This window comes from Malaclemys terrapin, chromosome 16 (genome assembly GCF_027887155.1).
Source record: "Malaclemys terrapin pileata isolate rMalTer1 chromosome 16, rMalTer1.hap1, whole genome shotgun sequence".
Classification (NCBI taxonomy): domain Eukaryota; kingdom Metazoa; phylum Chordata; order Testudines; family Emydidae; genus Malaclemys; species Malaclemys terrapin.
In genome coordinates, this window is record NC_071520.1 from 10,134,834 (window position 1) to 10,266,877 (window position 132,044).

The window sequence follows — 132,044 nt, forward strand, 5'->3', positions numbered from 1 at the left end:
ACTGCCTTCAGAGTTCGGTGGCCGGAGAGCGGTGACTCTTGGCCGGGTGCCTAGCTATGAAGGCAGAGTCCTGCCAGCAGCAGTGCAGAAGTAAGGGTGGCCATACCATACCATGCCCCCCTTTCTTCTGTGCTGCTGCCTTCAGAGCTGGGCGGCTGGAGAGTGATGGCTGCTGACTGAAGGCCCAGCTCTGCAGGCAGCAGTTGCTCTCCACAGCTGCCCAGCTCTGAAGGCAGTGCCGCCGCCAGCAGCAGCACAGAAGTAAGGGTAGTAGTACTGCAACCCCCCCTACAATAACCTGGCGACCCCCGACCCCTCAACTCCTTTTTGGGTCAGGACCCCTACAATTACAACACCATGAAATTTCAGATTTAAATAGCTAAAGTTATTAAATTTACTATGTTTTAAAATCCTATGACCGTGAAATTGACCAAAATGGATTGTGAATTTTGTACAGCCCTACCTATAAATGTCCCTTTTAAGGACACTAGCTTTTTGCTCCTGAGCCAATAGGCAGCAGTCTGGCAGAGGTGTGGCTTGTACGTCCCCGTCCCTCAAATCTGTAATAAACCCAGTCCACTCCATCCCAGAAAGTATGAATCTTGAGACTGTTATTCCCATACCAAACCCTTCCTTATGGCAGCATGAGATTCCACTGTAGCACTGCCTCACCTTGAGACTCTGTTAACGAGGAATATCAATAATGAGCTATGATTATCATTATCACATGGTGATTTTTGCAAAAATCAATGTTCCATCCGAATTCCAAATCATTAGAGGTAGGTTTTGTTTTTAAAAACAATTTTCTGGCATGTTTCTTCTGTAAACAAGAACATAAAACACATTAGGAATAGGAAATAGCCATCTGGTCCAACGCGCTTGCTTAGGTCTGGTTTATTTCAAGCCCCATTCCATCTTTTTCACAAGGCTCCTCAATCCTCCCTTTCTGAAAGAAATCTAGATGTCTTGTTTATAAATTGTGCTTCAATTGCGCCAGTTGAGAGGTAGCTTCAGTCCATGCTTGTTTGTAGAAGGTATTATCAAATTTCTTACGGTAGTGCATAGGGACCAACACGGAGCAAAGCTCCATTGTGGTAGGTGCTGTGTAAACACACAGCAGTAAACAATCCTGGCTCCAAAGAGCTTACAATCTAAATAAATAAGCCAGCCAAAGGGTAGGAGAAAGGGACAGAATGTACAAGCAGAGTGATCAATGTGATGGTGGCCAATGTCATGTTAGTGCCACAATTTTTGTAGGGGGAGGGTTGGTTGGAGGTCTAGCTAAGACAAAGATGAGGGAATGGAGAGTGGGGGAGAGCAGGTGTGGAGTAAGACTGAGGTGAGGGGATGTAGCGGGGTGGACACCCGCTCCTGCCTTGAGGGGTTGGAAAAGCCCTGCAGAGGGCTGGGGCAGGGCAAGGTAAAACCCTGGCTGATTGGAGGAAGTGGCTGCAGCTGGGGCCATGCCCCAATCAGGTGTCAGCTGGCCTATATAAGAGGCTAGGCTCCAGGAGCTCAGCAGGTAGTCTCTGTCTGCCTTCAGAGAGAAGGGCCTGGCTGTAGGGAGCTAGACAGGGTACCTGTGGTGGAGCAGGGCTGGGGAGCTCCAGAGCTCCAGCCAGGCTGTGGCCTAGGAGAAGGCCAGGGGTACTGGGGGTTGCAGAGGGCAGCCCAGGGCTAGGCCAAGGCAGCAGGTCCAAACCCAACCTTGCCAATGATGAGTGGACTATACTGCAGTCCACCCCAGAGAGTGGGGGCTAGTTGGTGACTGGCAGTGGCCTTATCCTGAGTTGAGGTGGGGTTAGTGGGTGGGGGTTCCCCTGGGAGGGGAGAGCCAGTGTGTGTGTGGGTATTGCCAGGGGGCAGCACCCAGAGCAAGGGGCACCGGGGTCCTGGGAGGGACACGGAGGCCAGTGCAGAGGACAAGGTGGATCACTGGCCTGCAGAGGGTGCTCCAGAGGCTGGTGAGCTAATTCCCTGGATGACCAGCAGGAGGTGCTGCAGGGGTGAGTCTGGACCCTCTTACAGGGGACTGTCAGTATGTTTACTCTACAATCAAAGTGGTGATGGCAGTACATGTGGGCATACCCCAGCTAGCTCCAATAATAATAGCAATGAAGTTGGGATAGCCTGGCTGGCAGCACAGGCCAGCTGCTCAACCACATACCTGGGTGGACTTGTGCAGCTCATCTGCTCCAATTTCACTGCTATTGTAGCTAGATCAAAGCTAGCTGGGGTATGTCCACATTTGCTGCTGTCACCACTCTGATTGAAGTGTAGACGTGCCCTTTGAGACCGAGGACAGGAAGGGGATGTACAGTACTTTACTGAAGTTCCCCATTTACTCTTTTTCTTAATTTACACTTCTGTGTTTTTCCTTTAACCAGAGTGAACAAATGATTTGACAATTAGATACAGACCCTTCTGGCTCATCACTCCGAATAGAGGAGTAATCCTTACTTCTTCTGGTCCCCCTCTAACTTCAGCTTTTCTTGCAGTGTTGGGCTTGGAGGGCCTCTTCAGATCCAGATATGGCTCAGAACCTCTGTCGGAGACCCCCTCTCATTTTCCCGTCTGATCATTCTGCAGACTCCGGGATGCAACCTGACCTGGAAGATTAACATCAAATGAGTTTGCTGATCTTTTTTCCATGAGATTGTCCCCCAGGTCCCTTCATTATGGAATGGTTCAAGAGGCAATTACTGATGATGCTTCAATGCAGTGAAGTCCACTTCTCAGGATAAAATCTAAATGGATGTCTTGTCCTTTTATTACTATTTTTTTTAGTGTTTCTGGTGTGCATGATACTTTCTAGACTAGTATGAGAAGAAAGGGGAACATTTTCAAGTGTTTAAATCTCATTGAAAGTCAGTGGGATTTAGGCTCATAAATCTCTTCAGTGCTTTTGAAAATGTTACCCAAAGGGCCTAGTTTTTCATTGCCCTGTATCTTGTGCATTCACTTACACTAATGCAAAGTGGTAATCTGGAAAAACGTTACCAGTTCAGAATCCTAGTGATTTGCACCTACTGTGCCCTCATTTGTTAACCAATAGCCAAGATTCAGGCAACAGAGAGGCAGGCTGAAGGTCTCTAAGCCCCAAACAATTTTCAATGGTCACCATCAACTTGAAAATCTCATTTCTGCCTAAAAGTCTTCTCCATCCTAGTTGAGAGTGTCAAAGCTGCCTAAGTGGTGCGGGCATCCAAATCCCACCCTCTCGAGTTCCGAACAGCATTCAAGATCACAGTAGCTGAAAGAAGTTAATGAAGGGGGGGAAATACTTCCTCTATTGTTTTTCCTATTTGTGCATTTGATAGCACTTTGTGTATTCGTTTGTGCTGCTTCCCCTGTACACAGGAGCAGATTTACCATGAAACAAAGTGTGGTGGCACGGGGCCCCCAATGACAGGGGCCCCAAAATACAGGACAAATATGTGACAACCTGAGCCCTGGCTGGCGGCGCAGTTCCTGGCCAATGGGAGCTGCGGAGTCAGCACTTGGGGCGGGGGCAGTATGCAGAGACACCCCCCCCCGTGGGGGGCAACAGGGACATGCCAGCTCCTTCCAGGAGCAAAGCAGCGTGGAGGAAGGGAGGCAAAGCAGACAGGGAGCCACCTTAGCCCTGCTGCTGACATGTCTCTGCTTGCCCCTTGTGAGGAGGGGGGCAGCGGAGCCTCCCCCTTACCCTCCCCACCCCCGCCAGACTTGCCAGTAGCCAGTCGCTTCCAGGAGTGACGTGGGACCACCGGCCACAGTATGTAGGCTGCCTGCCTGAGCCCTACTGCATCACTGGCCAGGACTTGGGGGCAGGTTGTTCACATATTTGTCCTGCATTTTGGGGGGCCCCCCCTGTTGTATGTGTATTAAATAAGTTTTTAGCCCTCATGGTTGGGGTGAAAAGCGTGAAGCGAGTGTATCCTAAAGCTTCAGAAACCAGAAGGTAACTAAAAAGAACATGGCATTTAACACTTGCTTGAGATTTTCAAGACAATTGTGATTTTGGGGGGGCTGACTCCATGGTGTGTGTGTGTTTATGCTTGAGACTGGCAATACCACTTATTTACCAAATAATTATGGAAAAAGTCATGGGCTGTACTCACATGCACACAGTATGTTAATGTTCTTACATATTCAAAATCCAAGCTAGTCAAATTCGACATATAGGGTGAAATCCTGGCCCCTCTGAAATCAATGGAAAAACTCCAAGGGCTTCTCACTACTTATTTATACTGCAACCACTTTACCCTACTCTAGTCATGCCATTGTGCTTAAAGTGGATATAAATAGAATGTATTCCCGCTTTAAGGGGCCTTTACACTACCCAAGTGATACAAAGGGGCCTTTGTGTGAATGAGGTTCAGGCCCATAATTCACACTACATTTTTGTTGCCTGCTTAGGGATCTGGTTCAGAGCTTATTGGAGTCAAAAGAAGTCTTTCCCTTGACATCACTACCCTTTGGATGGGGTCCTGGGGATTGTAATGTAGCATTAGATTTCTTGTGTGAATGTGCACAATCGCAAGTGAGCATAGTTTATTTTCAACATGCGTTGCACGTGTCCTGGGTCTCTGCCATAAACTCTTTCTGAGGAAATTAAATAGGGAATGGGAATGAACATAGTGGAACCAGATTTGTTTTAAAATTCAGATATTCACAGAGCGTTTTGTGCTCAAGCAATTTTCATAGACCTGTAGGGCTGCAGCGGATGTGGAGGTGTCCGTTAATCCATCCTAACTCCCTCTTACCCCGCAAAATTGGGGAGTACACATTTGACTCAAATGCTTGAAGAGAAATACTCGCTCTTTGCTGCTGGATTAGGCTTACTGATTGGGCGAGCTTCTACCATCCCTGCACTATGACTTGAAATGACACACGTTGAAGATAATGCTCCATTCAGATTGAGAAGGAGGCACATACCTCTGCAGAAGCTATTGCTTCTATCCTTTAGGTAGGAAAATCAGCCCAATAACTAAAATGGGGGGGGGGGGAAGCTTTTGCTCTTTCTTGACAGAACTCCTCCCATATTAAAATCAAACTTTTTGAAAATACAGAACAGAGCACAATTGTTTTGGACGGGAGGGCAAGAGCACAAATATGCAAATCTTTTTATTTTCTGCACCAGTGATTTTCTATTGGCCTTGTGCTTGATGCCCAATAGCGGTATACACTGGAATGCAACTATTATAGATTCAAAATGTCACATTTCGAGATGTTTGCTTGAAAGACAAAGGGTAATTTATTAAGAGGTGCCATTTAGGTGGAAGGAACTGAAGGAAGAGCGAGTTTCTACAAAACTGCCAAAAGACGAGAAAATACTGGATCATCTGATAGCCAGGAACCAGCTTTGAATTTCTGACACTGCCCTTGAGGAATAAGAAATAGAGGCGAAGGACAAAAAAGAAAAAATGAAGTGTTTTTTCTTAAATACAGTGGCAATAAGAAACTGAAAACGTTGTGGTAAAAAGAGATGACTTCTTCTGACAACCAGGAAATGATAAGAATGTAATTTGTAAGAGCTGTTAAATTGCCACCCAAATTGTATGTTGGATGGAGAAATTACAGACAGAAAACCTTCAAAAATATACTGTCATCCCTGTCTTTCTCAGAATAACCCCTGAAAATGAGACTGGACAATGAATAGAGCAGCAGAGAAATGTATCTGAGATCGTATAAAAACGGGTAGTAAAAGAATCTGATGCCTGCAGAACAGGTGCTGACCAAATTGGAAAGCTCTACTCCTGATTCCTCACGTGCCACAGAATAAAAATGTCTGTGCACACTTTGTCTCCAAAAAATGTAAAACCGCAAACCCATTTTTTGTTTCTGAATAATATATCCAGCGCTGCCTTCGAGAAAACACAGGGGCATTTCCATATAAATAGGCTAAACTGAGCCGCACTCAATGCTGGGCAAGGGGCTTGAGCATCTTGGAGCTGATTCAATTGTTGTTCATTGTCTGCCCCTCCAGAGGGAATTTTCCAGCCAACTTTCAAGGCAGAGGGAGTGTTGAGGGACAAACTCAGCAAGAAGTGGTATATACAAGGTGGAGAAAGAAGACTACCTGATCCTTCCTAACATAGGGCCTAAAGCTGTTGTCCCTTTTAACGCAGGGAATCTCCCACTGAAATCAATACCTTTTGGCTGGTAAGAAAGAGGCTGCTAGTGCAGAAAGTTGCATGTAATACTCTAAAGGGCCTGGGTCCCTTCTTCACACCTGGGGTCAGCCTGTAGCATGCGAGGGAAAGTGTGGGGGGAGGGAGAAGTGAAAGAAAGAAGAGCAGGCGATTCTGTGGTGGTGGAGGTGGAAAGGAGGGGGCATGAGGGTGAGACAGCTTGGGTGGTAAAGACTGGATGCAGCACTAGCAGCTAAATGATAAAGGCTTCAACTTCACTGAGAAAGATGGTTTGTTTGTTTGTTTGCTGTTAACACAGAACAAACAAACATGCACTCGCTATAGGATGCTTGTAGTGCTTCCTGTGAATTGCCCCCTCCTTTTCATGTACTGAGAGACCCGCCGAGGGTGATCACCTAGTCCGAATTGGGCGGGACTGTTCCGAAATGCAGAGTTCAAGTCCCGGTCCTAGGCTGAATGACTCCACTACAGAATTTGTCCCAGATTCCCTGTGGTACCTGCCCAAGCGAGGCTTGGGGTGGCGCCAGCCTCTTCCCAGTGGCCCACCTCAGCCCCTCTGTGCCACAAGGCCTTGCCCCTGCTCCTTTTCTTCTCTGCGAGGCTTCACTTCCAGCCAGGCTGGAAGCCAAAGCTGGGCCATAAGAGCTGCTGTGGGGAGCCCTGGACCCTCAACCTGCCCTAGATGGTGCGCGTCAGGGACACAGGCTGGGGGCTGCCCTTAAGCACCCCGCCCAGGGCTTGGCATAGGGCTCTTTGTACAGATTGTGGCTACCCACTGCTCCATAACACACCTAGCAAAGAGTGCATTATACCAGTGTTGTCAATCTGTTTTTAGGTACAATTCAAGCCTGTAAGCACTTGATGCATATCCAGAAACTCATCTGTTCATCCAATCGCTTGAGGAGAGAGTGGCTGGAGCAAGGGAGCTAAGAGGATAATTTCTGTGCATTCTGAATGGATCGCAGGGAAAAGAGGAGTTCATTATTTCAGTGATAAGATTTGTACACTATACTATCAGATGTGTTCAAGAGCTTTGGATGGGTGGATTTTCTAATGACATTGAAATGAAATAAATACTATGTTCAAGGTTGAGCTTGATAGATTATGGGAGGGGATGGTATGATTGCGTACAATGGCCCATGGTCCCTCTGCAACTTCATGTAGCAAATATCTCCAGTGCCTGGAGATGGGACAGTAGAGGGTGAAGGCTCCAAGTTACTACAGTAAATTCTTTCCCTGGTGTCTGGCTGGTGGGTCTTGCCCACATGCTCTGGGTCTAACTGATCGCCATATTTGGTGTCAGGAAGGAATTTTCCCCAGGTCAGATTGGCAGAGATCCTGGTGGGTTTTTACCTTCCTATGGAGCATGGGTCACTTGCTGGTTTGAATTAGAGTAAATGGCGGATTTGCTATGACTGGAAATCTTTACATCATGATTTAAAGGACTTCAGTAACTCAGCCAGAGATTAGGGGTCTATTACAGGAGTGGGTGGGTGAGGTTTGGTGGAGTGCGATATGCCAGAGGTCAGACTAGATCCTGATGGTCCCTTCTGGCCTTAAATCGGAGTCTATATTAGGGATGTTAACAAGAAGACTGAAAATCGGTAAAAATAGATCTTGAAGCATTATTCATTAGAAATCTATGCATGCACACACAACATACACATGCTGCCCGGCCGCCAAAACAAACAGTGAGAGTTCCAATGTCAGAGCCAGGAGATGAGCTCGGGAACAGTTACTTGCTTTAGTCTTCAGATGTATGAAATATGAGATTTGTTCTAATGCAAACAAATCACTAAGACCCATCAAATCTCAATTTTTCAAGGACCGGGATCATTGTATTTATGTAAAACCAAATTTTTAGTCATTAAGGCTGCTCCTAAAACCCAGTTTATTTTATTTTATTTCTTTTTGCATGATGATAGTAGATCACGCCTTTCTGTTTAAATCCCTAGATTAAAAGTCTAACGCTAAGTGAGATGTTGCAATCTGTATTAAGAAAATCATGGAAATGAATTATTTCCTAAAGGTTTTTAGTATGTATATACACCTGCTGTTCAGTGTTGCAAGATGCAGTGTCCATGGCAAAATGAAATTAACAAGAGTCTGTTGTTTGTCAGAACCCTTTAGCCTGCAACAAAGCTCTCAAGTATCAGGTCAGATTCCTACTGCTACTGGTGCTTAGTCTCCACTCTGACTCGCCATCTCAGAGTGCTGGTGGCGGTAGCATTTTAATTTATATTTGAGTGAGGACAAAACTAAATATATGAGCACATGAGAGTTGGACACATTAAAACCCAAGAAAATTAAAATGAGAAACCAGAAATGAGGTGCAATCATCCAGAACAGACCAAACAGAAGGCTAAGAAATGCCTTTAGACACTTCCTACAATAACAGTTTTTACTTTCATGTCCTTGGGAGACTGAGACCACAGCTGGAAAAGTCAGACAAACTTTTTTTTTTTCTTGACAGATCACCAAATGTGAAGCCTTAATTGCCTGTGGACAAATTATGATGGGCGGGGGGGGGGGGGGAAATCCCTACCTTGCTCTGCACACTGATAGAAAAGGTGAGGTCTTGGAAATGGTGCATAAGAAGGAGCAGTATGATTTGGACAAAGCCCTGATTGAGGGAAAGGGAAGAGTTAATCTTTGGTATCTAGTTCTGGCTAGTAGGTTTAGTCCTCTCAATCTTCCAGGAGTCCGATTTCTCTTATGTAACCTAAGTTTCACCTCACTTTCAAAACTACTTGCTTACAAAATCAGACCTAAAACTACAGAAGTGTTACAGCACATTATTACTGAAAATCTGCTTACTTTTCATTTTTGCCATACAATTATAAAATCAATTGGAATATAAATACTGTACTTACATTTCAGTATATATTATGTAGAGCAGTATAAACATGTCATTGTCTATATGAAATTTTAGTTTTGTACTGACTTCGCTAGTGCTTTTTCTGTAGCCTTTTGTAAAACTAAGCAAATATCTAGATGAGTTGATGTACCCCTGGAAGATCTCTGCATACCCTCAGGAGTACACGTACCCCTGGTTGAGAACCACTTGTCCAGGTAGGAGGGTTGGGTAAATTATTTTACAGCATTGCCATGAAAGATGGCACCTTGGACTGTGGGCTGCTAGGATACATAACTATTTTTCAATCTTATTTCTAGCAAAGTTATTTAAAGTAAAAGAAAATAAATGGGAGGGGAGTACTTTGGGCTTCCCCCCACATTTTTAGCATCTCTTTTTAGGAAACAGAACATGTATTTGTAAATAATACCCTCCAAGTTTTATAGAATTCAAAAGGTTGGGAGAGTTTTTAACAAGATACAAACATTTATTCGCTGGAAACTGTGTACTATAAATAATATGCTATTTTCTGCTGCTATTGTATGTATTGTAGGCCAGAAAAGATATAGTATTAAACTCATATTGAATTCTCATTTTCCAGCAGTTAGGGCTTTGTTTGCCAAGGTTTGCGTGAAGTTTGAAAAGTTGTGCTGAAGAAGCTCACTGACAAAGTGAAGCAACTGAAATGGTGTGTGTGTGTGTGTGTGTGTTTGTTTTGATTGGTTGGTTGGTTGGTTGGTTGGTTGGTTGGTGGGTTTTTTTGTTTTTGTTTGTTTTTTGAGATGTTGGCTAGTGCCTAGAGCTTCCCATGGGAGGCAGGAGACTTGATTTCTAATTCTATGCAGCTAACAGGCTATGGGTCCAATCCTGCACTAGGTTTGCCATTGTCTCCAATAAAGCAGGAGCATGTCTGGTATTTCTTTGACCAAGGAACCTCTCATATCTATACTTCACTCTTCCCATTTTACAGATGGGAAGAGTGAATAAAAACCTCCACATAGAGTATTGTGAATATCTCCAAAGGAATTTGCACTTCTCTGTATCTTTCATCTAACATTTTCAACCAATTAATCATAATATAATTTCATGATATTTACAACCGGGGGCCAAAATCATGGGTAATACAAATTTGTGTTCCCCCTGCGCACGGAATCGGTTCAGTTACCCACCAGCATGAGTGATGCTGGTGTGTAGACACAATAGTACACAATGAAATGCCTTAATGCAATTGTTATGGTTTTGGCTGGTCCCCACCACCCCGAACCAGTTCTGAATCTGTTGATGTTCCAGCTTCAGTCTGCTGTGCGTGCAGAACATGACTGCCCAGTCTCACGTGGATAATGCAGGGAAATGTTGGGATGGGTAGCAATGAGGGGTGCTGAATGCTGTAACCCCCCTGGAAACCACTTCAAGCTGGGGGTGCAGCAGCACCTATGGTAGCAATCCTCCCAGCTTACACGAGCCAGGGCCTTGCGCCCACCCCTGTGTGCGCCCTACAGGCGAAGGGGCTCTGTACCACCCCTGCTCTGTGTGAAGCCAGACCCCGCAGGCTGTGGGGCCGGGGTTTGGCACTGGAGGGCCGCCCTAGCCAGGGTGTCGGCGCAGAGGAGTGAGATGCCAACCAGCAGCCCAGAGACCCAAGCGCTTTACCAGGCACCACTTCACCCCCCCACCCAGCGCCCCCCAGTGGGGCAGGCAGGTCCCGGCTCCTCCCTCCCGCCCGGGTGGGGGGGAGGGAGGAGCGCTGCCTAGAAGCGCTGTTCTCACAGTCCAGTCTCCTGGCGGGTGACGTCAGCAGTTCTGCCCCGCCCGCCCCGGAACGGGGACCCAAGGGGAGGCGGCCGAGGCCTGTGACGCGTCGTCAGGGGCAACAGGGGACGCCGTCTCGGGCGGGTGGGCTGGGGGGAGACGCGCTGCTTCCGGGACACGCTCTGGGGGGCGGCTCAGTGGAGGGGCCTTAGCACCTGGACTCAGAGGGGGGGCTCGGCACCTGGACCTCCCGGGGGGGGGGGTTTCAGTGGGGAGGGGCTCAGCACCTGGACCTCCCGGGGGGGGGGGTTCAGTGGGGAGGGGCTCAGCACCTGGACCTCCCGGGGGGGGGGAGTTCAGTGGGGAGGGGCTCAGCACCTGGACTCAAAGAGAGGATTGGGGGGTCTCAGTGAAAGGGGGGCATCAGCTCCTTGACCCTGGGGGTGTTTCTGAACTGTGTGTCTCTCTGCTCCTGAGCTCAGGCGGGGGTCTCTGTGCTGTGAGGGTGGGGAGGGGGGCATCACCTGGTCTTGGGCCCTACCTGTTGTCCTCTTGTTAGAATTCAAATGGCAAGGAGATGGTTTTTATTGTGTCTTTTGAAACGAATAAATAAAGCTGTTCAGAGGGATCCCAGAGAGCTCTCTGTTCAGCCCTGTGTGTTGTGGGTTCCCTGGCCTGTTGGTTGTTTAGTGGGGCAGGGTTGTGGGTTTGTTCATGAACGGTTTATTTCCACTAGCCGAGGGTACTGCAGAGTGGATTGGCTTTATATCTCAGGTTATTTTGTGGCAGATAATTTACAAAAGTAACTTATCAAAAGTAACAGGAAGATCATCTCTGGGGTCCATGCAGCAGGTGACCGTTGGTCTTAAGGGCTGTGTTCTGTGGCAGGGGTTGCTTGGAGGTGAAAGGAGGGCGATCAAGATCACCAATAGCAGCAGTAGAAGCACCGGGATTCCACCCGGGGACCAGTATTATTAGCCAGCAGGTTGATGAATAGCAAGATCAGGATGCCTGGGAACACTAAGACTTTAGACCCTCGTTATTTTGTGCTCATAAGACCATTGCCCATCCCCACACAGAAAGGTGTAAAGGTCCAAGCTAGAAGTAGCACGGTTTATAACTGCTGGGAATCCACAAGGGAGCAAATGTTTTGGGAGAACTACCACAGGAGACACAAGCAACTCACTCAGCATGGATATTGGACACCCAGCTGGAAACCTTACCAGGAGCTTGGAGAAATTCTCTACCTAGAGCCAAAGAAACTCACCCTCCACTATTTAGGACAGATGCCTCAGGTAAGAACATAAGAAAATTCCTCTTCTGAATTATTAACTTTTTAATTTTTTTCATTTCTGGTTTTAATAGCAAAGCAGAGAGGATCATCTTGTAAGTAAATTGTAGAGGCACATTCCACTGGAAAAGAATAGTCAATTTTTGCTTAAAGACCAAAAAGGCAGTGTGAAACGTGCTGTGCCAGCCTATTAATCCATCATTCCAATATAATCAAATTAGTAATGATACCACAGAACATCAGTAGAAAAATTAGACCAGAGGAAAGTGCTTTGACCTTATATTTTGCAGTTTAAGAACAGAGAAGAGCCTTTTAAACTTGGTCTTTGGAGGCTTTAGTAAGAGCAGTTTCAGTAGAGTGGAGAAATTAGAAAGACGATTGGGGGGGGGGGATCCAAGAGAAAACTGAGGTAATGGGAATATACAGCATTTTTAAGGAGAGGTAACCAGATCATTCTTGAAAATGGAAGGGAAGGAGCAAATAAAGAGAAAATGACTGAGGATGAGGGAAGGATGAGCTAGGAATCGGGAAAAGATGGGGTCTCGGGGATGGGACAATGGGTTGGAAGTTGAGCATAAGAGGGACACCTCAGAATTGGAGACGGGTGATGGAGCAAAGGAAAAGTCTGGGGGATGGGGGTTAGGATTGAGGAGAGCTGTTAGAGAGGTGGTGTGAAAGCTCTGGTATCAAGTAGAGATACAGATGTACAGTTTTAGATGTTATCGCAGCATATTTTATGTTCTAAAATGTATCTGTATTTGAGTTCGTAGAAAGTCTGCTATGGTTAACTATGATTATTTATATGCTACTTTGACTGCCAGTGTAATTCTCACCTCCTACTGGTCTCCTTTTGCTGTTACACAGGCGCTCGGTAAGGGGGTTTACTCTTCCATAGGTCCCTTTTACTGTCTGATTTAATGATTGAGTTACGAGGCCAAAAATATCATTTGCTTGGTTGCCAACACTTGAGAGTCAATTGCAAAGTCCCACCGTTTGCGTTTGTTTTCTTCACTGTTGTTGGTTCATGCAAGGAAATCTATAATTCACTGAGTTGTTGTTTATGCTCTCCTCCAAGCGAAGCAACATTTCTTGTCTGAATATTCCCAGAATGGAGTCATCTTTCTCTCTCTGACTTTGCAATTATAAAGCAAGCTATAGTGACTGTGTCCCAGATCCACGAAGGGATTTAGGTGTTGCTTAATTTTCTGCACTGATTGTGTGTTGGAATACATATACTGCTTAAAGTTTTGGATGGAATGTTTTTAAAGCTCTAAACAGAGATTGGCTCTCATGCACTATATTTGACTGAGCTTCTAACATCCTATCATCTTGAAAGGGAAAAGGCTTTTGGTTCTATGGGTATGTAGGTATACAGCAAGTTTTGCCAGTATTTTTGCCCATGACACTATTTTTGCCTTTATAGCATGTAACCACTGAAATGCCCTTCCCTCGGACCCTAGAAGTACCTTTTACATTTAGATATTCAGCAGCAACTGTTGATTATTTAGACTCCTACCCTAATCTTGAAACTCAATGGTAATTTTGCACAGAAGATGACGGTTCTGGAAAGAAATTTGAATTCAGCTGATTGAGATTTGAACTAAATGAGCAGGTTAAAATGTATAATTTCTATGAAGAGTAATTTGATCTAAACCAGGTAGGTGCATTGAAAATACTGCATATGATGGTAGCAGCTTAAATTTGAGGTTTTCAGAGCCACTAAGGGGATTTAACCATTCAACTCCCATTCATTTATATGGGCACTGTGTGCCTAAATCCCCTGCTCAGCTTTGAAAATCTCAACCTAATTATAGCATAAAACATGATTTTACTCCCAAAAGCCTACAAGTCCTGAAGAATGGCCATATACTTGATTATTTTGTAATTCAGTATGTATCTGATGACTGCAGACATGAGAACTATACTTTTTTACCACTGGGTGAGTGAGAGCAGTAGTCTTCCTAGAAATGAAAAGCTTAATCTCTTCAATGAATATATTTGCTCCCAAAAATTAGCATTTGTTTTGATCACCAACATGGCCAGAGAATAATGATGGTGAATAACAGTAATGTCTGTAAACAGCAAAACTCTGTAACCCTCTGGATTTAATAGGACTTGAGTTGGTGCTCTCCTGTGAGCTATTCTCTATTGACAACCATTACTTCCTAAATTGAAAAGCTCCTAAAATGGGCTAAAAGTGATTGAGGACTTATTATGAAGTGATTACATAGGAAGATATGGGCATAGGGTGCAATAATCGTTAGCTAATTGGACATCTAGGGTATTATTTAAGTGATTGGTGGTGATCAGTATGATTCTAGCCAACAAATATGTCAAAATAGCTGTATTTTTTTCTGTTTGTTTCTGCATTATTATTATTTAAGTAAATCTGTTCTCCCTGGAAACTTACAGCTGGTTTTTAAATATTTTAGCTTTTGCCCATCTGAAAAATCTACTCCTTTCATGCTTAAATAACTATTTGGAATGTGTTGTCTACCTTACAATGAAAACAGTAAGGCCATGTCTACACTACAAAGTCAGCTTATGTTCTGTCAATGATGATCCACTGCTGTAATTAAACCACTTTTGCATGTCCACACAACGCTCCGTATAACGGTAGATCGCGTCCACAGTTGGTGCTCTTGCATTGACAGAGAGGGCAGAGCACCGTGGGTACCTATTCCACTGTGCAACTCACCACCATCTGCCGCTGGGTGTTCTGGAAAGGGTTCACAGTGACTCATGGGAGCAGGCTCACCATCCCATCATGCAGTTTTCTCCATCCCAGCATTCCATGGGCTTCTGACTATGTTTCACGCTGCTTTTCGACAGCTCCTGTAAACTGCGCACCCACCATTTCTGTCTCACAGCTCGGATCCTACACTGCTGTCCAATATTGTAATGAGCATTATGAACACTATGCAGCTGATCCCGCAGTATTTCATGAGCTCCAAGTCTGAAAATGACTGCATGGTGTCTGCCCTGCTGCATGCCATGGAAAGAAACGATTCAAGATTGCTGCTGACATTCACGGAGTAGCTGCACACAGTGGACTGTCAGTGCTTGATTCCTGCGCCCAGAACTGAGTGGTGGGATTGCATCATTATGGGATGGGATGACGAGCAGTGGCTTCAGAAATTTCAGGTGTGAAAAGCCACTTTCCTGTGTGTGGAGCTCGTCCCTGCCCTCCAGTACAAGGACACCAGAACGACAGCTGCTCTAACGGTGGAGAAGCGAGTTGGTATCCCTGTGTGAAAGCTGGCAACTCTAGATTGCTACCAATCAGTTGCGAATCAGTTTGGAGTTGGGAAGTCCACCGTGAGGGTTGTAGTGATGCAAGTGTGCAGGGCCATTAATCGCCTCCTGCTACAAAGGACTGTGACTCTGGGAAATGTACGGGAAATAGTGAATGGCTTTGGAGCAATGGGATTCCCGAACAGCGGTGGGGCAATAGATGACATGCATATCCCCATTTTGGCCCCAGACCACCCTGTGACAGATTGTCAACAGAAAGGGCTACTTTTCTATGGTCTTGTAAGTTTTTTGGTGGATCACCTGGTTTGTTTCACTGACCTCAACGTGGGGCGGTCGGGAAAGGTGCATGATGTACCCATCTTCAGGAACACTGGCCTGTACAGAAAACTTCAAGCAGGGACTTTCTTTCCAGACCAGAAGATTCCAATTGAGGATGTGGAGATGCCAATAGTGATCCTTGGAGACCCGGCCAACCCCTTGCTCCCATGGATTATGAAGCCTTACACTGGAAACCTTGACCGCAGCAAGGAGCGCTTCAACGACAGGCTCAGTAGGTGCAGAATGACTGTTGAATGAGCCTTTGGCTGATTAAAGGGTCGCTGGCGCTGCCTTTTTGGCAGGTTAGACCTCAATGAGGAAAATATTCCCATGGTCATAGCAACCTGCTGTGCTCTGCATAACATTTATGAAACTAAGGGGGAGAAGTTTCCACAGGGGTTGAGCGTTGAGGTAGATCGTCTGGCTGCTGATTTTGAGCAGCCAGATATGAGGGCTGTTAGAGGGGCTCAACAGGGTGCTATTTGAATCAGGGAGTCTTTAAAGGAGCATTTTGACAATGAACCCAAGTAATATGTCTGACTGTGATGCATTTAACCAGGCATTGTTTTCTTGCACTGTAGTACGAACCTTGTAATGACTCGGTGTGTGTGTTAATTTTACAATGCTGATGCACTAATTGCCACTGTGTATGAATTTCAGCAGCAATCACCATTTGTAGGACACAAAGATTTCTTATCTTTCTATAAGTTCATTTTTATTCAATGGTGATATGTTCTGAAAGGGACATGAAAATGAAAAGCACATTTTCAAATGAGGCTCTCGCAGTTGGGTGTATGTCCAGCTGTCATTGTGATACACGTCCCTTGGGGGTGGAGTGCATGAGGTACTGAGATGGCCCAGGAACACGTGAGGAATGTGCGGGGAGGATTGTAGGGAGGGTATGGAAGGCAGTTCTGTATGGGCTGCAAGGGAAGACGAGCATGGATGTGTTCTGTCTGCAGTTCAGTCAGGGACCTTAGCATGTCTGTTTGGTCCTGTAGCAGCTGTATCATCTACTCCTGCCCCTGCTTCCTCTCCTGGCTATCCATATGCAGTTTCTCATTGATAGCCTCTCTCCATGCTCTCTGCTTGCAATCAGAAGCATCAGAGGATTGCAGCACCTCCTGGAACATGTCTTCCTTACTCCTCCTATTTCGTCTCCTTATGTGATGGAGCTGTTCACCTGGTGTGCAGGAGGAGACCATCAAGGGCATATCTGTAGATGCTAAAGAAACAATAGACAGAGGCACTATTGTTAGTGTACTCACAGCCTTGATTAAAACAAGCTATAAACACCACTTTCTCACTTCCCCTTGGCAGACACACAGGTGGGAGCCCCAGCCATGGTCAGTTTAGCCCAGGGAGGGGAAGGGACAAATTGGGACGAGGGGGAGGGTTTCCACAGGGGTATCACTACAAGCACCTTGGGCCATTATTCTGAGTACTGGCACCATTTTCCATAGACAGAGGTGATAGCAGCTGATATTTTGCTCATGAGGGTAACTGAGGATGCAATTTGAAGTTCCTGCTTGCGTTTGGCTACAGACCGGGTCTGTATACTGCTCGCCTATGTGCTGCTTTGTTGCCTGCAGAAATAATTGCTGATTGGCACGGCAAAGTTTCCTACAGCGGGGGAAGAAACAAGGCATCCCTCCCAAGAAACCTTTAGCAGAGGATTGTGGAGTACCTCCAGGAAAGTTTTCCTAGAGATCTCTAAGGAGGATTCCTGGGACATCCCGGTGTGCATCAGCAAACTTTTCTGCAGGGCTCCCTCTGCCTGGCTGCACGGGGAACAAGAAACAGATACAAATGGTGCCTGTGTTTGGTTATTTCAATCCCTCTTCCAACCTGATTTAAAAAAGCACAGCTCTATCTCATGTCTCCCTGCAGTATCAAAGCACAAGGAGTACTTACTGGAACTCCCCACTCCTGCATCAGGCGTGCCAGAGCAAGAGTGCTGGGACTAGCTAGACCCCTGCGGAGTTGTTAAGAGGTCCTGGCTCGCCATGCCACCGGATATCCCTGTCTCATGTCCCCTATCCTTCTCCAACTCCACTTCCTCATCCATCACGTCATCCTTGGGGTTCACTCTGCTGGCTATTGTCTCCAGTCCCCCCCCCCAAAGTATCTATGGGGCTCTTGGCCATGGAAGTGGGGTTGCCACAAGGATGACTCCTTGTAGGAGTGGCATGTCTTTGACAACACATCAGAGTGATGATTGGCCTCCCTTGCTTTCTGCTACGCCAGTCTCAGCTCCTTGATCTTGGCACAACACTGCTGTGTGTCCCTATCGTGCCCTTTCTCATCCATGCCACAAGCAATCTCCCCATGGGTATCAAAGTTCCTGCGGTTTGAGCGGAGCTGTAGTTGCACAGCCTCTTCTCCCCACAGACACAGCAGATCCAATAACTTCAGTGTACTCCAGACAGGAGCATGTCTGCTGCAGACAGCTGGCATGGGCAGCTGGGCAGATGTGACGTGAGCGCTCCATGCCAAGCAAACAGGAAGAGGAATTTCAAAAATTCCCAGGGTTTTAAAGTAGGAAGGGCACATGCCTGTATACCTGACTGCAGGGCAGCGGAATTCGAACTGGTGACCAGAGTGGTCACAATGGGCAATGTACGACACTTCCTGGAGGCCACTTAGAGTGACATAAGCAACCCAGTGTCTACACTGACACTGCGTCGCTCTAATTACTCTATAAGCGCTACGCCTCTCGTTGAGGTGGTTTTATTATGTCAATGTAGCAGAGCATTAAATCGGCAGGAGGAGCGTTGTAGTGTGTACACCTCCACAGGTCGACGTACACTGCCTTATATTGACTTAACTATATAGTATAGACTAGGCCTAAGTAAACCCAGGCAATCGGACTAAAGAATTCCATTTGTCTGTAATCAGCTGGAACAAAATGAACACTTCCAAGCCACAGCCAATATTAGTTGAGTTATAGATGGAGCTTTAAAAGGTTTAGTATTTGAGTATAGAATAGGGTTGCCAACTTTCTAATTGCACAAAACTGAACACCCCTGGGCCCTCCCCTTCCCTGAGGCCCCACCCCCCACTCACTACATTTCCCCCTCCCTCAGTGGCTCACTCTCCCCCACCCTCACTCACCTTCACTGGGCTGGGGCAGGGGGATAGTGTGGGAGGGGATGAGGGCTCCGGGCTTGGCCAGGGAGTTGAGGTGTGGGAAGGGTTGAGGGCTCTGGCTGGGGGTGTGTGCTTTGGGGTGGCGCTGGGGATGAGGGGTTTGGGGTACACCAGGGGGCTCGGCTCAGGGCTGGGGCAGCGGGTTGGGGCACGTGCCTACCTTGGGTGGCTCCCGGTCAGTGGCACAGCAGGCTAAGGCAGGCTCCCTGTCCTGGATCAGGTCCGGCTCCTAAGCAGGGGGCCAGGAGGCTCCATGTGCTGCTCTCTCCCCCATATGCACTGCCCCCACATACCCCAGCTCCCATTGGCCATGGTTCCCGGCCAATGGGAGTGCAGAGCCGGTGCTTGGGGCGGGGGCAGCACGCGGAGCCCCGTGATTTTCCCCCCCCCCAGGAGCCAGACCTGCTGGCCACTTCTGGGACATAGCGCGATGCCAGGACAGGTAGGGACTAGCCTGCCTTAGCCCTGCAGCACCGCCAACCAGACTTTTAACTGCCTGGTCGGCGGTGCTGACCAGAGCCGCCAGGATCCCTTTTTGACCAGGCATTCCGGTCAAAAACCAGACACCTGGCAACCCTACTTTAGAAGACATGGGGGGCCTGCATTCCCCTAATCCACTAAGGTTTTATTATCTATGGGCAACTGGGTGGCCCAATCCCACGTTGGAGCCTCTGATGTCTACAGGAGTTAAAATGCCTTGGCATTCCAATTACCCCCACAATTTCAATGTTTTTTAGATGTGGCCTAAACATGCCTGCTTCATACTTCTGTCCCTAGTTTTTGCCCCAATCCACTCTATCAGTTTAATTAGGCAACCAAATGGGCCACTTATCCCCTCCAGAGCTTCTTTCCTGGTTCCTGGCATTCTGCCTTATACAATTTGTAGGGCTCCTCCAGAGGGGAGTATATTTCAGCATTGCACCCAATTTAAATTCATATCTAAATGGCACGATTGACCCCTTTTTAAAGCCTCCATTACATATACAGTTGAAATAAGTTCATTTGGTTTTAGGTGTTGTTTCTTTCTCTCTCTCCTTCTCTCAAAATGTCGGGCACACACTAAGCAGACAGGACTGATTCATTGAAAGTCAAGGAATGTCACTTTCCAGACAGCATTTTTGATTTCCTAAGTGTCCAGAGCAGTGTGTTAAAGGTCTTTTTGTGATTCCTTGGTGTAACAGTGCATGGTGATAGTAGTCACCTTTTATCATCTTCATATAGTTTCTTTTTCATTAATTGCTGTAACAAATCCATTTGCAAAACCTCTGGGGTAGCTTGTTGACTTTTTACATGAAAGAAAGGTGGCCTTTTTGACCAAGCCTAAAACAATCCAATTCCACAGAATTTGCAGTATCATTAATGTCCCAGCCTACTCTGTACTTGTGATAAGAGTATGTTCTGTAATTGTGTGCGTTAGGTAAATAGGTCACTAGATAAGATTGATAACAGCGTCAGCAAAGAAATGTTTTCAACTAGCATTGGAGAAGAAAACTGAGCAATTTCTTTGGCTAGAAATTACACTGGTGTTATTCACGTTGCTATAGCTAGAGATTTGTCAGGGTTTCCATTACGAATCCTTATTTTTCAGAGGACTTGTACTCCACTGCAAAAAATTCTCTACTCCAGGCTGAAACTTAGGGACAAATTATGCCACTCCCGCCTGGGTGTGCTAGAGCAGGGAACTAATGCAAGGAGCCTTTTCCCTCTCAGTTCACCCACTCAAGGGGCAGTCGTAATTTAACTGCCACTCTGAGGAGAGCAGGAAAAGGAAGGTGGCTGTTGTATTGTCAGAGCACTAGCTGCTCCAGAGGGGGCGGGTTGGGCAGACAGACTGCTCTGGCAAGGAGCGCTACCAATGACTTCTGAAACAAGTAGGATGGTGTTTGTACCTCCCCCCCTACAAGGTGGTATTATGCCTTAGGCCGACTTAAAAGTCCCAAATGCAAGTAAATATTTAGGACATAGTTTTTTTTCCTTTTGATGCACACAGTATACTCTGCACAGGAAACCTGAGAAAATCCAGTGTATGTGCTGATCAGTTCAAGTCAGTACGGTTGCAATCATAATACCAGCAAATGCGTGTTTAGTTTAAAAAAATCTGTACTTTCAAAGGTAGATTTAAGAGTAAATTGGATTTATTACTAGTCTAATGCATTAAGGGAAATTAAATGATTTGTATGTATATTCACATTCAGGTCCAAATGCAAAACATGGCACTCATTAAAGGGAATGAATCTACCAAGTACAGAGAAGTTCTACTTTACACTCAAGTATCGTTATATCCCATGGGACATTTTATAATATAAGCCCCTTCTTGCAGTATGCTGAGGCCTCCTGTTTGGTGATGAGTGCTCACAACCCATTGAAATCTGTGGAAATTGATGGCATTCATAGAATTAGGCAGTCAATATGAAATAATTTTTCTTCTCATCCAGCCAGTTCTACTAATAAGGCAGCGGGCTTTACTGGTGAATAATCTTTATAAATATTTTCTAATTTTTTTTCTCTTAAAGAGATGTAATATCTATATCAGAGAGCGAGAAAGTTGACATTGGCATGGATTTGGGAAGCCATAACTGGCAAAGCCCTGAAAAGGGTTATTTAGATCATTCCAAATATCTGGCAGAGCATGTGAACAGATTATTTGGCTGGTAAAACTGGGTCCCTTCAACGTCGAGCCAGTGCTTGTCAGCATTGGGCAAGAGTCTTTGCAGGTTAGTACTTCAGTATTACTTAGAATTAAAGGACCTTGACAGTGTTATGGCATTAGAGTGAGAGCTTTAAAAGAGAAACAATTTTTCATTCAATATTTTTCTTAGAATCGACTTTTCCCTATCTCTTCCCCATGTAATACTTTTCCAGATTCCGCACACTGTAGTGAGAGAACCACCAATTCAGGAATTACAGTAGTCCTGTGAGTAGCTGCTTCGATGCAGACAGAATGCACAGAGAGAGAATGGGGGGCTGTGACTGTGAAGTTCACACTTTTAGCTACTCCAGTTACCCAAAGTTGCTCCCATCGGCCGCTGTGCATTTCAAATGTAAAAATTACTTGGGAATCAAGATGGTGTAATATATTCAGTTACACAAGAATTGTCTGCGGAGTTGCAGCTGCAGTGTTCACATGATGCATGCAAACCAGAGTCAAACCACAAAGCTTTATACTCTAGAAAAAGGGGGATTTCGTGTGTAGAGCTGTCATTGCCAACCCTGACAGGCTGCAAGATATTGCTCCTTAAAACTGTCACTGGGCCAGGACCAGGGGTGAAAGTAACTTAAAGGACTTACCGGTACTCCGGAGTCGTTGGGGGGGGGGGCCCTCAACCGGAAGAGGTGGGTGCTTTAAATGAGGATTTAAAGGGCCCGGGGCTGGGGCTGTGGTAGCAGCAGCTGGGAGCCCCGGGCCCTTTAAATCACCCCTGGAGCTACCAGCTGCAGAGGGGGTGATTTAAAAGGCCCGGGGCTCCAGCTGTTGCTACCGCAGCAGAGCCCCGGGCACTTTAAATCACCATCGGAAGGGGCCCTGGCCTCTGGCAGAGCTTTAAAGGGCCCAGGGCTCCGCTGCACTAGTGGCAGCCGGGAGTCCCGGGCCCTTTAAATCACCACCAGAGCCCCGCCACCGCTACCCCAGGGCTCCAACAGTGGGGCTCGGGTGGCGATTTTAAAGGGCCCCAGAGGGTAGCAGCAGTGGGAGCCCTGAGCCCTTTAAATCGACAACCAAGCTGCGCTGCCGCAACCCCGGGGTAGCAGCAGCAGCTGGGGGCTCGGCTGGTGATTTAAAGGGCTCCGGCTGCCGCTACCACCCCAGGCCCTTTAAATCGTCCCCGGAACCCTGCTGCCGGAGCCCTGGGGTAGTGGTGGCGGTGCTCCAGCGGCAAGTTAAAGGGCCTGGGGCGGTAGCAGTGGCCGAGCCCCGGGTCCTTTAAATTGCCGCCAGAGCACCGCCGCCGCTACCCCAGGGCCCCTGGACGGTAGTGGCAACCGCAACCCCGTATCCTTTAAATAGCCGCCGGAGCCCCACCGCCTCCTCAGGTCTCCGGGGACGATTTAAAGGGCACGGGGCGGTAGCTGCGGCAGGCGCCCCGGGCCCTTTATATCGCCGCCCGAGCCCCGCCGCCGCTTCCCCGGGGCTCCGGCAGCAGGGCTCTTGCAGCAGTTTAAAGGGCCCAGGGCTCCAGCCGCTGCTGGGAGTAGGGTGACCAGACAAGAAGTGTGAAAAATCGGGGGAGTAATAGGAGCCTATATAAGAAAAAGACCCCAAAATCGGGACTGTCCCTATAAAATCGGGACATCTGGTCACCCTAGCTGGGAGCCCCAGGCCCTTTAAATTGCTGCCAGGGGAAGCTGATCCACCCCGGTACGGCGTACCGGCTCTTGCCGTACGGCGTACCGGGACGTACCAGCTTACTTTCACCTTTGGCCAGGACTAAATAAATTATCTGAGAACAATGTAATTTTTAAGGCACATTCCGCATTTTGAGGCAAGTAGTAAACCTTTCTCTGGTGGGTTGCTGTTGTGGTGCTTTGTTTTGTTTTTTAAAATGGCAGTTGTTTGTATGTGCTCAGAAGTTTGGAACCTTAGAAGTACTCCAAAGCAGGAGAAAGAGGTAGACAAAGTGCAGGTGAGACTGTCAGCGATTTGATACATGCAATTTATCAAATGGCTTTGCAGTGTATCACCTGGCTATCACCAAAACATATGAGAGACATTAGTTACAGATAACGTAAAACAAAAGAGCAGTTGCAAGCGTGATTACACTGTGATTACAATTTCAGAGTTCATAGTGTCTCATCATAAGATATTTCACTGCTTACTATGTAAATGAAAGGGTACAGCATCTTGTGCCCCTGAGAGACATGGCTGGCTATACATCAAGAAATGTTGGAAGACTTTCATAGCCTTAATGCACACTGCTTCCATTGCAGAGCTTTTTGTATCATTAAAATGGGTATATGAGTATGCCCAATTTAGGTTTTCATGGAGAATTCCGGTGGCTAACATAGCTGGATTTTACTGATGTTATGCCTCTGCTCATTTTCTTTTATTTTTAGTATGTAAAATTTTAAACTGTTCTAATTTTTTCTTTGATGTTAAGCAGAGAAACTTTATTTTTTTTTCTTCTTCTTTTAAGAACATGCAAAAAAGTAGTTGTTCTGCTCAGAGACAGAAAAGTAACTTGTGGAAGTTAGGCCTCTAATCTTTCTCACAAGCTTCATAACCGTAACGTGTGTATGAACGCTTGACATGTTAATCATCAAGTAAGTTAACATCCATTCATGTTATTCATGTGAGGTGGCATCTTCGCCTTACTTTTTTTCAAGAAAGCTGGTGTGACCCATTGGCACTTTCTACATTCCCCAAGGTCACATACAGCAACAAGCCACTGAGAACTTGTAATGTAACTAGCAAATGTTTATGTATGGCATTGACCTCCAGTAAGTGGAATCTGACTTGCTCAATGTTTCTGATTATTCTGTCTTCTATTACCATAAATTATATTTGTAAACAAAATAACTTCATTTTTTAAAAAGTCGTAATTGAAAATGTGTTTAAAGGGCTTCAAGTAGCACCCCAAACTAGTTACATTTTCTTAACAAAAATTTGACATTTTCTAAAATACCCCAAATGTTAGAATGTCAGGAACTGAACAGTAATGTGATCTAACCATTTGCCCAAAGCCATTGACAATTCTTTGTCTTTCACTATCACCCACCCAACTTACACAGCCTGCCCAACCTTAACTTTGCTCCCTTGTTCGCATTGTATTGGTGATCTAGTGTTGGATGCATGGTGCTGGTTTCATATATTGTTTATTAAAAGTGCAATATTGTCTTAGGGAACATAGTCAAAGTGGTAAATAGGAAGATGGATAATTTGGCTGTATGGTAGGGGGAGAACACGTTTTGGAAATGTAGTGAAAGATGTGACAGGATTTAGCAATTATGTGGATTTGACATCAAAGGAAAGAGAGGAGTCTAAGGTAACGCTAAGTCTGGGAGCTTAGGTGATAGAAAAGATAATGATATTGTCAAAAGTGACAGAAGATGGTTTGAGAGGAAAGATAAGTTCAGTTTTAGACACAGTTTGCCAAATTGAGAGTTGCGTCTAAGTTAGAGTAACATCTTTTTTTCCCTGGCCCCCTCAATGTATGTATTCCATCAAATTGGGCTCTCCAGACTTCTGTTAGACTACTAATTACTACTTGGATTTATTAAGGCTCTGTCTACAATACAGGTGCTACAGCAGCAGAGCTACAGTGCTGCAGCTGTACCACTGTCGTGCAAACATTTCCTACAGTGATGGAAGGGGTTTTTCCATTGCTGTACTTAATCCACCTCTCTGAGACACACTGGAAGAATTTCTCCATCAACATACTGGTGTGTCCGCTGGGAGTTAGGTCAACTTAACTAAAGCTATGTCTACACTGGCAACTAAATGACAAACTTTTGTCTTTCAGGGGTGTGGGGGTTTTTTTGTTTGTTTGTTTTTTGTTTTTTTAACACCTCTGAAAGACAAAATTTTTGCCGACAGCAAGCTCCGATGTGAACCGCTCTTTGTCAGCAGGAGCGCTCTCCTGCCGACAACTCTAACACCACTCGTTGGGGGTGGACGTTTTTTGTCGGCAGGAGAGCTAACAAACAGCGGCTACACTGCGTGCCTTTTAGCGATGTGACTGTAGTGGCACGGCCCTGTCACTAAAAGTTGCGTAGTGTAGACATAGCCTATGACACTCAAGGGTGTAAAAAACTCACACCCTTGAGTGACATTGCAATGTCAACCTAAATTTTAAATGTAGGCGTGGCCTAATGTAGACTCCTTGCCCCTTAACAATGTTTAACTTATTACATAAAAACCTTGAGTTAAAGAAGAATTATTTAGGTCTGAAAGTCAAGCACTTAAAGGTTAAGAACTGCCAGATTTCCAGTTTCCCTTGCAACCTTAATTCTGTCCCTTATGCATCCATTCTGAGCACTGAATGAGCCTGAGGTCTTATGAAAAATAGTATGTGATCTGGAGGATATATAACAAATTTTAGTTTAGCAACTAGTTAAATGATTACCCATACCACCTTTCTTAGGGTTCTTTTAATTTTGATTGCTTAACTAAAGGAAAACACTTGAGTTTAATTTAGTTGTATAGAGTTTTATTAAAAATCTTTAACAATAGCAACTAATAATATAGGATATAGGAAGACAAAAATAGTATTGGACTATGATTTGGCTAACATAAACTAGAAAAATTGTCATTCTAACCATTCCAGTTTTCAGAATCAACTCACACAATCAGAATAGAATATTAAAACTTATACTCAATTACTATCTTGGAAAGGTGATTTTGTTTAGATTTTTGACTGAGCCCCTCAGAATAGGGCCTCACTTGTGCCAACTGGTTGTCAGCTCCAATGTTGCCAACACTATCAGAGGAAAACAATTCAAAACTTACAAGAAAATTTGGTCAACTACTTACATGCCAGTTCACCAAGATCTCCTTCCAATGGATCTATAGTAGTCAGCCCTTGCTACCTATTTCCCAGTGTCTCATAAGCCCAAGATCTGACTAACACTCCTAACTATCTAACTTAAATGCCTACATTTATGCCAGACTGTACAAACTGAGTGCAGTTCAAAAAGCTTGTGCACTTGTCTCATTTTATGTCTGTTTACACCTAGAACTTGAAAGGCAGTATGAAATCATTAACTATGGTGAACACACGTACAGTGGTCTACAATCTTAGTTAACAACAGTAATTTGTTCAGTTTTAAAGCTACATTACAACAATCTTGATAGGAACATGTTACAAAACAAAGACTTTCACTGTAACACTGACCATCTTTAAAACACATACACAGGCATGTACACATCCTTACTAATTAGGTACAGTTTCAGGAAGTGGTCAGTTGACTGATTTGGGAGGTCACCTAAGAGAGAGTCTGTGTTACTTATCACTGGATCATTGTTCAGGTGTCAGTTTTCAGCTCCGTTATCATTCACAGCTAGAGTTGATGGCGCAAACACAGGTGGTGTGAAGGACGGACATAACTATAGTCTTTTTGCCGGTGCACAAGCGGGCAACCTAAATTGCTGGAAAATAGAAAGACAGTTAAAGATGCTTATCGAAGGTAGGTACTTGATGTCACCAAAAGGACTCCCAGGTGGCCGGCCCAGGACCTCAATCTTCTCTCTTCCAGGCGTCTTCGCTTTCAAAAAGCAAAAGTGCTGAAGGAGACAGGTCATTTTATCCTATTTCTCCTGGGTGGTTCAACTTAGTTCCTCTTTCTGGAGGTGCTGGTGGGGTGACCCATACTTCTCATGAAGATTCAAAATATCCAACTAAAATGAGTTGTCCTCTCTCACTATCCAGTCAGGGAACGTGACGTCAGCTTTTGAGTTCTTACAACTGGACTGACATTTTCCAATCTCTTTTTATGCAACACATTTTCTCACATGCACCAGCTTGTATAAGACAAGTTAGGTCATAACTGTTGGTACAACCATCTCGGGATGTACCTTAAACACTGTCTGATTTGCTCCAGACAGCCATTTACCTCCACAAGTCGCTTTCCATTGCTACGCTACGCTGATGAATTGCAGTTCATTCCTTAACCAAGTTTGTGGTTATGCTTGCTCAAGTTGTAGTTTCTCCATCAACGCTTTGCTGGCTTCTGAAATGTTCAGGTTCATATAACTTCTACAAAGTGCCTATGTATTTTCTGGGTGCTTTTTAAACTTATTTTAACAGTCCATTATACAAAGAAAAGTCACTTCAAGAACTGTTATTCACCAGCAGACTGGAACAACTGTATAAATCATCCATTTCTGTTCTCCTTGTTTTAACAAGGGACCTTGGTGGTATGTATGGCTGAGATGAGCCTATGCAATTTTAACCAAACAGTTACATCTCTCATTATTCCATTTTGTGGTCAAGTGTCCTTATAAACACATTATTTGCTTTTAGTTCCTTTTATTTACTGCCTCTATTAGCACAGGTGTATTTTACTAACTTGATAGCATAAACATGCTTGATTGCAAATATAACCTTATTTCTTCACTTTATTACTTAAATTAAAAGAAATCAATATGAATGCAACCCCTGTCATTAAAGTTTATAATATTTTGCCCAAAGCTGTATCATTTATAGTTGACTTTCCTTTTATATCAGTTTTAACTATAATATTCTATTCCATCAAATTCCCTATTTTACTACTATATTTGGCACATCATATAATATCTGAATGTTTGATATTAATCTAAATTTTAATTCATTCACTTATTCACAGACAGGGGGAAAGGGGAAGTCTCTTTAGCTGCACCAGCAGTATGTTCTTGCAAAAGGCTGCAGCAACTCTGAAGTTGCTCAGATTATTGAAGAAAACTAGCCGGGAGACTTTGGGCTTTTATTTTCTTAGCCCTCTGTTCTGTCTTTCTAAAAGGCCTTGATGCCTGGGCAATTCTTAAATAGTAATAAATCATAATTCGGGGGCATCCTTTACTACAGATAAGAACGTATACTGGGTCAGACCAAGGTCCATCTAGCCCAGTATCCTGTCTTCCGACAGTGGTCAATGCCAGATGCCCCAGAGGGAATGAAGAGAAGAGGTAATCCTCAAGTGATCCATCCCCTGTCGCCCATTCCCAGCTTCTGGCAAACAGAGGCTAGGGATACCATCCGTGCCCATCCTGGCTAATAGCCATTGATGGACCTATCCTCCATGAATTTATCTAGTTCTTTTTTGAGCCCTGTTATAGATCATGTAATTAAAGACTGCATCATCACACATACACACAAGACAGCAGGATTAAGGTTGCAGCCTTAAATTTGGCATTTCCTACCATTTGAGGAACCTAAATAACTTTTATTTCAATGTAGTTTATTCATATGTAACTTCCTAGGTTGGTGGGTTTTTTAAAAAGGAAAAAGATAAACATTTCTATTATGTACAACTATAACAACCCCCCCACCCCCACAAAGATGATGATAATACTGATAACTAGCTAAGAGCTAAGATTATTGAGCTCAAGCGATAGAGGCCTATGTTTTTTGAAGCAGAATTTGAGTTCTATTTCTCATGTTCCATATGTGAGATTTAACTGGCAGCTGTGGTGTGCATTGTTTCTGGTTATGTATACTACAAATTCTCAGCTGTTTCTAGCAATTGTAGAAGAGGAGTGTCAACCCCTGAATGGTGACATAGCTAGATTTATTATGATTTAGTCCCAATACTCAGCACTTTTCCTATTCGTAGCTTTGTACAAGCATTAACTAATCCTCACAGCCTTAAGATGGATAAGCAAATGTTATCCCCATTTTACACATGAGGAAACGGAATCAGAGAGGTGAAGTGTCTTTCCCAAAGCCATACAACGAGTTAGTGACAAGTCTGGGATTAGAATTCATGATTTCCTGATTCCCAGCTCTTGCGTGTTTGTCCGGACCATGTTGCTTTCTGCTTTAGAATGTAAAACTTAGAAGTGGCATTAACATTTACAAAATATAAATCACAATTGTAGAGACATAGAATAGAAATAAGTCGTGCTAAAAAAATAATAATCTTAGAATAGGCCATTGTTCTCATTTGGTTAAAAATGGTTACTGTCCTTTGAACACAAATATTAGACTTTAGGTGGTATTCCTGACTTGAGCCTAACTACTTGAGAATAGGAGATGCTCCATAAAATAAAAGGTTTATGATCAGTAAATTAGTTTGACATCTCTCTGGAACAACAGCTATCCAGTTGAGTCCACACAATCTCCATGCTATTAAATTCAGAACAATCTAATCAATTTCAGAAGTTCAATTTCTATTCCTAAAGGCTGCTTCCATAATGAATTAAGGAAAGCATATCAAATGTAATAATACATTGTTATTAAGGTCTTAGTAAACTTGCCAAATGTCAAACTGCTGGAACAGTTATGGTGCATTATACTTGTGTGATTACAGTTTGAATTGTCAATATTGCGATCTGGAATATCACGCCCAAGGCAGGAAAGAAGCACATTACAAAGGTGACACTTTGTGATGAATTTTCAAAACATTAGATTTTTAATGGGTTTAGAGTCTGCTTCTCCTAAGCAGTGCATTAAAAATGCTCTCTAGGATACATGGTAAAAGGAACAGACTGCTCCACCTATTGGCAACACCTCCTGCTCTGCTGGCTGCAGGTGGGAGCTAGAATGACATTTGCTACCATCGCTGGAAGAATTTTGTCAAACAGTAACTTTTGGGAAAGAATGGGAACTGTGTTAGAACAGTTCTTTGATATTTTTAGCAAGTGTAATGATAACACTTGCTTAGAACATAAGAACGGCTGTCCCGGGTCAGACCAAAGGTCCATCTAGCCCAGTATCCTGTCTACCGACAGTGGCCAATGCCAGGTGCCCCAGAGGGAGTGAACCTAACAGGCAATGATCAAGTGATCTCTCTCCTGCCATCCATCTCCATCCTCTGACAAACAGAGGCTAGGGACACCATTCTTTACCCATCCTGGCTAATAGCCATTTATGGACTTAACCACCATGAATTTATCCAGTTCTCTTTTAAACGCTGTTATAGTCCTAGCCTTCACAACCTCCTCAGGTAAGGAGTTCCACAAGTTGACTGTGCGCTGTGTGAAGAAGAACTTCCTTGTATTTGTTTTAAACCTGCTGCCTATTAATTTCATTTGGTGACCCCTAGTTCTTGTATTCTGGGTATAAGTAAATAACTTTTTTCCTTATCCACTTTCTCCACATCACTCATGATTTTATATACCTCTATCATATCCCCCCTTAGTCTCCTCTTTTCCAAGCTGAAGAGTCCTAGCCTCTTTAATCTCTCCTCATATGGGACCCGTTCCAAACCCCTAATCATTTTAGTTGCCCTTTTCTGAACCTTTTCTAGTGCCAGTATATCTTTTTTTAGATGAGGAGACCACATCTGTACGCAGTATTCGAGATGTGGGCATACCATTGATTTATATAAGGGCAATAATATATTCTCAGTCTTATTCTCTATCCCCTTTTTAATGATCCCTAACATCCTGTTTGCTTTTTTGACCGCCTCTGCACACTGCGCGGACATCTTCAGAGAACTAGCCACAATGACTCCAAGATATTTTTCCTGACTTGTTGTAGCTAAATTAGCCCCCATCATATTGTATGTATAGTTGGGGTTATTTTTTCCAATGTGCATTACTATACATTTATCCACATTAAATTTCATTTGCCATTTTGTTGCCCAATCACTTAGTTTTGTGAGATCTTTTTGAAGTTCTTCACAGTCTGCTTTAGTCTTAACTATCTTGATCAGTTTAGTATCCTCTGCAAACTTTGCCACCTCACTGTTTACCCCCTTTCTCCAGATCATTTATAAATAAGTTGAATAGGATTAGTCCGAGGGCTGACCCTTGGGGAACACCACTAGTTACCCCTCTCCATTCTGAGAATTTACCATTAATTCCTACCCTTTGTTCCCGGTCTTTTAACCAGTTCTCAATCCATGAAAGGACCTTCCCTTTTATCCCATGACAACTTAATTTACATAAGAGCCTTTGGTGAGGTACCTTGTCAAAGGCTTTCTGGAAATCTAAGTACACTCTGTCCACTAGATCCCCCTTGTCCACATGTTTGTTGACCCCTTCAAAGAACTCTAATAGATTAGTAAGACACGATTTCCCTTTACAGAAACCATGTTGACTATTGCTCAACAGTTTGTTTTTCTATGTGTCTGACAATTTTATTCTTAACTATTGTTTCGACTAATTTGCCCGGTAACGACGTTAGACTTACCGGTCTGTAATTGCCGGGATCACCTCTAGAGCCCTTTTTAAATATTGGCGTTACATTAGCTAACTTCCAGTCATTGGGTACAGAAGCCGATTTAAAGGACAGGTTACAAATCTTAGTTAATAGTTCTGCAATTTCACATTTGAGTTCTTTCAGAACTCTTGGGTGAATGCAGTCTGGTCCCAGTGACTTGTTAATGTTAAGTTTGTCAATTAATTCCAAAACCTCCTCTAGTGACACTTCAATTTGTGACAGTTCCTCAGATTTGTCACCTACAAAAGCTGGCTCAGGTTTGGGAATCTCCCTAACATCCTCAGCCGTGAAGACTGAAGCAAAGAATCCATTTAGTTTCTCCGCAATGACTTTATCGTCTTTAAGCGCTCCTTTTGTATCTCGATCATCAAGGGGCCCCACTGGTTGTTTAGCAGGCTTCCTGCTTCTGATATACTTAACAAAATGTTTTTTATTACCTTTGGAGTTTTTGGCTAGCCGTTCTTCAAACTCCTCTTTGGCTTTTCTTATTACATTCTTGCACTTAATTTGGCAGCGTTTATGCTCCTTTCTATTTGCCTCACTAGGATTTGACTTCCATTTTTTTAAAGGAAGTCTTTTTATCTCTCACTGCTTCTTTTACATGGTTGTTAAGCCACGGTGGCTCTTTTTTAGTTCTTTTACTGTGTTTCTTAATTTGGGGTATACATTGAAGTTGGGCCTCTATTATGGTGTCTTTAAAAAGCACCCATGCAGCTTGCAGGGATTTCACTTTAGTCACTGTACCTTTTAACTTCTGTTTAACTAATCCCCTAATTTTTGCACAGTTCCCCCTTATGAAATTAAATGCCACAGTGTTGGGCTGTTGAGATGTTCTTCCCCGCACAGGGATGTTGAATGCTATTGTATTATGGTCACTATTTCCAAGAGGTCATGTTATAGTTACCTCTTGAACCAACTCCTGCGCTCCACTCAGGACTAACTCTAGAGTTGCCTCTCCCCTTGTGGGTTCCCGTACCAGCTGCTCCATGAAGCAGTCATTTAAAGTATTGAAAAATTTTATCTCTGCATTTCGTCCTGAAGTGAAATGTTCCCAGTCAATATGGGGATAATTGAAATCCCCCACTATTATTGAGTTCTTAATTTTGATAGTCTGTCGAATTTCCCTTAGCATTTCATCATCACTATCACTGTCCTGGTCAGGTGGTCTATAATAGATCCCTAATGTTATATTCTTATTAGAGCATGACATTTCTATCCATAGAGATTCTATGGAACATGTGGATTCAGTTAAGATTTTTACTTCATTTGATTCTACATTTTCTTTCACATATAGTGCCCTTCCCCCCCCCCTCCCCCGCGCACGACCTGTTCTGTCCTTCCGATATATTTTGTACCCCAGAATGATTGTGTCCCATTGATTGCTCTCGGTCCACCAGGTTTCTGTGATGCCTATTATATCAATATCCTCCTTTATCACAAAGCACTCTAGTTCACCCATCTTATTATTTAGACTTCTAGCATTTGTGTACAAGCACTTTAAAAACTTGTCACTGTTTATTTGTCTGCCCTTTTCTGATGTGTTAGATTCTTTTTTATATGAATGTTTATCATCTGATCTGGCCCCTACTTTATCCTCTTCCATCCTCTGCTCCTGACTATAACCTGGAGATTCTCTATCATTAGACTCTCCCCTAAGAGAAGTCTCTGTCCAATCCACATGCTCCTCTGCAGCAGTCGGCTTTCCCCCATCTCCTAGTTTAAAAACTGCTCTACAACCTTTTTCATGTTTAGTGCCAGCCGTCTGGTTCCACTTTGGTTTAGGTGGAGCCCATCCCTCCTATATAGGCTCCCCCCATCCCAAAAGTTTCCCCAGTTCCTAATGAATGTAAACCCCTCCTCTCTACACCATCGTCTCATCCACGCATTGAGACTCTGAAGCTCTGCCTGCCTACCTGGCCCTGCGCATGGAACTGGGAGCATTTCTGAGAATGCCACCATAGAGGTCCTGGATTTCAGTCTCTTCCCTAGCAGCCTAAATTTGGCCTCCAGGACATCTCTCCTACCCTTCCCTATGTCATTGGTACCTACATGTACCACGACCACCGGCTCCTCCCCAGCACTACACATAAGTCTGTCTAAATGCCTCGAGAGATCCGCAACCTTCGCACCAGGCAGGCAAGTCACCATGCGGTTCTCCCGGTCATCACAAACCCAGCTATCTACGTTTCTAATGATCGAATCTCCCATTACTAATGCCTGCCTTTTCCTAGCAACTGGAGTTCCCTCCCCTGGAGAGGCAACCTCAGTGCGAGAGGTAATCCCAGCACCCTCTGGAAGGAGGGTCCCAACTATGGGAAGGTTTCCCTCTGCTCCCGTTGACTGCTCTGCTTCCCTGGGTCTTTCATCCTCCTCAACAGCACAGGGGCTGTCTGACCGGAGGTGGGATAATTCTACAGTGTCCCGGAAAGCCTCATCAACATATCTCTCTGCCTCCCTTAGCTCCTCCAGTTCCGCTACCCTGGCCTCCAAAGTCCTTATGTGGTCTCTGAGGGCCAGGAGCTCCTTGCACCGAATGCACACATACGCCACTCGCCCACAGGGCAGGTTATCATACATGCTGCACTCAGTGCAATAAACTGGATAGCCCCCACTCTGCAGCTGGGCTTCTGCCTGCATTGTCTCCTAGTTAATGAAAGGGTTGTTTAAGCAAAAGGTTTTGAATGTAGTTTGGTTTATAGGTTTTAAGGGGAATAAAGGGACCCCCGCTCCCGTCCCACTCCCCTTCCAAACTCCCTGGTGAAACTCCCTGTTAGCAGCCCCTGTTTGCAAAAGCTCCCTGGTCGCTTGTGAGCTGCTTTATAAAGCCCTGGCCTATGTGAATGCCCCGCCCACTGATTAAGGCTCAGCCAATTACCAGAGGCTTCCAACTTTCAGACCTTCCTTTGAAGCTCACAGCTTCCAACTGCCAGCCACAGCACATGGTCCTTCAAACAAACAAACAGACTTATCCAAAATAAGTCTCAGAACTAAAATGATTTAATAAAGCTTGCCTGGTTTGTTATAAATTTAAAGCTCTGAGCATGTTTATCAAAAAGTTCATGAAGGTTTCTGAACCTTCAGAGCAAATCTGAGCTAGTTCATGATTTTGCATCAAATCATTCATGATTTCACATGGTTTTGCAATGAAATGAGATGAATATCTAGTATTTCAGCTGACTTCCAGTGCAACTTGTGGGTTCAAACCTGAAGCTTGTGTATGAAAACAAACATGAAGCGCTATCTCATAGAGAATCATTCCACAAAAACTTTTGCATGCTTTCTGGTAAATCAGTGAGTTTCACACAGTCTTAGTTACCACAACAAACCAGCAGGTTATTTCTTCTGAAGATTTTAATTGTTTGCTGTTCAAATGTTCACATTGCTTCATTAAACCATATCCACCCCAAACTCAAATAACAGGATTGGGATGGGATGGGATGGGGCAGATAGGCCTCACACTGACAATGAGAGGGTTAAGGAAAGCCTGTGGACCAAGTTGGTCCTGCCACACTCAGCTGCAGCAAACATCAGGTATGGAAAGGGGAACTACAAGGTGGAGACTGAGCCCAGTTCAGGGCTGACCCAGAAGAACAGCAACACTCTGCTTCTCTTGATGGAAGAGAAGCCTGGTTACAGGTCTCGGACTCGGCTAACTTGCTGGCCAGATAAGTCCCTGCTAGAAGGGACAACCAGACTCTGGGGGATCAATGGAAGCATGGACTGTTTGGAGACAAGCCTTAAATAGAAGGGTCCCACTGGAGGTTTTGAGTTGTGTTTTGTTTGGTTCCTGACTTCCTTTGTACCGTAACACTCCAGAAAGGGGTAGGATTGAAGTGAACCTTGGCCAGTGGACAAAAGATTGCTACCTCACAGACAATGGTGAAGACCCGTAACTGGGTGAGTCATGCTCTGATGGGCCACAAGATGGCACCACAGAGGCAACCTGATCACATGGGAGTTTGTGTTTTATAACACTCCTGTTATTTCTAAACTGGTAGCTGATAGCTCAACTGTATTTATTAGGTCTAAGAGTCAGCAGTGACACTATCCAGATGATATGAGTAGGACAGGCAATACTTCAGTGTTGGAATTCTAGATCATTTGTTAAAGACACGTTAAATGCTGTCATTTAGTATTTCTCACCTTAATACTCTGGAAATTCTAACCCCCAAAGTCACTTTGAGAGATACAGATTAAAAGCACTATAAGAGCTAAGTGATATTATTATTTATAGTATAACATGCAGGACTGGCACTGAGCAGGATACCTGGATGTATTAACACTGCTTTTGTGCCCATGACACAGCACCTTTGCACCACTTTGTCCCTTTGCACAAAAAGACTGTAAAGCTGACCTAACTGCTCAGTTGAGGTTTCCATTGGTGCAGCATTTGATGAAGTTACATCAGGGATGAATGTACATATACTAATAATGTAAGAGAATAATAAGTTGAGATCTTTTGCAGATTGAAAGAGGAGGTTCCCCCAACATTAATCAGCATTTGCCCAGTTGCTGAAAGAGGGGAGATATTTAAATGCTCTGGAAGAACATAAATTCTGCTTTTTTTATGTGACTGAGACAAAACAGAAGTGGTACAAATTCACAACTACTGTATTCATGAAGAGGTCTGTTTATATATGTAAGCAGAGTCCGGATAAGCTCTACCCTGACATCTGGTGGTGAATTATGGCAAGGGTGGAAAAGAACTTCAGGGGCTGATCTTGTTTGCATAGGCACACCCACCCGCCTAGCCTGGGACAACAACAACTGAAAGTGGTTACTTTGGCAGGTGTGGGATCCCCAGTTTCTCTGTTATTGGGGCAGGAAGAATAAAGTGTTGTTACCCTGATTCTGTGAATCAAGGCCAGTGGAACTTGTATGACAGAGGGACTCACCAGTAACTAAGTAGCACTCGCTAGACAAGGGGCATAGGTTACAAAACCCAGTGAATTGAGAGAGGTTGGGACAGGTATGTGTACCTGATGGTATGGGCCCCTTTTGAGGGCCTGGAACACCAATTGCACTACCCCCTCTCTCCACTGTTGAATAGCAGAGCTAAGTTTGCTTCCATTAAGAGTCTAGCTAGAAGTTGCTGAACTGAATTCGCATTGGGCCAAGCTGAAATCACTAAAAGAGCTAAAATAGCTGAGATGAGATCACTGAGTGCTGTGTTAACCAGTGGGGGAGCCTGAAGCTATATTGCTAAGCAGCTGGCAGAGCCGAGCCGTTTGTGGGACGGTTGGAGCGTCCCATGGAACAGCGAGCGGAGCGGAGCTGAGCCATTTGTGGGGGCAGCTGGAGCGGTTCATGGGACGGCTGGTGGAGTGGAGCGGCTGGCAGAGCTGAGCAGTTTGTGGGATGGTTGGAGCGGCCCTCGGAACGGGGAGCGGAGCGGAGCAGTTTGCGGGGACGGCTGGAGGAGCAGAGCGGCACGGTGCGGCTGGTAGAGTGGAGCCATTCGTGGTAAAGGCTGCAGCAGAATTCCACGGAGAGGTGGGGCAGTCAGCCTCGGACCACGTAAGGTGCCCCTTAACATCCCGTGTGCCCCTCCCCATTTCCACCCAGGCTGGGGGGGTAAAACTCTGTAGATAAACTTTTGAACTCTGGGGCGGCACTGACCAGGGACAGAGACTTTGGGGTGATTGGACTTAAGACCCTGGGGGGAAAAGGACACTGCCAAACTTACTTGGAGGTGGGTCTTTTGGTCATGGTTTGTGTTATGAATCCTGTTTGTGGTGTTTCCCCAACATAATGCTGCATTGTTTCCCTCCTTTATTAAAAGGCTTTTGCTACACTCAGACTCCGTGCTTGCGAAAGGGGAAGTATTGCCTCCTAGAGGCACCCAGGGGGTGGTATGTAATTGTCCCAGGTCACTGAGTGGGGGCTAGAGCCGGTTTTGCATTGCGTTATCGAAACAGAACCCCTAGATACTGAACCCGGCCCTTGTTACTGCCAACTCAGAGGGGCAGAAAGGTTACATATATGACATGGGTGGTGCTTGTTTCTTTGGAATAAGAACATATTTATATGTCACCTTTCACCCTAAAAGAGGCCCGAGTAGTTTACAAACTGCATATAGCGATCGTGACAGCCACCTCTCAATAACAGTAGACTGCAACATCCGTCAGCAATTTAGGTTAGAAACTGATGAGGAATAATGGATCCAGTTGAAACACTAGAAGGTATTTAAGTGGGCAATATTTAATTATCCAAGTTGAAGTTTAGCCAGGACACCACCAGTAACACCCCTAAACACTTCATAGTGGAGAAAAAATTTTATAAAATCCTCATATTTACAAAGAATAACAGTTTTAAGATAAGTTGATTTGAATCCTGAAAGCTCGAAAGTGTCCTTTAAATTAGAATATTTCCCGATGCAGACTTACTGGATGAAGGTGTTTTTAATAGTGAAAGAAATAATATTTGAAGCCTGAGTTTTGACATAGAGAAAATATTTCTGTAAAATCAGACTGGTGCAATTTCACATTTTTTTGAAACGATCAAATGTGTGTTAAATTTCAAGCAGTAGAAGGCAGTGTTTTTCATGGCTAGTGTATTTTCTCATTATTCATGAAATGCTTATAGAAAATGTGTTGAATGCACCAATATAAAGAGGGGGGTTGGAAGCAGGGGAAGAGGGACATAAAAGAATGTCACTACATTCCTTGTTGTATAATGTGACCTTTCCATTAAATTAACGTTATGCTAGTCGCACAGAAGGAGAGCTAAGATAGAAGGTATTTTTAGCAGACAATAGTCAAGTTAATTAAGCAGCTATATATCTGTCACCCTTTACATTAAGAGCTCAAAAGCAAGATATGTGGAATAGAGGTAGTAGCTATAATGTTATAATGTGATTTCTATTCATTTGGGGAAATAGTTTCCTAAGCTTTCACTTTTTGTTATAAATGATAACTGGTACATGACATTTTTAATGGTATTTTTACCTAGCTAATTAATGCTTTCCAATCTAGTAAAACAGCATTTTCACCTAGTTCCTCAATGTTTCCAAGGAGTAAGGTGCTTTTCACCATGAGATGGGGTGCGAACATCTAATTATTTGAGTTCATTTGTGTGTGTGTGTGTGTGTGTGTGTGTGTGTGTGTGTGTGTGCAATTTCAGTGCGCATCCAAAACATGCTAAACAAGTTGTTCGTGATCTGTCTCAGGGGCGGTCACTCTTTCATATACTATATCTGTGTAAGTCTTAACTTTTTTCTTTCCAGAACAAGTTTCACTACACACAAATGATAGGTGTCTTTGTAATGTTACATTGAATTGCCGCACAATAATACACCTGACATAGACTCTAAAACTACAATCTTTTAAAAACTATTGCAATTAAAGTAGTTACTGGGTTAACTGCACCCCTAACTCCCTTCTTGTCTCTTCTGGTGCACCTCCTTCTAGGCCTAAGGCGCTGAGCCTTCACTTCTCTTGACATGGGATTATCCAGGCCTTGGGTAACAGTCTTATTATTTTGAACCAAAGTATTTCTGAGAAAAAAGATTTTATAACAGACTATACACATATCTAGTTTACCAGGTGGGGAGCCTATAAAATTCCTATATAAGGTCTGGGTGGCAAATCTGTTGCCTTACCTGACAAGACAGTTCACGTTCTCTGCTTCAAGGAGCATGTGTCCTTAAATCCTGCTCAGTCTTTTGACCACTCTACTTCACAGGGTCTAAGTCACTTTTTAGCTGTTTATACAGCTTTGATCTGTTAGCTCTTAGCATTGGTAAAACAAAGCTTGCAATTTGGTTGGAGACAGAATGTAGGATCCTTGAAGCTAATAGCTTTCCCCATTTCAAGCGTGTTCTTATCTGGGACTTCTTGTTTTCATCCTGGCAACAATCTTTTGAACTAAAACAATATAGGCATATCCTAAACATTCCACTAACCCAATATGACTATACAGTGTATCTCAGTGAATAAGATCATATACAGTATTCATAGAAGTATTACATAGCAGCTCCACGTCTGCCAGAGTTAGCTCAGACTCTTTTGAATTGTCAGAATGCAGAACATTTGAGAGAGCAGTTTAACTGCAAAAATCTATGTCTGTAAGAACAAAGGTTAAATTATCCTCATATGCAGCCATATAGCGACTGAAACTCTGACTGTGGTACCAGAAGCTCTAATGGTGTGGAGTATTGGAGAAGCATCTGTATTGCAGAAAATGTTGCAGATGGATGAGCTTATCTAGCCAGAAGGAATTCTGCTTTTGCTGCTGGATCATATAATGTTGAAATGAACTCCTGAACAGTCACTTGGGGCAATACCTAATAGCTGATGAACTCTGCCATGGGACCAGCTGCTTGCCTAGGCTCATATCCTCCCTTTCCACATAAAAAAAGAGACAAAGGAAGGTGTGGAAAGTATAGATCCACTGCTTACACAGCGCCGACTTTCCAAATTGCTGGGGAATGCTTGACCGCTGGCTCTGTCCCAGGCCCCGCCCCCACTCCACCCCTTCCTTCAAGGCCCCACCCCCTTGCCTCTTCCTCCCCTGTTCAACCCCCATCCTGCCTCTTCCAACCCAGTTCCGCCCCCTCCCTTGAGCACGCTGCGTCCTTGCTCTTCTCCCCTCCCCCTCCCCCCCTTCTCTGAGCCTCCTGAATACTGTGAAACAGCTGATCATGATGGGCGGGAGGCGTGGGGAGGGAGGGGGAGGCGCCGATCTGTGGGGCCTGTCGCTGGGCGGAAAGCGCTGGGGGTAGGGGGGCTGATAGGTGGAGTCTGACTCCTGATAGGTGGCGTCTGACCCACGAAGTCGGTGCCTATGACTGCTTAGCAGGGAAGGAGAGCTAATATGGATGACATCAAGAATCCTTATTTTCCTTCAGTTATTACTAAACAGGCTAATTGTGAGCAAATCCTTAAAACAATTAATATTAACACCAAGGAGGAAGGAACACAAGCCAGAATAGGGAAAGAACAGGTTAAAGAATGTTTAGATAAATTAGATGTAATCAAGTTAGCAGGGCCTGACACAACTCATCGATACTTAAGAAACTAGCTGAAGCAATCTTGGAACTGTTAATCCTTGTCTTCAAGAACACATGAGAGATGGGTGAGGTCCAAGAGGACTGGAAAATGGCCAACATAGTTAAAAGGGAAAAAAAGAGGACCTGGGGAATTATAGACCACTCAGCCTATCTTCAATACCTGGAAAGATACTGGAACAAATTATTAAACAATCAGTTTGTAAGCACTCAGAGGATAATAGGGTAATAAGTATTAGCCAATATGGATTTGTCAAGAACAAATCATGTCAAACCAACCTAATTTCCTTCTTTGACAGGGTTCCTGGTCTAGTGGATGGAGGGGGCGGGAGCAGTAGATGTGATATATCTTGAATTTCACTTTTGACACAGTCCCACGTGACATTCTCATAAGCAAACTAGGGGAAAATGGTTTAAATGAAATTATTATAAGGTGGGTGCAACAACTGATTTAAAGACCATACTCCAAGAGTAGTTATCAATGGTTTGCTGTCAAACTGGGAGGACGTATCCCACAGGGGTCTGTCCTGGGTCAAGTACTATTCAACACTCCACTTCATTATCCATGTCATTAATGAAAGAGTATGCTTATAAAATTTGAAGATGACACCAAGCTGGGTGGGGTTGCTAGCACTTTGGAGAACAGGATTGGAATTCAAAATGGCCTTGACAAATTGGAGAATTGGTGTGAAATCAATAAGATGAAATTAAATAAAGATAAGTACACAGTATGACACTTAAGAAAAGACATGCACAAATACAAAATGAGGGATAACTGGCTAGTTAGTAGTACTGCTGAAAAGGATTTGAGAGTTATAGTGGTGGATCACAAATTGAATATGAACCAACAATGTGATGCAGTTGAGAAAAAGGCTTGAGGTAATTGCCCAGTATAGTTGGCACTGGTGAGGTCTCAGTTGGAGTACCATGTCTAGTTCTGGGTGCCACCTTTTAGGAAAGATGTGGACAAACTGGTGAGAGCCCAGAGGAGAGCAACAAACATAATAAAAGTAGGGCTGTCGATTTAATTGCAGTTAACTCATGCGATTAACTCAAAAAAAATTAATCGTGATTAAAAATATTAATTGCAGTTTTAATTGCATTGTTAATAAAATACCAATTGAAATTTATTAAATATTTTGGATGTTTTTCTACATTTTCAAATATATTAATTTCAATTACAACACAGAATACAAAGTGTACAGTGCTCACTTTATAGTACTATTTTTATTACAAATACATGCACTGTAAAAATGATAAAATAAATTGTATGAGGTGAATTGAAAAATACTAATACTGTAGTGCACTAAGAAACAAAACAATGCAAAACTTCAGAGCCTAAAAGTCCACTCAGTCCTACTTCTTGTTCAGCCAATCGTTAAGACAGACAAGTTTGTTTACATTTACAGGCGATAATGCTGCCCACTTCTTATTTACAATGTCACTAGAAAGTGAGAAAAGGAGTTTGCATGGGACATTTGTAGCCGGCGTTGCAAGGTATTTACGTGCCAGATATGCTAAACATTCATATGCCGCATCATACTTTGGCCACCATTCCAGAGGACATGCTTCCATGCTGATGAGGCTCATTAAAAAAATAATGCATTAATTAAATTTGTGACTGAACTCTTTGGGGGAGAATTGTACATCTCCGGCTCTGTTTTACCCACATTCTGCCATAACATGAAATATATAGTAGTCTTGGATGATGACTCAGCACATGTTGTTCATTTTAAGAACAGATTTGACAAAATGCAAAGAAGGTACCAATGTGAGATTTCTAAAGATAGCTTCAGCACTCGACCCAAAGTTTAAGAATCTGAAGTGCCTTCCAAAATCTGAGAGGGATGGGGTGTGGAACATGCTTTCAGAAGTCTTAAAAGAGCAACACTCCAGTGCAGAAACTACAGAACCCGAACCACCAAAAAGGAAAATCAACCTTCTGCTGGTGGCATCTAACTCAGATGATGAAAATGAACATGCATCGTTTCGCACTGCTTTGGGTTGTTATCAAGCAGAACCCATCATCAGCATGGACGCATGTCCCCTGGAACGGTGGTTGAAGTATGAAGGGACATATGAATCTTTAGTGCATCTGGCATGTAAATATCTTGTGACACTGGCTACAAGAGTGCCATTCGAGCACCTGTTCTCGCTTTCAGGTGACCCAGTAAACAAGAAGCGGGCAGCATTGTCTCCTGCAAATATAAACAAACTTGTTTGTCTAAGCAATTGGCTGAACAAATACTATTTCTTGTGTTTTTTACAGTGAAAATATTTGTAATAAAAAATAAAGTGAGGACTGTACACTTTGTATTCTGTGTTGTAACTGAAATCAATATATTTGAAAATATAGAAAACATCCAAAAATATTGAAATTATATTGTATTCTATTATTAACAGTGCGATTAATTGTTTTTTTTTTTTTAATTGCTTGACAGCCCTAGATAAAAGGTTTAGAAAACCGGACCCATGAAGAAAGTTAAAAGAAACTGGGCATGGTTAGTCTTGAGAAAAGAAGACGACAGAGGAGGGACCACATAATAGTCTTCAAATATGTTATGGGCTGTTTTATAAAAAGGACAATGATCAGTTGTTTTCCATGTCCACGGAAGGTTGGACAAGAAGTAATCAGCCTAATCTACAGCAAGAGAGATTTAGGTTAGATATTAGGAAAAACTTTTTAACTATAAGGGAGGTTGTGGAATCCTTATAATTGGAGATTTTAAAAATCCAGATAAGACAGGGATGGTCTAGGTATACTTGGTCCTGCCTCAGCACTGCGGTCTGGACTAGATGACCTGCAATATACAATATAGTATTTTATCTAACTTCTGAGGCCGTACCCCTTTTTTCATATTGCAGACCTGCTGTTCGTGTTTAGTTGAGAGGTAGCACTACAGTTTTGTGGTTGTCCCTGCCCTCCTCAGAGGTTAGAGCAAAGCCAAATCCAGCTAATAGCTATTTCTCTGCCAAGACTTTGCCTGGCAGTGGGCTGAAAGCAGCTGAAATGGATGCAGACTGTTCGTGACCTACCTGCAGAAGCGACAGTTTAATAGCAGAATAGAAATTAAATATTTACATCAAATTCATAAATAGATAATAGAGGTGATACCCTTTGCTCTGTTTAACTCTTGAGCAGTTATGGCATGGTTGAAAATATTGCTAATTCTTATACTGTGCTCTCATTGCATTGCATTGACAGAATAATTGAAAATCCATACCAATTCTCCTATAATTTAATTTAAAATCACTGCGATTACATTCCTAGACGAGTAGTTTTCGAGTTCTTTTAAAAAAAATTGAAACTGAGACTAGGTCTAAAAATACTTCAGGTAAAGGCTCCCTGTTTTAAGGTGGAGTAAGAAAATCTCTGCACAAGTGTACTAATAAGTAAGGACACTGGAATCTAAAGACTGGGGTATGCATCCTCCCATAGATAGAATGTTTTTATGTTGTTTACCCTACTTCTGTGGTGTTGGGGTTTTTTTAAGGACCTATTTTTAAAATTCTCCCTCAAAATTGTACAATTTTAAATTGCAAAAAGGAAAGGAAATGATAAATACTAGTGGAGAAAGAAAAACACATGATTTAAAAACGGGGATTAAAATTTGTGGTGGTTTATGATGTAGGGTTGCGCATTTCTACTTTTAAGGAACTGAGATCCCCATGCCCTCTAACAGAGATACATTTAACTTTTCAGCTAACAGAAGCAGCAGATTGATAGGTTTCAATATCTACCTCCTACTTCTTCAGTTTTTTTTCCTCTGTCTCCTGAAATGTAAGAAATTAATGTTTGGAGTCAGTGGCAGCTAAACTGACAGTGGATCAAGGCTGTGAGACAAATTGCTCATTACAGTTCAGGGAACTGCACAGACAGCTGTGTCATCGCTAGAGCATTCTCAGGCACTTTCAACCACTAGTTCTGAGTGGGCAAATGTTGCCATTGTCTGCTGGTGAAGCTTATATGCCGATTTCTGGAAAATAAGCTCATTTTAAACTCCCATCAGAGACATTTCTGCTTTCTTTTTGTCATCCTGTATCATGCCTGTGTCACCAGGCAGCAGCCAAGGTTGTAAGCAATGATGACAATCAATGAAAAATGAGAAATTAAATCTTGGCAAGACCCTGACAATCCTTATCCAGGTTCATCAAATGAGAGTCTGGGATTGTTTGGGTTTTTTTTTTCCCTTGCCTTTTCAGAAAGCTCACCAATGTTGGATTCATCCAGCTCTGCTGCCTATCAGTCGGAAATCACTCTTATTGACTGTGCACCCACTTCCTCTTTTAGCGAACAGCAGATAAAAACCACCCCTCTTCGAGCAGCCGTTATATTCAATTACATCTCATCAGAGAAGCTTCAGTTATGCCCTTTATAAAAAGCAGTTTCCAGCAAAGTAGTTTTGTCTGCAGTTCTTTTCTTTAGCTGGCTCAGTATGCCTATTCTCCTACATTAATGTTAGTTTGTATTACCTGCACAAGACATTTTAGATTTGAAATAGTGCAAAGCAGTAACTTGCAAGTCAGAGTGATTTAGCCATTGGAGACATTGTTCTGCTGCAACAAAGATACATGTTTTGGGAGTGAGGCTTTCAAGCATTATTGGGTATAATAGAAAATTGCACAAATACAAGTCTTAGTAACTTCGTAATGTTTTCTTGTGGTGTTAGCTAAAAGGACACTGTCAATTGAAAACAATGATTTAATGGATGTATGGCATGATGAAGCATTAGGACTAATGGAATACAACCCTAGAAATCAAAACAGAGGCAACTGGACTGCAATTATGATACAGTCTCTGCCTACAGTTGTCATTACGATCGCAAAATGTCAATAGTGATAGTTATCCTTTGGAAGGTCAAATATCAATGGAGTAGGGAATAAAGGGAATGGTGTAGGAAATAAAGCTCACCAAGTCGTACTGTTTAGGGATGAGTTTTTATTGAGAGTTTTAGGTGGTAATGTAAAGTTTAAATGGTTTAAATATGTCAACATAACCCTCAGCTGGTGTAAATTACTGGTGAGCCATCGTTGCCTTTAATATGCACAGTTTAAATATATTTTTTTCTGTATCTCAATTACTAATAAAAACCAGTCAATGTAAACTTCGCACTTTGCAAAAAGAACAGAAGTACTTGTGGCACCTTAGAGACTAACAAATTTATTAGAGCATAAGCTTTCGTGGACTACTGTCCACTTCTTCGGATGCATATAGAGTGGAATAAATATTGAGGAGATATATATACACACATACAGAGAGCATAAACAGGTGGGAGTTGTCTTACCAACTCTGAGAGGCCAATTAAGTAAGAGAAAAAAAAACTTTTGAAGTGATAATCAAGATAGCCCAGTACAGACAGTTTGCATTCAACAACACTTGTGGAATTTCTTTAGTTTTTTGGTTGAATCTACAAGTTAGTATCTTTGCTTATAGAGTAGCTTGGAGGCATTTTAAAAAGTAAATATAATTAATTCATAATATCTTGATATTGTCACTTAGAATATTACTTTAAAAAAAAAAAACAATTTTACACCATTCCAAATGATATGATAGTATAAAAATTAATCTGAGAGCTTTTTTCTTTAATTTTATAGTGTTAGTTAAAGCAAAATAATAATGTAATGATGTTATACTGAATAGCCTCACTTCTCAAGTGTCTGAAATACTGTCCCCATTGAAATTTATGGGAGTTTTTTCGTTGATCTAAATTGGGTCAGGATTTCACCCTCTGCTTTCAGCCCTGTATCCTGTAATATACTGAAGGAGTCCAGGTACCTGCTGACCACACACCTCACATGTTATAATAAGATTCCAGGGCTGTCATGCCATGTGTCACATTGAAGCCTAGAATGTCTGTTGGGTTGGTTTGAAACAATGGAAATAGCTACAAACATGTTTAAGAGCTCTTTTTGTTCAGAATATCACTGTGTTCCGTTATCACTGGGATAAGTGGTCTGTTACCATCCAAGTTCTCAGCCATTATGACTTTACACATTACACCTGTGTGGTGTACATCTAAATAAGGCATGTATCTATGCTGTGCCAAGAGTCCTAGACGATTGTGCTATTATAGGTAACTCAGCCAATCACCACCTTTATTCTACAGGTAATTTGCATTCAACATTTTCATTGGTTGTACGAGGGAGACTGCGCAGATAGTGGATTACTTGGCCCAACTGCTACACCACACCTATGAAACAGTACAGATTTTCAGCTATTAGGTGTTTATAAGCTTGATCACATTCCCATTGAAGTTAATGGCAAAATTCCCATTGACTCCTGTGGTGCAGGATCATGGCCTATAAGAACACTGTAACATTAGAATGGCCATACTAAGACAGTCCAGTGAGCAAACGAGGGAGAGAAAAACTCTTCAAAAATTCATTTGGATCTCCAAAAGCATGTTGATTATGCATAGACCCTGTGTTTTCAAGAGTTCACGAAAGCAGGTTTGTGTTTTACTATTAACATTAAAATCAAAAACATCAGAGTGGCTGTACTAGGTTAGACCAGTGGTCCATCTAGCCTGATATCCTGTCTTCCGACAGCGGCTCAAGCCCAGAGCATGGGTTTGCATCCCTGACCATCTTGGCTAATAGTCATTGATGGACCTATCCTCCATGAACTTACCTAATTCATTTTTTAACCCAATTATACTTTTGGCCTGCACAAACTCCCCTGGCAACAAGTTCCACAGGTTGACTGTACGTTGTGTGAAGAAGTACTTACGTATGGTTTGTAAACCTGCTGCCTATTCATTTCACTGGATAACCTCTGGTTCTTGTCTTATGTGAAGGGGTGAATAACACTTCCCTATTCACTTTCTCCACACCATTCATGACTTTATAGACTTCTATTGTATCCTCACTTAGTTATCTTTTTTCTAAGCTGAAAGTCCCAGTCTTTTTAATTTCTCTTTGTATGGAAACTGTTCCATACCCCATATCATTTGTTGCACTTCTCTCTAGTTTTTCCAATTCTAATGTATCTTTTTTGAGATGGGGTGACCAGAACTGTATGCAGTATTCAAAGTCTGTGTGTACCATGGATTTATATAGTAGCGTTATGATATTTTCTGTCTTATTATTTATCCCTTTCCTAATAGTTCCTAACATTCTGTTAGCATTTTTGACTGCTGCTATATACTGAGCAGATGTTTTCAGAGAAAAATCTACAATGACTCCAAGATCTCTTTCATGAGCCCTAATAGCTAATTTAGACCCCATCATTTTGTATGTATAGTTGGGATTATGTTTTCCAATGTGTATTACTTTGCATTTATCAATGTTGAATTTCATTGTTATTTTGTTGCCCAGTCACCCAGTTTTGTGAGATCCCTTTGTAACTCTTCAGTGTCAGCTTTGGACTTAACTTTCTTGAGTAATTTTGTATAGTCTGCAACTTTGCCACATCACTGTTTACTTCTTTTTCCACCTGATTTATGAATATGTTGAACAGCACTAGTCCCAGTACACATCCTGCTCTTTACCTCTCTCCACTGTGAAAACTGACCATTTATTGCTACCCTTTGTTTCTTTTAACTAGTGACTGATTCATGAGAGGACCTTCCCTCTTATCCCATAACTGCTTAGTTATCTGGGACAGTTCCTCAAATCTGTCACCTAAAAAGAATGGGTCAAGTGTGGGAATCTCTCTCGCATCCTCTACAGTGAAGTCCGAGGCAAATAATTCATTTAGCTTCTCCGCAATGGCCTTGTCTTCCTTGAGGTCCCCTTTAGCACCTTCGTTGTCCAGTGGCCCCACTGATTTTTATGGCAGGCTCCCTGCTTCTGATGTACTTTTAAAAAAAATTGTGCCTTTTGCTAGTTGCTCTTCAAATTCTTTTTTGCCCTGCCTAATTATACCTTTACGTCTACTGCATTAAGCAATTAAATCACTTGTGATTAAGCGATTCAGCTTGCACCTCAGGCTCCTGCTTTTTTTTAAAAAAAAAAAAAAGGCCTAAAAGGGGGACCATAGTCAAGAAGATTGCTGACCCAATTCTGGTTCTAAAACCCATGGAGAGGCTGTTCCATAGGATCTTCAGAATCGGAGTCAGAGAAGTGTATTGAGGTAGACCCTAAGGGTCAAAGGGCAATGGCTTACATAAAATACACACACACACACACATCCATACTCTTGACAGGATTAATCGGTGAGGAATTTACTGTGTAAGGGATAGCTGTCAACCGGAATATGGGTACACACTGCTACTTTTGTAATGTGGACCAAACGCATCTTTGGTTTGACTCCACTGAAGTCAGGACTTGTACTCCAAGAATAAATTTGGCCCTATGCGTGTTTGAGTGCAATTGAAAAGTGGTCCAGAATTTGGCTTTATATTTATTTTTGTCCATAAACATTATATTTTCAATACCTGGGGCATCTCCGTTATTGTACATCTATTTATATAGCAGCCACTGAATACTGTTGCCTAATACTCTTTTTTTCATGTATTTAAAATATTTTTGCAAGACAATTAGAAAAAGCTTGACATATTTTTATTAATCTAGGTATGCAACTCCATCCACAAGTGTACATTCTTTTTGTGGAATAAACAGCGATAGTTGTCTGAAAAAAATAGAAATTGAAAGTTGGATCCAATTTTGTGAGGTACAGATGATGAAAAACTGATTCTTTTTGGATTGCCAGATGTAAACTATTCATTTTACAGGTCATTAACTCTCTAGTTACACCAACTCAATCATGTGAATTTGTTAAAATATGATTTGGAATATTCCAAAAGATTAGACTGCACAAAACACATTGAAGTTTTAATTTGGAAGAAAAAATTGTTTATATTAAGCATAAAGCAATTCCATAATGAAACTAATATTATTTTCACTGTATAGCTCAGGGGTAATTATTTCTTGTCAAGATCCAAATTTACAGAGATCCTCTTACATTTTTTGCACCAAAAGGTGATGCCTTGAAAGAAACCTAGGATAGTTTGCACTCTAATGGTTCCCACAGCCTTTTCCACAGTAGGAGCAACAAGCATAGTGGAGCCATTGGTCATCCTGAAAGAAGAGACCTTCAACAAAGCAAGGTTGATGTGAATTCAATGGGCCAGCAAAAGAAAAGAGCTACTTCTGCATTTTATTTTTTTGCTACTAATGTACTGTACAAATGTTCTGGGAGTACTTTTCCGGGAAGGATTCAGTCACATGGATAGAGAAAAATGGAACTGTCCAGTTGTACTGGAGAAATGTATTTGGAGGATGAAGGGATAATGAAATTCAGCATTGCAGAGTTCAGGGCACTGAGGGAAAATCTTCTTTTTCATTCATATGTTTCAATTTGGAATAGGGGTTCTACATTCTAATGTGTCATCAATATATTTACTTTGTCTTCAGGAAAGCAAACTCCTTCAGAGTAACAAATCGCAGGGTTCAACATAGAAATCTGGTTCAAGGTTTAATACTGGAACACATAGTCAATGTGCAAATCTGTAGGGGACCAAGTACTAATCATTTGTTTCTTGAAAGCCACTGATTTACATCAATTTGGTGATCCAGAGCCTAAATCAGAGAGTAGGTGAGTGACAATCATTTTTTGACACACCTAACAAATTGTTCACTGTGAGTTATGCTAAATTACAATTGATATAGGGAAAAATTATATCTAAATGAATGCTTTTGAATGTGAGCAAGCAGAGGACAGAGCAAGATTGCTTTATTCATTGTCCAATGAGACCTTAAATTTCCTTATTGCAATTTGCAAGGACTGAAAATGTAATCACAATCAGATAAGTCACTTGTGAATAGCTCATCATTGACAGTTCTAGTTTAGGACTGTATAAATCAAATATTCTGCAAATGAATGAATCCAAGATGGATCTAGTTTGCATAATCCTAAATAGGAAGATTTCAGTTTTCTGCATAAGAAAAGGTGTCATTAGCAGTAGACCTTCCTCAGTTTTATTGCAGAAATGGTTCACTAATGTCCACACTATTAAAAATCTTGATGCACAGCCAGGCTCAGGATAAAGATTCTGATCAAATTACCCTATTAGTCTAAAGAAATTAGCAAGTCTTGCCCTGTTGTTTCTGTTGCTCATAGCTTTTCTTTAGTGAGAAGGATTTGATATTTTCAAAGAAATATGGTAAGCTAGCTTGTCGGTATACAAGGCATATGTTAGAAGGGCATATAGAGTTCATTGGCAGAAGATTATATTAACCTAAGCTGCTGTGTCTATAAGCAATTTTCGCCTTTCATTTGCCCCACACAAGCTGCTTGATATTTTCTACAGTAATCGGAGGATGATCTGCTTTCTGCAACATCAATAGCCAAATTTTGGACCAAGATGTACATGTGTGGTGCTTATTGACTTCAGTGGAAGCTACTCATAAACAGAGAGCAGAATTTAGCTTTTAGTAATTCACAAAACTCTAACCTAAAACCCAGTATCCTTTAGAACACTCAGCTCTCCTCATGCAATGATTGGTCCCTGCCAATCCCCCTTTCAGTATTGTTTGCAGAATCACTTTGTCCTTGTATGCAAGCTGTGAACCACTTCTGATTCTGCCTTCTCTGAGGTCAGAGTTCAAGGTCTCTGTGTGGCACCTAGTCATGATTGTTCCCACTAACAATCTCCAAGACCCCAGGCAGGTTGTCTTAGTATTATTATTGGCAAATTACAGAAAAATCGAGAACAAAATAAAAATAATTAAAACTAAACTTGCTTCAGATATTACACCTGAGATGTCAGTAAACACAAAATAGTCCAGACAAAACTGATGAAATCCCCTTGTGAGTCATATGACTCTTTTGCACACTCTTACATAAAAGGGCTGTTTAAAAAAACTATGAAAGTAACTGTAATCTCAGAGCTTGTTACAAGTTCTAGTGACTGATCCATCCTATGCTATGTTTATAAGGGAAAAAATATATTTACTTGCTTCCACATCCACAATTTCTTCCAATGGTAGTGCCTGAGTTCCACCATAATTGCTTGTTCATTCTACCAATAGTTCCCCCTGCCATTATGCCTTCTAAAAAGACTTTCTTCTTTCTTAAGATCAAAGAACTTTTAGGATTTGGCTTATTTTATATAAAGTTCTTTAGAAAGAGCAGCCAACTTTTTTTCTTTTGAGACTGACACATTGGACCAGCTGTTGTGTGAGGAAATTGTGCCAAGAAGTCTGTCATGTTGCATTTTTCACTTTTTTTGTTTTGTTTTTTTGTGTGGCTTAAAATGAATTTTAGTTCTTAGAAGAGATGCCAGCTTGACAGCCTTACAGTCTGAAACACTCTGTTTATCCACATAACAAGCAGCCGTAGTGCAGGCTTGCCCCTACTATCACCCTGAAAGCATATCTCAGTTTGGATGACAGGAAGGGATGCCAATTATGATGATGGCTTTGATCATGAATACATTTATTCACTAGTATGGAAACCAAGACAACTTCCCAATGGGTGAAAAGTTCTATAGCCAATTTCTACCACCACAGCCATACGGTCCTCAGCATTTTTCATCGCTATCTTCTGGGTAGGTTGTCGTTTGAAGCTCTTTTCCATTACCAGCATGACAGTGCCAGACAATGTAGCCAGTCTTTCTGAGATTTTCTGGACCTTTGTTGGTACTTTTGGTAAATGTCAATGCCATTCTGTCCAGACAATACATTATCTTTTTGGCATGACTGCACTTTAAATGGAGATGGTAAAAAATACAAATGTTCATTACAAAACATGTTGAATTTTTGAAAAATGTTGACCATTTTTGGAAATTCTAAAATTTGCGATCAGCTGAAACTGATCAAGTGTTATTTACAAAAGGAGAGGGTCAAGTCTGTGTATTTTATCTGCTACACTGTTCCTACACCATTGTTTTGTGTTCTATCCCTGTTGTGTAGAGCTTACATGTAATGGGAAAATTCTTAGTTATATGTGTGGGGCTGGAGTTGCATGCTGATATTGAGTGAAGAATTTAGCACACTATTTCACACTTTTTTTTATTTTAGTTGTCTCTCCTTGGGAGCATGTACTTTTTCTTAGCAGTAACTCATTCTCTCCTCCTTTCTCTGCCAAGTGACACCCTACATCAATCAGTACATAAGTGATATCTCCTCCCCTACCTGCCCAGAAATTGCCTAATGCCTGGGCCTTTAAAAATAACTCCCATTTGCAACTCTACTTTCCACCACTTTTGCCCCTTCACACAGCACAAGACAGTGGCCAGGTTGTTCAGCACACTTGCCAGACCATAGGCACTGGTGCACCCCTAGATGTAGCTCATCTTATCTTAGAACTCAGGGGATTGAGCAGTCTTGCCACTCTGTAGATTACCACCGCTGCCAGTTAAGGTGACCTGCATTCCTCTCCAAGACAAGTTGTAAAATCAAGAAAGAAAAACAGAGGGAACACCAGCCAGTGCCTAGAAAGAAGACGGTCATACAACTGCATCCAATCTGGAGCAACTCACGCACAGCTACTTAACATAGCCCCAAATCAGACAAATACCAGCACTTCATCTTCATGCTGGTCAGTGCAAGTTCTGTGGTGAATAAACCCTTCACTATCCATGATCTCACTGCCGGTAATCAGCCAGATCTGCTCTGCATCACAGCAACCTGGCTAATTTGCACCATGTGATCAGTGCTGGTTCATTTGAGGACATTCACCACATATTCAGAAACACGGAGAACAAATCTGGAGGTGGACTATCCTTTCTGTTCCCTTCCAGCCTCAAATGTAAGAAAAGGTCACTCACGAATCAAATGCCTTTGGGTGCAGACTCTTAACTGATGAGTCCATGGACAAGACTAACTACAGGAGAGGAATGATGTTCCAGTGGTTAGGTTGCTAGCCTGTGATTTGGGAGACTGGGGTTCAGTGCCCTGCTCTGACATGGACTTTTTGTGTAACCTTTGTTAAGTCACTTAGTCTCTCTGTGTCTAAGTTCTTTATCTGTAAAATGAGGATAATAGATAATGCTTTGCAGGGGTGTTTTGAGGATAAATACATTAAAAATTGTGAGCTGCTAAACTACTGTGGTAATGGGGGGCATATAAGTACCTAAGCTAAATAGCCTTAGGTCCTAATAGAAATCTTCATTGCTATCTGGTGCTCAAATAGCCAATGCATCAAACACATCCTTTGCCATCTGACTAGCCAGAAGATTATTCCCCATCATATGCGCAGAGCTGGCCACATTGAGCTATGCGTTTTTGACCTCCCAGGCTTCACTATTGTTACTCATCTGGGGATGAAGCCACAGGAGAGATGACATTTTGGCCTACCTTACTAAAATGCATTTATAAGAATAAGTGCCATAGCTTATTAAACTTATCCAGTCAGCAAATCATTTCCTCCTCAGCAAATCATTCCCCCACAGTACAGGTATGGAAGAAACATTAAAGCTGAATAGGAAACAATAAATAAGATTTTTCCCCTCTCTCCCCACCGGTGGTGAAATGGACAAACACATGATTTATGTAACATATTAAAACAATGACGTGCACATTCAACAATCTTCAGTGCTGAGCAGTGGTCAGAAATAGCCATTCCCCTTTGCATGTATTTGTTTATTTTACTGGTATCTTTCCATTTTGTGAGAGAGGAGTGCTTTGAAGTTCCCAGCCTGTCTGGCCTTTTCTTTAGTTTCATGGTCATCTTCAACTTTGCTGTTCTTCACCTCTGCCATGAGGCAATCATGCTTCTGTATTCTGCAGTTTTTATTGATTTGGTCAGAAGTAATTAGAGAGATAATTATTTCTCAATTACATTTCCTTGAATCTCCTGAGGCTGTCCAGCTGTGCCTTTCCCAACCCCTTCTCAAATGAACTTTGTTCTCACTGTGGAAGAAGACAGTGTAGCCTGCTCTTTTTCTCTTGAATGGAGATGGTGCTCTAGAAGATACTGATCAGATAATTTTATTAGCAACTCCTTTCTGGGGTCACAAATGCTCATATTTTAATATAGCATTCCAATAAGAGGAAGTCCTGCATCTGACTAAAAATTGTCAATTTTCAAAGCTGTTTGTGTGTGTCTAGCCCCTTCGTTTCTGACTGGAACTCTTCAACTTCTTTCCTAGTTCACTTGAAACTCCTGTTTAAAGTTTACTGAATACCAGAATGATAGTCTGTACCATTCTCACTCTGAAAGGCAGATATATATTTTTTTTAATTTCAGTTCAGCACAGATTACATCCATTTCTAATGGGATGGATTAATGCAATCCAAAACATCTTATTTTTAAATATAAGATGGGGGGAAGCATTTATAATTTCGACATCAGCAATGGGGTGATGTCTAGAAAACCTTAACCAAGAGCAGAAATACTTTCATTGGTCAGACACTACAAAACACAGGGAATAGATGAGTTGGGAAGTGTTGCATAAAACTAAACCCTTTGGCATGTTGCCTAACAGCCACATCAATGAAACAAAACAGGAATCGGAAATGCAAAAATAGAGATGTCATGTTCAAGTGTGAGAGAATTTTTCTAACAGCTTGTGATGACCCATTTGAAATATTATGCATCTTAGTAACCCTAATCCTAATAATACAGTCACTCAAGGAGCCAACATGAACTAGCAGAGTTACACCAGGGATTAATTTGTCCCAAGGATTTTAATTACTAAAAAAGTAACAAAATTAGGTCAGTGTTCCTTGGAGACAAGGATCTCCATGAGGTATAATAATAAGCTGAGGGAAACAGACTGGATAAACAAAACAAGGCTATTTAAGCTTTTTTTTCAAGTACAGAAACAGCAGGGTTTTGGCTCCTTTCTACGTACCTTTATGATCCCCATCATCACAGCATCTGAATTCTTCATAAAGGATAATGAATTTACTTTGCAAAATCCCTGTGCTGGTTAAGTGTAATGGGAAGTGTGGTTTATTCCAGTTTTACAGCTGGGGAGCAGAGGCACAGAGAGAGTCAGTATTTGATCCAGAACCCCTGGAAAGACTCCCATTAACTTCAGTGGGCTTTGGATCAGGGATCTACCTGGGGTCACACAGGAAGTCTGTGTCAGAGCTGGGAACTGATCCCATGTATTCTGAGTTTGTCTTGTGCCTTGAGCAAAAGACCTCCCTTTCCTCTCCTTTTACATCCTTCATGTACTATTTCCCTACTCCTCCTGCACTCACAGCCCAAAGGTCATGGCATGGTAACTACTGCAACAGCTCTACACTAGGCAGCTATTCCCCTCAGCAAAGAGAGTTCTCAAATGGCCAATGTAGGGTGCTTTGCATCATTAGACTGGTGTAGTATACCCATAATGGATCAGAGGATCTGGCCTTGTATCTAAGAATTTCTGTTGTGTCTGTTTTGTTTCTGTGGGTTTTTTTTTAAAAAAGACGAAGCACTTTTTAAATATTATTTTGAGCACAATCTTAATTCTACATTACTCATTCTTAATGAAGCTTTTTGCCTTGGAATCTGTGTTAAATTGCGAATTCTCCTTCAGTCCTTATTCCTCTGTTCACATTTCCTTGCCCTAATGGAGGAAAGAGGAGGAAAGGGCCAGTACTGAGCAGGTGATGTAAAAAAGTAAAATAAAATACAAGCTCTGAGTACTGCACTGGAACTCAGCTTGACTACTGCCTATAAAAAACAACATTCAGAATTCAGTCCAGTAGGCAGCCAAAACATGAAGCTTTGGCACCTCCACATCAAGGGTTTCATGAGAGCGGATTAGATTTATTGATATGATTAAGAGTTATCTTTACTAGGTTGATGGTAGGCAGGCAACAAATGCACTAAGTCAGTCATATGGCTAATGGGCGCTCTGTGATGGAGGAAGCTCAGATTCATTTCAAACACATTAACATTTTGCAACTATAACTGTAAAGCAGTAATAAAACTCCCAACTCATGCATTACTTTCGAAGGCAAAGGAATGCAAGCAGTGAGCCAATTCACCTACCTTGGCAGTAACATGCAAGCCAATGGGGATAGCCAGAAGGCAATAATATCACAAATTGGCAAGGCAACAGCTGCATTCACCAGTTAAAACAAGATGATCATTGAAAATCTACCACTCAAAGACCAAACTATGAATCATAAACTCAAATGTTATTTCCACCTTAACATATAGATGTGAAAGCTGGAAATCCACCAAAGATATAGACAGGTGACTAAATGCCTTCAAAAGCAAATACCTCAGGAAAATACTAGGAGTTCAATGGAAATAATTGATAACAAATGCTGAGATCTGTCAGTGTTCAGCAACTCTCTATCTCCAGAGTTATCCAGAAAAGAAAATGAAAATATTTGAGACATGTTTTAAAAATGAAGCCCCAGAGTGTCGGCTATGGCAGAGATGCATGCACTGGATAGCTGTAGAAACACACAAAAGGAGGAGACTGGTAGAATCCCTCTGTCAAACAGTACTTAGACGGGAAACTTAGGGAATTTAACAACATAGAGGATGGGTGAAGTATGGCCAAGGATAGACAGGGAAGGTGGATCTTCATTTGTGCCCTAAGTAACATTTGATGGGCACAGGAAGGATTCAGATTCAGTTTTGCAAGAACAGAGCTGGGTCCAATCAGGTGGCATCTAGCTCCACCTGCTGTAGCTTCTCTGAAGTTCATTTGTCTCCACAACTGCTAGGTACATACATCCTGATCTCAACAAAAATTACTGACCTTTAATCATCCTCATCAGAAATATTTTTGGATGATTTCCCATGCAATCTTGCTTTGGGTCATGTTTCCATAGATAATTTATGGATTTTGATATTTATTAAAAATACCAGTGGTTCATACATATGGAATTATGTGATATTATGTCATGGCAATCCAGTAATATTGAAAATGGGAAATGATCACTGGAACTGTCCTTTAAATATTTAAAAAGGAGATGGGACTTTTCCTCATAGCCTATTTATTCAGAGAAACAAAAAAAAATAATAATCCTTTCGTGAATCTTGCACATAACATGTCATATTTGTCTATGTGGATCATTTCAATAATATGATGTTGGGAGTTGAACAGATGAGACATTTCCATATTGTTTTCGTCACTTTTTCCCATTTCGGACACTGCAAATTAAAAAGACAGATCTCTGTTATTATATGATGGTGTTGTGACTACCCATGTACTATTTCAAGGCTAGATTCTGCCCTGGGCTAACATCGTCTTGCAGGGGACTGGGTGTAAGGACAACCCCCTCATGTATTCTGTTTTAGGGCTGCCTGAGTCATATCTCCAGTGCTTAGGGGAGCGCAAGGGTTGTGTCCCAGCTACTCCCCACAAAGAGTGACTGGGCAGATTTACCATGAAACAAACCATGCGGTGGCACGGGACCCCCAACAACAGAGTCCCCCTCCCCACCCCACCCCCAAATGCAGGACAAATATCTGACAACCTGCCCCCGAGTCCCAGCTGGCAGGGCTCAGACAGGCAGGCTGCCTGCATGCCGTGGCCAGTGGACCCACGGCACTCCTGTAAGCGGCCGGCTGCTGGCATGTCTGTGCGTGTCCCTGGTAGGGGAGGGGAGAGGTGCTCCACGCACTGCTCCCGCCCCAGGCAGCGCATGGAGACCTGCTGTCTCCCACCCCCCAAGGGGCACGCAGAGACATGCCAGCAGGAGGGCTAAGGTGGCTCCCTGCCTGCTCTGCCTCCCTCCCTCCGCACTGCTTCGCTCCCAGAAGTGGCCGGCATGTCCCTGCGGCCCCTGAGTGTGTGTGTGTGTTTCCCTCTCTCTCTCCGCGCGCTGCCCCTGCCCTGAGTGCCAACTCCGCAGCTCCCATTGGCCAGAAACTGCGGCCAATGGGAGCTGTGGGGGCGGTGCCTGCGGGCAGCAGTGCATGGAGACCCCCTGCCCCACCCCCGCCTAGGAGCTGCTGCCTGATGGGGGTGTGTGCCAATCGCTTTGGGAGTCGTGCTGCCCAAGGTAAGTGCCCCCTCCAGCACCCCAACCCCCTGACCCAGCCCAGAGCCTGCACCAAGCACCCAAACTTCCTCCCAGAACCCGCCCCCTCCTGAACCCCAACCCCCTGCCCCAATCAAGGTATCTCATTTTATTTTAATTTACTGCCCATTACTTATAGGAGGAGGGCGAAGAAAAAAAGAATGAAAAACGGGGGGAAGATAAGGGAGAATGTTCTTTTTCTTGGCTGAGTCCCGAGGGTGAGGCCCCGAAAGTGAAGCTGCACCCTGGGCCCCACTAACTCTAAATCCGCCACTGGCAGAGAGTAGCTGGAGGCATGTCTCTGCCCTTCCTTTGCCTCTCAGTATCCAGTAGAGCTGCCATCTGCAGAAGCAGAGGTATATTGTACCCCAGAAAGGATGATCACAAATTTATTCTCCACTAATGCAATGCGGAATTCAAGGGAGGAGTTGAGCCTGGCTGAGGAACATTGCCTCCTGATGCACTTGCTGGGGTGCTGTAGCTTTGCAATGACCCTTACTCCATGGTCTAATGGAAGAAGTGTCCTGTACTGCTGCTCATGGATATAAACAACTGATGCAATCTTTGGGCTAGGTTCTGTCACCCTTACTCACATTTAGCTTTATCTTATTCCACAAGCTAGCACACTGATTTTAGTGGTATTACTTACAGAGTAAGGATACTACTCAGCATAATAAATGACACAGAATCTGGCCTTTGGTGTCACTGGCTGGGAAAGACATACTGGCAGCAGCGGACAGGCAAATAACTCCACTGATGCTGGGAAGAGAAGAGAACCTCAATGAAGGAGCAAGAGTGAAGAAAAACCAGAAAGAAAAATGACGCATGGAGGGAAAGAGGACTGAAGGAGGCCTAAAACTGCTCGAAATTTCTTTGAATGGACAATTTTCACCCTACTCTGAAAACAGCACCTGGATGCATGCACGCACATGCACGGGGTATTCACCAAAACATCCAAGTCCATTTCCTTCCGGAGTTTAATCTATATTCTTATGAACAACAAACAAACTGAGATTCCATCTGAGCTGGCAGGTTCTATGTTATTTTTCCCTGCAGGCCACCTTGTTTCATTCTCCTCGCCCCTCTCTTCACATAGAGAGACCATGGCGATAGATCCTCACTCCTGGGTCCATACTCCAAGGCAGAAGCTTCCCAAGTTCAAAGTTTTAAACTGGTGGTTCCAGCAGCAGACATCTCCTGCCAACCCCCGCAGTGAAAGTTGGTGCCTACTAGTGCTCCTTTCTGACAGTAGTATGGCTTGTACAGGGAAAGGGCTCTCCGGGACCACTGAATCTGGCTTCTGTGTATATAGCTACCTTTCTTTTCCTCAACATTTCATCTGCTATCTTATATCTTTTCCTCAGAATATCCTAGCTCAACCGCTGGTGCTTTGACCCTAGTGCCTTACGTTCATTTTTATAAAATTGTTTTCATTTGGCCCCACTGGCAGTCAGTCTTCAGTCAGTTGACTGCATCAGTCAACACACTGGAACATCTATCCTGACAACTTTCCAGTGTCTGAGGACTTTGTTCCTCCCTCACTTGGCCTTTGTTCTAGGTAAAGTTGTGTGTTGGTTGGCGTTTTTTACACCCTCCGTTCCTTAACACACTATTCTGGTGGTGCTTAACACTTACTGCTCATTGAGCACTTCACCCAAAGCACTGAGTCTGGTATGCATCGAGCAGACCTCTTCACCTTCAGTATACTGTCAGCTCTGCACTAACCTTCTGGATGCAGCTAACCAAAGCCTCTGGCTAGTCCTGCTTTAATTAAATTAGTCAATAAACCAGCTCCTTAGTCCAAGAATACTGCAGGAAAAATTAATCATTTTGCTGTCCTCTCAGCCTGATCACCATGCATAGTTCAGAGTTCTGTAAGCTTTTGTCTTTTATTAAGTCATTTAAAATAGTTTTGTTTTTTGTACCTGTGGGAATATATTTTCCTCCTACTTGGGGAAAAAAAAAAACTGGTGCTTGGAGGACTGAGGAAGTGCCTGTGTTCCACTTCAGGGGATTGCATGTGTGTGCTGAAGCACAGACCCAAGAGTGGTGATCTATGACAATGTATAACTTCAGAGAACAGCAGTTACAGGTAATTAATTTCCTATTTATTCCAAGTTTGGGGAATTGGATTTTCCTTTTAGGTTAGACGCAGTGACCCATCTAAACAATTTTCCAAGAGAAATGTTGTTATTTAAAGCACTTTAAGCACTCAAGCAACTTAATTTAAAATCTATGCATGCATTTTGCACAGTGGTGTGTTTGAATATGCCTCAAATGTGAATATATTTTTGTGTGCCAAAATTACACAGGTTTGTATGCCTTTCTTCAGATGAAAATTAGCTGTCATTTATGACTAAATATGCAAAGATAGATTAGCACAAGAAAATTGATTTGTGCAACTAATTTTGAAGATCTTGTTCTTATATTACACAGATACTTAGCAGTAGCAGTACAAAATAATTATGTTTGACTTATTTTTTTAGGAGCCAATAAAAGAGGAGGTATCCACTGCTCAGGAAGAAGTACTAAAGAAAGTGGATACAGTGACTATTGCAAAGATTTCCCCAAGACCAAAGGTGAGTTTAAATTGCTCACTAAGGTCCTCATTCAGCAAAGTACTTAAGCACATGCATAATTTTAGACAATAAGACTTACCCGCATGCTGAAAGTTACCTACATAAATATCTTGCTGAATCGAGGCCTAAATCCTTACTCCACATCATGATACTACATCATTACTTTTAACCTAATTGAACACTTCTCAAAAAGCAGCAAGAAATCCTGCTTTTTCTCTGGCTGATAAACATTCTAAACTTTATGGACCAATTCTCCTTACCAAGGTAAATCTACCATTGAAGTCAGCAGAAAGTTTGCCTATGGGGAAGGACTGCAGGATCAGGTCCTAATTTGATAACACTGTTGCTGTTAATGTCCATGCTTAGTAATGGTAATCTCTTCCACTCTGTTCATTTGAATGTACACGTTATAAAAGGCCTGGATCTTAACCTATATTGATGCTCAATGCAGAAATGGTTAGCACATGATTATAGTTTTCATTTCAAACAGTTATTTATATTTGATTGATTTTTAGAGCATCTGCCACCATAGCGCATATCTAAATCTATAGGACCAGCTGGTATACATTGGTGTTATTCCACTGCATTAGTGACCTAACAGCATCACTTTAAAATATTGAATGGCTTGGAGATATTTTACTCAAATGCCTCTTTTGGCTAAGCCCAGAACAATTACTGTGGCAAGTCTGCTGCTGTAATTCATCCAAGATCACCCAAGCATATGTTCTAGTTGATGTGTAATGTAACAATGCAGAACTACATTATAGTCTATGGCTATCTACACTGAAGCAATTCGTACAGCATACATTTAAAGACAAAACTAGAAAGCTGGTTACCACATTGGCTATTCTAAAGTACATTTCCCTCTCACACTTGTATTTAACAATTTGCCTGGGTTGGCTTTGACGGTCCAGCAACAAGATTTTGATTTATTTATTGCAGTGTGCTCTCACCTTTTTGTTTATTTTAAATCTGCTAGATCTCCCTTCTGTTTAGCACAAAACTGAATGTTGGAAGGTTGGTTGGTGTAAGCACATTAGAGAGTAAACAAAAGGTAGAGTTCTGCGTTTGAAAATGCATGAAAGCTGTGACTACTGGTACTAATAACCTTTTTAAAAGAACCTAGGAACTATTGTGCAACCGTAAGTTTAGCTGCATCCACTGTCTCCACTTTAATGAACTATTTTCATTAACATCCAGTTTCTTTTCCTTACAATTATTTTCAGTCTACTACACAAGAACCTTTGAAGATGCCCCCACCATTTAAACAAATAGAAAAGGATCTGAAGACTCTTAGTAAAGATCTTACTCACACGAGGTAAAAATCTAGAGTACACAGAAATGGACTTTTTAAGGCTATGGGTAGAAAAGCAAGATTCCTTGGGCTGCAATAGCCGCACTCTGGTTATGGGCAAACTAGGCAACGATAACTACCAACAGTTCGGAAATGGAGTTTTTCTCTCTCTCTCTCATTTATGCTTATTCAAAATGATGTCATCTCTGCATGAAGAAATGGTGATAGTTTGGGTGGGTCTATGTTACAGAGCTCTCACAAAGCACCATTACAGCATTCTTATAATATCGTTTATTCACATGCTTGGCACCCTCTCTTCCGTCATTGCACAAATCAATATTGTGGTGCGATCGGTAATCAAAGCAGTCAAAAATGCGAAGAAAATGTTCGAGTATATAAAGAATGGGATAGAAAATAATAGTGTAAATATTGTAATGCTACTGTAGAAAGGGATGTATGCACTCACTTGGAATACTGTGTTTAGTTCTGGTCTCAAAACAGACATGGAAGAAAGAGAAGTGTGTTTACAGCCCTGACTGAGTCCTCCCGAGGGGATAGTCACCAGGCTATTATAACTGGGCCCAACTTCTGGATCCATGTACTTTCAAGCCAGCTGGGTCTGGGCAGCAACCAGTCACTGGTTCTACCTCTGGGCCTCCAGAGTGCGAACTCCCTCTCTGGCCCCTTCCGTGAGATGTGAGACACTGCAGTCAGAATCAGGGCTGAAGATTGACTCTTTTAATGTTTTGTAATGAGCACATCCACACATTAGATAGGAGCTTTATGCTCTGAAATCCTTAAGGTGCTTTTGAAAATCTCCCCCCTCTTAGTTTTAACATGCAATACAAGAGATTTAAAACTTGCTTTAAGTATAAAACTCAACATAATCTTAACTATTGAGCAGTAAAGATTCTGGGTTAGGGTTGCCAGGTGTCTGGTTTTCAACCAGAATGCCTGGTCGAAAAGGAACCCTGGCAGCTCTGGTCAGCACTACTGACTGGGCCGTTAAAAGTCCGGTTAGCAGCGCAGCAGGGCTAAGGCAGGTTACCTGCCTGCCATGGCTCCATGCGGCTCCCGGAAGAAGTGGCATGTCTCCCCTCTGGCTCCTAGGCATAGGGGCAGCCAGGGGGCTCCATGCACTGCCCCTTCCCCAAGCACCAGCTCCGTTGCTCCCATTGGCCGGGAACCGCGGCCAATAGGAGCTGCGGGGGCGGCGCCTGCAGACAGGGCAGTGTGCAGAACTGCCTGGCCGCACCTCCATGTAGGAGCCGGAGTGGGGACATGCTGCTGCTGCTTCCAGGAGCTGCCTGAGGTAAGTGCTGCCCAGAGCCTGCACCCCATCCCGCACTCCAACTCTCTGTCCCAGCCCTGATCCCCCTCCCACCCACCAAACCCCTCCATCCCAGCCTGGAGCACCCTCCTGCCCCCCAAATCCCTCATCCCCAGCCCCACCCCAGAGCCTGCACCCATAGCTGGAGCCCTCACCCCTTCCCACATCCCAACCCACTGCCTCAGCCCAGAGCCCCCTCCCACACCCTGAACTCCTCATTTCTGGCCCCACCCCAGAGGGGTCAGGGCAAGGGTGTTCAATTTTGTGCAAGTAGAAAGTTGGCAACCCTTCTCTGGGTCATTATGACAGGGAACACTCACCTCTCATGAGCACCTCCTTTGGTTGGGTGCGAACCTGCACACACTCTCACCACCCGTGGTGGCTGTTAATGTTGTCAGATGGGTCTTCAGTGTCTCAGCCCTCTGGCCAAGTCACACACAGTCAGTGTGTAAATGAACAAACCCCTTGCAGGGTAAAAATTCAACAGGGCCTGTCCCTCTGCCCTTGTTAAAATCTTTAGCTCTGTCTCTGGGCTCAGTCCTCAGCATCTTCTGGGCTTGCTTTAAGTCTGTCCCTGCCCTATTATACAGTAGCGCCACAGGTCTTTCTTCGTGGAGACTCTTCACCTTTAGCTGATCTGTGGTGTCCCAGCTCTCCAGTCAGGTCACTTCTTATCTTCAGTCCCCTTCCAGGGGCATGGGGGAGAGTAACAAAGTTCAACAAATGGTTGACCCTCTTCAGGGTCTTCAGCCCCATCCCTGGGCCTGTTTAATGGCCAAGCCCATTTCTTGGGCTTCTAAAAAAAACTTGTTCCTTCTCGGGGCTTTGGCCACTTCCCCAGCAGCCGGTGGGTGGGACCCTGGTTCACTCACTACTCTGGTCCCAACCCAGGGACCCTACAAATAGGAATCATGTGCTATTTGAATAACCCATCTTCTGGTTCTTCCTTGAGCTCCAGAAGGAGCACCCTTCCTTACTCCTCTGTTCCCAATCAGGAGCTGACCGGCTCATCCCATGCAGCTCCTTTTATCTGAGCCTGCTGTGTTCCGATTGGCTGTTTCCCTGCAGACTTTCTAGGCAGGCCTGGATGACTCACTTTCACTGCTCCTTTTCTGGAGCAAGATATGGTAGGACCGCAAGGCCTCCAGCAGAGGGACTCAAATGGACCATAGATCATCTGACCTTGTCTGTGTCACAGATCACCAATGCCACCCAGCACCCACACACTAAACCCAACAACCAAATTAGACCAAGGTATTGGAGCCTTAGTGTGAAAGAGCCTTATTGTAAATGAATATCCGGCCTGCTGACTCTCCACTCTGCTTCACTGGTTTTACACTTGCTTAATTGACTACAATGGTGTTAAACTGGCACAATACTGGTGCAATGTAAATGAGAGCGTCAGGGCCAAAGTTTCTCTTAATTCCTTGTAACTGAGCGGTCTAATCCCTGTTTTCATGATCAATTTAGTGAAATGTTAAAAAGAATAACATCTAACTAAATCTTTTGTCTGCTGTTCTGCCAGATGTTCCTTTGCACTGAACTGCTTAGAGACCATTCACTAAATTTGCTCAGTAATAGCTTAACTAGATATTAAATGGCATTCATGTATGCCTTGCAGTAGGTAACTCTACAGTCGTCTGAAATATTTCCTTGGAACCTTCTAGCATTCTTTAATTTGAATGTCAAACTAAGAAAAAGCAAACATTTTTTGCAATTAAAGCAGCAAGCATTTGTACACAAAAAGATTGTTTTACTCCTGGCAAGGTTTAGTTACAGCCTGTTGCAAATAAATGCTGACAAATTACCACTGTCAACCCCAGTGGGATACAGATTACACAAGTGTTTACAACAAGGGCTGTAGACTTTGAAAAGCATTCTCTAGACACAATAGCGGAATTAAAGCAAGCAGCAATAAAGAAGATGGACACTGGTACAAGCAGTAGATAATTTCTTAGGCTAAACCTAGGCAAATGTGTGTTCTCTGAATGGCTGAAACATTTTATCAGCATAAAATATGCTAAAAGCAAAAAATTACATTCTTGCAACGTTAGGCTGAAATTCTAATTGCACAAAAGTCAAGAAATTCCGAGCTAAGTTTCCCACAGAAAGCTTTACTCTCCTATTTGCACATATATATTGCAATATAATTAGAATGTTACATTTCACAAAAACATGATGGTTTTACAAAATCCTAAATTTTATCCCAGAATTCCATTCTAGTTATGGAAGGTAATATCAGAGTTCTGTTTTAACCCATCATCCTTCTTACATTCTCCCTGCCTTCTCTGAACTTCTTCCCTGATTATTTTGCTTATTCAAATCCTAGTGAAATTTTACCTCATAAACTAGGTAATAAAATACATAATAAATACTTCACAAAATAAATACTGTTATCTAGGCTGAAGAGACCACTTCAGAATAAGGCATAATTTACTTTTGCCAAAAATGCATTGTTAGCTACTATTCAAGAGAACTGCACTAGATTGGTTGTCTGTACGCATTGTTCATTGCTAATCTTCAGTGGGATTGTCACTTTGAGGTCAAATTAAAGTTCTTTTGATGATAACCCGCCTCCGTTCAGTATTGCTTCTTGAAGTTTGTGATGTAGCTACATGGAACTCATGTTGTCCAGTATTGCTTACCTTTGGACATGTCTGCAAAACAAAATCCAATTGGCATTAAAGGAATCATTATTAATCTCTGCAGAGAGGCCTATGACTGATTTGGCATGGAGAGTGAAGTCCTCTCATTTCCTTAGAGGTGATACCTTTAGAATTGGGATGAGACATAATGTATGGGCAGTGCTGGAAGTGCATAATCCCTTTCCTATATGGTTATCTATTTTGTGGATAGGATTGGAGTTTCATTTACGAGGGCTGGCAATTTTACACTTTTCACAAACCCTATAAATTCACTAAAATGAATCTATGTTAAGACTGGAGGAACAGTTCTCTGAATCATTCAGAGAAAATCTGAACCAATTACATTCAGAAGTATTATGGAGTTTATACACCCACACACCCAAGAAGTAAGGACCAGGAGCTAATGCAGGTACAAAGCAGCAGGAACTCCCTGAGCTGGATCTGATTACAGCTGTTATAATAGCTGTTTTCTTAACAGAGAGGGCTGGCTGAGGAGAAAATGTTTTCCTGGGGAAGACTTGGAGAGGAGTCTCTCACCTGAGTAACCATATGACCCACCACAGGCTTGGTTGAAGCAAGCTGACCCAGTGATTGTATTACTATTTAAGATTGTATGCAGTTTCGTTGTAGCCATGTTGGTCCTAGGATATTAGAGAGACAAGGTGAGTGAGGTAATATCTCTTTTTTGGACAAACTTCTGTTGGTAAGAGAGACAAGCTTTCTGAGAAGAAGAGCTCTGTCTAAGCTCGAAAACTCTCTCACAAACAGAAGTTGGTCCAATAAAATACATTACTTACCCACTTTGTTTATTAAAATTGGGCTGTCCTAAGTCATTTATTACAAGTGTCATTTTTTACCAGATTTAAGTAGACTGAAGAGGGCCTGATTTAGACTATCAGCTGATACTTCCAACAAGGGTTTTAGAAACTGCACTCCACCTGCCTAGAAATATTTAAGTTCAGAGAAGCTTTTCTTTTAGAAGTACCGTTAAAGTTCAGAAGGTGCTCTCACATTTAATGGGTATTGTAATAGAAATCTTGTGAGTCCGTAATTTCTGAGAGGTTTCAAGTGAACTTTGTACTTGTGAAAGGTACTAGAATGTCAGTCTGGAGAGGGTTCTCTTTACCGTATTAAACAGAACTGGTATAGCACAAGCAGTGGCTGGCAGGCTTCCATCAGCAACCCTGTTATTGTGCTACAGGACTGACCTGGAGAGACTAATTCTGAGGTATTTCAGGGACAGTAAAAACCAAAAAAGCCAAACTTAAGTGCTTGCTTTTTACGTCCACCAAGAATCTCCAGATAAGAATGCAAATGTACATAATGTGCAGATAGATGTTCTTAGTCCAGACTATATGGAGAAATCAAAAATGTTTCTTTCCAGACATTTTGCTTCTGCTGCATTGCATGCTACAGGTATTATGACAACATTCACACATTAATAATAATGTTATATGATCTAACGGTGAGGGCAAAGGGATGCGAATCAAGAGGATGCTGATTCCAAGTATTGACTGAGCCTCTAAGTCTTTGTATGACCTTGTGCAAATCACTTGACCTTTTTGCATCTCTGTCAAGAAAGCTGTAAATTGGGACTGGAAACAAGATGATGCATCTGAACTCAGCTCTCCTGTATAAATATATCTTTTTAAATTGGCATGGATGGCACCGCGTATAAGATTTTTCTACTAGGATGGAGTTTCTCCTGCCACTTTCATTTAAATTCTTAAGGTTATTTCACTTTAAATCTTTTACCATTAATATTTTACTGTAGGAATAATCTTTTAAAATCCTATGTGGATGTATTTAATTAATACTTAGCATTTTTGTAATATTTGTATGTGCACAAACATTAACTAATTAATCCCCTTTGAGGTAGGCAGGTAGGCAAGTATTTTTATCCCCATTGGTGAATTGGGAAAAACTTAATCAGGGAGGTGAAGTGAATTGCTAAGGCCATACAAAGAGTCATTGTTGGAGCCAAGATTGGAACTCAGGTGCCTGGGATTCTAAATCCTTTGCTCATTCTTCTAGACCACACTGGTATCTCTGTCTGATTGGGGTTTTTTTAACTGTCTACTAAATCAAGCTCCTAGAAAAGATTTTTTTAGATCATCTAATCCATCTCTGGGACTCAGTGCAGGATTGATTTCAACAGAAGATTAAGTGTTTTTGTAGGCTTCTTTTAATTGAAGACTTTTATCTCAATTTCCTGCACTGAGTTATAATAAACAAAATTCTGATTACATCAAATGTTTAATTGTGGGCTTGTTTACAAACATTTGGTTTGCGGCAAGCTATGGTGCAAATCTAGCCTGCACTAGCATGTCATGGTCTAACTGTTTGTGTGCACCCTGCTTATGCACATTAGTAGTCTGCTAATAGGCTTTGATCTAGTCTTGTTTCCTAAGTTTAATTCACAATTCCACGCAAAAGTGACTTTATGCAATACCAAATACTTCAGTGTAAAATAATTCAATCCACCAAAATTTCATAAAAATTGAAATTAGGGCAGGACAATGAGGATAGATAAGATTAAATCAAGCAAAATAAATAAGTGAAGAATTTCACACGCTAACCTTTTTTTAAAAGAGAAATTCAGTTTTACCTAAGTCTAGTCAAAACTGTTCAATACACTGTGAGAAACCTGCATAATCACTGTCATATATGGGGAACTTCACTTAAAATCCACATTTTCTGGGAACCGTAGTAGTCTCAATGCATGCAATCAATGTTTTTGTTTGTTTGTTTGTTTTCCAACCAGTGTCATTCAACTTAGCACAACCTTTACTAGGTGTTCCCAGTGGAGATCCTGGAAAAACATCTTCAGGCCCAACAGGTTTCAAAGGCAACAAAAATTGGGGAGCCCTCATATTTCATAGTTTAGCAAATGAGTTGTGATACTTGAGATGTAATGGCCATGGAGAAATTTGTCTGTTTGAGAAACAACTGAGAAATGGAATTTTAAAAATGGGCCTACTTTATCTAATACTTTCTAAAATCTACAGTAGACAAACAACCAATAACTACAACCATTTTCAGCTGTTATTGAGAATTTATATAACAAACATAATCTCTGATAATCAAGCAATGATGTTGTGTCTGTTAACTGAATGATTTTATGCTGTGCTTTCTCCAGTATACGTTGTAAATATTGAAATATCTTGATCCCTCTTATGTGCATTTTTAATACAAAAATGTGCCAACCACTATATAGTCCTTCCCAATTGTCTTGATACACCTCTACCCCGATATAACGCGACCCAATATAACACGAATTCGGATATAACGCGGTAAAGCAGCGTTCCGGGTGGGCGGGGCTGCACACTCCAGCGGATCAAAGCAAGTTCGGTATAACGCGGTTTCACCTATAACGCTGTTAGATTGTTTGGCTCCCAGGGACAGTGTTATATCGAGGTAGAGGTGTAATTTGCATGGTGTTATTTTATATAAATCCATGTGGGGGAAACTAGTGTGTAAGCTATTACCCTAGCCTACCTTGCAACTTCAATTAAAGCAGAGTAGCAAATGATTGAGTAATATGGTGAGGAATACAAATGCTATTCAGTGATTTGTGTGTGCTGTCTTCCCTCCTCATGATAAGAGGAATATTTGGTAGTAGTCTTAATTAAGCATTAATTGATATATCTTAGCATATTTGCAGAGGGTCGTGTCTGTAGTCTTACATCTTGTTTGCTTTAAAGGGTATAATAGAAGAAACCAAGAGTAAATTATCATTAGTAGTGGTCATAGTGACATAGCACATTAGTATGAATTTTAATTCTCTCTCAGAAATGTTTGAAGAGCCATTACTGGATTGGATTTAACCACATTCACCAAAGCTTTAATATTCTAGTTAAGGCATCAAGACATAGTCAAAATAATGTCAAGCCCTGTAATTTTCACCTCACACATGCTCACTTACAAAAACACTGTCTCTCATGCACAGAAATATAGTCTTTTCCTGTAAGTCACCATCCTGGCACAAAGGAGGACCACGATAGGGAAGAGAGGTTGCTCATACTAAATACCAGCGACAACTGTCGATCACTAATACTTCCCCTCACCCTATCACAGATGCACTAAAAGTACTATTAAAGCTCCCTGATTATTGCTGTAATTAGGATTTTCCAAATGATTGGTTATGCCAGGCCATTTTAAAGGGAATTCAGTCAGTTCTAAAACATCATGTTTCCGAAAGCCTCGTGTCAAAATGCAATGAGAAGCTTGCTTATCTTTATGAAGGAAGAAACAGACAAACCAGCTGATGATCTGTTCTCTTTATTTTCAGATTCTCAACTTCTTTCTTTTAATGTGAACTGAACCTGAATCCCCACAAAGTAGCTCTGACCACCTTGACCAAATATTTCCCAGTGTATGATTCAGTGGATGGCACACAATATGGCAGTTGTCAAAGTCATTGTCCTTGAGTCCTTTAGTATTTTGAGCAAATAATTATGTTTTCATTTCTGCAGTAGGAAATCTTCTACACTATTTTTACTAAGACTAAACAAACTCGAGCTCAGAGACTTTGAAATGACATTCATCTCTGTGTGAGAGAGATCCCTTCTTATTGCTTTGTTCCGATGACATCCATAAATGTGATCCAAAAATAATGTACAGTAATCCACACTTGGGTGAGAATGTACTGTTTGAGAACCAAAGATGTGGGAGTCTTTATAACTAATCATAAATAATAGATACAAGAACATGTACAAAAAAAAAAGTATTCCAAGACTGTACCTGTAAACCCATAAAGACATGTGGCTATAAATCACCCATGCTGCCCAACTCAACCAGAAAGATGTGCAAGTTCACTAGAAACACTGTCACATATTTACACAAAATACTTAGAAATGAGTGACTTTATTTAAATGAGCACCACTGAAAATATTTTCTTCAGACAACAGAGAGGGTGGGACGGCAGCAAGATTAGCAGTGATAGAAGCTGGGAACAGAATCTGATTGATTGATTGATTGTAAAATGGAGTGGATTTGCACTGAACTGTCAGCTTTCATGAAAGTAGAGTCATTTTTGGAGGGTACAAACGGTTAGTCTTCTCTGGTTGGGTTTAGGCCCATGAAGCTCACTGAGTTACTAGAGTTGTTGGGAATACTTTGCAGCAGAACAGAACCAGTACTTGGGGCCTATGTCTGTGGTCAGTGAAGACTGTCAGTTCCTCCTTTAAAGTGGACAGATGGCTGGCTTCTTTAAAGAAAGCTCCTGTATGCCGAAAAAAATATCCCTTTAAGTTGACAATCTGGTCAACAAGTCTAGTGTCTAATCAGCCATTTTTTGGTTAAGATTACTGAGAAGATTGTAAGACAACTCTGAGTATCTAAAGAGTTCATATCTCCTTGGCAGTCTGGGTAGAGACATTGCACTGATGACTTTGTTAGATAATGGAGCATACCAACTGGTGCTGCTGGGTGCTTTTCAGTATTCAGTGAAATAGGGGCATATTTGAGGAAGAGCTCTGTGTAGCTCAAATGCTTGTCTCTCTCACCAACAGAAGTTGGTCCAATAAAAGATATTCACTCACCCACCTTGTCTCTCTAATATCCTGAAACCGACATGACTACAACAACTGTGCATAAATTCATTTAAATAGTTTCAGTTCTGGCCACTAAAGATAGAGGAAAGAAGCTGCCAGTTTTGAATGTCATGGAATATTTTATCATAAGCAAAGATTGTATGGATGACATTGGAAAAGATTTATGCATATGTTAATGATGAAGTATGTAATACATTTGTAGGTTTGATATGGGAGATGATGGAAATGTGAGGTATCTGATCTTTGTGAAAAATCCATTCCCCAAATTAATCTATTAACGTAAATTTTGAAGGGACTGAGGAAGAGAGATTTGGAGGAAATTTTGGAAGGATTGATGGTGACAAAACTGTATCACCTTCATACAAATTAATATTGTGCTCATCTTTGTTTATTTGTATACCTTAAGTGGCAGACAATTTCTTACGTATCACTAGGCATTCAAAAGATTAATAAAAGGGGAGAGGAAAGAGTGGGCAACCCTGCCCTTTTCCTCTTTCCAACTGAAAGACAGAGAAAATAATTCCATTCATCAGTACAGATGCAAGAGACAATATTGTAAAAGTCTTCAACACAATTAAGGAAAATTGAACCAAAATCAAATTTTCCTAGTACTGTCATAAGAAATGGCCATTCTGCTCTATCAAATTCCTTCTCTGGATTTAGGGAAAAGACTTGTGAAGCGATACTCGATAACTGGGTTTGGCAGTTTAGGTGAAGTATTTTTCTTGTGCTATCACTAGCAAGTCTGCCTTTCACAAAATACAATTGATAGCTGAACAATTGAAAGAATTGTACTGTTTAGGCAGGTTACTAGACTTTTGGTGATTGACTTTATATTCTGTATTCAAAAGCATAATACTTAGGATGGAAATCTCAACAATTATCATAGTCTTTATTACTTTAATTTTGAAGATAAAGATGCTCCTCCTCTCACAAAACATTAGCCATTTTGGAAAGTTTCATCAGTGACTTTAGATAGAATAGGGACTATCTGGTCACATCTTTTATGAAAGTCTGTTGGCTAGCCAGCCGATCCTGGTGCTTTGCCAGGAATTAGATTTTTGTATAGCTTTTTCAATCTCATGTATCCAAATAGGGTTATCCATTAACCATTTTTTTGATATGCTGGATAGTGTTAAAGAAAAAGCCTTCACCAAAGAGGATTTAAACCAGTTATTTCAGCAATGAATTGAATGAGGGTGAAAATTACACTTCCATTTAACTTACATGCCTCAGATGCCTGTTTCTAAATCGTTATACCACCCTTCACACTGTAGGTGGCTCAAGCACCACCTACTTCTTTGTTTATAAGTAGAGCTGGTCAGAAATGTCCATCAAAACAAAATTTAAAAGCAAAAACTAGAAAAAAACTTGAACTTTCATTAATTTTCCCCTATTTTCTGACCAGTTGTAGTTAGAAATGACCATCTGTTGATCCCTTTTAGAGTTAACTGTCAGTGGGTCCATCAGTTGGAGAGAGGTTTCCCTAAATATGAAAAAGGACACTACTGAGACATAGTGAAAAATCTGTGCCTCTATATACCTTTGAAGCACCAAATGCAAGTAAGTATGTATATACATAATCACAGATTGTGCATGTCTTCCGGGATATCCAGGGGTATGAGTAGGTTAGCATGGACTTGTGGCATGTGGTATCAGAACTAAGTCGGGGGGAGAGCACCACACTGGTGTCAGTAAAACAAAGGCAAGGGAGAATTGAGGGTGATATGTAGAGGATTCCAATCAGATGAACCGGTGTAAAGCTGACAAGATGTCATCCCATATCAACAGCAGCTAGAAACTGACAGCTTTAAGATACAAGCTCAAAGGGGAAGAATCTGTACCACTTTATGAACTATTCAAACTCTCTATTTGGAAAATGCAGATTTATTGCTTCCTAGTTTTGAAGAAAATGGTCCCCTGTGAATCTGTTTCACCTTGCTGTATTAGTTGAATAAAACTAAGTGTCAAACTGTTGGCAGTTTAATTTTTAACAGTATACCACTGTCTGTTTTTTTATGCTTTCAATTAGAAGCTGGATATTTCTCCTTTAAAATCTTTAAAGACTCCTGAAGGGAGAACTGTAGAAGTCAATCTGCACATAAAAAGCTCTGCCACTACTAATGCATATTTCATGTCTGAACTGACAGCTATGCTAACAGTAGCATTTCCTATTTCTTTTACTCCTTTTGGACGAGGAGCAGTCCTTGGCTATTTTTTTTAATAGAAAACTGGTTATTTTTGTGATTGAAATGGTGACATGGGCAACTGCTGGAAAATCTACTGGAATTTGCTTGGGTTTTTAGAGGTTTTTTTTGTTATGATCTTCCTTGCGTTTATACTCTGTGAGTCTATCCCAAACCAACTGTAATGTATATAGACAGCAAGGACTTCAATATTCAGTGATATTGATACGTTGGCATTCATTAGTGCAAATGTTTACTTCAAGATTTAGTAGAGTTTCGGGGGGTGGGGGGAGAGAGAGTCTCTTTTTTTCTTTCCTTTCCTTTCCTCACATCTTAACTTCACTCTATCAGGCAATGCTAGCTGTAAAGGTGGAACGTTTATCTGTCTGTATTAGTTTTCGCTGTAGTTAATACTTCATAATGTCAGTTGCTTGGAAACCAGTGTTCTGTGGCCTCTTGCTGCTTGGCAGAAATCACTCTAATTGGCATGCTTCTAGCACTGTCATTGCTGGCAGTTTGCAGAATTTTTTTTCCAGAAGAAAAAATTTCCTTTTACATGAATGATGGCTCACATTAATTAGACAGCAGTCATGGGCAAAGACATCTATTTAAGTATATGGATGTATGAATCATTATCTCTATCATCAGTCACTGGAAAAACTGCTATTTTGAGTTCCCATCAATGTTTCTGCCTTTCCAGGTTGTTCACTTCTCAGTTTACTCCCCCACCCCCATGGTAGAATGTGTGTGCATGTGTATGCAATTTTATAAGTTTGTTGCTTATTAGATTTTACTGTCTATCTAAACACATCACAGTGTAATCCCATGCAACATGACACTAAGTGACATATGTTTCCTCACAGATTTGAGCAGCTTTTAGCACTTACAATGGGTTTGCTGTTTTTAGGTAGTAGAATGCTACTGTTCCATGCATACCAGCCTTTATGTAGACAGATAAGGGGGTATGAGGCTCATCTTCTAGTTTCACTTGAAGATCTTGGACCAGTAGCATATGCAGATGCAACTCCAACGGCCTTAATGGAATTTCCCCTGCTTAAACAAGCAGCAAATTCACCCCTTTATGTATAACATAAAATCACACAGTACCCTTCTGGAGGGCCCAGAAAACGTGAGGTTTATGTTGCAGAATTTTTGACTAATAGTTCCCTCAAAGAGGATGCAAGAGGAGTTAGAAGTGTGACCTTGAAATCTCTCAGATTCACTCGTGTCAGCCCCATGGATTTAGGAATCCCTATGCCCTGCACTCTTCTCTCAACACTGCTCTGGAGGGATCCCCTAACCTGGCAGAACAGCTCTCTAAGACTAGAATGTGCAGCCCCAGCCTGTTTGTACCCTGCTTCCCTACCACAAAAACATTAACGTCTGCAAGGAAAACTAGCAAAAATACCATCAGATAGGAAGCAGAGCATCCCACTATTGAAGAGCGGCCTCCATATGCTTCCAGGAATGGTGGGGAAACAAGCCATGGTGATTGGGGGGCTTTCCTTTGCATTGTGCTTTTAATTGCTCCATGCCTCATAGCGTGGGAAGAAAAGAGCCCCAACTAAAGATAAATCATTTCTATTGTGTGAATTTGTATCTATGTTTACCGAGGCAAATAGCTGTGAGTCTCAACATTGCAATGCCTTTTTCTGAAAGAGCAAGAGAGAGAGATTTTGCTTTATGCAGCAGTAGAAAAGAGCATTTCCTGTATTTTAATGTAATTGAAGTTTATTGAAAAACATTCTGAAACATCTCTAAGTGCATAATAATAAATCAGCAACTGCACCCACTGATATCTGTTACGATAGCCGTGTTGTATGGTCACCTGAGGATCTTTATTTTTTTTTCTACTGGTTCCTTATAGTCTTGCCCCAGTTATTGCCAGGAAACCTCCTATACAAAAAGAGAAATCGTTGGGTGTATCAATTGTTTATTTTCTGACCGAGTCTCCACTTGATAATACACAGGGGATAATACATCTGTAATGCAGATCCTGATTTTAATTTTGTTTTAACAAACGCATATGGAACAGAAAATATTGTCGTCACAGAGAAGAGAGAACAAAAAAAAGAGTACAAATGGGAATCTGCATCTGAAATAATTACCTTGTTGCAGATTGCAAGTCCTCCTTGCTACACAGGACTTTGGGTGATTTGGCACAGTACCACTTAATTGCTTAATACGTTAGTGTGGTAAATACAGTAAGCTTGCAAGACACAGATTTTATTGGATAGTCAGAAGTGAGATACTCGAGAGGGCAAGAGTCATTCAGCAGCAGGGTGGCCTCCCCTGTGCATGGGGCTCCTCCTCCTCGCAGTCCTTGGCCAGGGGTCTCTGCTCTGTCCCCCTAGGACCACAGCCTCTCTCCCTCACCTTACACCTGCAGTGACAGTGCCGGGAGCTCTCCGCAGTTCTCTCCCGACTCACTCGCTCCCATGGCAGCGGGTCTGAGTGGGTGTCCTGCACTGTCGCAGAAGCTATTCAGCAGCAGGGTGGTGTGGCCGGGGGCTCGTCCTCCTCTTCCCAGTCCTGACCAGAGGTCTCTGTTCTATTATCTAAACCTCTTCATTATCCCAGTCTCTTCCTTGTCCCCTAGCATGAGAGTTATGCTGCGTAGGGGATGTCTCTCATGCTGGGGGACAAAGAAGAGATTCGGATAATGAGGAGGTTTTCAGATAAATGGGAGTATACTGTAATATGTAACAACAGTGTATTTACAGATTTCTGTGGCTTATTAACTACATTTAATGTTAATTTAATTATCATGTACCCTACACTGTACTTTAGAAGGTAAAAATAATTTGTTTGGCCTTTAATTGCATGGTACTTGCTGTGTAATTACCTAGCCAATACATGCTAATTGCCATGTTTCTGGTTCTCCACAGCCTTGCACCTTTGTGTAGTCATTCACACCTGTGCATTATGGGTTTAAAATGCTACCAAATCAGAATTTTCCATTCACTTACATCAGTGATAGCATTTTAGATGGTCTTTGCTCTCAGGATCCCTAATTCTCATTTACTGTAAGGCTACTGTACACAGTTCGGACAGTGGAAAGGGGCTTTAAAATCCCCACTGAAAGACACCTTTCCGGTGCCAGAGGGTATAAAGCAGCCACTGTTAAATGAAAATTAGGCCCAGCTTTGACCGATGGAAATAACTATGCAAGGCAGTTAAGAATATAATTAAATAGTCCACAGTTACTATAGTATCAGTAATAGGTATAGGACAAATCCTCAGCTGGTATAAATCAATGTACCTACATTGACCTCAATAGGGCCATGTGTCTTTACAGTAAATGAGGATCTGGCCTATATAGAATGTGTGCTCTGTAAATAAGAATAATGCACTGTACTTGTGTAACCGCCTTTATCCCAGGGGCTCCAACTGCTGTACAGACATTCACTACTTAATCCTCACAACAGCCTGTCAGGTAGGTAAGGGACATACAGAGCCCTGGTCTACACTACAGAGTTAGGTCGACATAAGGCAGCTTACGTTGATCTAACTCTGTAAATACCTACGCTAAAATGTAGCTCCCACCGATGTGACTCGCCCACTACACTGACATCAGGGCCGGCTCCAGGCACCAGCTTACCAAGCAGGTGCTTGGGGCGGCCACTTCGGTGAAGGGCAGCACGTCCAGCTGTTCGGCAATTCGGCGGATGGTCCCTCACTCCTGCTCGGAGCGAAGGACCTCCCGCCAAATTGCCGCCGCAGATCGTGATCGTGGCTTTTTTTTTTTTTTTGGTTTGGCTGCTTGGGGCAGCCAAAACCTTGGAATCGGACCTGACTAACATAATAGCTCCACCCCCGCGAGAGGCATAGTGCTTAGGTTGATATACACCTCTACTCCGATATAACACGGCCCCATATAACAGAATTCTGATATTACGCGGTAAAGCAGCGCTCCGGGGGGGGCGGGACTGCGCACTTCGGCAGATCAAAGCAAGTTTGATATAACGCGGTTTCACCTATAACGCGGTAAGATTTTTTGGCTCCCGAGGACGGCATTATATTGGGGTAGAAGTGTAGTTAGGGTGATGCAGTGTCAGTGTAGCCACTGCGTTGCTTACATCGACTGTGGCTGCCTTTCAGAAGCCATCCCATAATTCCCCACATTGACAGTTAAATCAGTGCAAGCACACCTGGCGAGGATGAGCACTGCTGACACAAGGAGCATAGTGTGGAGACACACAAGCGGTTTAATGACTGTACGTTGACGTAACAGGTTGACTTAATTTTGTAGTGTAGACTTGCCCAGAGCTCATTTCAACTATAGAAATGAAGCAACTTCTCAAGTGAAATGTGACATCAGTATAATATCCATAGCAACACTATATAACAATTTGGGACAGGTAATGGGGGGAAAAAACTGTATCCAATTGAAACTGCAGTGAGGAAACCAAAATTTAATTAACTGCACTGAAAATTGCTGTGAGATCTCTCATGACTACAGGTTGTCAGAACTTCAGTGTCATTAGCACCTTCAGTAGCACAGCACCTCTAAATCCACACAAGGGCACTGACTGCATACTAAGGCCTTGGCTACACTTGGCAATTCACAGCGCTGCCGCGGCAGCGCTATGAAGCGTGAGTGTAGTCGCGCCACCAGCGCTGCGAGAACTCAGCTCTCCGAGGGGAATAGCTTGCAGCACTGCGAGCGAGCGTGGAGCGCTGCAGGCGCTGATTACACTGGCGCTGCGCTCGGGGGAGGGGGGGCGTTTTCACACCCCTGAGCGCAGCAAGTTGCAGCACTGTACTGCGCCAGTGTAGCCAAGGCCTAAGTCAAAATGAATTGGGCCGGCCACCTGCTGAATCACCATGTCCTGCACTTAGATATTGCTTTGAATTCTCCACCCCAAATACTGATCCCCCTTGCCCCTCCTTAGTTTGAGAGATCTGATGGGATCACAGTCCAACATCGTATGGCTGCAGGTGATTTAAGTGTTCATTTAAAATGTTTCCGTCGATTTTGTCTTTAATCTGCCATATTCAGAACGTTGTACTATATATTATTTAGTTTTCATTTACTGTAGTTCCAAAGCTATCATATTCTGACTTTTCTGTTTAAAAAAAAAAATGTAGTATTGTTCCATGAATGTTTCTGTTACAAAGAATCCTGGTCAAAAGGAAGCTAAGAGGCAACATCGGTTATGGCACTTGCTTTTCACCTCAGAAGACCTGGGTTTGTATTCAGTTGGTCATTAGTGCAATGAGTTTGGCAGTCCCTAGGAAACGTTTACATCACAATACCTCCTACACAATTTGGGAACTGGCAGAATGCCCAGGGAAGGCCCTTCAATGGATTAGTAGGGAGTTGTTGCAGATAAGGTTTGAGGTGCTTTAGTGAAATATATGAAACTGCATTTGGAAAGCCTGTGCTGCGAACAGCTTTCAAATCAGTGCCACCTATGTTGTATTTGTTTATAAAATTGCAGCAAGGGGCTACATTCTTTCTTTATAGCGCCTAGGGACAGGGATAAACTCTACCATTGGCTCTAATCACGTCGGAGCCTATATACCACTAAACCAAGAAAGTCTGTGTAAAAGAGCCATCCTGGGGCACGAAAGCTAACCATGCCCATGACCAAATAAATAACTTATGTGTCCCTGGTGAGAATTGTTGCTAGGCAAAATAACATGCGCCCAAACAAATACGTGCTTTTCTCTTGTCTCATCATCTGTAGTCGTCAGGGCTCTGAGGTAACATTCGACCTAGGGCAACAGAGCCTCAGCTGGTGTAAACAGGCCTAGTTCAGTGGCAGTCAAGAGAGCTACACCCATTTGCACCAGCTGAGTGAGGCTCTCCCCACTTATGCACAGTTGGTGTCCCTTGTTCCTTGTGTAGATTACTTATAATGGTTCCTGTTTGCATACTGTAGATGTGAGGATGGTAGCGAATTTGGTAAAATTTTATATACGAGGTCAAATACATCCCTGGTGTAATGCCACTCAAGTTACTTAAATTGGCCCAGTGTATTTAAATAAAATGTAAATATGTTGGTAAATATGTGGTTTGGTTTGACGATGATCAAGTTTGTAACATCGTTGTGTTAGCTTCTTAATGTCATCCTAACACCGGATTTATGGTCAAGAGAAACAAATTAATGGATTCCTTCAGTTTTGTCTGAGCCATTCCTGTGCAAAGAAATGCATCAGGCATCTTTAATCCTGGAGGCAAAAGCTTGACTCAGCAATACTTTTATGGTGCTGCATTACAATTAACTGATGGCCCAGAGACCATGACGGATTTAAAGAGTAATTTAATAAGCATGGACTAGTACTAAGCACTGAAAATATGCTCACAATCAATTTGCTGTGTACACAGTATGCTACTAGGTCATTCTTTTGTGCATGTGGTTGACCTTTATCTATAATAATTTTTACCTATCAAGAAAAGTGAAGAATACTATTGCAAATTATTAGCACTCAAGAAACTCTTTTAATTTTCATGCTGACAAAGGTATTAACTTACCAAAAATAATGCACGTCCTTTTGTCTGAAAGACAGTTGAAAATCTGTTGTGACTACAGTTGACTAAAGCTCAATTACTGTAATAAATGTATTCCAAATTTCATCTCAATTGCATTTGCATTTTAATGAATGATTCTCACCTACTTATCAATCTGGCAGCCAGGCTAAATTTATTAAGTTACTGTATAAACAGGGCATTCTTATTTCTGTATTTAAATGCAGAAATATTTGCTGTGCCAATGATGAAATATACACCTCTACCTCGATATAACGCTGTCCTCGGGAGCCAAAAAATCTTACCGCGTTATAGGTGAAACTGCATTATATTGAACTTGCTTTGATCCACCGTAGTGCACAGCCCTGCCCCCCCACCCCTCCCGAAGCACTGCTTTACCATGTTATATCTGAATTCGTGTTATATCGGGTCACGTTATATCGAGGTAGCGGTGTATTGTAAATCTGCATTATATAAATATATTTCAATTACCTGTATATTCCAAGTTAGGATGTATTTAATTTTTTCTCCATGCCAAAAGTCCATAGACTTCTAAGGTCTTTCTTGACCTTCTCTGGAATTGTGAATTTGTTGTTTAAATCTGGCATATGTTATAGCTTATACATACCATGGCTGTGTTTTTTCACTAACCTGATTTATTTCTTTGTTACTACTTGGAAATTGGATGAAATTAATTAAGTGGAATAGTTGTTTGTAAAGAACGCCATTTTGAAAATCATATACAAAGAAGTGTTTATTCACCATTGGTTGTAGCCACGCGTTCCTGTAGGCTTGCCAAGCAGATCACTGATTTTAGCATACATTTAAAAAGCCCTTTAAGTCAGGTAATCTTACAAAATTGTACTTAAACCCACACCACTTCTATATTTCTTTCCCCAATATTGCTGATTATTGAAGGAGTTTGTGTGTAAAAGAAATTTTCAGTTTTATCATTTTCTTTGTTTTTTCACCCATTAGCTTTGATTCATTTTACAATCTTACTCTTTAGTGTTTATGGCATCATAATCAACAGCCACAACAATGCTTCTACAAGTGGAAGAAGCAGTATGAAGGAAGGAAGGAAAAACATCTTTTTACACACAAATATTTTGATAATCATCAGTAATGACAGGAAAAACCTATAGAAAAATCACATGAGAATGAAGCAAAAGTTTGCTATGTTGTTAAAAAAGAAATTAAATGTGTCGAGATCTTTTATGTGAAAACCTTGAAGAACAATTAGCCAGCCTGATTTTATTCCAGAATCCTGGTGAACTTATAAAGCACACAGCATCTCTCAATAAGGCCATGGGTTTCTGAAAGCAACGTTTTTACTTTGTTCCTGAGCCAGTACAGAAAGGTCTAGCAGAGAGGTTACGTTGTGTCAGAACAAGAGAGGTGGAGTGACTGGCGTTTGCAATTGCTGGGCTCAAAAAATGGCAAATTGTTACCTTCCACATGTAATTTGTCATAAACGCAGGCAGGCAGGGAGAGAGGGAGGGAGCTATTCACCTTGAGAACTAGTGAACTAAACCTTTGGGTACTTTAAGGCATCGCTAATAAGAAAACAATTTGGTTCCTTCTCAGTAAAATGAACCAGGCCCAGCTTCAGCATAGAACTGTGTTAAAAGATTAGGTACAGCCTGACAACGCTTAATCCAAAACTCAGAAGCATGTTCATTTAGATGGATACATTCTGTGCCAGGGTATGAACCATCATGTCTGACTTGGATTAGCTGCCACTTTCTAGTTACACATTGTAATCAAAGGCTGCAGAGTAACCTATTATGCTATGCCATATCCGTTTCACTGCCATGGTGCACTTTCTCTTTTCTGTCCCTGCTATCATCCTATAGGGAGTGCATTATGGCGTCTTCTTTTTTCTCCTTACTGTAATGCCCTTGCCTGTTGTCTCCAAATCACTGACAGACTTCATTGACAGCTTTCCTGTTGCTGACAGTGAAGCTCAGTGGCAGCAAGTGGAATTTAGCAGCTAACAGGTAGTTTCAGGGCAATACCTGTCAGCTTGTGACAATCAAGCTAAGGTAGAAAGTGGCATGGTGGCCAACAAGCTACTATAAACTATAGTTAACCAAGAGGTTATTTAACCTGAGGAGAGAACAAAGCCAGGATGAGCTCAACATATTTAACTAATGTTGTACAGACTGTGAGCCACCAGGAATGACCTAATGGGACTGAAGAATCTTTCCATTCTTTTTGCTTAGTGATATTTCTTCTTCTTCATGGTGCAAAAGAAAATATTTTGCTGATATTCAGTACATTTTGATTACCCTGTATAATTAGAGTGGAATATGCAACCTTCTGTTGATACTTATGTCCTTGACCTATAGCTATGTCAATCATCAGCATCAAACTGTAGCATCTCACCTGCATCCAAAGTATGCTGACCAACACATCCACTTTTGCGGGGAAGCTCGTGTTTTAGAACAGGTCCCTATTTTGAGAGTTGTTAGTTCCTCCACTATTTCTTAAACCAGATTGCCACTGTACGCACCTAAAGCATCTGATTGCCCACTCTCTTTATGCCAGTGTAATTCTATTGACTTCAAAGAAAGTCACACTCAGTGGAAAATCAGGCTCAGAAAGTTCAGTGTGAGCTGGGACATCAAAGAAGACGACTTCCAAACCAGCTGCCCTCTCTAGTGCAAGTCACCTGTGTACTCAGGGAAAATGGATTGTGCTGTTGGTCGGAACTGAAAAAACACATAAGTAGGCTTTGAAACTCATTACCACAGGGTATCATTGAGGTAAAAAACTTAGCAGGATTCAGATATTGGACATGTGTATGGATAAGGGGGTTGGACTAGATGACCTCCTGAGGTCCCTTCCAACCCTGATATTCTATGATTCTGTGATAACAAGAATACACAAAATAATAATAGTAAATAATAAAAAAAAAAGTTTTGGAAAGGATATAAAACCTCATGCTTCAGAGCTTAAACCAATCTCTATTAGGGGAGGAGACTTCCCCAATGTGCAGATTATCCTATAACTGTGTACTACAGGGTTCCTTGCACTGAAGCACATGGGACTGGCCACTGTAAGAGCCCATGTACAGGACTAGATTGACCATGTATCTGATCCAGTAAGACAATTCCTATGTTCCTATTAAATGAATGAGAGAGAATTCTTCAACTCTCTGTTGTTTATATTACTAGAGGTGCTGACGTTTGAAGAGGTATCTGTCTGTGTGATACCCCATGATTCATGGCCTTTACCCTCTCCTACAGTGTGGGTATATTCTGCATTGTATCCTGGCTAGCTCTGGACTCGATAACAACAACAAAAGGATATTTGCTATTTTCAGGTTGTGGTTTATAGGCTTGCATTTCTCACCTGAAAGTATAAAATTAGGTACAGAGTCTCTAAAGCTAACTTTTGAGTTTTGAGTAGCTGTTTCCAGGAAAGATGTTGCAATAGGTCTGTCAAGCTAATTATTATTATTATAATCTTTCTTTCTACAATTTCTGCAGTCTCTCTGAAATTTCCTTTACTTCCTACTAGGGCTGTCAATTAATCGCAGTTAACTCACGCAATTAACTCAAAAAATTAATCACGATTAAAAAAATGAATTTCAATTAATCACATTTTTAATCGCACTGTTAAACAATAGAATACGAATCTGCTGGTGGCATCTGACTCAGATGATGAAAATGAATATGCATCGGTCTGCACTGCTTTTAATTGTTATCGAGCAGAACCCATCATCAGCATGGACGCATGTCCTCTGGAGTGGTGGTTGAAGCATGAAGGGACATATGAATCTTTAGCGCAATTGGCACATAACTATCTTGCAACGCCGGCTACGATAGTGCCATGCAAACACCTGTTCTCACTTTCAGGTGACGTGAACAAGAAGTGGGCTGCATTATCTCCTGCAAATGTAAACAAACTTGTTTGTCTGAGCAATTGGCTGAACAAGAAATAGGACTGAGTGGACTTGTAGGCTCTAAAGTTTTACATTGTTTTATTTTTTAATGCAGGGGTTTTTTGTACATAATTCTACATTTGTAAGTTCAATGTTCATGATAAAGAGATTGCACAGTACTTGTATTAGGTGAATTGAAAAATGCTATTTCTTTTGTTTTTTACAGTCTAAATATTTGTAATCAAAAATAAATATAAAGTGAGCACTGTAAACGTTGTATGCTGTTATAATTGAAATCAATATATTTGAAAATGTAGAAAACATCCAAAAATATTTAAATTGTTTTCTATTATGGTTTAACAGTACGATTAATTGCGATTAATTTTTTTTTTATCGCTTGACAGTACTGCTGACATACATACAGTAAAACCAGCTTGATTTTTCTCTTTGGCCTCCTTCCCCACCTGACGCACACACATTTGGAGATGCTTTCATTAGTGAACTGCTGAGAAAATGTTGCCTGGTTCCCCCAGGTTACCACTGAGATGCAAGATTTTAGTGATCTGGGAAAGGCCATATTTGAACTTTCACTGCATTAAAAAAAAAATCATTAATTTCAACTGACATTTTGGGCCATCTCAGAGTTTGATTAATTTTTTTTTACTGTTCTCACAAAATTTGCTTCTATGGAGATATGAGAGTATCTGTGCATCTCTCTGGTGTATTTATTTCTAATTTATGGGATCATTTTTCAAACCTTCCCATTTGACCAGTCAAATACACAATGTCTAGACTCTGCAATGCCAACATGTAACTCCTAACAATGTTTAAAGGGAGAGAAATGCCCCTCAGAGAGAAGACCTTAAAACATCACTGGGTTTACCTGGCTGCATCTATAAAGTTTATGGATTTTGATTTTCTTTTAAATTCCGGTATCCCGTCATTTATTGGCAGGCATTTGATCAGTTCAGTGAAGCAGGGTCGGGGGTATTTCCACACTCTTCAGAAAGAAACGTTGGAGAGGAAGAATGCACTGAAATCAGCACGGCAAAAACAAAAGGAAAAATGGCGAACTGAATGGCAGCCACCCAGAGACTCATCAGATGAGGAAGACACTGATGAAGAGCTAACTGAGTAAGTGGGTTTTTGGTATTTTGATGACCTTGAGAATCAAAGATTTTGAAAGAGGCAGTTTCAGAATTAAACTCACTGTCACTGCCATCAATAGCTGGACATTTGATTCACTGTTGCAAGATTAATCCCTCCTCATATAAGGCCTTTCTTGACTCTATATACAGACCCCAAATTTTCAATTTAGACACTTACATTAGGGCAACAAATTCTGTGTTTGACCCCTCTGATTGGCACTGATGTGCCTAAAGTGGATAATCAGCCACCTAAATGCTGACTTCAACACCAAAATATGGAATTGGGAGCCTTAACATAGATGCCTGAGGCAGAATAGTCCGTCTCGTATGAAACAGAAACTTGACGTGCTTTAAAATTCAGTTAATAGAGTGGAAACTTGATTCGTGAACGTGGAGCAAAAATGCTTGAGAAACAGTACAAAGAGAGGAGGAGGCCTGGAGGGGAAGAAGGCTGGTGGGTGGAGGGAAAACTTCAGAGTTAGCAGAGGAGAGTTGGCTGTGTGAAGAGAAGACATTGGCGCACAGGAGGTCTACAGTGCTTAGCTCTCTAAATTGTCCCACCTAAGAGTTGTTCCCACCATGCCACAAATAGGAACATGGGGACTAAGGGTCAGATTTGTACATGTATTTAGGCCTCTAAGGATGAGGGTAGGTGCTTAGTGGAACTTTCAGTAGTACCTAGATTGAAAGCCATGGGCATGAGGTACCCAGGCACTTGTGAAAATCCCATTAGGTCCTATCCGCATCTTTGGGAGCTAAATATCTTTAACACTCTGGCCCTAAAGCACTAAGAACACGTTGGGATGGCACACAAAACACAGTGGCCTTTGTGTTCATTTGGTCCTGTCTTCCTCTCCTTCTCCCACTCCCCACTCTGTTTAGTTTCATGCAATCCCAAACTTCCCATTACATTGCGACTGTTAGCTGAGATTGTCGTTAGTAATAATTATGCTTCCTCCACTGAGATTTGCTAACCACTGGACTATTCTTCCTCTCAGAATCTGTTTTGTTTATTCAATAATACTCTATTTGTTCCTAGTACTCATTTCTAGCTATGCAGGAGTTGAACAGATGAAGTGTTGAATTTTAAGCCTGCATCCAAACAATTAGATTTTTACTTTTCTGCCATGCCCTCTTTTCCACCTACCCTCAGGATCTCTATGTAGGTTCTGTTTGGTCTGGACTTCAATATTCTCTAACTACATAGGCTACTCTGAAGTTTATATTCCGGCTTCACTTTGGGACTAAAAATTACAAAATCTCAAAAAATGCTTGAGACTGCAGTCTCCAAGTGGAGACAGGTCACACAGGAAGGGGGAATGGAAGGGAGCTGCTAGCTGGAAGCAGCAGCAATTCTCAATGGGGGCTTAGGACTTTGGAGACCTGGGTAAAAGTGCTTGCTTCACTGCAGACTCCCGATGTGACCTTGGGCAAGTCATTTAGGGCCAGATTTGTTAATGTATTTTTAAAATGTTTTTGCCAGTATAGCTTATTTTGCTCTCTGAACCAATAAAAGCTATACTGGCAATAACTCCTTTTTGCTGCTATCAACTGCATCTAGACTAGGGCTTTTGCCCTTATGGAAGTGTTGCACACACAAAAATCACACCCCTCGTGTAGATCTGGCCAAGGGAGTAAGGTTGGTATCAGTGACTACTTACTTGCTCAGCGTTTTACTTATCATTCCCTCCAACTGATTTTAAAAAGATCTTATCTGCATTATTGGATATTTATTCTCTAAAAAAGCAAAATTTTTAGACTTGGGTGAACCAAATACAGAATTAGGGTTGAGGTCCCTGCTTCTCCTAATTGGAAACTTGGTTACTGAGCTGCCCTCTTCCAGTATGTGTGGGCTGGGATAAGAATGCACACTGAAACTAGTGAAAGAAATGCACTCTCTTGGCAGGCCTTCGTTTATATATGCAAACTGTCCAATGTAATTTATGCAGAGGCAGGATCCCTGCTAGCAGGTGTTAGTTTCATCCTTGTCATGTTATTCGTGTTTGCTTGTATGCTGTGGCAGGCAGTTAAAAAGCTGTTTTCAGTCTATGTGGGGAAAATAGGGATCGTTATCTGTTATTTCACTCCAGGCTGTAGCAGTGCTGAATTTATAAACTGGGAACTCAGGGGAGGTAAGAAGGGTGCTAAAGCAGTTTAAAGAGTGCTTTGGAGGGGATCACTTAGGTTCTTTTCAACAGATAAAATCTAGCATCAGCCTTTTTCATAAGGATTTTTATATACGACTTAAAATACAGCATTTTACTATAGCTTCTACTGAAGATAATGAAAATCTCAGCTGAAGCTATTGAATGTACAGCATATTTTCATTACTTGATTATCTTGCACATTGGAGAAACACACTATTGTTCAAGCAAACCTTAAAACAGAAGCTTTTAAGTTATAACGGCAAAAAAGGCTATAAAAAGCCATCATGAAGTTCCAAACTCATTCTTTCTTAATTACTTACCTCCATGATTCTTTTCATTAACAAATCAAAAGATGATTTTGCTAACGGTGAGCACTATGAACTCTGCCTGTGGTCGGAAAAATCTAAGTTGTTCTTTCTGCCTCTGACCTAATCAGAAATGAATGTTCTGCAATCAGAATTTATCGGACAGTTTTATGACTGGTATGCGAAGAAGGGCAGTATCGAGCACTCTTGCATAGTTATCTTGGTTTTATAGTTCAAAGAGGAGTAAATGAATCTTTTTCCCTCAAGTGAGACTCGAAAACAAACAGGAGCCGATATTTTAGGCCTAATGCTCCACTTCATTGCATCAGTTTTATGCTAGAGTAGCTCCACTGAAGCCAATGGGGATGCACCAGTATAAAAACCATATAAGAAGGGTAGAATCAGGGCCACTGAGTTAAGAAGGTGCCTTTTGTATAGTCCCTCTTCTCACCATGGGACTGGGCGTGTGTCTATTGGCTTAAATGGGTTATGGATGAGCAGCCAAAACCATTCTTTCAGCATCTCTCTGACTGTTGACAATGGACTGATGTGTTTACATTTAATTTTGTGAGGCTTCTGACTATAATAAATACAATCAACTACAGTAGTTTAATGTACACAGATTTGTGCTCCTTTGCCAGTAGAGGCTAATAAAGATGTTCTTTTCAAATGTCTTAAATGGTGACAGACTCATCACTTTGTAGCAGTATTTATCTGAATGTCCTATGGTAACAGAGATCTGGAAAGTTGTAAATAAGATTAAAATTAACCTGATTCCTACAGTACCTGTCTATAGAGGGATTTGCATATAAAACAAATTCACAGTCAATCTCCAATTTAGGAATGACCAGAGAGAGCTATGTTAGCAAATAGGAAATAGCAGCTATTTAATTGTTGGAATTCTCAGCTCCCAAGAAGTTCTGTCATAAAGTCACATCAGCAAGGACATATTAGAGCACCTAATTTATTTCCCTGTCAATGCAGGGATGTTTCTTTTATTTCTCCAGTGTAATGCTTAAGTTACCCACTTGGGGGTAGTTTAGTTGAAATCCTATATAAATATATTTATGTTATTGTATGTTTTGAGAAATCGTGCAGATTTTTGGAACCCTAAAATATGTACTTGACATAAAAGCTTAGTTCCGATAAACCATTTGTAAGTATGTTTTAGATGATTTGATGCACCCTAGCCTTCTTTCCAGTCGTGTGTATTGTCCTGGTTTTCCATCTACAGATTCAGTTGAAAAAAGTGAAATAGTGATGGTTATAGCTAGTTTTTGTTGGTTTTTGTTTAGAAAGAGCAAGTGGCTTGGTGCAGGAAAAAAATGATAAACATTTAATCTTCTACATTTTATGTCACTTACTGTAGGTCTCCAGCAAATGTTGTTGTAGTGATGGGACTTTGTTATTGTTGTTACATACACTGCAGCATATAATTGTGTTAATGACTATTTTAATGCATGAATAATTAGAAACCTGCTGCCCACACCATCCCAGAAATCAGTAGAGAGAGGAGACACACCCTTCCTCTTATTAGTTTGGAGTGCAGGACTTATAAGTAACTCCGAAATGTGAAGGGTTGTAACAGTTTCTCTTCTGGCAATTGGACTTTCTTCAGGGCTCATAGAGAAGAAGAAAGTAAGTCTGATTTGGGAAAGCATGAAAATGTGCTGTTTTGCACACTGGAACCTCTGGGTTACATAGCCATGTTCATTTGGATCCGCATAAATGTCTAATGTAGAATGTAACTTTGACTGCTTTGGGTGAAAAAGAGTCTGCTTCCAAAGGTGTGATGTCAGCCAGACTGTACCTATACATTTGACTGCAAGACACTTCAGTTGTGACAGCCCGAGGTAAATCCCATTACTGCAGCCTTGATCCCTTCTGTAGTATCAAACATATTAGACAGAGCTGAATAGCCACACATTTCTTCATTTCTGAATTAGCTAAAGAACACTGAGATATCTGATCGTTCATTTTGTGTAACAGTGGGTGCCTAGGCAGTATATGAGTCACTTAACTCAATGTTGAGATGAATGTTGCCATGCTAATGTTTTTTGTATCTGCTAACACAGTTGCTTTGCTTTAGGAAAATTATGGCAGTGGAATGCCAGGAGCACATATTTTTTTTTTTCTTTTGATTCCAACTACACACATCTTCTAATTAGCAGCAGGGGGCTCACTCTAAATTTCTGTTCCATATTCATAAAGAGAACCTTTTTCCAGAAGTGTATTCAGTCATCTAAGAGGACCCTGTTCTCAAAATTCTGCATATACTTTTAAGGATTCTGACCTTACCTGCCAGCTATTCTGATGTGGGCAGTATCATTTCAGATTTACATTTATCACATTACCGATTGCAATAAACACTGTTGTCTGTTCATTGTGGACCCACTATAATCTTTTGCATAGCCATGTCCTTGGAGTGTTCTGCTAAGTAGCACCCATGAAAAAGCAAACTGATATCACAGCCTTATGCACTTGATATTTTCCCCTCCTCCTGTTCTTCGCTTTTGTCCTGTTCCACTATCACTCTGTTATTTAATGCAGTGATGAATGCCGGAAAACCTGCCTCATTTATTCATATCTTCATAACTCTTCCTCTGCTGCACACACGCTTCTTCACACAGTCTGATTAACTGTCAGTTTTAAAAGCTTGCTTCACCTGCCCCAAGTCTAACAAGGCAGACAAGCTTTGACAATCCGTGTGGGATACAGAGGTTTTTTGTTTTATTTTTCATGGTGTATCCTTGGAACACTATACAAGAGGTAGAATAGAATAGAATAGAATCATAGAATCTCAGGGTTGGAAGGGACCTCAGGAGGTATCTAGTCCAACCCCCTGCTCAAAGCAGGACCAATCCCCAACTAAATCATCCCAGCAAGGGCTTTGTCAAGCCAGGCCTTAAAAACCTCTAAGGAAGGAGATTCCACCACCTCCCTAGGTAACCCATTCCAGTGCTTCACCACCCTCCTAGTGAAAAAAGTTTTTCCTAATATCCAACCTAAACCTCCCCCACTGCAACTTGAGACCGTTACTCCTTGTTCTGTCAGGTAGTGTCGTCTTGTCCCAGGATGATGATAATCTACCCAAGGAATTTCCATCCGGGGGAACTACCTCATATTTCAGGCAAGTCCATTGCCTCGCAATCTTTGGAAACCCCATTTTTGTGCTAGAAATGACACCAGGTATGCATATAGAGTCAAATCCACCAGCTCGCATTTCAGAGCCAGCCAGCAGCGTCATGCCCTGATACAGAAGCCCTACAGAGTAAATTGTGAAAATAAAATTTCTTATGGCAACTCCAACTTCCTAACAAGTGACAGTGCATAAACCAAAGGTTTCACTCAGCTTCTCAGACTGTGCTTTATTACCTTGTGTAGGAGGCCTTCCAGTGACATACTAAGCAATGTGATTGACATTTGTCACCTCGGATTCCTTCTCCATTCCTCTCCAGTTCCATCAAACTATACAAGAGCCAAATTTTCAAACAAGTGCCAGTTTGATCTCTAGTGTTTTTGCTCACACAGTAAATTTATCGTGAAAAATTGTGTGCAGAATGTATAGGCAACTTTTGAAACTTCAGCCCGTAGTATTACTGAGAGAACCTTTTCAGAAGCCAACATGCTAGTAAGGGGTCCGATTCTCTACTCCATTACACTGCTTTTATAGCTGTGTAATTCCACTGAAGTCAATGGAGCTACACCTGCCTAAAACTAGCATAATGGAAGGTAGAATCAGTTTCACAGTTCTTTTCTCAACAATATGGTCAAGAAAATTCTTATAATCGTAGATGGCCAAAAGAATACTAATTTATTATAAATGCCTAATTCAGAGTTCGGTAGTAGCAATCAAAGTTCTGGCAGATCAGAACAGACAATGCTACTTTAAAAAGAAGGGAAGAGGAAGGATGGGCGTGGGTAATATAAATAAGGCTAGGCAGTCACAATGGTTCCCTATACATTGTATCTTCCACTTCTAATGTTTATCCTTATCCCCTCCCTTAGTTTCTTTTTAACAGAAGGTCCCCTGCTGAGGAAGAAGGCAAAGAAGAAAAAGAAGACTATCATACAGCCTTTCATCCCTGTCTACAACAGTCTTTTGGTTCCACAGCCACCTGCATCACATGCGTATGTTCTAAGGCAAATCTAAGATGCACCCATCTTGCCAATATATAAGAGGGATGCAAAGTAAAATGAGACCCAAAGTGCTAATGCCTCAGGCCACGGTCTGCCTGATGGCCCGTGAACCCTAGAATTTTGGAAATATGTGGCTCATAAAATAGACAACATTTTTACCTACAACAGAGTCAAATTCTATCCTCAGATGAATGCAAGTGACTCCCATTAACTTTTAATGAAAGTCTTGCATACACATCAAAAGTAGTATTTGTCTCACAGGCCCTGATCCTACAAACCCCCTACTCTGTGTGGTGAAGATTTCAAGATTAGGTTAATTTTTTTAAAATACGGTCAAATTCAAAAGTTTAGATTGTCTACCTAAAAATTGTTTCATGTAAGAGAGAGCATGTGTATGTACTAAGTGTGTATGGGTATGCTTCTTTGAATTCACAATGTCTATGAAAGCATACTTACGTGGGACTGACACAGCTACGAGTACACCGCATAGTATGGGGTTGTGTCAGTCACAATATGTACATGCACTCTAGGATTACGCCTTGTTCTCACTCAAGCAAGTGCAAACGGTGTCTAGAATCCCTGAATAAGGATTCCTGACTGAGTACATAGAAAGGCACAAAAACCTAGGAATGTGGATCTGTGTTAGATACTGCCTTCACAAAACACAACTGTATAATTTACCCTTTCCCGCCAACAGATGTGGAAAAATCACCCAGGGTGTGCTGGGTAACTGACATGAAGTTGTTTACAGGAGGCTTGATCCAAGATATGCTGTTAACCTATTCTGTGTTTATCCCCAAGATTATTGTTGTCAGTCATTTAGTTCCTGACTGTTTGCCAGGGTATCCCCTGAATGTAATGATCAAACTGTTCCTTCTGTCACCTTTGCAGTACAGCACTTGTTTGTTTTTTCTTCATTTTCACAGTGAACCCCTCTTTCGACAGCTTTGTGCTCTACACTGGCTCTTGGAGGCTTTGACTCTCGAACCCAACTGTTCCTTAAAACCTGTGTTAACCTGCTGGAATCCAAAGTACATGCACGCTGCATAATATTCTTTGATGGGATGAGTTGTTGTTGTTTTTTTTCTCTTGCAAACATTGTTGGTTTTCCTCTCCCTTTGCTTTTAAATAAAAATTATTCAAGTTACATGTGATTACTAATTCTGGGCCATATTGTGTTAGCAACTTGTGCACAGAACTCCCCTGTGGAATCAGTAAGTTCTGTGGACAAACCAGCAGCATAGCATGGCCCTCTGTTAGTATATGTTGTAGCACTAGCAGAAAGGATCTTGAGCTTTTGAAGCCAAATTTGGTTTTAAAAAATTATGCAAGTTAAATGTATCTACTAAGGTCCTGATTCTGCAGCCTGCCTTGCATGGCTTGCCCAGTGAGATCAACTGGAATTTTCTCTCCAGAGTGATTGCAGTACAGAGCCTGTATCAAGTGATATTTGCTAGCTATTTTTATTTCATCGCTTAGATATGGCCCTGGGCTGTTTTAAAAGATAAGTTACTTCAGAACATTTTGTACTATAGCTGTTTCACTTGTGTAATTAGTAGTAAATACTGTTTTTAATTTTTCAACATTTTCAGCCAATAGACATAGTAATATTGAAATAACATATTTAAAGTATTCAGGAAGTTTTCTTAATTGTATATCCAGACATCAGATGGAACCATACAGCAATGAATGAAATTCTTTTCTCTGATCCTCAGGGCAGAGTTCTTCAAGGCTGTTCTGGTTTCTCTCCCTATATGCCCAGAAATCCAATTGACACAGATAGAAGCTTTGCCTGTATACAACAGAGAGAGCAGAATAGTCTTGGAGAGAATTCACCAGGTGGACTGGAGATGAAAACTTAGTCCATTGTGTATTGTGTGTGAAATGTTTGCCCCCGCTACGTATGTGGACCAGGCACTAGCGAGGGATGAGACACACGCTGTGCCAGTGGGTTTCACAAATATTTGCTCACAGCAGAGAAATTTAGACTCGGGACTTTTGGGTTCAATTCCAGGCTTAGTAGGGGAATGTGCTCTACTGATGTTTGCACTCTTCTGACCCCAGTCTCACCCCAAGCCTCTCTCTGTCTCCTTCTGCTCCTATACACTCCTCAACTGCTCCGGCCCCCCTTCCCCTCTGCTCCTACCCTACCCCTTCATCCCCATCCTCTGCCTCTTCCCTCTCCCCTCTGCATTCAAGTCAGACGACTTCCTCTATCTCTTCCGTACAACCTGGGTGCCAGTACAGGGAGCATTGAGAGCACAGAAGAGACAGGTCCTGTGCTCTCAGTTCTGGTGCCCCACACCACAGCACCCCTAGGAGAGCAGTTACAGGAAAAGTCTTGCTCAGCCGTTACAGCCCCAATCTAACCCGTGATCGGTGCAGCAGGCAGATTCTTCAGTGTATTTAGCTGCCACACTAATGAGTCTCTAATAAGCACATGTGAACTGTGATCTTTTTCAAAGTCTTATAACTTGACCAAATTTGGGAGAATTGTCAGGCAGACAGCAAAAGGCACATCCCTGGTGCCAGGGCACCTCCCCCTGCCAAATTTCAATACCTTGCTCCAAAGAATGGAGAGAGTCGAACTTTTCAATGAAACAGCTGGAAGAATTTTTTAACATGGTCAAAACAGAATGCAGCTTCCCTAAGCTTGTTCTTGGAAATGGCTGAAGTCTTTGAAATGAAACTTTAAAAACAAAATTCAGTCTGAGGCAGGCACTTGGCATGGCAAATCTCAGCCCAAATTGATAGAAGTTATAAGCAACTGAAAACATGGTCTTTATAATGAAAAGATCAGGCATTTTCAACTAGAATCAGCACTCCGAGCTCCATCTGTAATAGGCCAAATCTGCTGTCAGTTACATCCATGCAGCTACACCACCCAGACCAAATTCTTCAGTGTCTTACACTCTCTGGAAATGGGAATGCACAGAAATAACTGAGAGCAGAATTTGGCCTAATGCATGTGTGGTAGGTTTGTAATACATAATGGCTAAGCTTTCTGAACAGTTCTCTTCACCTGTGACTATAATTCACTCGCTGCTATAACACTAGTAAGTTATCCCTCTCCTTACAAGTGAAGATAAATGTCAAAGCAGAGATTGGCCATCATTTATTCTCTATTTATTGCATTTCTAAAAAGAACTTGTTGTAATAAAAGCAAGATTCTGGAAATGGAAAACTCATTAAATTGTTTTTCACTTAGGGACCCTGGTGGCAGTAAAAGTACATTTAAAAAAATCAATAAGGACAAGGCAGCAAGGTATAGATGGGAGCACTTTATCATGGATACAAAGGTAACTTCATTGCTAATTTATACTTTACGAGCTAGTCCAACTTTCAAAATATTTGTTTTCTCTGTTTTGTTCCCTCATGTGACTCCCTGATTTGATCTTTCTGCTTTGAAACTTGTGACTGCAAGACACGTGGCTCTCTTGGTTCTGATAAAAAATGTTTGAAGACGGATTACAGAAAGAGCAATCGTTAGCCAGATGCAGGAGTGTAGCTGTGGCTTGGCTGAATAGTAACTAGTGATGTTGCTGGAAGGAAATGTACTACGAAAAAATATGAGAGTCCCTGAAAATATTGGCGTCTTGCCCCTTTGTTAATTAATTGGGGCCGCAATCCTACTTGCCCATATTCAGATGAGTAGATCTTACTCATACAAGCAGGCGACTGTCAGCCATGTGAGGAAGAATGATGCAGGTTAGCAGAATCCAGTTCCAGTTTGCTCGCTAGCTTTTTAAGGGCCCCATCCTGACAAACTCCAACGGTTACATTGGGTTTTTTAACATAATTAAAAGGTAAAAATGTAAATTGGAAAACAAAGCCCAAGTGCTGAGGGCAGTACAAGAAACCAAAATCAAGTATGGCATCTAGAGAAAAGGAAAGGGAGGAGAAAACGAGGCCATTCAGATGAAAGGCTTTTTAAGATTATCGAAAATTTAAATCTTTAACTGAGGAGAAGTGACATTATTGAAGGCAACATCAGGTGTACTACAGAAAATGTTGTGGAGAATTTTGATGCGCTTCTGCTGAGATAGTCTGTGTTTCTGAAGAGGTGACGGGTGCTCTCTCTCCCTCTTTATTATTCATTTATTTATTTACTATTACTACCACTACTATTACTACTAAAGGTGTTTGCATGAAAACAAAGGAAGTATAGTGCCCAGGGGTTAGACCAGGAGACATATGTTTATGACTTTGCTTCAGGAATCAGTAGCAAGAGTTGCTGAACTTCTAAAAAGACATCATAAGAACAGCCATAGTCGGCCAGACCAATGGTTCTTCTAGCCCAGTATCCTGTCTTCCAACAGTGGCCAATGCCAGATGCTTCACAGTGAGTGAACAGAACAGGCAATCCTCGAGTGATCCATCCTCTGTTGTCCATTCCCAACTTCTGGCCATCATAGAGTAGGGACACTCGGAGCGTGGGGTCCTCCATGAACTGATCTAGTGCTTTTTTGAACCCTGTTATATTTTGGGGCTTTACAACACCCCCTGGCAAATATCCTTTGTAATAATAAAAAAGAGAGGAGAGAGGGGAATCAGCAAATCTTACAATATTCACAGAACTGTTTCTAAATAGGATGTTTTCCAGATTCCCATGTGGGATTAGGTTAGGGCCCAAATCAACAAGAATCAAGGAATCCAAAGTGAATGCTGATGTTGACATTCCCTTCTGCTCTCATGTTGCTGCGGCTTTTTTTTCTTGCAGCCTAAATTAGACAAGTTTTTCTGTTGTCATTTACATTGCCATTATTTAAATGTAGGTTTTCATATTTGATATGAAATCTTCTATTGAGATATGGATTCCTCCAGGGTATTTGCAATGTGATACATTCTGTTTTGATTATCAAGCGTGCAGATTTCAGTCTGTTGAGGTTTCATATTTCTGACACAGGAAATTGATTTCCAGGGTGTGGGAGAGGTGGAGGCTTGAACACTTATCTCTACAGCTGTGACCTTTTTCTCCCTGGAAAAAGTTGAGGATTTCTTTATTAGCAAACCTCTATGAATCTGCAATGCCACTTGTTTGCAAAGTATACTGGTCCACTTGGCACTAATGCCAGAGCCAGAGAAAGATGCAGAGAACAACCCAAAATGAAAGAGACTCCCAATTTAGCAGTTTAGCCAACCTGTTGAATTCGCTGCAGAAAATCTGCGGGGCGCAAAAAAGCCCAGAGGAATCCAGTATTGACATTAGATATGGAAATACAGTGCACCATCCCTGTCAAACGTTGTTATAAAAATTCCCCTCCTTTATTTTCCTTCTGGGTAAGAAATCCTGCCAGAAAGCACCACGTAGTCAGCTTAGCAGGAAGACAAACAAGAAAACATCTATCATAAGCGTCTCTCGGCTCAGTGGTCTGTCATCTCCCTATAGTCGAACTCCTCTGGGCAGCATAAGTTCCCTAGTCCCCAGCTCTGAAGACAATACCAATGTGAATACAGCTCCCATTGATGTCACCAGGGAATGTGAAGACAGTGAGTCAGTACAGAGCAAACAAACCAGAGAGGATGAAGAGCCTGTTTCCCACTGTAAGTTGCCTTTACTTGACTGCACAGTAACAAATGTATTTGCTTCAACTGTTGCCAAGAAGATCTTTATCTTAAAGATACTTCTGGCGGTAGTAGGTTGTATGACTTTGAGCAGGTCACTTAACCTCTCCATTGTTCCTTCTCTCTATCTGCAAAATGGGGGCAACAAAGCACAATCTCAGGCGAGTATTAAGAGGCTTATTTAATTAACGTTTGTAAAGTGTTTTGGCATCCTCGGACAGATGGCACTACAAAAGTGCATGGTATTGTTATATAAATCAGCACATAATGCTTTTCCCATTACCAGGTTTCTTATTTGCAATGAGCACTACAATCGCTGGACATGAAGCAAATCCTCACATTTTATCTGGCTTGTGCAAAGGGCTTCACAAAGTGGAATGTCCTTTTCATCTTTCCTGTCTGCTTTAAAGACAGAGGTAATCTATTCTAAAATACCTTTATGGATAAAGGACTGCATTGGCTTCATGTACCAGCAGGTGGGTCAGTGAGGTGTCATTTCACTCGAGCAATGTTGCCAGATGGGCAGAGAGGACTGAAGCATCTTCCTGGAAAATCATCAAAACTACTTTGCAGTTTTATATGATAATACAAATTTTATTTGTCTGTATCGGTGCAGCCTTCAGCCATAGCATGCTGTGAGCTGCATTATAAGGTAAGTTTAACTCCTGCTTAAGTCCATTGATGTGCCGTATGCACTGTCTATCCAGGTGCTTTTTTTGTGCTGATATACTGTAGGAGAAAACTATTTACCAGTAATTCAGTTTGTTTTATTAATCTACATATTCATCCTGCTGCTTCATTTTAATTAATATTATTGGAGGAATTGGGTTTGATTTGCTAGATCATCATGTCCAGTTCTCAGTTGAGGTCAACTTTATGTGCCAGTAGGTTTGGACATCCCATTACTAAGTTCTAATATATCAAGAAAACCTGATTCACAGCTTCAAAAGATTAATCCTCTCAGCTGTGTTATAAGGAAAAAAGTACTTTGCCTAAAGTGAGCAGGAGAAGGGACTGTGGCTCAGAAGATCATGGTACAATTTCTTTTCAGTAGCCCTCACTATGATGAAACAATTTGAAACCATTGTGAACGAATTGCTATGGATTTGCCATTGTTCAACCCATCAAGTTATTCAGATGGCATACAATCCACAACTCGGCAGTTTTCAATAGAAGATGTCTCACAAAAGTAGAACAACTTCTGTAACAACCAGCTGACCCACTGTAATTCCATATGGGGCAGTGGAACTACATAGATATTTTTTTAATTTGGGACTGTTTACTAATGTACACATTACTCATGTATTAATAGCATTTATTTGTATTACTGTGGCATCTAGAGGCCCTATTGTGCGTGGTGCAGTACAAACACAAAATATGAGACAGTCCATACCCCAAAGAGCTTACAAAATAAGGCAGACAAAGGCTGAGTGATGAAGTGACTTTCCCAACAGGTCAGTGGCAGAAATGAGACTAGAACCCAGGTGCCCTGACTCCAAGGCCAGAACTCTGCCCACTGGACCACACTGCTTCTTAGAGGAAGCAAAATAAATTGAACACGCTGTTTAGTGAAGTATAGGCAATGCCCGGTGTACTCTGGGCCAAAATAATGCTAACCTCTGCATCATTCAGGTATTGTGTTCAGAGGCAAAAAGGAAATTCTGCATCAGCTTTAAGACATTTTTTAAATGATTTTGTTTTTTACCAAGTGAGCTCTGCAGATGAATAATGCAATCCTGACTGTTCTTGGTGTTAATGATTCTGACATTGCACTCAGTTTACTTTCTGCTCCTAGGGGCAGGACGTAGACTTTTTACACCAGGGAAGGTATGAGAGCAAGCGTTGGTTTTTCACACTCAGGACGCAATTGAGGCTTTTGACAATGAGGAAGAGCTGCATCTTTACTTTCCCTCTCTCTTATGACCAACAGTGGAGATGATAGGAAGATTCTGGGGACTTTAATCTTCTAGACCAAGGGTAGGGAACCTGCAGCATGCGAGCTGATTTTCAGTGGCACTCACACTGCCCGGGTCCTGGCCACCAATCCGGGGAGCTCTGCATTTTAATTTAATTTGAAATGAAGTTTCTTAAACATTTTAAAAACCTTATTTACTTTACATACAACAATAGTTTAGTTATATATTCTAGACTTATAGAAGGAGACCTTCTAAAAACGTTAAAATGTATTCCTGGCACGCGAAACCTTACATTAGAGTGAATAAATGAAGACTCGGCACACCACTTCTGAAAGGTTGCCAACCCCGTTCTAGAGTTTAGTAACCCTCAACAGCACCCAGCCACTCGAATGATCGCTGCTCCAATATTTACCGCAGATACTAGCTTCATTTTTCTGCTAAAATTATCACACAAACTGATATTTACACTGTCATCATTAGGCTTCTGAGTTAACGTTCCACTGAGATGAATGGGAATGGTTGACGCCTCCGAGTTATTGTTTCCGGTGGTCTGTTTGCATGCTCAAAATGACAACTTTCGGGTCACTTCCAAAATGTGAACCGAAGGTATTCTTCATATTTATAACAGCTAGAAATTTAAAAAAAAAAATAAAAACTCACTTTCTGCAGGACAACACTACAGCAGTGGATGGATTCTGAGGTAAATTCTGTAGCCATAGAATCATGTTAAACACAAGGATGCCTCGGAGCCAGAACAGGAACTGGATTAGAACAGCTCAACTGCCCCTGTAGCTTATTGCTCAAACAGCCCATGAGGCTCCCTATAACTCACACAGAAGTACCATTGAGATGACACATGTTTATTGGAAAACATGTGAGAAATGTATTGCATTGGGCTACTAATCTGCAGATAAATGTGAACATGATTCTTGCAGAGGGTTTTTATTTTGCTTCAGGATTCAGTCTGTAATTTAATGTGGAGCCATTTACCTGGCTATAATTTAGTTTGTATTGTTTTGTGACTGCTACTGTATCGAACCTGCTTCCACAAGTTTGATTTCCAACATCACTGACTGGGTGAGGAACTACACTTGTCCAAAGGTTCTGTAAGTCACATCATGTTGACAAGTCAGACGTGGAAGCTGCCATCCTCACAGCTGTGGTGTAACAGGCAGGTCAGTTCTGAGGTTGTCTAATTTCTCATACAGGCTCCCTCTGATTTGTTAAAGGTTTTACAAAGTAGATTAGCGTTTCAAGCTTGCTTTCTTTGCCACATCTAAAAACTTCTTTTAATGTATACCAACTGTATCATCCCTGTTTTGAATCACACAGCGCTAAATGTAATCCTAATTTTTCATGGTTACTGCATAATGCATTATTTGTGCAAATCATTTGAAATGCCAGGCGTTTACTTCATATTGATTGAAAAAAATATGTAGGACTGTATCTGAGAAATTAAATGCTAACAGGATTGCTTCTGCTTCTTTAACCAACAATTTAGTGGTGCAATTCCCAGTCTTAGAAAGATATAAATTCCAAAGAAAAGTTATACATATTTGCACAAGGGATCTTCGTTATAAAGCTTGCACTTTAATTGTAGGCTTTCCTCTGGTGTCCATCACTGTAGTAGCTGAGCCTCTCACATACATAAATGGATTTATCCTCATTAGGACCCTGTGAAGTACGTGAATGTCATTAACTCCATTTCACAGATGTGCAACGGGGGCGCAGCATTTCAGCAGCTTTTCCCGGCTCAGACACAGAGTTGGTGGCAGAGCAGAGGTCCCAACCCAAATCTCCTGAGTCACAAGCCAGCATCCCCATCACAAGGCCAACCCTCTTTGCAGCTTTCTCTTTTCTAGTTAGTGCTTAGCTAATTCACAGCAGCGCTGTGAGGATTAATATTTATAGAGCGCTTTGAAGATATACATGCTAAGTACAGGTATTATTATCCCTATTCCTCAGAGGAACTGAGGGTCCAATCCCACAAAATGGTGAGCACATCCTAGCAGATGTGCATTGCCCTCCATTCCCATTGGGTGCTCAGCTTGGCAGGATCAGACCCCAAGGGTATGTCTACACTACAGTCAGAGGGCAGATTGCAGCATGTCTCCACATACCTGAGCTAGCTTTAATCTAGCTAGGCTCAGGTACCAATAGCAGTGAAGCCACAGCACACGGGCTTCAGTGCAGGCTAGGAACACGAGTATGTAGCTAGGAACCTGGGCAGGCTTGTACAGCTTGCACTGAAGTCCATGTTGCCATGGCTTCACTGCTATTGATACTCAGGCTAAAGCTAGATTGGATGTGCCTACATATGTGCTGTTATCACCCTCCCTCCCCTGATTTCAGTGTGGACATACTGCAAGGGCTCAGGCTCTGAAGCCAGAGAAGAGATGGGTTTTACAACCTGAGCTCCATCTTGAGCCCAAACCTCTAAACAGCTATTTTTAGAGTCCTACCACAAGCCTGAGTCTGTAGACCTGGGCTCTGAGACTTGCTACCTTTTTTTTGCCATGTACACGTGCCTTAAGATTTGTGCAAGGTCATAGTGAGAGTCCCTGTTAGAACGAATCAGAATTAGACCTCAGGACCTTCTGCCTGGGTGCTTAGCACTCTTTAAAATCAGACCACTTATTTAGATGCTTAAATATGGACATAACACCCTAACTATAGGAGCCAGTTTCTTAAAGTTTTGGCCAATCAGGGTTTGTTTGACAACAGATTAAGTCTGTGTGTGTTCTGTAACCTCCTCTGCAATATTTGAATAGGTATTTATTATTTAGTAGCAGTTGTCATTTATATTACCACCTTGCTTGTTTGTGCATAGTGCTTTACTGTGGTTTAAGGAAAGGTCCCTACATTGAGGAACATATAGTAAATTGACTTTAACTTCAAGATGCTGATTCCCTCCTACAAGGAGCGAAGCACTCATTTCCAGTGGAGCTCACTTAACATCTCCTAGGATATGTTCAATACCTTGCAGGATCAGCTCAAAATTAGATAGATAATACAATGACTAATAACAGACGCTGGTGGCTGGTGTCTAGGGAGAGGGAATAGGGCTCTGGGCAGAACACTGTATTGATTATCTTATTGTATTTCTTGTGATGGGCTGTTTGCTTTGTTTAGTAGTTGGGCATCAAAGCAGCAGTGGATTAGTGGTGGAAAGGTCCTCAGAAGAAGTGAGTTTTGAGGAGGAATTTGAAGAACAGTGAGTTCATCTGGCACTTAGGGGGAGAAGGGCTATTCAAGGTATGGGAAAGCATGAGAGCACACAGTCACAATGGAGAGAAGGTGATAACACAATGAAAGTAGAAAGAAAGAAAGAAAAAGGATGGACAGGCAGGTCTGACCAAGTAAGGACTTGTTGAGGATAAATTATCAGCTTTAAATGCATCATGGTAAGGATATATCTCTCGTCAGATGTTAAATTCCATAGTTCATTTTAAAGAAGGATGTAGTGACACACTAGATTAAGTTGTGATGTTTACAAATATGACCTAAGAATGCTAATAGCATGAGCATAGGAATTTTGAAGTGGGCCTTGGGTACAGTTTGTTAAAAGTTGCCTACTTTTCTAATTCCTGCATAATAATTTTGGATAAACATTAAAGAAGTTAGCGAACTTCTCATTTGTTATCTATTTCGGAGCCAAAGAACAGGGATCCCCATTTCCAGTCGTGAATAGTGGTTTGGTATATTTCAATTTCCGAGTGCCCAACTTGAGACATCTGAAAGGAAGTGCTGAATCTCCTCCCTCTGAAAGGCAGGTCCTTCTAAGGTGTCTTAAATTGGGCAACCAAAATCGCTAACCAGAATCAAAACATGAGGCCGGTGTGTGCAGCATTCCCTTGTAAAGAGAAGGAGCAGTGGAAGGTCCAGTGGGCCCATTTTTATAAATGTGTTTGGTTTTTTTATCAGACCTACAGAAATTACTCCAGACCATATACGAAGATGTGGCAAAGAATTTCAGTTCAGAAGATATTGTTAAGAAGACCAGACTGCCCAGGTATGCTACATGATTGGATTCTACAGACCTAAGAGAGGCAGTTTACTACAATAGCGCTTACACTGTGCTATTTTTTTTTTTCAGGATAGTTGCTGATGAAATTCAATATTCAGTGAATTTAGAGGCCATTGACATTTCTCTGTATAGGTGACAGAATGGCCCATTTGCCTGTGCACAATAAATGTTTATTTTCCAGGTGGACACTCAGTGAATCCTTCACTTACAAGAAACCATTTCATACAATGCCTGTATAAATCATCTACAGCAACTCTAGAGAGAAAGAGGCCATTTTCTTCTCCATGTCTATAGAATTGTTTATGCTGCTACCACTGCATGTTCCACATGCTCCCCATAAAATTTCCAGTGGAACTTCTGTCAAATGCACTCTGTAATTATCCCTGGCTTTTAGAAATTTTCACTAGAGTAAACAGTTAGTGCAGATCCATTTTATTCATTCTCATCGTGGTATTGAAGGCTTAGGGTCACTGCAAAGAACATCAAACTGAACATTTTCCAAAAAAGAGAGCCTAATATTGCTGTCACTTATAGGCATGCAATGTCACTGAAGTCAGTGGCAGAACTTTGGTCTGCAAAAGACAAACAAGTAAAAAGAGAGGGACAACAGCATAAACCACATTTAAACTTTGTCCGAATGCTACCAGTAATAGTTGTGAGACTCAGTGAGAAGGACCTAGTCTTGACAAGGCTGTTACAGGTGCTGTGATTTCTGCAACTCAGAACTGGAATCTGTGAATTTCCTGGCTGCTATGGGTGTATGGATTATGTCTCCTTATTAATTTTCAAGTGTTTTTCTGTCTAGTACTGTTTGTAAATACATATGGGCCAGATCCTCAGCTGGTATAACTTGGGATAGCTCCATTGAAGTCAGCAGAGCTACATCAAATCAAGCTATCTGAAGATCTGACCCACACATCTTTGGGTTATAAAACCCCTAAGCTCTGCAAGAAGCCATGTCTCTTCTCTCAAGATTGACAATCAGCTCCAGCACCAACGCTCATGCGCTGGAGAAGGTATATTCTGAACAGTTTCAAGGACGTTGTCTTGCCTTGCAGTTCACCACCAGTATATCAAAGGACTGAGAGAACAAGCCTAGCAGCCTTTAAGGACCAGGAGAGCATACCGGGACATAGACCTAAAAGGTAGGAACGTTAAAAAAGAGTAATCGTGTGATGTAGAATGAGATATGCAGTCATCTTCACAAGTGGAAAACAGCTCATAAAGTCACATGCATGAATTACACCCAGCTTGGTCTGCTGTAAGAGACGGGGGATTGGAGAAGCTGTATTATGCATCCCCAATTACTAGAGTTGTGCATTTTCAATATTGGAATTTTGCTTTAGGGCTCACACTAATATTAATAGGAGCCAGGCAGCTGTGGCTAAAAACGTACCTTTGTGCATTTATATTCACTGGTAATCAAGATGAAACATGGTTTAACCTCTCCACTTTCAGGCCAGCTAAAACTGTGTGGAGTAAGACCCATTTATTGTCTGAGGATGTCTCCCACAATTTGCCAGCATTGGGAATGTGACACGGAGACCTTATGGGGCAAGAATGGTACATGGAACAGCACTGATCCGCTCTCAATTATTCTGGTATATAGAATTATTGAAATGTAGGGCTGGAAGGGACCTTGAGAAGTCATCAAGTAAAACTAGACCATCCTGATAGGTGTTTGTCCAAACTGTTCTTTCAAACCTCCAGTGATGGGTATTTCACAACCTCCCTTGGAATCCTATTCCAGAACTTAACTACACCTGAAGTTAGAAAGTTTTTTTCCAAATATCTAATTTAAATCCTCCTTCCTGCAGATTAAGCCCATTACTGTTTCTCCTACCATCAGTGGGCGTGCAGAACAATCCTCTTTCTAACAGCCCTCAACATATTTGAAGACTGTTATCAGGTCCCCCCTCAGTCTTCTTTTCTCAAACCTAAACATTTTTATTTAACCTTTCCTCCGTAGATCAGGTTTTCTAAATCTTTTTTCATTTTTGTTGCTCTTCTCTGAAGTATCTCCAATTTTTCCACATCTTTCCAAAAGTGCAGCACTCACAATTGGAGAAAGTACTCCAGCTGAGGCCTCACCAGTACCAAGTAGAACAGGACAGTTACCTTCCGTGTCTTATATACGACACTCCTGTTAATACAACCCAGAATGATACCAGCCTTTTTCGCAACTGTATCACATTGTTGACTTGTATTCAATTTGTGATCTGCTACAACCCCCAGATCCTTTCCAGAAGTACTACAGCCTAGCCAGTTATTCCCCATTTTGTAGTTGTGCATCTGATTTTTCCTTCCTGAGTGTAGTGCTTTTCTCTTATTAAAATTTATCTTGTTGAATTCAGACCAGTTTCCAATTTGTCAAGGTCCTTTTGAATTCTAACCTTGTCCTCCAAAAGTGCTTGCAACCGCTCCCAGCTTGATGTCATCTGCACTCCATTATCCAAGTTATTAATGAAAATATTGACTATTACCAGAACCAGGACTGATCCCTGTGGGATCCCACTGGAAATGCCCTCCCAGTCAGGCAGTGAACTGCTAGTAATTACTCCTTGAGTACGGTCTTTCAGCAAGTTGTACACCCACCTGATAGTAATTTCATCTAGATCACATTGCTCCAGTTTTCTTATGAGAATGTCATGTGGGACTGTGTCAGAAGCTTTACTGAAATCAAGATATATCCGCTCTACTGCTTCCCCAGCCCCAAACCAGTAGGCCAGGATGTGGTGTTGAGAATTATTTCTCACACTTAACACATGATAATTATTGTGTTGAATTCACCTCTGAAATTGGAAAGTGGTGGCCTGAACTAGAGGCAATTTGGGCCTATCCATTATAATTGCACTGGCAAGTGCTCACTTAAGGGTCTCTTAAGCCCAGAAATGGTGTGTGTTTGTCAGAAGGTAAAAAGGGGAGGAATTCCCTACTACAGAGGGTGTTTCAGTAACTGTCTGCCAGCCCCTGTTCGACTGCTTATGTCACTACGCTGTGTCTCGTCTAAGAAATAGAGGATGGGGCTTCTATTTGAGACTTATTCAAACCCAGGCTAAACTATTGGCTTAATTAGCTATTAATTCAATACCTCTTGTTAGGCCATATTTCTGTTACAGGTAGGACGTGTGTATCTATGCAGCATCTCCAAGCTCATTTTTGAGTTAGGTTCTGATGGAATCTGACGCGTAATGTGAATTTGTCAGTGAGAGGAGGAACAAGATGCCATCAGTCTTCCAACTCTCTCCCTTTGGATTGACTAACAGGGAAGAAAGGAGATCAAGCTGCCATGTTCTTCTCCTCCTCACCTTTCAGGAGCCACTGTCACTGTCAAAGCAAGGGGGAGCATACCACCACTGGGCCTCTGGCGAGATCTATTGCTGCCACTAAACCAGGAAAGAGGAGGGCCTGTGATGTCCCAGCCCTCCACTGAATCTAATTCCATGACTCAGTTTGCCCCAGTTTCTGTAGCCAGTCCCCAGTTCTGTGGTGGATTCCCCACTACAGACTCAAAGAACACAAGACACATGTTATAATCTGACATTTACTGCAATATTTTTTCCCTTGGTCTGAGTTAAAGGGGAGAGAAATATCAAGTATAAATCTTATCTCTGGATGGCTCTGAATAAGTCTGTCATATTGGGAGTAATTCATCAGTGCCAGCAGGATGTTTCATATGCTGGAGAAGGCATACTTTGTACATTTTTGTCTTGTCTTGTCTTGTAGTTCACTATCGGTGACTCTGAAGGATGACAGAGTAAACACAACATCCAAGTACCAAGAGAGCTTAACATCACTGGACCAGAGGCCTAAAAGGTAGGCGTCATTACAGAATCTAAACATGTGGCATGTAGTATGCTCCATGCTATCAGCTTCACATGTGGAAAGCATATGGCATGCACATGACAGATAGCATCTTATTGTTATAAGAGTATGGTGTTATAATAATGCTTTCTGACTGTTACTGATTTGCTGTATATTTTGTATTATGTTTTCAATACAGTGCATGGGGATTTGCCTTGGGTTTCCTACTAACATCACTGAGAGTTGTGCACCTAAATTTTGATGTTGACCTTGAAAATGAATTTTCCGTTGTCAACCAGATTTATCTTGCTTGAAATCATAGCTGTTTATCTCGGAAATTGTCTACCCCGGTGATGTCTGGGTTTGCAAGGCATACTGTACTATCTTAAGGGATTTGGAATAACAGAGACTCGGTGGGATAACTCACATGACTGGAGTACCGTCATGGATGGATATAAACTGTTCAGGAAGGACAGGCAGGGCAGAAAAGGTGGGGGAGTTGCATTGTATGTAAGAGAGGAGTATGACTGTTCAGAGCTCCGGTATGAAACTGCAGAAAAACCTGAGAGTCTCTGGATTAAGTTTAGAAGTGTGAGCAACAAGGGTGATGTTGTGGTGGGAGTCTGCTATAGCCCACCAGACCAGGGGGATGAGGTGGACGAGGCTTTCTTCCGGCAACTAGCAGAAGTTACTAGATCGCAGGCCCTGGTTCTCATGGGAGACTTTAATCACCCTGATATCTGCTGGGAGAGCAATACAGCGGTGCACAGACAATCCAGGAAGTTTTTGGAAAGTGTAGGGGACAATTTCCTGGTGCAAGTGCTGGAGGAACCAACTACTGGCAGAGCTCTTCTAGACCTGCTGCTCACAAACCGGGAAGAATTAGTAGGGGAAGCAAAAGTGGATGGGAACCTGGGAGACAGTGACCATGAGATGGTCGAGTTCAGGATCCTGACACAAGGAAGAAAGGAGAGCAGCAGAATACGGACCGTGGACTTCAGAAAAGCAGACTTTGACTCCCTCAGGGAACTGATGGGCAGGATCCCCTGGGAGAATAACATGAGGGGAAAGGAGTCCAGGAGAGCTGGCTGTATTTTAAAGAATCCTTATTGGGGTTGCAGGAAAAAAACATCCCGATGTGTAGAAAGAACAGTAAATATGGCAGGCGACCAGCTTGGCTTAACAGTGAAATCCTTGCTGACCTTAAATGCAAAAAAAGAAGCTTACAAGAAGTGGAAGATTGGACAAAAGACCAGGGAGGAGTATAAAAATATTGCTCAGGCATGCAGGAATGAAATCAGGAAGGCCAAATCACACTTGGAGTTGCAGCTAGCAAGAGATGTTAAGAGTAACAAGAAGGGTTTCTTCAGGTATGTTAGCAACAAGAAGAAAGTCAAGGAAAGTGTGGGCCCCTTACTGAATGAGGGAGGCAACCTAGTAACAGAGGATGTGAAAAAAGCTAATGTACTCAATGATTTTTTTGCCTCTTGTCTTCACGAACAAGGTCAGCTCCCAGACTGGTCAGCTCCTGCTGGGCAGCACAGTATGGGGAGAAGGTGACCAGCCCTCTGTGGAGAAAGAAGTGGTTTGGGACTATTGAGAAAAACTGGATGAGCACAAGTTCATGGGGCCGGATGCGCTGCATCCGAGGGTGCTAAAGGAGTTGGCGGATGTGATTGCAGAGCCATTGGCCATTATCTTTGAAAACTCATGGCAATCGGGGGAGGTCCCAGATGACTGGGAAAAGGCTAATGTAGGGCCCATCTTTAAAAAAGGGAAGGAGGAGGATCCGGGGAACTACAAGCCGTCAGCCTCACCTCAGTCCCTGGAAAAATCATGGCGCAGGACCTCAAGGAATCAATTCTGAAGCACTTAGAGGAGAGGAAAGTGATCAGGAACAGTCAGCATGGATTCACCAAGGGCAAATCATGCCTGACTAACCTAATTGCTTTCTATGAGGAGATAACGGACTCTGTAGATGAGGGGAAAGCAGTGGATGTGTTATTCCTTGACTTTAGCAAAGCTTTTGATAGGGTCTCCCACAGTATTCTTGCCACTAAGTTAAAGAAGTATGGGATGGATGAATGGACTATAAGGTGGATAGAAAGTTGGCTAGATCGTCGGGCTCAACGGGTAGTGATCAACGGCTCCATGTCTAGGTGGCAGCCGGTTTCAAGTGGAGTGCCCCAGGGGTCGGTCCTGGGGCCAGTTTTGTTCAACATCTTCATTAATGATCTGGAGGATGGCATGGACTGCACTCTCAGCAAGTTTGCAGATGACACTAAACTGGGAGGAGTGGTAGATACACTGGAGGGTAGGGATAGAATACAGAGGGACCTAGACAAATTAGAGGATTGGGCCAAAAGAAATGTGATGAGGTTCAACAAGGACAAGTGCAGAGTCCTGCACTTAAGACGGAAGTATCCCATGCACTGTTACAGACTAGGGACCGAATGGCTAGGAAGCAGTTTGCAGAAAAGGACCTAGGGGTCACAGTGGACGAGAAGCTGGATATGAGTCAACAGTGTGCTCTTGTTGCCAAGAAGGCTAACAGCATTTTGGGCTGTATAAGTAGGGGCATTGCCAGCAGATCGAGGGACGTGATCATTCCCCTCTATTTGACATTGATGAGGCCTCATCTGGAGTACTGTGTCCAGTTTTGGGCCCCACATTACAAGAAGGATGTGGAAAAATTGGAAAGAGTCCAGCGGAGGTCAGCAAAAATGATTAGGGGGCTGGAGCACATGACTTGTGAGGAGAGGCTGAGGGAACTGGGATTGTTTAGTCTGCAGAAGAGAAGAATGAGGGGGGATTTGATAGCTGCTTTCAACTACCTGAAAGGGGGTTCCAAAGAGGATGGATCTAGACTGTTCTCAGTGGTACCTGATGACAGAACAAGGAGTAATGGTCTCAAGTTGCAGTAGGGGAGGTTTAGGTTGGATATTAGGAAAAACTTTTTCACTAGGAGGGTGGTGAAGCACTGGAATGGGTTACCTAGGGAGGTGGTGGAATCTCCTTCCTTAGAGGTTTTTAAGGTCAGGCTTGACAAAGCCCTGGCTGGGATGATTTAGTTGGGGATTGGTCCTGATTTGAGCAGGGGCTTGGACTAGATGACCTCCTGAGGTCCCTTCCAACCCTGATATTCTATGATTTGTTTTTTCTTGCAGTTCACTATCTGTGACTCTGAGGGAGGACAAAACAACCACAGCAACCTTTAAGGAGGAGGAGAGCACAAAGCACATAAAGAGGCCTAAAAGGTAGGTAGCATGCTGGATGCAATGCTCCTGAGGGGCATTCATGTGGAAAGCAAAACTGTAAGCAAAACCCTGCTAGAGTATATGTACTATCTGACACACAAACTGCTTGGTTTCCATGCAATACCATGTGGATTTTGTTATACGATTCCCATGTACATTAATGTGAGTTGTGAAGCCAAATCTATGGATTTTGCCTTAACTACTTACCCTTCTGTGTTTAATTCCACTACTGGGCAAAAAAAGCCTAGTTAAATCTTACCAGTTGCAGATTATATGAAAGAGTGTGAGATCATAACCATTTATTAGCAAAGAGGCTGCCTGTCCTCTTCACAGTGTCTAGTATTATTTGCAATTTGCAGTCTGCTCTTTATTTATATTTCATGTAGTTTTGCTTCAGTTCCCTGTTTTGGATGATTTCTATAACTAACCAGCACAGTGCAAATTATGAATTTTTCAAATGAATCTGCAACTAGAAATTTGCTGCCCATGAATATTTCAGAATTCAAGCTAGCAATTCGTGGTTTGTGAATATTCCTGCTAGTTAATCTCAAGCACTCGATTTGTCACCCCAGGAAGGGTGAACACTAAGACGTTGTAGATGTGATGAAAAGATTTGTTTTTGAATTCAGATGAATATTTGCAGACTATTTTTTCTAGTACTTGTTCAGTTCTAAACCCAGCTCTGTACTCCTTCATTTGCATGTTTATGACCAGGAATGTCCTAACTTTTAATCTGAGAGCTGAGGCTTTCAGTTCACATCACTTTACAAAGCTCTGTGTTCTGAGCTGCCCAGCACTGTTTCACAGAAACGAATAACTATGGTGTTTGTGTGCTTTCACCCGCAGCTCCCATGCCAGCTATTTCATTCAAAGTAAATATAATTTGTGTGCTGAGATGAGGCAGAAGTTCTCTGCAGTAGCTGAAGAAGCAGCTTTTTGTTTGCATGACAACCTGGAGATCCTTGAACGGTAAGAACTTGAATGCTTTCTGTATGCTGTCAAAGCACTGCATGCCTCACTTCTGTAACATACTTAGGACATGCTCTCAAACCTTTTAGAGATGGGTCTGCTAACTTCGGTGGAGTGGTACCAGAGTAATGGCATATGGCATATATGCCCAGCTGATTTTAGGGGTACCCATGCAAGGATGTACACTCTGGGCCAAATATTCAAGCCACTGTGCTGAGATTTGTCTGCATGATTCCTAAGGACATTGCACAGAATATTTACCTTTACATGTGTAATTTACAGGCACTGGAAAAAGTTCCCCCAAACTTCAGAGTCCATTGTCGTCTTTACATTCTAGCCAGTTGATTCAGAGGACTCAGTGACGTTCAACAGTATATCTTTAATTAACTTTTTCCAGGCTGAAGGCAGCCTTCCTAGTTTGTCACACAAACCTCTTAAACTGCTGCTAAGGTTTCAAATTCCAGTGTAACCCTTGATCCAAGAATCCCAGTCCCTCTAGCACAGCACATTTGGAGTGTTGGATTTACTTACTTTTGAAGCTAATCCTTGTTCTCTCAAAGAGCGGCTACTCAGTCACCCCAAATTAGAGCCAATCCACACATGATCTGTAGGGTCATCCGCCATCGCTATGTGGATCACTGTCCTTTCACATTACTGCGCAATTCTAGTGTCTACAGTTGCAGCCATCTGTTTCATGCGTAGGACAAGTGAGCAGCCTTCTCCCAGGCCTGCTTCAATTCTGGTCCATTGATCAGCCAGCATTGGTCATCCTTTCCTATAGAAAGACTGAAATGTTTCACCTATGACTCATCTGAGCGCTATAGCTGTAGAAAATAAGAGACCTGAGATCTCTCTTCACATAGTTATTTTAAAGGGCAGTATCCCCAGTTTCTCCTCCTGCCACACCACTCTTACATTCACGCCTCTCCTGGTATGTTAGGTCCTCTCCAGAGCCCCAAAGTGTTTTCTCTGCCACCTCTCATAGTCACCCATTGTGACTGCATGAAGAATTGACTGATTCTTGGATCTTTCAGGATAAAAGAACAAATCAGACCCTATCTAATTACCTGAAACCATTCCACCTTCACTATAAACTCATAAAATCTCACAAGAGTAGCAGGGTAGATCAGTATTTGGATGAGGGGACTCTGAGGATCATTTGGAGTGTTGTGACAGGAACTAGTGTTGGATGGTAATTCAGTAGGTGGCACTCTATTGGCTGAGTTCACCCTAAACCAAGGTCCCATTGTGGTGATGATGGGGACTGTGCTGCTGAAGAAGCTGCTTTTGGATGGGAAGAGAAGCAGAGGTCCAGACTACTTGTGGTCAATATACCTGGATGGGGCTTTTTGTACGATATGGCATATTAGTGTGGTATCCTGGACAAAATACCAGCTCAGGTAATTAAATTCTGCCTATTCTCCCTAGGGTTTCAGATATTTAAAATAGTATTCTTTCTTCCTGCCCTGAGTTATGTAGTATTGCAGTATGCTCTTAAATACCAGATACTTTACAACTCAGAGGTGACTGCATTTCAGTGTCAGATGATTTGATCCTTAAGTATATACTTTACCTAGCTCACTAAATTGATGGAGGCTTTAATTAATTGTTAGTAAATCGTTCGGAGAGACTTAATTTATAAAGCGCTATCAAAGTGCAAAATATTACTAGTAGCGATGGCCTGAACATGCTCTATTCTTCTCATCTCATTGCCTTCCACCATCCTAAGTATCTTCCCAGCTAACGTTCAATCAGAATGTCAATTTTTAAAATATGCGGTCTTAATTTTTTGAAGTATATTTGTAGGAGGCGGGAGGAGAAGAGTTCTCAGAAATACCAATCTTTAAAAAACATCACGTATTTTGAGAGAGACCTAGAAAGAATGAGACTGTGTGGCCTGAGAGCTGAAAGAGAACATGACGAAGATGAACGCAACTGGTAAGGAAGGAAGAGCTAAACACACCCCCAGAGCATTTCCTCTAGGACCAAAAGCTCTTCTTTATTTTCAGCTTTTTTTTTTCTATAAAACCAAAAGAAAGTTGTCTTAGAAACCTGTAAACCCTCTTAAATACCATCGCTCAGGGCTTGATTTTACCACCCTTATAAACACTGTCTAAGTGAAGATGCAACAATGATATCCAGGACCAGATTTCACCTTGTGTTGCAAATCTGCTTGGTGAAGATGGGAGGAGAGAGGGTGTAAGTAGCTTGTTTCCATTTTAAAAAGGTCTGATGCCTCCAGGCAACTCTGCATCTCCTCTCCATCTCCAGCTTATGGCCTTATAGGAGGCATAAGTTTGCAAAACACTTTGGGATCCTTAGGATGACAGGCCTTCTATAAGTATACATTGATCCATACATAATGTGGTGTTGGAAATGAAAACTTGTGTTCCTATTAGCAATGCTGATGATGGAGAGGACTTTGCCTCCAGCTGCCTATCCATCACACATGTTTGAAGAACGTTTCCCCGCTAGTGTTTATAAACTGCACCCAGATATCAACTTCATCCCTCCCAGGGGCAAAAGGCATCATCACCATGAGATAAGCAGGCACCTCTCAATAAAGCACTCCTGCAGAGCTCCAGCCTTTGATGATGGGAATTAGATAGCTATATCGCACAGCACAGAAAATAGGGCTGCTGCGTCCGTCTTCCCTCAGTGAATCCACTGAAGTAAAGTGGCGGCAGATTTTGTGTCGAGAGTCTACGTTCCAGATGCTTATTCTCAACTGACCCTAACTGAGAATGAGTTAGAAGCAAATGTTGGTCTATTTAGAAAAGCTGCATTTTGCATTGTAGCGCATACTCACCCCACCTGCCTCCCAAATCGAAGGCCTGGTCTAAGTTTGGAAGCTGTACCACTATAACTGTCGAGTAGGGGTGTGATTTTATTTTACTGCTTTAATTGTATCTGTACAAGCCTAGGGTGGATGTATTTATACAAGTATAAAGGAACCTTATAACAGTATCGTTATTCCCATACAAGAATATCTGTTCTGGTGTAAAGCACCTTTTTAGTAATAAAACTGCATCCACACGAGGGCCAGGTCTACACTGAAAAGTTTTACTGGAATACCTATGGTTAGGGAGGGGGTGATTTATTATTTGTTAAGCAACACGGCTATGCCAGTAAAAGCATCAGTGTAGATGCAGTTATACCTCTAAAAAGATCTACACTGCAAAGTTTTGCTGTCAGAGCTCCGACAGGTAGGAGTATGAAAAAATCACACCGTTAGCCACGTAGCTCTGCCAGGACAACCCCTGGTGTAGGCACAGCTAAGATGACCGAGTGCTCCTGCCAGCTTAGCTAATGTCATTCGGAGAGGTGGTGTCACTATGCGGGCAGAACCACTTCTGCTGGCTTATGCTGCAGCTCCCCAGGGGGCTCTGCTGGTCTAGCTACGCTTGCCCAGGCTCGGTAGTGTAGATTAGCCCTAATTTTGCTTATATTGGTGCAACCAGCATAAGCTGTACTGATGATTATAAGCACTTTTATGCAGCCATCACTGTGCCCACGCTAAAGGATCTTTGCCAATTTCACTTTACTGCTATAACGGTATTGACAAAACCCTCCTAGTGTAGACAAGGCTTAGGGAGGTTGTACTACTTTATCTATGCCAGCATGCTTAAAATGGGATCACTTTCTAGTGCAGCTTTTCTTGAGGTGGGGAAGAGGAGGGGCAGGGGTGGGGCCTTGGTGGAAGGAGTGGAGTGGGGGTGGGGTTTGGAGCTGAACGGGGGATTAAAATTTTTCAATTAAAATGGGGGTCCTCAGGTTGCTAAAGTTTGAGAACCCCTGACTAGACAAGACCTAAACTGTCTCCCCTTATTGGTTCTGGGAAGAACCTCCTCTTGCTGCTGACAGACTGATACGCGGTATCTTCAGCTGGAGGGAGACCGCACTTGCTGCTAAAGACTAGTTGATGTGCTGGCAAATTCCAGACCTGCAGGGGACAAGGGAGAAGCCACCACACTTCCACAGACACATACAGTCTGGAGGGGTTGGAGACATCAGTCTCCAGGGCTGTCAAAGCAGCACTACAAAAATTTATACAGGACATTAAAAAAAATGCGTCTTTTCACAAGAGCTTTATTGTTATTGTAATGTATAATTCTCCTCTTGAGTCTCCATATTCAGAGTGAAATGGCAAAGATTGAAAGTTACAAGCACACTCTCACATCAGTAAGATTTATCTCAGCACGTACTGGGGGAAAAATATGATGACAGCAAGGGGAAAAGGGACAGTAAAGAAAATCAGAAAGTGTGTCAGATCAGGCTGTGATTGCTTCGGAAAATCTATAGAGGCTAAACAAGAGAGAGAAGAGATGAACAGGGCAAATCAGAAGTAAAATGGAAACATTTGTCAGTATTTTATTGTTTGCTTTCACACCAAAGGTTTGTCATCCGGAATGTAAATGACTAATCAGGGGATCTCTTTTTAATGCCGTACAAAGGAAGTTGGGTGCACAGTCCTGTTAACAATAGAAACAAAGCTTCTTTGCATCATTCCCTGGCATGTAATGCTCAGTGAAGCGTCCCACAAAGACAATTTTTCTCACATTCTGTGACGGGGGGAAAGGTGGGGGGGCAAATAAAGCAGGTAAGTCTGAGGTGCCCAGCAGTGTAAACATCAGTTTCAAGGGCGTTTATTTCAGCTCTGCTCTGCTGGCTCTTACAGGTTTTCCAGTTTGCTGTCCAGAATCCCGGATGCTGTGAAGAATGACAATCACACACACAGAATCTTAAAGAAACTGGAAAAGTTTGGCAAGAACCCAGATGTGAGAATCCGTCCCACCACCTTTCTGAAGGTGCTGAGTGAGCTACGTGTATGGGAGTTGTGTTCTCCAGACATCTGTGCAGCCGTGGAGGTGACGAGAGTCCATGTGTTAGTGTTCTAATCCTGGGGGGCGGAGTGGGGAGGGAAGGCATCCTGCAGTGTGATTTACCCAATGGAAGGTTACAAGGATACATGATTTGGGACGATGGGGCCACGTCCCTGCAAAATGGGGATCATAATATCCACCTTTGTAAAGCCCTTTAAACTCTTTGGGTGAAAGGTGCGATGTAACTGAGAAATATTATTAATGATTATTGTTTTGTTGGTGGTATTTCATCACTGATTTTATTTGCTGCCAGAGTGAAAGTGATAGCAGGTTAGTATAAGTAGAATACATGCAGAGGGACATTCAGTTGTTGCTGTGCTCTGGAAAGGCTTGTATTTCACAGATGTGATGTGTGCCATGCACTGGAGAATAAGAAGCACACTAGTGAACTGTGAAATCTGCAGATTTATTTGAAGAGGCTTCAGCAACATGTGAATAAAAGCTGCTCTGGTTATGTGTAAAGACCTACTCAAGAGGCTCAAGTAAAGGGCTCTAGAAATAATCTGCACAAGGGAAAGAAGAAAGAGGGAGAGAAGGAAAGATGGAAGGGGAAAAGGAGAGGTTATGTTAAATATAGATTGTGGATGAACTTACTCTAAACAAGGCAATGTTGCCACCTTGTGGTTTCTATTGTTATCACAGCCCTTTCCTCTCCTGGTTACAGTATCAGCCGAAAACCCGCAACAGTAACCTGTTAAATAATAACAACACACACAAGCTGCTCATCTACATCAGATAAACTATACACATCTATACACAAACTAGACACATCTGTGTCATGAGATAAAAAGGCCAAGTTCTTCCAACACCCAGAAAGCTTGGGGATAGTTTAACTGCACTTCTTGGTGACTTACAAAAAGGTAATTGTCTCTGGAGCCCTGTCTCGTGTAATCATACCAGGAACTCCCAAAGTAGCGCCAGAGAGGCTCCCCTTACCATTATGCACACTTCATGAAGCCTAGATTCTCTGTTGCCTGCCAGTTATTCTTTATCTCTTTATCTTTGATTGTGGCTTCCACTCTGTGCCCTTTGCATGCTCTTCCTTCACACTGGTGTTAGGAATGACACCTAAAACAAAAAACTACTACTGCTACTGAGTTGTTTCCAGCCCCTTCTACCTTCTCCACAAGCATCCACAGAGGAGGGCTCTAGTGTTCCTTCTGCCTGGATCTGATAAAGGCAGTGGGAGTATTTCAGGAAGAGGAAAAACCTGCTGCCTGACACTTCTCCAAACTAACACTTTGATTCATCTTTAAGCCAATTTAATATAACACAACTCTGGGTAAAAGAAAAGCTTTACACTTTATACAACCTTAGCTCTGCAGGTTTTAGGGTGTAAATAATACTGAAGATCATAGCGGCTTCAATTTTAAAATTCATTTTAATTAACATGCACTATTATAGAAACTTGTATTAAAAGACTTACTTCCCTTTTCATTTTTATCGCACCAATCTAAAGGAGGTTAACATGCTAAGAGTTTGCAGGCTCTATGGTGGTTGTCCCACAGTCAGATGGTATCAGTATCTCTTATATATAATATAAAGCGCTAAGGAAAATGCCCCTTTATTTTTCAGTTTGTGCGTGAAAATATTGTTCAGATGCCAGAAGAGGATTACAAAGCGTGGCTTCAGACTCGAGTCAGAATCCCCAGAAGAGCTCATAGTGCTCCACCCTTGTGCTGAACGGTCAGAGGAGCTGGTTTCCTGGCCACAAGAGGGAAGTCTTGGTGCTTCAGACAGAGATCTGGTTCCTGGTGAGATCTGCCTGAATGAGGGCTGGGGGAAAAAACTTTGGAAACCGCTCCAGTTGTGTATGCTCGGTAGCTATTGAAATGTGTAACTCCACAATGCTCATCTTAACACCAGCCCATATTTACCCAGTGACCACCAAGAAAGAGAAACCAAATATTGCAGTCCCTTTCCAGGTAGCCTTATGGGACTGCAGCAGAGCTCACTCTCAGGTTGGCATGTAGAATTAAGACAAGTTGTAAACCACGATATCATACAAGTGCTTCAAAAACATTCCTCAAATAGCAATGGAGAACTAAGAATCACCAACACCTTTTCATTGGCTCACCCTTTTCCATTATAGAACCTTCTGCTTCAGATTTGTAGATAGAGAATACCGATCTTAGTTGTTACAGTCTATTCTGCACTCAGTTTTGCCATCTTGCCCTTGCTTTAAAAAAAAAATCCCCAGCACTGGAACATTTTAAGCTTTGAGCCAAATCCTTTCTGTGTTAGTTTTTGTATCTTAGTTGAAATGTTTGCGTTTGTTCTCTACAATTTTTTTAGGAATATCCACATTGCATTGGTTTTGATTAAAATCACTATTCAAGTGTTCTGTATTCTGGGGTGCTTTTCTATAACTGTTCATTTTCCAGTTGTGACTGCCAAAAGCGGATGGATGTCCTTTCCCTGCTCTTCTGAGTGCTCAGTTATCATCCGTCCGCTGTTCGCTAAGAGGGTAGAATGACTCCTCCTCAGCAGGAGAGGGGACTAAAGAGACTATTACTGAGTGACCCCTCCAGGGAAACGTATCATTCCACCCCCCCAGTTTGACTCATCAGTGCCATCCCTGGGCACAGGAGTGCAACGACAGCACAAGGTGTTAGTTCTCTGTCATTCCTAGGCACTACAGCTCTTCCCATTAATAGTAAATCTGGCATTTCGGTGACTAAGCCTGAAATAAGAAAAAAGCCACTGGGCTTGGGATTTCCAGGCCTTGTCAAAGCTTCCGGCAGAGCATCTGGTTATGCAGAACCCTAGAGTTCAATTCATCTTCCAGCCACAAGACGAAGGAAAACAAGACTAAAATCAGGATCGAGGTCAGTACGATGATCATTGAATGTCAGTAACGCTTTGTTAGCGAACGTGTGATAGGATGGCCTGGCTATTTTACTCTCCTTGGAATCTGTAAATATGGCTTGTGTTACTGTGGTATCACTTCCGTTTGTATGCCAGTCATACTTCATTACTTGGCTTGCTGTGACATCGTGTGGTGATAGCTGATATTACATTCAACCTAAACCAAACGTAGGATTGGAGGGGAACTCTGGGTTATCAAGTCCAGTCCCTTGCTGTTGCAGGCAACCCTGTCTCATAATTAAGGCTACGATTTTGTCACAGAGCTCATGGAAGTCACAGAATCTGTGACTTCCAAAGACCTCTGTGACTTCAGCCGCGGCTGCTGGGACCTGCAGGGTCCCCCTGGTGCCTACTACAGCACCAGGGAGCTGTGAGGTACCCCCACCGCCTGAGGCAGCAGGCCCCCAACCTCCCTGCTGCCATGGGCAGTGGGGGTACCCCACAGCTCCTGGCCTCTATAGGGGACAGGGGGGCTGCGGCTGCTCCCCGTCACGGGGCAGGGGGACCTTGGAGCTCTGAGTCCTCAATGGTGGGGGAGAAGGGGAACAGAGCTCCCAGCCACCCAGCTGCTGCCCAGTCCCTTCCCATTTTATCATGAATATTTTTAGTAAAAGTCAGGGACAGGTCACGGGCAATAAAGAAAAAAATCACAGAAGCCTGTGACCTGTCCATGACTTTTACTAAAAATATCCATGACAAAATTTTAGCCTTATTCATAATCCCAGTCAGAAATGGATCAAGCTCCATCTGAAAACTACCTGTGTTGCTTGCCTCCCCCCATTACTCCTCTTGGCAGGCTCTCATAAGTCATCATTTAAGTCATCATTTAACCGCCAGTGATCTCATAGCTAAGCTGTTGTTACACTGGCTGGCACCTACTGTTGTTTCAGTCTTTATTCTTAGCTGGTGAATACAGTTCAGAATTGGGGATGTCCTCGTGAGCAAAGTACCAGGTTCCGGCTCTTCCCTGACAAATCAGAAATGGAAACTCAAAGGACCAGATGCTCAGGTGCAAATTGGTGAATCTCCATGGAAATCAATGGAACCACATAGAGTTACACCTGCTGAGAAACTGACCTAAAGAATCTACCCACTTGTCAGATGAGTTACTTCTACCTAGTGTGATTTGCTAATGTCTCTCCAGTGCTTTGACTGTATAAAGCACTATTTCAGCATTGAATATTACAGTTCTTTAATGAAACGTTTGTGGAGGAAACGAGGGCCCTTTTTAAGCACGGTTCTGCTTGGCAATGGCTCCTCTATCTCTCTGTCTCTCCTTCTGTCAAGGGCTGCCCCAGCGAGAACTGGAGCTCCCCTCTCTTCCTTCTGTCTAGGCAGGGCTGCCCAGAGGGGAGGGCAATTTGCCCCAGGCCCCGGGCCCCACAGGGGCCCCCACGAGAATATAGACTCATAGACTCTAAGGTCAGAAGGGACCATTATGATCATCTAGTCTGACCTCCCGCATGATGCGGGCCACAAAACCTGACCCACCCACTCCTGGAAGAATTCTCTCCCTTGACTCAGCTATTGAACTCCCCAAATCATGATTTAAAGACTTCTAGTCGCTGAGAATCCTCCAGCAAGCAACTCCTGCCCCATGCTGCGGAGGAAGGCGAAAAACCTCCAGGGCCTCTGCCAATCTACCCTGGAGGAAAATTCCTTCCCGACCCCAAATATGGCGATCAGCTGAACCCCGAGCATGCGGGCAAGATTCTCTAGCCAGACCTATAGTATTGCAACTTTTTTTTATGGAAGGAGCCCCCGAAATTGCTTTGCCCCAGGCCCCCTGAATCCTCTGGGCAGCCCTGTGTCCAGGGGATGGCACCCACAAGTAGGATCTGCAACTTCTCTCCCTCTCATCCAGGGAACTTCCCTGGGTAGGAACAGCAGCTTTTCTCTTCCTCACTGCTGACAGCTTCCCTCTCTATTAATTGATGAGGATCCTCATCCCCGCTCCAGCCCCTTTATGTCAGGTAAAAGGGCTGGGATGACATGAAGGGAGACCCTAAAATCTTCGGATGCAGCTGGGGGACAATTCCTGTGGCGCAGGAACAGAGGAAGATAGCCGTAAGACTGCCTACTAAGGATCCCCTCACAACCACTGGCCTAGGGGGCATACCGTGCACAGGGGCAGATGGGTGTGTTGAGGTGGGCAACAACATGCAGTACTGTGGAGACTCTGAACAGTGCTCCAGCCCACAGGGCAGACGGGAGAAACCTGTGTAACAACATGGCGTAAATTACGCTGGGAGCTACAGAGCAGTGTAGGATCAGGAGGGTGGTAAGGACGGCTTAGGAACACTTTTTTCACCCTCCCTCTGGGCCGTGAATTCTGTGCTGCATAGCTGAGAGGCACAGCACAGAATCTCAAACACTGCTAGATTTAGGGATGAATTATGTCAAATATCTGCCTATCATCGATTTTATTAAGTGCCCATCACTAGGGTGCCTAACCACGTTCATGCAGATGAGCAGCTGAGAGCAGTCCCTCCGTGCAGACCTAGCTAGCACCTGTGGTGCACTCACTCACAATTGGTGAGCTCGGACATTTTAATGTTGGGACATAACTCCATTTTATCATTTTAATTGAAGAGAGCAGCACTTGATCAATAAACAGAGGCTTTTATCTTAATCATTGATCCCCGATTCATAAATATGCAGCCTTTTAGCCGGTCAATAACATGGCTTATGCTTTTTCAATGTATGGTTTAAAAAAAAGGGGTAGTCAAAAAAACAATACCCTGTCCATACTGGGATATGGAAACTGTGTTACAGCCACGCCAGCAACAACCGCGTTTGCGAAGCACCAGAACCGTGTGATGACTGCTTTTACATTCATTTGTTGCTAGCATAGTTCAAGCTGCCGTGTGGGCAGAATGTATCTCTGCTAGCTTGATCCATTCCAGCTTTGCCTAGTCATTGTGGCTGTGTCTATACTACAAACTTTATAGCTGTAATTGACTATGGCTGGTAGTAATAGTGGGAGCTACAATGTAGACAGAGCCTTTAAGTACAATTCAAACACCTGAACTTGTCTGCATTTCTCCCTTAAGTAAATGTTATTTCTCAAAAAATAGTCTGTTTTTCATTTAATGTAATTATACTGAAGAAACCGTTTTTGTTTCTTCCTTAGTGCTTTATAAAGTTTATTGCCTTTTCTGTGTAATCCTGATGTGTCAAAAAAGCCACAAGCTATACTAGCTCCCTGTTTAAATAAGCCTCAAATACCTGTTGTAACCTAGAGTCTCGGGCGCGGTGATTTATCCCAGTTCTTGGTTCCATACTTTGAGAAGATAAATAGTATTTCCAGCAGGTTGCAGTGACTTTGGGGGATGATGAAGCACACTTGATCCAGACCTGGATGATAAGAGATGAGGTTGGGATGACACTTGTGTGCTATGCATTGCTAAGTTGTGGTGAAGCTGTCAAAATGTTTTGAGGGAAATGAACATGAGTGACAATAATCGCCTTTGATATGCTTTACGAGAATATTTTTTAAAATACATTTTTGCAGTTTATACAAAGTTTGTGCAATGTTTCCAAATGTTAGAGCAGTTTTAGTCTGGCTGATAACTGGGAGGGATAGATTTTCTTAAGATGAGGACTTTGCTGCAAGAAAAAAAAGGGATTAGCTAGAAGAATCAGTTTTTCAACATTCAGTTCTTTGTCGTATTGATTATCTATCTATGGCATTTTTATGCCGCTCATTACCATAGTGTCTGAACACCTCTCAATCTTTAAGGCATTTATCCTCACAGCACCCCAGTGAGGTAGGATGGCATTACCCCCATTTTATAGCTGGGGAATCGAGGCACAGAGAGGCTAAGCAACTTGTCCAAGGTCACACGGGAAGTCTGGCAGAGCAGGGACCTTCCAGCTCTCCCAAGGCCTAAGCACTGAATGTCCTTACTCTCTGTTTGGGGATTCTGTTTTGGGATTAATGAGCACTTTACAATCTCAGCTAGTGGGGCAGTCACTTTTAAATTCAATTAATAAGAACATAAGAACGGCCGTACAGAGTCAGACCAAAGGTCCATCTAGCCCAGTATCCTGTCTACTGATAGTGGCCAATGCCAGGTGCCCCAGAGGGAGTGAACCTAACAGGCAATGATCAAGTGATCTCTCTCCTGCCATCCATCTCCATCCTCTGACAAGCAGAGGCTAGGGACACCATTCCTTACCCATCCTGGCTAGTAGCCATTAATGGACTTAACCACCATGAATTGATCCAGTTCTCTTTTAAACGCTGTTATAGTCCTAGCCTTCACAACCTCCTCAGGTAAGGAGTTCCACAAGTTGACTGTGCGCTGCGTGAAGAAGAACTTCCTTGTATTTGTTTTAAACCTGCTGCCTATTAATTTCATTTGGTGACCCCTAGTTCTTGTATTATGGGAATAAGTAAATAACTTTTCCTTATCCACTTTCTCCACATCACTCATGATTTTATATACCTCTATCATATCCCCCCTTAGTCTCCTCTTTTCCAAGCTGAAGAGTCCTAGCCTCTTTAATCTCTCCTCATATGGGACCCGTTCCAAACCCCTAATCATTTTAGTTGCCCTTTTCTGAACCTTTTCTAGTGCCAGTATATCTTTTTTGAGATGAGGAGACCACATCTGTACGCAGTATTCGAGATGAGGGCGTACCATCGATTTATATAAGGGTAATAATATATTCTCAGTCTTATTCTCTATCCCCTTTTTAATGATTCCTAACATCCTGTTTGCTTTTTTGACCACCTCTGCACACTGCGCGGACATCTTCAGAGAATTATTCACGATGACTCCAAGATTTTTTTCCTGACTCGTTGTAGCTAAATTAGCCCCCATCATATTGTAAGTATAGTTGGGGTTATTTTTTCCAATGTGCATTACTTTACATTTATCCACATTAAATTTAATTTCCCATTTTGTTGCCCAATCACTTAGTTTTGTGAGATCTTTTTGAAGTTCTTCACAGTCTGCTTTAGTCTTAACTATCTTGAGCAGTTTAGTATCCTCTGCAAACTTTGCCACCTCACTGTTTACCCCTTTCTCCAGATCATTTATGAATAAGTTGAATAGGATTGGTCCGAGGACTGACCCTTGAGGAACATCACTGGTTACCCCTCTCCATTCTGAGAATTTACCATTAATTCCTACCCTTTGTTCCCTGTCTTTTAACCAGTTCTCAATCCATGAAAGGACCTTCCCTTTTATCCCATGACAGCTTAATTTATGTAAGAGCCTTTGGTGAGGGACCTTGTCAAAGGCTTTCTGGAAATCTAAGTACACTATGTCCACTGGATCCCCCTTGTCCACATGTTTGTTGACCCCTTCAAAGAACTCTAATAGATTAGTAAGACACGATTTCCCTTTACAGAAACCATGTTGACTATTGCTCAACAGTTTGTTTTTCTATGTGTCTGACAATTTTATTCTTAACTATTATTTCGACTAATTTGCCCGGTACCGACATTAGACTTACCGGTCTATAATTGCCGGGATCACCTCTAGAGCCCTTTTTAAATATTGGCGTTACATTAGCTAACTTCCAGTCATTGGGTACAGAAGCCGATTTAAAGGAAAGGTTACAAACTTTAGTTAATAGTTCCGCAACTTCAAATTTGAGTTCTTTCAGAACTCTTGGGTGAATGCCATCTGGTCCCGGTGACTTGTTAATGTTAAGTTTATCAATTAATTCCAAAATCTCCTCTAGTGACACCTCAATCTGTGACAGTTCCTCAGATTTGTCACCTACAAAAGCCGGCTCAGGTTTGGGAATCTCCCTAACATCCTCAGCCGTGAAGACTGAAGCAAAGAATGCATTTAGTTTCTCCGCAATGACTTTATTGTCTTTAAGCGCTCCTTTTGTATCTCGATCATCAAGGGGCCCCACTGGTTGTTTAGCAGGCTTTCTGCTTCTGATGTACTTAAAAAACATTTTGTTATTACCTTTGGAGTTTTTGGCTAGCCGTTCTTCAAACTCCTCTTTGGCTTTTCTTATTACATTCTTGCACTTAATTTGGCAGCGTTTATGCTCCTTTCTATTTGCCTCACTAGGATTTGACTACCATTTTTTAAAGGAAGTCTTTTTATCTCTCACTGCTTCTTTTACATGGTTGTTAAGCCACGGTGGCTCTTTTTTAGTTCTTTTACTGTGTTTCTTAATTTGGGGTATTCATTGAAGTTGGGCCTCTATTATGGTGTCTTTAAAAAATGCCCATGCAGCTTGCAGGGATTTCACTTTAGTCTGTACCTTTTAACTTCTGTTTAACTAACCCCCTCATTTTTGCATAGTTCCCCCTTTTGAAATTAAATGCCACAGTGTTGGGCTGTTGAGATGTTCTTCCCACCACAGGGATGTTGAATACTATTGTATTATGGTCACTATTTCCAAGCAGTCCTGTTATAGTTACCTCTTGGACCAGCTCCTGCGCTCCACTCAGGACTAACTCTAGAGTTGCCTCTCCCCTTGTGGGTTCCTGTACCAGCTGCTCTATGAAGCAGTCATTTAAAGTATCGAGAAATTTTATCTCTGCATTTCGTCCTGAAGTGAAATGTTCCCAGTCAATATGGGAATAACTGAAATCCCCTACTATTACTGAGTTCTTAATTTTGATAGCCTCTCCAATTTCTAATTAATACTGCTTTGTTAGCTAAAAGGAAGAGCGCAAACTCAGTGTGACTGCCTATTGCATATAGAGGAAAGATGATCTTGTAAGACACTGGACTAGTGAACAGAAAAATGGGATTCTACTCCCGGTTGTTATGGACTTCCAGTGTGACCTGAATCACTCTGTGCCTCAGTTTCCTCATCTGTAAAACTGAGAACATTTTGCTGACTCATAAGTTGAGGCTAAATTAGTTCATGCTTATGAGTTGCTCAAATATGCTAGTGAGTACCATAGAAAATCTAATAAATTGATATAATAAATAATATCCAACTCCATCGCCCAGCCTTACCTTCTGCTTGTTAGCAATTCTGAAATAAACATCTCCATTCTGTTCTTGTAGGAAGTATTTGACTATACCAGAAAGGACACCAACCATTCTATTGTATCAATAACAATACTCCTCCTGTGTTTTATTTTAGACATAAAAAACAGCAGCTTATAAATACAGATTGTAAAATAAACACCTCTATCCTTTTTGAACATATTGTATTTTATGGTAAATAAATATCACTATTATTCTCAGGTACTCTGAAATAGGGTCATATCTTTTTAATTGGAATTTCAGCAGTATGCGTCACCACTGTATTCTGCTGTATTGTAAAAGAGCGGCACTGTTCTGGCATCTTAAAGCGATGTTGCTATATTTGGCTTTAAACATAAATAACAGCAATTCTTTTTTGCGAACACTTGTTAATAAATATCACAGCTCTAGCATTCCCGAAGATAAAACCACAGGGCAACAAATTCCAGGGCATTTGGGACTTGATCCAACTCCTGTTAAAGTTAATGGAAAGACCCCCAGTAACTATATGTATGTTGGATCAGGCCTTCAGTCATTGTGAGATCAAAAGAGGTGTAAAAAGACCAAAGGCCAAGCTGATCTTCTCTCCAGCAAATCAACTCCGTCTCCGATTCAGTGCAACAACAGAGTAATCGATAAAGCCATGCTCATAGCTAGGTAACAAGCCTACAGAAAGCAAGCTGAAAAATAAATTTGCCCAGCAGTTAATTTAGCCAACCAACAAAAGGAAACTGAACAACACAGAGAAAAGAAAAGGCAGAGGAGAGAAGAGACTTAATTAATAAGGATGCAGCTTGTTAGAGTTCTCAGCTGCCAAGTCTTACCTCATTAGAGACAGGAAGCTATCTTCTCATGGCCCTAAAAGCAACCTACAAGAGAGAGCCAGCAGTTCAGAATGAAAGGAAAGTGAGATTAGGGTTGGATTTACACTGAGGTTTTTGGGTCATTTTAGTCTAGTTCCCGCAGTATTCTCTTTGAGGTGTTTGATGGCAAAATCTGATGTCATTTTAGCTGAGTTACTTTTTCCTTTTGGGAGGAATGAAAGTAGACTCCTTTTGCATTTTGTGCTTGTGACAGCATGGGAGGTCCCTCAGTGAGTGATTTCTCTGTATTTCTGAGTAACGACGTCTCCCTTATTTGACTGAGTTTGCCAGTGGGTCTTCCCTCTCCTTCAAGTGACTGAACTGTCCTTCCCTGGCTCATGTGATTTAGCTCCACCTACTCGACCATCTGACCACCACTCGCGGAGGCAAACGGCAGGACCGGGAGGCTCCACCTTGGCAGAGGAAGGTTTCTGTAGCAGCGAGAACATTGAAAACAATCTTCTGAGCAGAGGGTTGAGGGTGGGGTTATGGTTGTTGGAGCTAGAGCTGGGTGGAGAGAGGAGGCATGGTGCCTTTATAATGTGGATGCCTCCAAGTTTGTGCTCCTCTGCAGCAGGGCGGCTGTCTAGCTGGAGAGCAGAGTGCAAGAGGAGGCTGCAACCAGTAGTGCCAGTAGAAATCATTTCTTGCCGGTACGCTGCACTCATGAGAGGGACACAAAGGGGGGGGGTGACCTCCCCACATGGCTCCCATGTGACTCCTCCCTGCCCCACTCCCAGCCCGGGGGGAGATCAGGGCTCTCCAGAACCGCAGCAGTGAAAGGAGCAGAACATGGGGTCGCCAGGCATCCCCATACCAGCAGCTCCTCCGGCGCAGCTGTACCGCCCCCAGCCCTTCCAGCCTTGTCTTCCGGCGGGGCTGCTGTACAGCCCCCAGGCAGGACTTAGGAGACACAGCTGCGTGGAAGGGCTGGGGATGGGCTCCTCCTGTGTCTTTCCGGTACGCCGTACTGGCTATAAATATCTTACTGGTACGGCGTTCCAGACCGTACCGCTGTACTTGCCCCACTGGCTGTAACCACCCCCTCTGTGGAGCGCAGCACTGTCTGCAAAGCTAATGGGGTCATCTTACAGGATGGCTGACACAATGGGGATTGAACCAGCCCTCTAGAGCTGCCTACAGGAGCTGCTGCATCTTGAGTGAAAGACCCAAGCCTCCCTTGCTGGGGCTGTAACAGACTCCTGCCCTGTGTGGATGGGCGACCTGTGCCACACTCCCCAGCAGGTTTCACTCGCACTCAGACCGCCACGTCCGACATCCTTTTTTTCCACCCACAAGGCAGCCTCTGGGGCATCTACACTTTGGCTCAAACTTCGACTTCTCTGGGCCCAGACTTGCTGCCATAAAGGTCAACGATAAAACTCCCTTTGACTTTAGTAGGAGGCTCATTAGCATTGCCACCTGTCCAAGTATTTCCCCTGATCCTCCCCCTTCAGAGGTAGCTGTCCCGGGAAATCTGTAAGTAGGCTTGCCTGGAAACAAATGGTTACATATCAAATAAAACCATAGCAACATTCTACAGCCTAGACTTAATTAACCAGATACTCTTATGTCTAATAAACGGCTGCTCATCCAATATCCCTGCAGCACTTCAGAGCCAGGCTGGCTGAGACCTTCCTTTCATGAGGTAAGCATGCTGTCAGTTTGCCTCCTAGGTGAAGTATTCAGTGTCTCTCTTTGTACTCCAAGGTACACTGGACCAATCCTTTATTTTATTCATAAACAGGACATGCCCCTGCTGTTTGCCTCTTCCTTTGGATTTCCTCTCTTCTCAATTTCACAATCTCTGAATTTGCATCTGGCTCAGTATGCCAACAGGCATACAATGCCCAATATACCAATGGCCTGACCGGGAGCTAGGTGTCAGCTACCTCCCACCTGAAAGGAACATCTCCCAGGTATGTCACCTCCTGGTGACCTGCCTTAATGCCAAGACCTAAAGAGCATAATGTTTAGTTTAGATACCTAACTCCTTAAATATTTCCCATACATACATTTTGCAATATTTATGATGGCCAATGGGAACTGGCTTTTGGTAGAGACCTCACGTGCCACCCTCGGGTGAACTATTATGCAGCTATTTTTCAGGAACTGCCTAAAAACGGGAGAAAACTTAACTTTTCCATGGCTTCGTACATTTTGAAATCTTTCAAATATACTAAAGCCATTCTTATCCTACTTCCAACCCCAGATGAAAAAACATACTAAGCTATTTATAGGTATCCGAAATAACAGCCCACTTTAAACAATGCAGCAGAGTGAAATGTGGCTCTTTGGTTTGATAATTCCAGCAGGGGTGTGTGAGGAGGCTAATGTCCCAGGTTATGGCTTCACTCGGAGTTTCACACAAATTATCACAACAGTGTCCTGACCCCCCACTTTTTGTGAAAGCCCAAAATCTTCCCCTACCATGGAGACCCTAGTTTGAAAGGTCAGTAGATGCTGTGTCAGAATAGGCGTTAGTGACTAAAGACCCACCTCCCAAGCAGGTGAACACAGAATCAACTGAAAAGGAGAGAAAAAGGGGGAAAGAATTCTCCTCTGAGCTCTCGATTCCCTTGCTTACTGTGAGGACGAGGCCGCCTTTGCACAGCTCACGCAAGTCTTTGCCTCAGGACTGAGCAGAAAAGCCTCTGTAGAACCAGCTGAAGTTAGCTGGCAGGACTCACTGCCTTTTCCCTGGACTCAGGAACTGTCCCAGGCTGGTGCTAGTTATGGCTCCCTGCATGCCTGGCAGCAGGATTGGGCCTAAATCCTGCACTGACAACTGGAGTTAACTGAGGGCTAAGTAGGTAAAAAAAATGATTGTTTATCTTTCTTTCCTGTTCCTGTGGTTTTGTTTTTTATGTGATTTATAGGCGCTTTACTTTAGCACAGTCTATTGTAAATTATACCCAACTATAGACGATAGATTTAGTTATGGTGCTATAAATTGTAGTGGATTTTTAATTTTTTTTAAAAGAACCCATAATGGCTGCCGGCTGGGGTACTTAATTTCCCATGCCAGACCTTTAGAACAGTAATCAAAACATCATCTGTATACATCATTTATTAGAGACCTTCCTGGAATGTTCTAACCTGGCTCTTTAAGAGATTTGTTTGCTATTCGTACTTTCTCCAGCCCCATCACTGCAGACTGGGGTGGGTCAGAATTGGTAGCTGCAGTGCAGACATTCTGAGACCCCTTGTGTGTCACCCCATAGGAACTGCATCTCCCACACATTTCGCCCATTAAAGGATCTCCTACTGTAGTCATTAGAATAGTCACCAGGGAAGGAGAATTCTGGGCCTGGTTCACCAGTGTGTTACTCCAATTTGAGCCTAGTGTCATTCCATTGAAGTTAAACTGGTATAATGCAGTGGTACATGAGACCCAAATTTGACGACTGTTCTTATTAATGCAGGTGGAAAACCTTTAATGAGCAAAGTGGTGGGTGTGTGAGAGATGTAGTTCTTACGGGATGATTCACAATGGAAAAGTGTTAAAGTTATTAATTATTTACAAAATTAGTGTTAGGCCTAACCCACAACGCTCAGCTCAGAATCCAGATCAGAATTTCCCCAATGCCTGGAATGCTAGGATTCCGGCTTTTGGTTCAGGCCCTTCTCTATGTATAACTAACAAAACGGATCCAAACATACAAACAAAGATCTATACAGAACCGAATACAACAATCAGATTTACTGGGACAAACTCTGCTCTCAGTTGCACCAGAATAAATTGGGAGTTGATCCAGTGAAGCCAGTGGAGATCTTTCAGATTTACACTGGGGTAAATGAGAGCAAAATGTGACCCATTGTCTATTTGAAAACTTTGATAGCTAGAATGATACTATTTAAAGAATCCTAAAGAATCCCAGAATAGCAAACCTTCCAATAAAGACCTGCACAAATGGCTCCAAACAAACTTTTCAAAGATACTCGGACAATTTAACTCCCTAGTGGAAAATAGAAAGCGAATAAGCAGGCTGACATTCTTTGTATTCCAAAACAATAGAGATGCTTTCTAGGTTGTGAAGCTGCTCAAATTCTAGCACTGCAGAAGTGATGTCAGGCAAAGAATTGCTCAAAAATAAGAAATTTTATTAAAACCTTTTTCTCATTTAAAGGAACAGAAAAACATTCAGATCTGTTTGAATCACTGCACCATTCTTCAGTCAGAACTGAATGAATTCTAACCAGAGTAAATGGGTGGAAAATTAGCTGCACAGTTTAAAAGAACAAACTATAATTGAAAAAGTGTCTGATCTTAAACTCCCTAATAATGACTATTGCTAGATGGAAAGAGGTAGAGTTAGATTTAATGTAGATAGCCTTCCAAACACAAATCCTACAGATAGAAATACATATAGTTTACTATGAATTCTAACTAAATTCCATATTGGTACATTTTTTTAAAAACTACATTGAAACAAATGTTCTGTCCACTAATTCTAGCACCAGAATCTCAATGCACGATAATGTTCTCTGCTAATGTAGGTTTAAGAGCGCAGGAAATTAACTCTTGGAATATGCTCAGCTGCAGAAAGGTTTCACAACATAATCAGAGCAATTCAACACATTCTAAATGCATTTAACTAAAGTGGTCATATTCTAGTCCTTGGCAAAACCCAAGCTGACACAGTACTATCGAAGCATCTCAATAACTAATAATTCAATCAACAGCAAATCCAACTGCAAATTCAATCATGTTGTAATTGAATTCTATGGACTTTCTTCTCCCAAAAGATGTTACACCCAAACCTCAGAAAAGCAAAAGTAGTTAAGAATGCAATAATACTGGAACATATTAAGGAGGT

General features: G+C 42.2%; 1 protein-coding gene across 2 annotated transcripts; it reads left to right on the plus strand.

The window, feature by feature from the left end:
- Positions 1-11,283: 11,283 nt before the first annotated feature.
- CCDC60 (coiled-coil domain containing 60) lies at positions 11,284-118,881 on the plus strand. 2 transcript variants are annotated; one of them, XM_054006931.1, is made up of 16 exons: positions 11,284-12,035; positions 60,910-61,002; positions 62,229-62,320; positions 85,331-85,510; positions 91,985-92,107; positions 93,043-93,147; positions 95,325-95,415; positions 97,402-97,660; positions 103,522-103,609; positions 104,683-104,769; positions 107,351-107,440; positions 110,596-110,685; positions 111,532-111,654; positions 113,461-113,592; positions 116,333-116,522; positions 118,113-118,881. In XM_054006931.1, the coding sequence occupies exons 1-16, from the start codon at positions 11,730-11,732 to the stop codon at positions 118,218-118,220; spliced, it is 2,157 nt and encodes a 718-aa protein (XP_053862906.1). In that variant the 5' UTR covers positions 11,284-11,729; the 3' UTR covers positions 118,221-118,881. The 2 variants fall into 2 exon arrangements, with proteins under 2 accessions (XP_053862906.1, XP_053862907.1); XM_054006932.1 differs by lacking the exon at positions 113,461-113,592.
- Positions 118,882-132,044: the final 13,163 nt, after the last annotated feature.

What these genes read in the sequence shown, in the direction of transcription:
- CCDC60 (XM_054006931.1), top strand. Translation starts at nt 11,730, where the DNA reads ATGAATAGCAAGATCAGGATGCCTGGGAACACTAAGACTTTAGACCCT. An exon ending in CAGCCACCTGCATCACATGC is followed by an intron (nt 92,108 to 93,042) that starts GTATGTTCTAAG and finishes TCATTTTCACAG; the next exon opens with TGAACCCCTCTTTCGACAGC. An exon ending in TTAACCTGCTGGAATCCAAA is followed by an intron (nt 93,148 to 95,324) that starts GTACATGCACGC and finishes TTTTTCACTTAG; the next exon opens with GGACCCTGGTGGCAGTAAAA.